This window comes from Dreissena polymorpha, chromosome 3, assembly GCF_020536995.1.
Source record: "Dreissena polymorpha isolate Duluth1 chromosome 3, UMN_Dpol_1.0, whole genome shotgun sequence".
NCBI lineage: Eukaryota > Metazoa > Mollusca > Bivalvia > Myida > Dreissenidae > Dreissena > Dreissena polymorpha.
Genome location: NC_068357.1, coordinates 131,057,738 through 131,201,916, shown reverse-complemented (window position 1 = coordinate 131,201,916; position 144,179 = coordinate 131,057,738). Strand labels below are relative to the sequence as shown.

At 35.8% G+C, this 144,179-nt stretch overlaps 7 protein-coding genes across 8 annotated transcripts; 2 read left to right on the top strand and 5 right to left on the bottom strand.

Annotated features, from left to right (window-relative positions):
* Nucleotides 1-14,227: 14,227 nt before the first annotated feature.
* LOC127871475 (uncharacterized) lies at nucleotides 14,228-18,154 on the bottom strand. Of its 2 annotated transcripts, XM_052414431.1 has the most exons (3): nucleotides 17,998-18,154; nucleotides 15,529-17,671; nucleotides 14,228-14,962 (listed from the first exon to the last, which is right to left on the bottom strand). In XM_052414431.1, exons 1-3 carry the CDS (start codon nucleotides 18,053-18,055, stop codon nucleotides 14,914-14,916), a joined length of 2,250 nt encoding a protein of 749 aa, XP_052270391.1. In that variant the 5' UTR covers nucleotides 18,056-18,154; the 3' UTR covers nucleotides 14,228-14,913. The 2 variants fall into 2 exon arrangements, with proteins under 2 accessions (XP_052270391.1, XP_052270390.1); XM_052414430.1 differs by lacking the exon at nucleotides 14,228-14,962 and having other exon boundaries at nucleotides 15,340-17,671.
* Nucleotides 18,155-23,249: 5,095 nt separating this feature from the next.
* Nucleotides 23,250-53,285, bottom strand: LOC127871480 (sorting and assembly machinery component 50 homolog). The gene is made up of 14 exons (XM_052414443.1): nucleotides 53,178-53,285; nucleotides 49,710-49,769; nucleotides 49,350-49,451; nucleotides 42,959-43,046; nucleotides 42,626-42,732; nucleotides 39,532-39,665; nucleotides 38,592-38,679; nucleotides 35,229-35,357; nucleotides 32,389-32,460; nucleotides 28,196-28,279; nucleotides 27,339-27,477; nucleotides 26,678-26,833; nucleotides 24,889-25,030; nucleotides 23,250-23,910 (listed from the first exon to the last, which is right to left on the bottom strand). The coding sequence occupies exons 1-14, from the start codon at nucleotides 53,178-53,180 to the stop codon at nucleotides 23,865-23,867; spliced, it is 1,350 nt and encodes a 449-aa protein (XP_052270403.1). The 5' UTR covers nucleotides 53,181-53,285; the 3' UTR covers nucleotides 23,250-23,864.
* A 1,167-nt stretch (nucleotides 53,286-54,452) lies between these two features.
* On the top strand, nucleotides 54,453-79,070 carry LOC127871477 (putative GTP-binding protein 6). The gene is made up of 11 exons (XM_052414434.1): nucleotides 54,453-54,936; nucleotides 58,251-58,346; nucleotides 63,321-63,424; nucleotides 64,821-65,005; nucleotides 65,379-65,468; nucleotides 67,362-67,425; nucleotides 67,699-67,819; nucleotides 71,035-71,243; nucleotides 71,559-71,704; nucleotides 74,717-74,869; nucleotides 78,685-79,070. Exons 1-11 carry the CDS (start codon nucleotides 54,597-54,599, stop codon nucleotides 78,821-78,823), a joined length of 1,647 nt encoding a protein of 548 aa, XP_052270394.1. The 5' UTR covers nucleotides 54,453-54,596; the 3' UTR covers nucleotides 78,824-79,070.
* Nucleotides 79,071-79,400: 330 nt separating this feature from the next.
* LOC127871488 (globin-like) lies at nucleotides 79,401-84,693 on the bottom strand. Its single transcript, XM_052414460.1, has 3 exons — nucleotides 84,194-84,693; nucleotides 81,703-81,928; nucleotides 79,401-81,343 (listed from the first exon to the last, which is right to left on the bottom strand). The coding sequence occupies exons 1-3, from the start codon at nucleotides 84,331-84,333 to the stop codon at nucleotides 81,206-81,208; spliced, it is 504 nt and encodes a 167-aa protein (XP_052270420.1). The 5' UTR covers nucleotides 84,334-84,693; the 3' UTR covers nucleotides 79,401-81,205.
* A 3,863-nt stretch (nucleotides 84,694-88,556) lies between these two features.
* LOC127871473 (uncharacterized) lies at nucleotides 88,557-104,537 on the bottom strand. Its single transcript, XM_052414428.1, has 13 exons — nucleotides 104,336-104,537; nucleotides 98,134-98,223; nucleotides 97,642-97,941; nucleotides 96,123-96,262; nucleotides 94,906-95,851; nucleotides 93,928-94,119; nucleotides 93,343-93,543; nucleotides 92,855-93,007; nucleotides 91,876-92,026; nucleotides 91,443-91,674; nucleotides 90,877-90,967; nucleotides 90,199-90,278; nucleotides 88,557-89,299 (listed from the first exon to the last, which is right to left on the bottom strand). The coding sequence occupies exons 2-13, from the start codon at nucleotides 98,210-98,212 to the stop codon at nucleotides 89,270-89,272; spliced, it is 2,595 nt and encodes an 864-aa protein (XP_052270388.1). The 5' UTR covers nucleotides 98,213-98,223; nucleotides 104,336-104,537; the 3' UTR covers nucleotides 88,557-89,269.
* Nucleotides 104,538-106,562: 2,025 nt separating this feature from the next.
* On the bottom strand, nucleotides 106,563-132,913 carry LOC127871476 (coiled-coil domain-containing protein 63-like). The gene is made up of 12 exons (XM_052414433.1): nucleotides 132,812-132,913; nucleotides 132,070-132,259; nucleotides 131,354-131,543; nucleotides 130,815-130,934; nucleotides 130,084-130,265; nucleotides 128,654-128,847; nucleotides 128,076-128,233; nucleotides 125,217-125,348; nucleotides 124,157-124,264; nucleotides 109,171-109,314; nucleotides 107,164-107,282; nucleotides 106,563-106,912 (listed from the first exon to the last, which is right to left on the bottom strand). The coding sequence occupies exons 1-12, from the start codon at nucleotides 132,834-132,836 to the stop codon at nucleotides 106,732-106,734; spliced, it is 1,743 nt and encodes a 580-aa protein (XP_052270393.1). The 5' UTR covers nucleotides 132,837-132,913; the 3' UTR covers nucleotides 106,563-106,731.
* LOC127871486 (LIM/homeobox protein Lhx4-like) lies at nucleotides 119,395-121,320 on the top strand. Its single transcript, XM_052414456.1, has 2 exons — nucleotides 119,395-119,781; nucleotides 120,853-121,320. Exons 1-2 carry the CDS (start codon nucleotides 119,428-119,430, stop codon nucleotides 121,054-121,056), a joined length of 558 nt encoding a protein of 185 aa, XP_052270416.1. The 5' UTR covers nucleotides 119,395-119,427; the 3' UTR covers nucleotides 121,057-121,320.
* Nucleotides 132,914-144,179: the final 11,266 nt, after the last annotated feature.

Sequence of the window (144,179 nt, the reverse complement as noted above, 5' to 3'; positions counted from 1 at the left end):
GTCGATTCCCGCAGAAGGCAAACTTTTGTATAAATTGTTTGGTTATTATACTTATTATACACTATTCCAACTAGAATATTGTTGTTAACAAATACATAAAAATACATTAATAATGATCAAAAGGGTGCGAACATGTCAATCTATTTCCCAATCGAAATTTCCGCTGCGTTATACATTCTAGAAAACGTGTTTTAAATTCCTATTAATTGGTGAGTAATTAGACACATAGTTTCTTACAGAATAAGTTAATTATTAAAAAATATTAAGATATGTTAAATAAATGTATGCATCATCTAAATGCATATTCGTTTGTTTAAACGTTGGTACCCTTGCAAGTCAAGCTGGATATTGGCTTTTGTAGGATGAAATTAAATTATTTTTCTGTTTTTTGTTATGAATGATACGAAAATATTTATACTTGAACTCTGTTCCTTTTGACGTTATTGTGTAAGGAATTGTTTTATAAATGACATACGACTAAAAATTGATATTGGTCAGTTATTAACGGGAGATAACACCACTTGTGTGTTTATATTTCGTAATTCTACCTTTTTGACCTCATTAATTATCAGGAATATATTGAATCATTTATGTATAAACGTTTACTAATTAAGTCTTACTTTCTTTATCACTATTTAGGTTAATAGCAGTGAATTTTGGTCATTAACGATTTTGGAAAAACCAAAACAAAATAGATTTACATTTGGAATGTCAGATAATTCTTAATTCTAAGGTAAATGTTTCTTAAATTGGGATGCAGAATATTATGGCAATAAAAAAAGATGCGATGAGAGAACGCATACTGTTATATTAGGTGCGAACCCCTTAAACTGCAGGCTAAATAGCTTGGGCACTTTCTACTCCTATAAATATGAGGTCGATTTACATCGACCTCATATCGTTTAACGTTATTTTGCAATAGCATCGTTCCGACATGAATTCATGTCGGAAGCTTTAACGGCATCAAATTCATATAACAGCACAGAATAATCATGCAATAAATTATTAAACATAAAATATAAACATTATTTTACTAATTGCACTAGAAAAATGTTTATACAAACTTACAAGTAATGATAGTCCAGACCTTAAAACACTACCACTGTTCAAATTCAATATTGTTGCCATATAGCACTGTGTAAATTGAAAGTTGCATAATGTTACCTCATTGGTCGGTTATAAATACATTGTTTCTTTATATATAGTATTAGATTTAGACGAAAATAATAATTTACGTGGAATGTCATATAAGTTTTCCATGAAGACTTTGATCTTGCCGTGTGTGTTTATGGACGTTATTAATTATGTTATACTTATTTTTGTATTTCATTAAGAATTAGAACGTGAAGCCCTTTTTGTTAACTGTTTTTAGCAAACGATTCGCGGCTTAATAAGACACGGATTATAGTTAAAGCGACACTTTCATTTAAAGGTTTCATGTGAACAATATTAAATGAAACCTTTTTTGGTATAAATATATTTTATTGACATGTTAAATTCGATACTTGAAAAGGTGTTTAGTCTTTAAAAAGATGTCGCTGATATTGTTAATTTCAATAACTGTTAATATGCTTAATGTTGTATAAGAAATTCAATAGTTTCACTGAGTTGTATTCCCGCCTAAAATCCGATATCGTAAAACGCGCAACGGTTAAGAATAAGGTTTGAATAAGTTTAGGTATTCAGATCCGAATATCAGCAGCTGTGCCAGCTGGGAAGCCCCGTTTTGGCTTTAACAACCGCAAGCGAAACAACATACTTTTTTTAAGTCTTGCACTTAAGACTCCATGATCACAAGTATAGGTCTCTGCTGTAGCGTATGACACCATAGTGTTAATTAGTATTGGTCGGCACAGTATCTGATCATAACGAGATAATTGGTTTGTGCTGAACACAGGGGCAATAAAACCACAGATCTATCAATAAACAAGATTATTGAGATATCTTTTATTGAACACCGCGATAAAAATGCTCAAACCACGGACTCTAGATTACACGGATAAGAAACATGGCAACATTCTCAGAATTATCACTGCTATATGTGTAATCACCTAACAATTCGTCTAAAAATAATTTATATGTTTGAGTTGAAGACGATGTACTGTTGTATAAGTCTGAAAAAACTATCTGTCTGCCTGTCTAAAGCTAAGCCGTCATCGTCCCAGTGAAAAAAATCTGATTTTGAATAGTTGGACATGATGCCCTGATGTCAAAATACGTAATGACCCGCGTAACACCGACCGTGATTTTCAAGAATCTTTAATAAATTTGTAATTTAAGGTAAATAACATTTCATATAATTATACATAATTCCCTCGTTGATAATTAACAGCAAACCATGAATGTTTTTGACACCCATTTTATTTCAAGTATGCATGCAAAGCGGAATAAAAGCGAGAGGGTCCGCTATATACGCTGTTTTATCATAAATTTAACACCCTTTCTGTGTTATAAACAAGAGCTGAAATCGTTCATTTATTAAGATTTATTTATAATAAGCTTTATTGAAATGTTTCGCGAACAAAATACTACAATATATTCCATAAAAAATATAATAATCATGGCAAAGAAAATTCAATGGCCGGTTTCTAAACAAAAGCATAATCGCCAAGAACGTAGCATCAGTTCAGTGCGTTAGGAACGCGCGCTACTTTCTTCCGCCTTCATTCCTTAATTACTTTCGTTTTTAAACAATTTTTTTCTATCGTATACAGAATTCTATTCTCCTAAGCAAGATGTAATTTTTAAAACTGAACTCCAAATATAAACGCTACAAATTGGTATTAAGTACGAACATGTCAACCGTAAATCTAGATTCTAAAACTCCAAAACGGTATATATTTGCAAAAGTTAAAGTTATAACTCGCCGGGCTGTCGAAATCAGAAGAACGCTACAAATTGGTATTAAGTACGAACATGTCAACCGTAAATCTAGATTCTAAAACTCCAAAACGGTATGATATTTGCAAAAGTTAAAGTTATAACTCGCCGGACTGTCGAAATCAGAAGAAAAACTTAATATATATTTATATATCTGTTTACTACGTAACGTAAGCTTTCTAATGATATATAATTTGTCAAAATCGGCCGAGAAATGAAACTATAATTCAACAAAAGACGTGAGTGGGTACATCAAAATGTATAACCTCGGCGCTTCGCTGTACGCTTATTGTACAAGATCGATAGCCACAACACGGTAAAACGCGCGGTGGTAAAACATAAAATGTGTATTTCTTGTGTTTATCTCGCTATAAATCCATTAATAACAACGGGAATATACTAAAACGTATATTTTTTGAAAGAGGAATTAATAAGCAACAAGATAACGTATAAAACAATAAAATCGGATGAATAGTTTTTGCATATGATTGAATTTACTACATTAAGGGTCAAATACTCGATTCATCTCCTATCAATATACACGCCGTGATACAACTGGTAGTTTTAACACACACATATAGGTTTCATTGAATTAAAAAGTACAGAAAGCTAAAAAGTGATGTGGTTTGTTTTACAACAACAATTGGTTATGTGTAACCTATTCAAAAAATAATTTCGTTCAAGATAATTCAATGTAATTCTATAAACGACAAACACACTTCGTGTGTTGTGTATGTTTATTTTTAAAATGTAGATAAGTGGTTTAAAAGCACAAATTTTACACATTTAAGAGGTAATTGCTCACATTTATGTCTAATTAATGATAATTTTATGCATTAGCAAGATTTAACGTAAAACACTGAAGTTTAAGTTGAACTCAATTTGCTACAGGAAAACGACGGTAGCCGTTTAGACGTAAGCGGGGTAGCTTACGTCTAATTATTTGGACTAGGGCACTTTCACGACAGCCTCTTTGATTTTTGCATTTTAAACACGTTTTCCAAATTGGCAGCGACTTGCAAGCACGTCAAATCAACATTTGTCAACAGAACGACGTGCGAATTCCCTTGTAATTTCAAATATTGATAATAAATATATAACATACATACGATTAAACTAGTGTTTTGGGATTTCCTTAATAGTAAACGTGAAAAAGGCGTGTCATTTACACAGCTATAGAAGGGCTGGAATTAGCGAAATGGGTGAGAGGAACCACATGGACATTAGTGTTCCAGTAATGAATAATAAATCAACATGTTTGCTGGATCAATCAGTAAAAACATTTACAGGTATGAACGTTTTGTTAGATTGCTAAAATGGTATTAAACTTATAATGATTTTAAATTATAATTGAAAAAAAATGCTTAACTGTAAAACCCTGCAAAACAGCTAGAAAAGTATTATTGCATCTAGTTATTACATCATATCATGCAATCAACTATTACAAAGTAAGCAAACTACATGTCCTTTGGTCATAAACGGTCATTTAAACATCATATCGCGTGCAAATCATAATACACCTCGTAGTTATCTGACAAGTTTGTAAATCCCTCAGAAAGTTGCACTCAAGACTTTTTCAAAACCATGAGTGCCACATATCAAGAATTTAAACGCCTATCATTTCGGACTATTTGTTCCCGGAGGCCTGCACTGGAATCAATCGCAACGTCGTAAGCACAAAGTAGAGCGCAATGAAATAATTGTTATAGAAAATAACATATCTTGCTGGATGAAAGCCTCTAAATGTGCTGTCCCCATTCTTGGTATGACATAAATGTGGATGTAATCCTATTGAATAATGATTACACGTGAATCCTGTGTATCAAATGAACACAATATTAAGAGGAGCAACAACTAAGTACACATTTATCTACTTTGTTCACCAGGGTTTGTTAATGGATTTAGTGTAGACTGACTTATTTAGATAAGAATAAAGATTCGACAGCATTGCTAAACGGCCACGTATGAGAGTACTTTTATCAATGACACGTCAAAATGATTAAAATACGTGTATTAGTTAGCCACCCACCTACCGCTAAAAACAGTACGTGAAAAGTCTGTACTTTTGTTAAGGACGCCGTTCATTTCAATAAGAATCATTGTCATAAAACTCAGGGAGAACATTTTCGAAGTTATGCATCAACAGATCAATGTAAGAAGATTATGCAACGACCTACCATATTTCGTTTTTTGGGAAAGAAATGATTGTAGCACAGTTGCCATGCTTTGTGCAGCTTTCCCAGTCAGAGCAATTTGTGATATTCGGCCGTTTACGATAGAGCTAACGGTGTTTGAGTAGATTGTTCTTTAAATTGGAACATTGGTTGTCATGCCTGGTTGCACAGCTTTGCAGAATTCACATGTTCGTTTTGTACTTGTTAAATAAGGGTAACTATCATAACTATCAGATTGAAAGTCACAAAAATAACAAGAGTTCCCAAAGATAACACGCTCGACTATTCTTCTGTCTTGTGCATCGTCGGTTGGTCACAATATAGAAACGCTCTCGAGTCCGTATCCTGGGCCTATAACCATACTTTGTGTCTTCGGAAAAGATCTAGAGAGCTTTCCTCTAGTGGGGATCGAATCCCTTACCTCCCGATCGCTAGGCGGACACCATATCCATTACGCCATGGCGTATAAAGCTTATAAAGTAGATGGGGGTTTTCGAATCCTAATTGTCAACACAATGTATTTTGTGAGATCAACAAACGCGGATGCGCGGTAAACATTGTATATATATATATTTTAAGAAACTAACAATGTGTCACCAAATAGGTTTACACTTTAATATTTGTCAGTAAACATATATTCCAAATGATACCGTTCACAACTCTTTATTGGTGCAATCGTTGTGGCTAACGTTACGGTTGACAACCAAGAGAATATTGATTCGACGCCTCTGAAGACAAATGTTTGGTAGCAGTGTATGCATGGTATCAGAGGGTAAATTGTTGTCTTAAAAATAACAATTACAAAATGCTTATGTCTTAACATTATTATTCCAACCCTGAATACCATCATATTGGGGTATAGCAATAACGATTATTACAGTTATTTTATACAGTAGACATACTGCATAGAGATGTTGAATAAAATTTAGTATTTACATAAACCACAAACATAGTGTTGCCTTTTTCGGCATAGCTGTATACGCCAGATTTTCACCATACCTGACCTTTATTAAATTCAAATAAAATTTCCCGCGGCTAGGTCAGAATGAATACACTTCATTTATCCCATAGGCTGATTTGAGCATACGACCAGAACATTGGAAACATGTCCGCGTCTTTAGTAACGCTGTTACTGCGTAACTGCGTGTTCAGCATGAAACAATTTTATCTCTTATAAAAAGTCTTAATAGATAGAACATTTTTACACTCAATCTCGACATCAATAAGTTTGTGCGTGCACCTTTTATTTTCAGAGGATTGCCAGCGCGAGAACGTTTGTACTTAAAGGCTATGTTCTCATATTTAGTACTTACTTCCATAGTCCTGTCAACATGTTAACATGTAAAAGTATAAAGAGCAGTGGAAGCGAGGCCTCACTTTAATGTATTGCATTTCAACCCGCGAGGTTTCGGGTCAATTCGCGGACAGTGAGTGTGAATGTCAGAGTTTATATACAGGTCATCGCTGCGTCTTCACGACTACCTTATGTGCTGACCGGAGTTCGCGGCCAGTAAAATAATCGTTATATAATAAAGACGCTATAGCGTGAACTAGGTGAACTGGACTTTTCTTTAGACCAGAAAAATGTTAATTGAAGATATCCAGCGATGTAATTATGGTATGTCAATAATAGATTTTTAATGTGTTTTCAAAAATACCATGATAAATAAATTTTTTTTTCGTTTTAAGTACTTTATTCACTACATAATATATGCACATACCATCATTTTACACAGGGAAAAGTACATATATATATATACATATGGAATACATGAAAATGAAAAAAGGTGTGATGTTTTAAATAATGAAGGACACAAACGAATACAAGTAGAAAAGCATATGAAGTAGATATATTAACATATTTATCTTCTTTTTTCCCTGAAATTTAAGAAAAACATAATTAAATCACAAAATTATGCCATTTCTGAGTATGTTTTTCAGTTTTACCCTTCCAGCTTGCGATAATCTCTTCGATTTTTATTTTGTATTTAAAATATTCCAAAAAAGACAATAAGGGTCTGAAATGATAATCTTGATCCATCCAGAAGGAAGCATGCGTCATCTGCGAAGAGCGTTTGTTTAAATTCTGTATTATTCACTCTTATACCGGAAATATTTTCATTTGTATTTATTTCATTTGCCAATAGTTCTATACAAATTATAAATATGTAGGGAGACAGCGGGCAGCCTTGTCTAACACCTTTTTGTATGTTAAAGTATTCAGAAAAGTGACCATTGTTTGTTATGCATGACTTAGCGTCTTTGTAAAACAAATTAATCCAATTTATAATTGCGGAGTTAAAACCAAATTTAGCTAAACTATTCCTCATGAAAGCATGATCCAGACTATCGAATGCCTAATTAAAATCTGAGAAAAAAATTAGCCCATTTTCATTGTAAATATTCACTTTTTCAATAGCTTCTGACAGGCATCTTACATTTTCTCCTATATACCTTCCTTTCACAAAGCCAGTTTGCTCTGTGCCTATAATGGTTGGGAGGTGTTTTTTAATTCTATTTGCAATTGCTTATGATGCTATTTTGTAATCACAGTTAAGTAGTGATATTGGTCTCCAATTATTTAATGTTAATAGATCTTTGTCTCCTTTTGGAAGTAAAGTTATGATACTTTGTTTTTGAATTTCTGTTAAGTTGCCATTATCATAAGAATAATTTAGTGAATTTACTAGGTATTTCTTTATATCTCTCCAAAATATTTTATAGAAATCCGCAGTTATACCATCGGAACCCGGACTTTTGTTGTTTTTCATATCTTTTAAGGCTTCTGCACATTCGTATTCTGTAAGATGCTCTATATTATCCGGATTATTTATTCTATTTACATTGTTGTTAACAAATTTCGAATGGCTGCTCTCCTCGATATTATTATCTTTTTTATACAATTTTTGATAAAAATCTTTTATATGGTGTATGATTTTCTCGGGATTTTCTTCTATTTTGTTTTCGTCAATTTTTATTTGTTTTATCGTTTTCTTTTCAGAATGATATTTTTCCAAATTAGCGAAATATTTTGTATTTTTTTCGGCTCCCTCAATCCATTCAGCTTTACTCCTTAACATATAACCTTTTATTTTAATATTATTAAATTCATGTAATAATTGTTTTGCATTATTTAATTGTTCTAAAAGTAAATTATCGTTTGAATTTGATAATAACTTATTTTCAATGTTTATAATATGTTGAAGTAGCTCATTTTCTTGTTTATGTTTATTTTTATTTTTATGGCTTGAATATTTGATGGTTTCATCCCTTATTCTTCCTTTAATTAATTCCCATAAGGTGTTCGGGTTAGCTTCTTGATTAAACTCAACAACTAAATTTATTTCATTTTTAATTTTTGACTGATATTCAGTGTCTAGTAATAACGAATTGTTTAATTTAAAATACCCGGGACCTCTTTCTTGCCTGTTGGTATTTAATAGCATTTTAACAATAGAATGATCGGAGCGATAACCTGGGTGTATTTGGCAATCCGACACGGCATTTAAAATGCTGTTTGAGATTAAGAAATAATCTAGTCTGCAAAAAATTGGTGGGTGCGTGTTGGAATGCCATGTATAAACCTTTGCAGTTGGGTTTTTTGTTCTGAATATATCACTGAGATCGTAATTTTCTATGATATTATTTATTTTATTTGATGTTTTATGGTTAGAATTGTCCCTTCCATTTAATTTGTCGAAGCTATAGTCTAAAACGGCATTAAAGTCACCTCCAATTATTAATGTTTCGTCTTCGTAGTCTTTAATAGTATTCTCTAATGTGTTATAGAAATTGACGTCATCATTATTTGATGCATATAGATTAATCAAAATTACGTTGCTATCTGATATATGTAGTTATATAAGTTGCATTCTTCCAACTATGATTTCTTTATATTCAATAATGTCACAATTGCATGATTTATTAATAAGAATTCCTACGCCATTGCTATTGGAGCTACCGCCACTTAAAAAATATTGCCCTGTCAAAGAAGCTCCCCAATTTGTATTATCATTCTGAGCATTATAGTGAATTTCTTGTAATAAAACAACAGAAAATGCCTTTTGATTTAGCCAGCTTAATACTTCATCACGCTTATTCTTAGTCCCTAAACCCTTGACATTAAATGTAACAATTTGTATATTAAGTATAATATATTTGATTTATCGCATTGCACTGAGTTCTGCTTAGAATATGTCTTCTTATATTTTTGACTGCTTTAAAATATGTAACGTTATATTGTATTGTATGTTTGTGTCATGTGAAGTTTTATAACGAAGTTTTCTTTTTTTTTTATTTATCTTTTTAATTTGGAGTTGAAAATACTTGTGTTCTGCTATATGATGCATGTTTAACGTTTATTACCTTTTAATTTTCGATATCTTTTGCGTTTTGTGCATGTAAGCGGGTGTGTGAATGCGTCTGCGTGTGTATGCGGCGTGTGTGCGGCGTGTGTGCATGTGTGTTGGGCAGATCGCATCAAAATAATAGTGTACGTCTTACAGATGGATTCAATTTTACAGCATAAACAATTTTACAAAATACATCGTAACTAGGCTGTGCGCTTTGTAGAACTATCTAACATGTAAATACAATTTTGTAACATACATACTTTTGCAACATACATCTTAATTGAGCTTTCCACTATAGAGATTCCCCGATGCCTTGAAAGCTATTTAATATGGTATTTATCATGGCAAATGACGAATAAGTATTTTATCGCAAATAGCGAGGCTGTGGTACAAAATAACATATTATGAACAAAAACAAAACAAACTATTAAAGCACATTTGTTCCATAAAACCTTGCGCAGTTATACAAAATACATGTGTTCGTATATAGTAAGTATGGTAGTGGGTACAACCACGTATCTTGTTTGCAGTTACAGTCCACGGGCTCGCTATTTACATTTGAAGAAGGAAAGTAGTTCAACTAATAAATTTAATCGTACGTATTGGAATTTCCTTTCGTTATCTAGGTATAATGAACTTTGGCAGGCAGTCAGTAATCTCATGTTGTAATATACATGAACGACAGCTTTACAAAAGATTAACAAGCATATGTATGTACAAGAAACAAACAGCAGTTTGGTAATATACACACAAAAAACCATTATGCAAAAAGATTCACAAGCATATGCATGTACAGTAACGACACACAATAGTTTTAGTAATATGCATGAAAGACATCTATACAACAAGATTAACACACAGTATGTCCGTACAAAAACACCCAGCAGTTTAACAATAAACTATCATTAGCAATTGCAAGACGTTTATATATAATACATTTATTTAATTTTATTTGTACGTAAAAATGTCAATTTTCCAACGAAAAATGTTAAAGATGATTTTTTTTATTTAATACACTATTATAGTAGTAAACAGTTTTACTTTAATATCTTTCGCGACTAGGGTATACTACTAAATGTATTTGCAAGTTAGCAATATCTAATAAATACGACGACAGCCCGTATGTAGAAGCTTAAATTGTCGAAAGCAAAAGTATCAAGCTTCTCATTAGGCTTTCGGTACGTTTAAAACATATTATGGAGTCCTACTACTCCATTGTTGTTTTAATTGAGTCTTTTGTATAAATTATTATTTTACTTTTAAATTTATTTTCGACAAGTTTTTTGATGATTTCATGTTAAGCAATATCTTATAAATTCCACTACAGCCCGTGTGTAGAGGCTTAAATTGTCGAAAGCAAAAGTATCAAGCTTCTCACTAGGCTTTTGATAATTTTTAAAACATATTATGGAGTCATACTACTTCACTATTGTTTTAATAGAGCATTTTTGTATAAATTATTATTTTACTTTTACATATGTTTTAAAACTTATTTTTGACATTCATACAATAAACATTGATGTGTTTTTTAATGTAATAATATTTCAATAGATATTTAAGTAGCGCACGGATTAATTTAATCCGCTTTACAATTTCTTGCTTATTGTGTGGTTAGTCCAAGCACAATAACGGTTTACATTTGATACAGATCGGTATTTATTTGTGATTGGTAAAGAATGTTGCACGAGCATTTTGTGAATGTATAACGCACATGGCTTTTCACGAGCAAACACTATATTTGTGTATGTATACTGTTCAAAAAAGGAGTATAATCCTTTTTCTTACTGTCTGCGGTTTGGCCATGGCAAGTCTTGCCATTCCTGGTATTCGTCCTGTTTCACAGTGTGTACATGTCCCATGATAAATATTACTTTTAATTAATTTTACAAGAATTATTCCACCATAGTGACTTATGTTTTAAGCATGAGCGCGATGATTCTTGATACTGTTAATAATCGAATCAAATAGAAATGCCCGACAAACCACTAAAACAGGTTTGTTCGAAGAACGAGCGTATAAATATTTAAATATGTACGGATACATCCTTCAAGGTAATTTTTTTTTAATTTCAAAGCGGCGTTCTCATGAAGCTGCACATTTTGAGTGGTGGAAGGTCAAGGTCATCCTTCAAGGTCAAGGTCATCCTTCAAGGTCAAAGGTCCAACAAAAAATCAAAGCGGCGCTCTCATGAAACTGCACATTTTGAGTGGTGGAAATTCAAGGTGAAGTCATCTTTCAAGGTCAAAGGTAAAAAATAATAATTTCAAAGCGGCGTTATCATGAAGCTGCACAATTTGAATCGTGAAAGTTCAAGGTCAAGGTCATCCTTCAAGGTCAAGGTCATCCTTCAAGGTCAGAGGTAAAAAAACTCATGTTTTAATTTCACTTCCATTCTTCTTTTGGTTTTCTGTTTTGTATCTATAGGTTTATGACCAGCAATATGTAATAATGTAAAATAAGCCGCGAAAACTCCGCGTAACATCCCGTACTGCGTGTGATGCAGTTAAGAACTGCACAGAAAACGACATTCGCTATCCTTGATCTCATTCATTGAACTCTTTACCTTTTTATAAACTCCAACCACAAACAACGCCGTATATCTTTTTTTAAAGATATTTCTTGTTTATAATAAATTGTATGTTTTTTAGCTTAATTCTTTGACTTGTATTGAGCGAGAATAACTGCAGTAAGATGATATCAATATATTTTTGACACTAGTAGGGATAATAATTTTGCATAGTTAACTTTATCTAGCGTTTGCCAATAACAGAGCTGTTTCACGAACGAAATTCTCATAAGAAAATCTACGAAAAAAACACTTTCTTGGTGAAAATTATTAAGAATTAAAAAATTCAGTGTTAATTATCTTATCCTTTCGCGTGCCAACATTATACTACATCCGGGCATTTTACCACATTTTTACACTCAACCGACGAGATGTGTTTCCGATTTGCGATTATAAAGTTCATTGGCTAAAGCAAATAGACTAAATACCGCAGAGCCCTAAAATAACTCATTGGCGTTTGTAGTTTTCACCCTCCGTATGGTATTTGTTCCAATTTATTTATGCCCATTTGACCTGTACGTTTTTGATTGCCACGACCATGTGCTCTTCGTTCTTCGTGCTTTTTATTTAAAACAAGAAATATCTTTAAAAAAGATATACGGCGTTGATTGTGATCGATGTTTATGAACGATCAAAAGTTATCTCTATGAGATAAAAAGTAGCGGATGCCTTTTTTCTGCACAGTTCTTAGCTACATCACAAGCAAATCAATTACGGGGTGTTGCGCCAGATTTCGTGGCTTATTTTGCTTTATGTGATATTATTACTCAGATATCTATATTTACAGAATAGAAAAACACAAGAAACATGAAAATAAACGAGTGCATATAGGTCAGCCGGCAATACTCGAATCTTATTTAATTGCATAATTATAGTATAGTGAATTATTGTGCTCATGCTTAATAAACTGGTCTAAATGGATAAATATTTCTAATTAATTTTATCAAAATTGGTCCTTATCATGCAACTGTTGAAAACATATTAAAAATCGATGATATAATAATATCGCCGAATATCTTTATTTAGTATCTTTCTGATCAAAACAGACTTCAAGTGCACAAAGTTTACGAGACGGCGTTTATATAAAGATTTCTGCAACTGACCGCAAACTGACCTTGATACCTTGCGGATTGGAATGCAATGCATTAAAGTTTGGTAACAATTCTGCTGCTGAAACGACGGCTTGTTTACGCCAACTGTACACGACCAAGGCAACAGCTGTGCCTAAAATATTGATATATCGATGATTTACTCCATCAGACAAAAATAGCATAGATTCCAATTTTTTCCTTCAATGAAAAGATAGCAACCCCTTCTGCGAACTCCGGTGATGAACTGTATATAAACTCTGACTTTCACACACTGGCCGCGAATTAACCCGAAACCTCGCGGGATGAAATGCAATGCAAGTAAGTACTAAATATGAGAATATAGCCTTTAGTATAAACGCTTTTGCGCTGGTAATTCTCTGAAAATAAAAGGTGAACGCACAAACTGTATTTATGTCGAAAATTGATTGTAAAACTGTTCTATCTATTGAGCCTTTTCATTAGAGATAAAATTGTTTCATGCAGTAAAACAGTGTTACAAAGACGCGGATATGTTTCCAATGTTCTGGTGTTATACTCAAATCAGCCAATGGAATAAATGAAGTGTATTCATTCGTACCTAGCCGCGGGAAATTTTATTTGAATATTATTGGACACGTACAAAGGTCAAGTCAGGGTGAAAAGCTGGCTAATACAGCTTACGCCGAAAAAAAGATATCCATAAGAACATCAATATAATTCAACTTTATTGTACATTAATGTTAGTTTGGGTTTTGGGTTATATAGCCATATGTATACCGAGGTAATAAAGGTGTCACATCTTGCGAACTTGATGAAAAATATTTTTACTAGAATTGTTGTATACGCTAATTCTGCTAAGAATATTAACTGCTTTATGTTTAGTTTAAACATATTTATTTAAGCTCGATTGCATCGAAAGCCTAAGGCTTATATAAACGCTCTCGAGTCCAAAAATAATATCTTTTCAACGAGCTGTTGGGATGTGGACGACATTAGCCATGTAACAATTAGTGACGCGTGGCCTTGATATGGCCGAGCTGTCAAAACGGTCAAGTAATTTTATTACGAAAAATAAAAACTGCCATTTCCCGGTATTTTATAACAAATCGCTGTTTGCCGGAAGTTCTCATAAAAAACTAACAATAACTAAAACAATGTACTTACAACTCATAAAATTGGTTCGCGTTTATTATATCAAAAAACAACAAATTATAAAATACAAAATAACTTATATAAACGTAGAAAAGAAGGTTATGATATGTATTCATAAATAATTATAATAAAAACATGTATACATCATTTTTAACATATGGTGATTATTTCATGATCTTTACCTATAAGCATTATGTGAAATAAAGCCAAATGACTAACATAGTGGAGGTAGACTAACATAGTGGAGGTAGACTAACATAGTGGAGGTAGACTAACATAGTGGAGGTAGACTAACATAGTGGAGGTAGACTAACATAGTGGAGGTAGACTAACATAGTGGAGGTAGACTAACATAGTGGAGGTAGACTAACACAGTGGAGGTAGACTAACATAGTGGAGGTAGACTAACATAGTGGAGGTAGACTAACATAGTGGAGGTAGACTAACATAGTGGAGGTAGACTAACATAGTGGAGGTAGACTAACATAGTGGAGATAGACTAACATAGTGGAGGTTGACTAACATAGTGGAGGTAGTTACAAAACAGAACAAAACTAAATAATATTCTTATCTTACATAAAGAAGACAGGACATTAAAACACAGAAAAATGATCATGTTAAATATTATATTTTCATATATTTATTGGACTTGTTATGTGTTTATCATTACAGCCATTGTTCAATTGTGTGTGTCCATTTAAATGTCGCTGTGTGTTAGCTTAACGACCAAGGTCAAATAAATCGTTGAAAAGGCTAAAGGACAGGATTCTGAAATTTAAATAAATGTTTGCATGTAATATATTCATAAGTCAACAGGAAGCTTACATCATATGAGTCGTGTTCTGAGAAAACTGGGCATATTGCATATATGTTTAGTGTCGTCCCAGATTAGCCTTTGCAGTCCGCACAGGCTTATCAGGGACGACACTTTCCGCCTAAATTGTATTTTTGCTTAGAAGAGACTTCATTTAAACAAAAAAGGTCAAACAAGCGGAAAGTGTCGTCCCTGATTAGCCTGTGCGGACTGCACAGGCTAATCTGGGACGATACTTTACGCACATGCATTATGCCCAGTTTTCTCAAAAAACGAGTGAAATATTCCATTTCGAAACAAGTGTTCAAGATGGATGTTGGATATTCAGTAAATAAAAGACAACATCTAGCCTTAAAAGAAGCAACAGTTTGCCATAAGCATATATAAACATTATGTTTTACACAAGTAAATAAACATTTCAGCACATAGTGTCTGTAGGCCATTATTTATATATCATGTAAGATACTTAAAGAGTGCTTGGTTTAGTATGGCGACAAAAGTTGCAATACTGGTGACATACCCGTTGGCGTTGAGCTTCACCGGTGCCCCAGAAGAAGGTTGGCATCCAAGGCGCCAGCGGGGGCAGCCCCGGCAGCGGAACCCCTGGTGCATGTAAAAGCTCTCCTCCTTGCATGGCGGTGGTATCAGGATATCCGGGCAGGGCAGGGGCGGACATGACAATGCATCCACGGACGACATGAATTCATTCACCGGGAATACGCCTTTTAATTTGGTTATGCTCTGCTGGTTTACAGGATCAAACGGCGATGGTGAGTTAATTGGTGTGCATCCGGGTCGCCACCGTGGACACAAGAAGCATGTCTGACCTTTGTACTGGTACGTATGCTCCTGTTTGCACTCCTCTGGAATCTCCGTGGCGGGACAAGGGATCGGAGGACAGGGCTCCGGTGTCGCTGATGTGCTGGTAGTTGGACAGTCCGGCTTGACCACTGGGCAGTCTTCGCATACAAGTCCTTTATAGGCTCGCGTACGATTTTCCATACATTCAGATGGGACGTTTGATGGTTCACACTTCAGCACTGGACACGACGTCTCTGGAACCGGAGCAGGTGGTGTGTCTACGATGTGAGGGAGACTAGTGCTTGGGACGCATCCTTCACGCCATTTCGGGCACTTGTAGCATGTTTTGTTACGGAACTTAAAAGATTGTTCCTCACGACACTCCTGTGGAATCAAAATCCTAGGGCAAGCGAACAATGGACATGCCATTTCTGGCACCGTATTGGTCATCGGTGAATCACTTCCGGAATTGCAGCCAACTCGCCATTTCGGACAATTAAAACATGTTCGGCCGTTGAAATCATAGGGCTGCTCGTCAATGCATTCAGGAGGAATTAGCATCAGCGTACATGCCTTTACTGGACATATATTTTCAAGCACGGGTGACTGTGTTTGCAAACTTTGCACAGAGGGCTCCGTCGGTGGTACACAGTTAGGTCTCTGTTTGGGACAACCATCACACCAGCGATTCTGGTGTAAGTATTGCGTCTCCTCCCTGCACGCCGGGTGGATATATATCATCGGGCATGCGGAAAGAGGACACGAGGGGTCCGATGAGTCCAGCCGCGAGGCATTAACAGAGACCACAGGTCGCGGCGGAACCAGGTCCGCGCATTCTGTCTTCACAAGCGGACAGTCCTCGCACTGTTGACCCATAAATGTGTAGATTTTCTTCTGGTAGCAGTTTGGACTCAACCTCATCGGAACCTCGCAATGTATCAATGGGCATGCAACTTTCGGTATGTACTCGTCTGTGATTGCAGGTGTGCTTGAGGTAGCAACTTTCACGACCTTTTTAAAAGAGCAACCAGTGCGCCACTTTGGGCAGCGGAAACAGTCAAGATGAAAGAACTTATATGGTAGCGTTTCCTGACAAGCCTGTGGAATCTGCTCCGTACAATTAGTCTGTGGGCATTGCGATGGAACAGCCCCTTCCGGGAGAGTCAGATGCACCTGTCGCTCTTCCTCCCGGCAGCCCTCTCTCCATTGCGGGCACAGAGCACACTCCTCACCCCATCGGTTAGTATACTTTCGCTCCACGCTGCATTCCTGAGGTATAAACCCAGGGCAGTGTATAAGACCGCACGGACGTCGCGGTATAGACTCAGGTTGAATCGATGATTGGGGTATACAACTCGCCTTTTTCTTTGGACAACCATCACACATAACTCCATTTATTTCCGTTTTCGGGATTTCCCTACATTCATCTGGGATAAACTCAAGCGTACAGTCCAATAGCGGACACTTTGAATCTGGTGCGCTCACCAAAACAGTCTTATTGCCCTGGGCGCAGGTCGCCCTGATTGTCGGACACTTGTCACACTTCAGTCCGTGGTAGAAATACGTCTCGGTGAACACGCAATCCTTGGGAACGCCTTCTAAAACCGGGCATGGCGTCTTGGGACACGTGATGACTTCATGTGCGGCCGTCGTCACTTCTGCCTCTTGGCGAGCCAGCTCACGTTTGCAAGTCGCCGACCACTCTGGACACCCGTAGCAGTTCCGGCCATCGCGGGTTAGAACCGGCATTGAAAGACACTCTGCAGGAATAAACTCCAAGGAGCAAATGACATCGGGGCATCTTGACAGATTTGTTTCCGTCGGTTGTGAGGACAGTGGACTAGATGTCGTTCGAGCCAAAACTGAAATAACAAACATGCAATCACAATATTTTTCAAGTTAAATTAAGGCGAAATAAGTAAGAATTCTGTTAATTACGATGAAATATTGATATTGATTAAAATTAATCGAGCGTTAAATGAGTGTGTAACTGTTTTCTGTGATAAAGACATGTAAAGCAGTTATATCACTTGCACTATCGACCCATGAAACATCGAGTAACTATTCGTCATACGCCCGGAATGTTAATTATTATTTAACATAATGTTTTTAAAGAAGGTAAATTTCGCATACCCCATGATTATATACTCTATGAAAAAGATGCGTCTAAGGCAGTAAATGACAGTACCTGTATTAATTCCGATCACTAGAGTCAGTATGATAACACCATATATTTTTCTAGCCATTGTGTACTTTGTAAATTATTTGTATATACTATAGTATATAATCCAAAAACTGAATCCTTCATATATTTATACTCATGTTGTTTTTGTTGACGTTATCCATTCAGCACACAGCCGACAACTAACGTAAACGCTGTCAAGGGTATCGTGACGTTCATTTAGTGTGAACATCAATCACACCGTGACAAACGCTGACCGTTAACGAGCTGATGACATCAACGGCTTTCACTCCTCGCGCTGTGACTCAGCGTCGACAGGTCTCTGATTGGTTGACCGGCCAGATTTTGACGTAAATTAAACAAGAGTTATTACCTTTCCCGATGATGAAAGATACCTCCGGTATGTAGTACTAATTGCATTACCGTCATTGATTTATAAACACGACGGTATTAGTCGATTATTCATGGGGTAGTTTTTGTTGTTTCTTGTTTATTTTAGCTAATCCGTATTCATCATGAAAACGAAAATTCGAATGTTACTAGAACGTTTAACCCATACTCATATATACATGAAATTAAAACACTACGACAATAACTTGCATGCGGTGGCGGAAAATTCTGTTTGCCGGGTGATTGGAGGGGCATGCGTACTTATTCTACAACATTTATCTCTACAAACTAACCTAAGCGACAATGAATCAACACATTGACTCGAATGGACTCTGGGTTTCAGGCGTAGTATATCAACCTAATTTAAAGGTTATGCTTTAAAAATAGTAGCAATGCCGCAGGGAAAAAACTTGTATAGCGCTTATTGGTATTAAATGTCCGAGATGTATTGAATGTCCGAGTTATGTCCGAGTTAAAAAGTGTGTAATGGTCATGTGACCATTGGTATTAAATGTCCGTGGTATTAAATGTCGCAAGTGTAGCGATCAATTAAAAGTGTGATAAGTAAAAGTGTGATCGCAGGTGTAAGTGTAGCGATCAAGTAAAGTGGGATCGCAAGTGTAGCGATCAAGTAAAGTGTGATCGCAAGTGGAGCGATCAAGTAAAGTGTGATCGCAAGTGTAGCGATCATGGATATTAAGAGGTCAAGCGACTGGTAGAGCTAGGTCTAGCCCAATCAAGTAAATGTTTTTTCCTGGCCCGGCCGCTTGATGATCAAGAGCATTTTTATTTGGGTAGGCGGTTTTGCTACTATAGCGTCGTTACTTCACATCGGTAATTCAACGTGTGCTCTTCCACCCCCGGTAGGCATGGTTTTCTTGCGGCCGACTTCCACGAGTGTATCATCCACTCTTTCGGGGCTCGTGGTTACCAACGGCTGTTTCTGGTTAACGCTGCAGCCATTATATCCCACTCTCTTAATTATTTGAATATTACTACGAAAATCTATGCAAGTACTCAATCATTACCAATACGGATGTCTGCGATTCTTCATGCAACGGCTATTTTTCGATTAATTCATAAATATATAACAGGTGTATTGTATACGAATTGATGCCTGTTGGCAACATGTAAAGGACCTTCACATCTTTATACTTGTCAGTAGCGCTTGCAACTTTTAGAACATGCTGCACCATGCGCATGTTAGACCTTTCGAATTTAGTGTGACATTGACATTTGCTCAAATGGTGACACACTTTAGCCATATGGAAAACATTTTTGGAAAATTCTTTTAAAAGTACATTAGGAACGATAAAATTACAGTCCGGGGAAGCAGTTTAATGGCCAAACCTTTGACATGTCACTCACCAGTCAAGCGGATCGATGTAGACGTCGATCGACCCGACACCACTTGAATGTTATTTTATGCGAATGCGAAACTACCCGTTAAAATGTCAACATTGGATATATTTGTAAGTACGTTTAAACCATACACATATATATATACATGAAATAAAAAAAAACACTACGACAATGGCTTGCATGTAATAATTATTTGAATATTACTACGAAAATCTAGGCAAGTACTCAATATACCAAGTGAATATGAAACTCTTTCTAACGAAATACCATGTTATAATAAACTACTTCAACAGCTTACTCTTCATGCCGTATTGTTCAACGATCAAATGATACAGATCGTTGAATAGTAAATTTAATTAAAAGGATCTTTTCACGGTTTGGTAAATTGACAAAATCGAAAAAAAGTTGTTTCATATTCGCAAATTTTCGGTAAAGTTATGATATTTGTGAGGAAACAGTATTACTGAACATTTGCCGTGGTCTAATGTAGCCATTATATGCATCTTTTGGCGATTTAAAAACCTAAAAATTATAAAGCGTTGCAACGCGAAACGATTGAATAATTTGGAGAGTTCTGTTGTTGTCGTTTAAATTTGTGAAACTACGCATATTGCCTATATAAAGTATAAAATACACATCTCATGTATGCTTGGCAGGATAGCTCAGTTGACTTGTGCGTTTTTACTTCAGGATTCCGGGGGTCACTGGTTCGAGCCCTGCTACGGGCTACTTTTTTTTTCTTTTTTTATATATTTTATTTTTTGATTTTTTACTGGAGCTTTAAAAATTTAATGTTTACATTTATCAATATAAAACATTTAATGACAAACTTCAAAACATGCCAAAATCTGTGAAAAGGCCCCTTTAATGTAGATTCGAAATTATACAGGTTTAAAACACAAAATATAGAAAACGGACAGTTAAACTTGATCGAAGTGTTGAAAATTTTGTATCAAAATTCGGCTTCACAGTAAATAAAAGGCATTAATTAAACGTTCATGCCATCGACGGCATAAACCGAAATACACGAATCTGGATTCGCTTACAACAATAATGTCACGATATTAAAAACGAACGTCTAGGCTCTGCTATAGCTAAGTTAAGGCTTCGTTATGTAGCCTACATATTGAAGTATCTAACCCGTCAGAGAAAACGCGCACGTTAAACGGTTATGACGACGTCGAGTTGCTGTAAGGATGTGTTTCAGTTTTATCTTTAAAATACCGGTAGGTAGATGGATTTTAGGCACGACAGATTGTCTTTTCATGGTTGAGGTTTGCATGATGACTGATGCAGTTATATGAGCTTTAAACAATCTCTGCGCAGAGTTGTCGTTCCATGCTCTAACATTTAATCTCTGCCATCACAAGAAAATCATACCTGATTTGGTAGGATTTTATTTTGGTGTTCAAGTATTATATTATGAAAAGTGGTATATTTTTCTTTTATTTTTTAAAAATAGTGTTTAAATTTAGGTTCATAATAAAACAAGATGCGTTTGTGAAACACAATGTCCCCCTAAATGACGTTTGACTTTGAAGGATGACCTTGAACTTGTGAAGGATGACCTTGACCTTGACCTTTCACCACTCAAAATGTGCAGCTCCATGAGATACACATGCATGCCAAATATCAAGTTGCTATATTCAATATTGCAAAAGTATTAATAAAATAAGCGATTTGGGCCACATATATTTGACCTCTGACCTTGAAGGATGACCTTGACCTTGACATTTCACCACTCAAAATGTGCAGCTCCATGAGATGCATGTGCATGCCAAATATCAAGTTGCTATCTTCAATATTGCAAAAGAATTCATAAAATAAGCGATTTGGGCCACATATATTTGACCTCTGACCTTGAAGGATGACCTTCACCTTCACCTTTCACCACTCAAAATGTGCAGCTCCATGAGATACACATGCATGCCAAATATCAAGTTGCTATCTTCAATATTGCAAAAGTAATCATAAAATGAGCGATTTTGGCCATATATATTTGACCTCTGACCTTGAAGGATGACCTTGACCTTGACCTTTCACCAATCAAAATGTGCAGCTTCATAAGATACACATGCATGCCAAATATGAAGTTGCTATCTTCAATATAGCAAAAGTTATTGCAAAATGTTAAAGTTGGCGCAAACAGACCAACAGACAGACCAACAGACAGACCAACAGACAGACCAACAGACAGGGCAAAAACAAAATGTCCCCCACTACTATAGTGGGGGACATAAAAATATATTACCTTAAAAAAAAAAAGGAAAAATAACATCGGAAAAATTATTGTACCACATGGCTCCGATATCATCACGTGGTTGGTTATGAAGGCAGAGTTTTTATCCAGCTATGCTGGTTCCAGTCAAATCTCTGCGCCGAGGTTGGACCTTTAATTAAGTATAACTTTGGCATGTGATGTACAGAGACGGCCACTTAACGTATATTGGTGACTATTGGTACGTTATTTCACAATTGCATGATGAATGACTCAGTACCAGTCTGGACATTGTTTTTTTTTTGGTAGAACGCATAAACGCTCAAAAATCGTGACCGCAATACAGAGCTTTGGGTTGTTATTTCATTTCGTCTCGTCTAAGGTATTTTGAGCATTAATGCAGATGACATCCTTGATATTTTATACTCCATATTTTATTTGTTTATATTGGCCGATAGCTTATTATTAATAGTTTCCTCAGGAACTCTAAAACGTCAACTGTAATAAAAGTTCTCAACACATAGTATAGAAGACCGGGCTATGATCTTCACTTACCGGTAATCTATTTATTTTTCAAGAAGGAATTCAAGACGAGAAGTTTCATATACAATTTACTTAAGTCTGTGTTTAAGATCTTGAAAATCAAGTTATCAACTCCAAATAAGGTAGAAGCGATGATTGATGACAAGTAGGGGATGCATTGTCTTAAAACAAGAAACAGCAATGGTATAATCCAGGTGCTGAAGAAAGCTGTGTTTGTGATAGACAAAACATACAATTCACTTGCTAAAATACTAACGTACAAACGGACGGAAAGGAAGGCCATTTCTCCATAGGTCTAATGTAATCAATAAATAATTACTTAATTAACCTGCAAAATGATAAAAAATAATAATAAATTAAAGCGGCGCAGTAGGGAGCATTGTGTTTGTTACAAACACATCTCTTGTTTTATGTTAATTTACATTAACTTCTTCATTTCTACACCCATTTACTTCCAATTGATACTGAACATCTCTTATGACAATACGGTCAATCTCAACTATGCATGGCCCCATTACCAACCCTGGCATTGGGATACGAGTCGGCCTCTGCCGCGCAATTTCTAGTATGCATTGTTTTACTGATTGACGGGTATAAGTTTTTTTTTAAAGATTGTTTCCATAATTGTATGTCTATAATAAATAAATTTGTATACAGCTTTAAGAATTTGGGAATTTGTGACAAAAACATATCTGAGATGGGCCTTTCAACAATCTTATTAAAATCTTTAGAAAAAAATCAACGCTTTATAAAGTGTTAGCTTTTTATTCGTTTAATTGATCATTATATGTTTAATTATATACACGTTGCTCATTTTCAATAGATTTTAACAACAAATAACAATATGTAGCTGCTGACACATCAGGTACACAGTGTCACATTCTCTCGATCACTGGGGCACAGACATACAGTACACATTAATGTCTACGCTATAGTTTAAGGCTGTGCTGAAATATGATCCCATGTTTGAATGCATTTGTTTGAAGAGTAGTTCCATATTTGCCTCAAGACTCCACAGGCTAGTCAAGGACCACCTAGACTGAATATTGCTTTGGAAGAGACTTAACTAGACTGGATATTCCTTTGGAAGAGACTTTAAGGCCATCTGTGGTCAGTCTGTGTGGACTGCACATGCTAATTACACATGACATAATGAAGTTGCTGTTAGTCTTAAATGATATAATATATTTTATAAATATTAAACGTAAGTTAAGTTCAGTTCAGTATAAGGTAAGCAAACAATTAAGGTACAATTACACAGGCTGGTCTGGACCTATGCTGGCTTCATATGGCATAAAACCCATTTTGACATGAAGCAGGTCATATTCAGTCACATGTATCGCCTCTTGACCATGGATTATCACAAGAAGCTTATCCCAACACCTAGCTGCACACCAGGACTTGCACTAAAACAGAGACATGTTCAGGAAATAGTATTCATACTAGCTCACAAAGTAGTACATATACTATGCATACATGTACATCTATAACTGTTGCCATTATTTATGAACACTGATCAATTTGCGAACATTTGAGAAGCATGTGAACTATAACTTTTATTATAAATATTGACTTTGACAATAATGGATATTTTCTCTGAACATTTCTAGAGACCCTAGCTCAGATCTTCATGTTAAACATGTGAATGTTCACAAAATGATTATATCTTGTCATCTCTCAATGAAAGGCACTCATTAAAACATTCCTAGATACAAATAGTGTTCCAGATCACTAATGCGATCCTTAACATCCGTTCATTGCATCCACCCAACATTACCAGAAAACCTAATTGCTTTAAGTAAAACCTCCATAACCTCCATTGCAGAGCAAATAATATCTCCTGATTAACTAATAACGCATAATGGGTGCCAGGCTCGGCTGCCAAAGCCTGTCAATTTTTTTTTAAAAGAGGTCACAGTGACCTTAACCTTTGACCTAGTGACCCAAAAATGGGTGTGGCATGTAGAACTCATCAAGGTGCATCTACATATGCAGTTTCAAAGTTGTAGGTGGAAGGACTTTGATTTGAGAGCCAATGTTAAAAACCTTTACAAACCTTGACACAGACGGCGGACACGACGAGCTGGCTACGACAATACCTCGGGTTTTCTCCGAAAACAGCCGAGCTAATAATAGATCCAGCTGCTCGGAAAATAAGGCTTAATGCATGTGCGTAGCTTTGTCCTAAAGTAGCCTCTGAAGTAAGCATGGGCTAATACTGGACAAAACCTTTTGTTTTTGTTTAAACTATAGCTTGAAAGTGTCATAACAGATTAGCCTGTATGGACTTAACAGGCTAATTTGTTGACAATACTTAACATACATGCATAAGGCCCTGTTTTCACAGAGCAAGGCGTCATATAAATACCATGATTATCACCCACCTGTCACCTGCCTGTTTCCACACAGGCAACACATAGTTGAGTTCTAGCCTGGCCAAACTGCCAAGCCTCAGTACAACTCCTAACCCATAGGACAGCCGAAGAGAGTTCTGAAATGCCTTCCAATTCTCTTTATTAACCTGATCTGAAAAACATAAACATTTGTTTATGGCTTATACAAGTGCATTAAGTTGTATTATTGTATGACATCAACAACAGGGCCAATGTGGCTCTAGATTGCTCGCATGTGTAATGGGGCAAGTTTTGTACCCATGTCCATGATTTGAAAAATCTTTGTAGAGGACCACAATCTCATGTCACATGCCAAATATAAAGCTGTGGGCTAAATGGTTTCAGAGAATAGTTTTAATGCAAATAAACTAAATAAAGCAATATCAAACATTTATACCCTTCACCTGGGCACAGCTAATTTTGACCCAAGGGCATGATTTTAACATATACACACTGTTCGAGAAACATTATATTATATTACATGCCAATATAACACCACTTACCCATGGTGATCTAGAGATATTTTTAAGGTATATCATCCTGTTAGTCTATATAACTCTTTGACCCTAGGATGTAGAGGTTTTGACCACCAAGGGTTTAAATTGAAATTTTGTGAATAGGGCCACTATCTGATGCCCCATATTAAATATTTAACCTGCGGGCCTTATGGTTTCTAATCAGATTTATGAAGTTATTTACTATGCTTGTCTATATAAGTCATGTGTATCCAAAGACATGGACATTTTTTACATCAGATTATACTTTAAACAAGCTTTCTAGAGGACCATAATCTGATGTTACATACCAAATATATAATCTCTGGGACTTGTAAGGTGAGAGGAAAAGGTTTTTAAGTTATTTGCTATTAAAGTCAATATTAATCATGTGACCCCTGCAGGGTACTCAGTTTTTTACCCCTGGGGCATTATTTCTGTTACACACCAGACATTAAACCTCTGAGGTATCTGGTTTCAGAGATTGTAGAAATTTTAATTGATTATATCTTTTTTTTTGCGAGATGGTAACCTACATATGTAGCGGACCAGAATCATTTCATCACATTTAAAAGAGGATAACACCAGGATATGGGCCATGCTTTGTGTAAAGGGGGTTAAATGCATGTACGTAGTGTTGTCCCAGATTAGCAGTCTGCACAGGCTAATCAGGGACGACACTTTCTCCTTTTATGATATTTTAAGTTTAAAGAAAGTTTCTTCGTAGCAAAATTAAGTTTAGGCGGAAAGTGTCGTCCCTGATTAGCCTGTGTGGACTGCACAGGCTAATCAGGGACAACAGTTAACGCACATGCATTAAACCCCTTTATCTCAGATCACGGCTCATATGTAAAGTCTCATGAAAATGCACCCAGGGGTTTGGATAAGATGCTGTTCAAATGAAAAGTTTGTGCAAGACACACAATAGACATGAAACAAAAACTCAGAAGCCTTAGCTAATGGTTGATTCTAAAACAGTTTACCAAACAATCCTGCAGAGAATAAGGAAGAGAACTATCAATAGTAAACCTAAACATGTATGTGATTTTAGGAGTAAAACACACAAAAACAGAGACACAAGAAACCCCTTTTCACATGAAAACTACACATTACAGTGGAGAGAATATTCAGTATACCTTCAAACACGCGGACACTTGTTTCTCTCATTTAAAAGATGCAAAATAAACAATTATTTGGCAATATTAATAAAATTCAATATGTGGTATAACAACAAAAATATGAGCTTTGATACCACTATACTTAGAACATGCATGTGTACTACTCACCCAGACTGAAATTCTCTACGTTGCCACAGTTTCCTGCGTTCACAAAGAAGTGGGACCTGAAGAGCTCCCCAAAGCCCCCGGAACCAGGCCGGAACGGAAGGGGTGTGTACAGATGAAGCCCTCCCATACAGTACACATCACCACCAAGAGCATTGCCTAGACAGGAAATAACAGGGAATAAACAACATTTTTTATAAATGTTTATTACTGCTATCAGAGGTCTTGAAAAAAATAGGACAATACTGGACTGTGCATATTAGCTTATTGCACACAATATGAAACCAACTAAATTTTCCATAAGGGGGGAGGGCTTAGTACACAAATACAGGTCTGGTGATGACCTTTCACCTATTGATTTGAATTTAATGGTAATGGAAAGTTTCCTAATCAAGAACCCTTAAGTTTCAATGTGTCTATTCCTTTAGTAACATTTCAAGATATACTACACCAACACATAATTTAGCACACTCCAGGAAAACCAGGCTTCATGCATGTGTCAAAAGTATACTCTCAGATTAGCCTGTGAAGCTTAAACAAAAATTCATTTCAATTATAAATTCCATTAAAGCACACAAAGAAAGATACTGAAACCACATGAATTAAGCCCGGTTTCCTCAGATATGAATTCAATAATTATCATTTTATGGTATAATTATTATACCATCGCTATGGGGACCAATGCCATTCTTGTTGAATCCTCTGAGAGTTAGGGGTCCCCCTAGGAAGTAGCGATCAGTGATGTTGACTGTCGTGTCCCTCAGGGGTCTCACAATGCCCCCAGCCAGACATACCTGCACCACCTAGCAAACACCAGACACATGGGTACATTTACATGGTGCTCAGAAGATATTGGTTACACTGAAAAGTGAAGTACATTTACATGGTGCTCAGAAGATATTGGTTACACTGAAAAGTGTAACATCTCAAGGAGTCCCACTTTGGGAAAACCACGTTTAATTCATGCGCATCAAGTGTCGAGCCAGATTAGCCTGTGCAGTCTGGATTTTCATTTCCAATAGACATCCTTTAAACAAAAAATTCCATAAAACCATTAGTATTGTTCCTGAGAAGACAGAGCAGACTGCATCTGGGACGATACTTAAGGCACATGCATTAAAATTAAACACTGTTTTCTCCAAGCAAGGCTTATATAATACTTTGTGACCATGATGACTATTATTTTGGTTCTTTTTAAATAATCATGGTAAAGTAATAAACCAGTACACAGCCTATGAAGGTTTTATACAAAACAGTTGAATAACATATTGAGAACTTTTCTGACATAGATAATAATCTAATAACAATAGTCATTGTTAATGTTGTTCAGTAAACAGTTGTACCCAAACTGAGGTTCTAACTATTTTAAACCTACAAAAAAGGTATCACATAATTATTATCCTACTTTTTTTCAAAATATTTTTTATAACCTTTAATACATTATGCCTTAAACAATAATTTTATCTTTAAATAGACGTTGTCAAAATAACTCAACATTATATGAATATAAAAGTTACTTACAGAACTCAATGGCAGAGCTTGATTGGCCTGAAACTCCACTCCATGTTTAAAAAAGTTTGCGTTTCCTCCAATGCCAGCATATTCCTGAAACATCAGATCAGGGCATTTGAATGTTGATTCAAAATATAATATAAATCTTTTTTCGGCGTAAGCTGTATTAAGCCAGCTTTTCACCTTAGCCTGACCTTTGTTAGCGTCCAATAGAATTCAAATAAAACTTCCCGCGGCCAAGTACAGATGAATACACTTCATTGACTGCATTGGCTGATTTGAGAATACGACCAGAACATTGGAAACATGTCCGCGTCTTTGTAACACTGTTTTACTGCGTGTTCAGCATGAAACAATTTTATATCTAATGAAAAGGCTTAATAGATAGAACAGTTTTACACCCAATCTCGACATCAATACAGTTTGTGCGTCCACCTTTTATTTTCAGAAGATTTTCAGCATGAGAACGTTTGCACTTAAAGGCTATTTTCTCATATTTATTACTAACTTCCATATTCCTGTCAACATGTTAACATGTTAAAGTATAGAGAGCAGTGGAAGCGAAGACTCACTTTAATGCATTGCATCTCAACTCGCGAGGTATATCGGGTCAATTTGCGGCCACTGTGTGTGAATGTCAGAGTTTACATACAGGTCATCGCTGCGTCTCTACCCTATGTGCTGATCGGAGTTCTCGGCCAGGATAATAATCGTTACATAATAAAGACGCTATAGCGTGAACTAGGTGAACTGGAATTTTCTTTAGACCAGACAGATGTTAAATGAAGATATCCAGCGATATCATATGGTATGTCAATAATAGATTCTTAATGTGTTTTTCAACAATACCATGATAAATATTATTTTTTAATTAATTTAAAAAGAATTATGCCATCATATTGACTAATGAATTAAGCATGAGGGCAATGATTCTCGATACTGTTAAAAATCGAATCAAATAGCAACGCCAGACAAACCACTAAAACAGGTTTGTTCGAAGAACGCACATATAAATATTTAAAATATATACGGATACTTCGCGTGTGGCAGGTTGACTCATATGTTGTAATTTCACTTCCATTCTTCTTTTGGTTTTCTGTTTTGTATCTATACGTTTATGACAAGCAATATGTAATAAGCCGCGAAAACTCCGCGTATCATCCCGTACTGCGTTTGCTGCAGCTAAGAACTGCACAGAAAAAGACATTCGCTATCTATTGAAGTCTTTACCTTTCATTAACTGGAACCACAATCAACGCCGTATATCTTTTTTAAAGATATTTCTTGTTAAAAATTGGACAAGGAGAGGCCAACACAAACAAGATGTGTTTGTGAAACACTATGTCCCCGTATATGACGTTTGACCTTGGAGGATGACCTTGACCTTGACCCTTCACCACTCAAAATGTGCAGCTCCATGAGATACACATGCATGCCAAATATAAAATTGCTAGCTTCAATATTGCAGAAGTGACATTACATGAGCAATTTTGACCCAAATATTTGACCTTGAAGGATGACCTTGACCTTTCACCACTCAAAATGTGCAGCTCCATGAGATACACATGCATGCCAAATATCAAGTTGCTATCTTCAATATTGCAAAAGTGTACATTAAATGAGCGATTTTGACCCATATATTCGACCTTTGACCTTGAAGGATGACCTTGACCTTTCACCACTCAAAATGTGCAGCTCCATGAGCATGCAAAATATCAAGTTGCTATCTTGAATATTGAAATATTGCAAAAGTGTACATTAAATGAGCGATTTTGATCCATATATTTGACCTACAACCTTGAGGGATGACCTTAACCTTGACCTTTCACCACTCAAAATGTGCATCTCCATGAGATACATATGCATGCCAAATATCAAGTTGCTATCTTCAATATTGCAAAAGTTATTGCAAATGTTAAAGCTGGCACAAACCAACCAACAGACCAACCAACAGACAGGGCAAAACAATATGTCCCCCCCCTACTATAGTGGGGGACATAAAAACCATGATTTAAAACAAACATACCATTCATCCGCGAATATAATACGCACTTTTTTACCTGCCGATTTTTTGTTCAAAATCTAATTTGCGAAAATGCAAAAATCTAGTTAAATTTCGTTGAAAACATCCGCCAATTATATCGGACAGGTTTTCTATATTTGTCTCTTTGTTTTAATGAAAGTGTTCGCAATTCGAACAGTAAACAAAACCCGGTCTGTACCCGATTATGAGACATCGCTTGACCTTATTGTTGTTGAAGTGCACATGGTAGCTGGCCAATCAACATTGAGCTCGCTTACACATGAAATGACGTTGTCGAATGAAACGTGAGAACTTGAGGAGCTATCGGATAATATTGGGTCATTCATGCGCAGACACTGTTTACTTTGAATACACAGTTAATATCGTCGTCTGCCTACAAAATAGCGACCGGACGCTAAGTCGTATAAAGAGATTGGCAAATGAAAAAAAAACGACGTGACAATACCCGTAAATAAATACTTCTAAGCTGACCACTATTTATTTATCTTTCTACCGCATATAAAAACGGAAGTAACCACTGAATATTGTCAAATTGAATAAAATGTGAAAACAAAAAACAGCGTCTCTGCTTTTTTCTTTTGCAATTACTGCTTGACCCCAATGCCAGCAATGGGCCCGTGTGTTATTGGTAATAATCAACGGTAATATAAACAATAGACAGAGATATTTATTATGCAACTGTCATGACAACAGCACTATAACAGGGCTCGAAATTAACACTCGCACACTTGCAAAATGCGAGTGAAAAATACAGATTGCGAGTTAAGTTTTAAGCCACTGGTAATTTTTTGCAAGTAAAGAAATAGTGAAAAAAAAGTAATATTGCTAATGTGCTCGACGTTCTGAACGCTAAACCTTAGGTCATATAACGTCCATATACCCGTATGCGGAAGCCCGCACCTTGTATGTAGACTGGTATACTTATATTACAGATACGAGGATGGTGTTGGTACAGAGAATGTTAAACAGTCTACTAATTCACACGTGTTCATTGAACTTGAACAGACATGGCGTCGAAGCGAAAAATAACTAGCTTCTTTTTGCCCACAGGGGTAAATAACAATACAAAAGATAAAGCAAAGTTAACCGTTGAGTAAAAAAATGAAGTTAAATTATGTTTCCAGCATAATTTTCGAGAATGTTTTTGATTTTGCGAGTTGGTATTAAAGCTGCTCGCAATGTTTTGCAAGTAGAAAAAAAAGTTAAATTCGAGCCCTGTATAACACATCACGATCAATATACAGCGGTATTACTGTGAAACAGATGGTTGACAACCCCAAATTGATTTGATGTTTTCACAACACAAAAATATATTGACACATTTTTTCGGAAATGGAAGATTTCCGACACTGATTTTTGAGTGCGTATTTTACTCAGATTTTCAATTTTTACCGATAAATTTTGAACAAACTCAGGGGTGCGCATTATACACGAGGGCGTATTATATTCGGGCATTTAAGGTAACCAAACTTATTGAAATAAGCAGTGCTCTGTGTAAAGGGGGTTTAATGCAGGTGCATAAAGTGTCGTCTCAGGTTAGTCTGTGGAGTATGGACAGGCTAATCATGGACGGCACTTTCCGCCTAAACTAGATTTTTGCTATAAATATACTTTCTTTAAATGAAAAATATCATTTAAGCAATTAGTGTCGTCCCTGATAAGCCAGTGCAGACTGCACAGGCTAATCTAGGACCTTGCTTAACGCACATGCATTAAACCCCCTTTTTCACAGAGTGGAGCTCAAATGAATTAATAAGATAAAACATATACACACAAATGTTAACCCTTTGCATGCTGGGTAATTTGTCTTCTGCTAAAATGTCGTCTGCTGAATTTCTAAAATTAGCATTTTCTTCAATTTTTTTCAAAGAATACTATCAGAATAGCAAACAGTTTGGATCCTGATGAGACGCCACGTTCTGTAGCGTCTCATCTGGATCCAAACTGTTTGCAAAGGCCTTTAAAATTCGGCTCCAGCGCTTTAAGGGTTAACATGTATTGAAAATAGCAACACCATGTAAGAGCTGAATAGCACACACATGTCGTTAATCAAGCTAGGATAAGAGCATTTGATATATATGCTTAACAACAGTTTATTTTACTGCATTGACCTGGGTATTGAACCTAACTGTCAAAGATTTACTCCAATCATACACACCTGTGTCATTTTAAGCAATGTTCCTCTAGTGGGTAGAACCATGTCATCTCTAGTGTCTCTGACATACGTGTGCTGGAAAGGTACAAACAACAATCCAATGCTACAGGTTATAACAAGAGATGTGTTCGTCAGAAACACAATGCCGCCTATTGCGCCGCGTTGAAATATTAAAAAAGATATCTAAAAATTTGATCTTTGACCTTGAAGGATGACCATGACCTTGAACTTCCACCACTCAAAATGTGCAGCTTCATGAGAACGCCACTTTGAATTAAAAAAAATAATTTTTTTTACCTTTGACCTTGAAGGATGACCTTGACCTTATACTTCTACCACTCAAAATGTGCAGCTTCATGAGATACACATGCATGCCAAATATCAAGTTTCTATCTTTAATAATGCAAAAGTTATGGCCAACGTTAAAGTTTTTATTTCGGACGGACGGACAGACTGACAGACACACATACTGACATACACACATACTGACATACACACATACTGACTGACAGACAGTTCAACTGCTATATGCCACCCTACCGGGGGCATAAAAACATATGAGCCTTGTTCTGAGAAAACTGGGCATAATGCATGTGCCTAAAGTGTCGTCCCAGATTAGCCTGTGCAGTCCGCACAGGCTAATAAGGGGCGACACTTTATGCACATGCATTATGCCCAGTTTTCTAATAACAAGACACATATGACCTGCTTCATGTGAAAATGTTCCAGAGCAGACCAGGCTTCCGCACAGTCCCTACCCTGTCAGCTAATGAGATCATGATGTCTTGCAACATGTATTTATCCATTAAACACATGTACAGTAGACTGCCAATTCCGGACTCTCTGAATACCGGAAATCTCCCGATTCAGAACGGTCGGGCCAGTCCGGTATTTTCCCCTTCTATTTCTTTGTTAAACAAGAGCTGTCAGAGGACAGCGCGCTCGACTATTGTTCATACTCAATAATTTATTAGACGATCTTTCAAAAATAAAAAAAGGAAAAAAATATATTAAAAAAATTGCGGGGGGGGGGGGTTGGGGGGGGTGGTGAGAGGGGGGTATAATGTGGGGTGTGGTAAATTATTAGATGATGTTTAAAAAAAAAATGGGGGGGGAGACTGGGGGGAAGGTTGGGGGGGGGGGAAGGAATTCTGGGTAAGGGCGTGGGGTATTGTTTGGGTGGAAACCATTGTGGCATTCAGGTAAGTGTTGTTTTGTCAAAGAAACAATAAAATGTGATCATAAAAAAGAAGTTATGGCAATTTAAGCAAAATGTTCAATTATCTAAGTGTAAAAGTGGCCATAATTATGTCAAAATGCTTGTTTATAGGTTGGGGTCATGTTGGTAAACAAGTATGCAACATATAAAAGCAATATTCAAAGGATATAGGAAATATTTGGGGTAGTACGCAAACTTTAACATAGATTTATCAATAATATGCATATTCTAAGTATAAAAGGGGCAATAATTATGACAAAATGCTTGATAGAGTTGTCTGCTCTTGTTTATAGGTTGGGGTGATGTTGGTAAACAAGTATGCAAATATGAAAGCAACATGTCAAGAGACAATGAAAATATATGGGGTAGTACGCAAACTTTAACATTTGCTGCATATTCTAAGTGGAAAAGGGGCCATAATTATGACAAAATGCTTAATAGAGTTGTCTGCTCTTGTTTATAGGTTGGGGTCATGTTGGTAAACAAGTATGCAAAATATGAAAGCAATATGTCAAGAGACAAAGACAATATTTGGGGTAGTACGAAAACTTTAACATTTGCACGCTAACGCAGACGCTAATGCCGACGCCGGGGTGAGTAGGATAGCTCGACTATATATATTTCATATATAATAGTCGAGCTAAAAATGTTGAATAAACCGAACTCTCTCGAAACCGGAAACCGAACGGATATATCCTTGAATTTCTTAATTTTCAACGTAAAATACATTGAGTAGACCGGACGGCCCAAACGTGATCGTTTTGTTAAGCTTAAGATAAACAATTTAATTACAAAATTAATGCATGTCGTTGCGACGATCACAGTCTTGTGATCTTTTCTGGTAGTTTATAAAATCTTATAGCCATGTTTTAAACGCTTAAATGGTTGTTTGTTTGTTTGTCAAATAAAACTGTGAGAAATATGACCAGTAAATATCCATCCATCTGTCTGTAAATTCATTCATTGCCCTTTCGTTATTTCAAACGGATCTTCAGTTTTAATAATCTAAAATCTACAAGTCTTCTCAAATCTAAAATGTTGCAGCCTCCAGCTAAACGCAGAGCGTAGAGCTTACTTTATATGGTTTGTTGTCTTATATGATTTTGTACACAAAGCATAAAATGTATCTTTCGGTAATATGCCTACTCTTGGTAGACCGGAACTCTCTAAAAACCCGACGATCAGGCCGGTCCCCAGACTGTCCAGTTTACAGAGAATCTAATGTATTTAGAATAGTCAACTGAATCTCTGTTTTAAAAATGCGAAGAAATTATAATCAAATAATGTGTCTTATCTTTCTGTTGTTGCCCAATTAAAACACCACACAATCCATTAGCATATTTAAATATTTAAAAAGTAAATACACCTACTTTATACTAATTTAATAGTGAAAGAGTTCATTAATACACCTATATTTAAAAGCAACTCTATCTTTCAGTATTCTCAATTTCAGCACACAGTTATCAACACGTGCACAAACCTGTGAATTGTAAATTTGTAATCAAGCTTTTAAAAATAATCAGTTACATATAGGACGGCTTTAAAATTTTCTTAAACTCAAGCAAAATATTTCAGATATTTCATATTTCCTTCAATGACTGTGTTATACTGATATCATACTCACAATAAGGCTTGACTTCAGACTGTGTCCAGCCTGCTCGCGGACCCTGAACGATGACAAGTTGGAGAGACACCTCAAGTCACGCCAAACACCCTCCCAACGCAGGTTGTGGTTGCCAAGCAATGACAGAAACTGCATCAAAATTTAATACTGGTATTTGACTGTTATTTGATAATATTTGAAAATATAGAAACATTTTTTGAAAAAAACACGGTTATTAATATTTAAAATGTGCTCCTGTTAAATATTGTCCTAGTCGTGACAAAAACATTAGTAACCAAGATTTTAACTGAAGAATTAACATACATAAACAAGTTAATTCAATCTGGTGTGATTCACAAATTTGTGGATTGAGACCATAAATGATGCATTACGAGTATTAAAATTGGTTTTATAAGATTTGACCTTGTGACCTTTTTTCCCCACTTGATGCAGATTTGAAGTAGGTCTTGGTATTGACAAGCAGTAACTATGTTTTCCTTTGATTTTACCTGATGACATAGTTTTTGTTTTAAAACAAGATAACCATAAAAACCAATTTGGATGTTCAGAATGCTTACAATATGAGAAAGTTTGCTGGATCTTATGGCCATAATCAGAAATTTCTTTGAATACTGGAAGTTTTAATTTCCTGGAATCCGATTTTGGACATTTTGAAAATTACATATTTAGAAGTTTTAACAAAGTTTAGAAGTTCTGAGAACATTACAATTAAATCAGCCATACTCTGAGAAAAGTAAGTTTAATACATGAACGTGTGTTTAAAGTTTTGTCCCTATCCAGTCTGCTTAAAGGGGCCTTTTCACGCTTTGGTAAATTGACAAAATTGAAAAAAATTGTTTCAGATTCGCAAATTTTCCTTGAAGTTATGATATTTGTGAGGAAACAGTAATACTGAACATTTACCATGCTCTAAAATATGTGCATCTTTTGACGATTTAAAAACCTGAAAATTATAAACCGTTGCAACGCGAAACCATTGAATAATTTTGAGAATTCTGTTGCTGTTATTGTATTTTTTGATACTGCGAGGATTGCATATATAATGTGAAAAATACGCTGGTCATGTCATGAGAGCGGATGATCTAGTGGATAGAGCGGTTGACTTTTGCTCCATGGCTCCAGGGGGGTCAGTGGTTCGAGCCCCGTTGAGGGTTACTTTTTTTTAAATTCTTTATTTGTATTCTTGTTTTTTTTACTGGAGATTTTAATACCCAATGTTAACATTTATCAATATAAAGCATTTAATGACAAACTTCAAAACATGCCAAAATCTGTGAAAAGGCCCCTTTAAGTTAATAAGGGACGACACTTTTGGCCTAGACTGTTTTTTGTTTCAGCAGTATTTCCTTTGAACAAAAAAAAAAATCCATAAAAACAGAAAGTGTCATCCCTGATTCATCTGTGCGGGCTGCACAGGTATATCTGGCACAACACTAAATGCACATGCCATAAGCCTCCATTATCAGAGAGCAGCTTAAATAACTCTTTAAAGGTTGGTTTATTGTCAGTCACTATTATCTGAATACAATAAAAGAGATTAACAGCAGCGTTATAGATAATTTTTGACACATGGGGGTAAATTCCCCCACTTTTCAAAGCATGGAGGTAAATGGTCAAATTTTGCCTTGCTGGAAGGGTAATTTGCTAAAAGTAAAACAAAAATATAGCCGCGGAACAGACACACGACTTTAATCATTTAAAACACAATAAACCATTAACTATTTGTATTCCTTCAAAATAGTAGGTTCCTTAAAGTGTTTTTTGTTTTTAACTGCCTTGGTTTATAGACTTCCACCACCGTGAGCCACGGAAAACGTTTTTGCCAACTTTCAACAGTTGTTTTATTAGCGTTTAAGTGTGTCCTTTTTTATTTGAAAACAGAGGAAATTAAATCATTCAGTATTGGCAGTACAATGTTTTTACTCGATACAACTTTTGACATATAAAAAGAATAAATTTTACTTTGGGGAGTAATTTGTTTTGGCTTTGAAGAAGCTATGCTGACCCCTTCATATAATTTAATAAACACATAAGCGCTTGACTGTCTGTTAAAAAATCAATACTAAATTTACCATGCGTCTAGATGAAACAGAGTATACATACTGACTGGCTAACTATTTCTTCAATCCAGCGCATAAATTAGCTCTAATTATTACGATAACCAGTCTCATATTTTGCGAAAGAAAATCAGATGTTTATATTTTTTTGTTTACGCAACACGCAAAGAATTTACATTATTTGCGTAAGTCCAGATTGGCTTGCTTAAATGTACGCATGGAAATGATAAATTGAGCGTATCTGGATATTTCTAATGCGAATATAACGCTGATACGCAGCTTATCTAGAACGCTGTTAACATTAAGCCATAACTTTGTGTAACTTGCTCACCCTTATATAGAGAATAATTGGTTGGTGACGTGGATGGAGAATGGTTATCTGGCAAGTCGGAGGAATTTCGGCTCACCCGATAAGATCACGCGAGCCAGAAAATCATTCTCCATCAACGTCAACAATCTATTATTCTATTTATCCTGTCACATTTATTTCTTTTTATTTTATGCTTTTTTCACCTTTTATTTACACTGTAAAAGAGTTTAACTGGAGCGTTTCGCTGACATAATGACGTCATTTCACAGTAAAACAGAGCGACTGACGGATATTCGAGGTCACGTGGTCAACTATCCTAATATATTTTGTGTTATTAGGTTACCTGGTTATCAGGCTGATTTAAAGGCATGTGACACGATAAAAATGATGAAATCAAGGCTGCATATTTGGAAGTCCTGTTATAACAAGAGCTGTCTCCATAGGATGACATATGCCCCCAATAAACGCTTTGATAGAAGTAATTAAAATGCACTAAGTGACCCAGTGACCTAGTTTTTGACCCGGCATGACCCATATTCGAACTTGACCTATATATTGTCTACATGTAACTTCTGACCAAGTTTGGTAAAGATCGGAAGAAAACTATTTAGATTAGAAAACGGACACAAAATAGAAGTTGTTGAAATGCACTAAGTGACCCCGTGACCTAGTTTTTGACCCGGAATGACCCATATTCGAACTTGACCTAGATATTGTCTAGATACAACTTCTGACCAGGTTTGGTAAAGATTGGAAGAAAACTTTTTGAAATCGAGAGCAGACACGAAAAGTGTGACAGACTGACAGACAGACAGACAGACAGACAGACAGACAGACAGACAGACAGACAGACAGACAGACAGACTGACAGACGGACAGTGCAAAAACTATATTCCCCCTTTTCTTCGAAAGGGGGCATAAAAACTGGCTGAAATTACTTCATAACTTTCTTTACAAGAACAAACAATACCAGAATGAAGTGTGATGTGTACATACCGACAGGTCAAGGCCCGCACCATGGTCAGTCTCCTTGTAACCACTCCAGGGGTAGTCACCCTGTTCTCTGTAGGCCCGGGCACCAAACCTGAAGTATACACAGTGCTCTCCCCAAACTTATATACTAATTAGATCTACTAACAGTGCGGTGAATTAAAACCATGTAACTATGATTTTAATTGAACTGTGAAGTTCAAAAAAGAGGCTCTGACAAATGTGACCTTTTAGAACAAAGTTTTCAAATCCTACTCATGATACTCTTGCACAAAATATAAATAATAACAGGTTGGTGACGTGGATTAAAAATGGTAATCTGGCAAGTCAGAGGAATTTATAGCGTGAGCCGATGGCGAACCCGATAAGATCCTCCGACGAGCCATATAACCATTCTCCATCCATGTCACCAACCTATTATTTTATTTATCATGTCACATTTATTTCTTTTTATTTTATGCTTTTTTTCGCTGTTTATTTACACTGTAAAAGAGTTTAACTGGAGAGTTTCCCTGGAATAATGATGTCATTTCGTCAACAAAAATGACGACATTTCACAGTAAAACAGAGTGACTGACGGATATTCGAGGTCACGTGGTCAACTAGCCTAATATTCTTTGGGTTATTAGATTACCTGGTTATCAGGCTGATTTAAAGGCATGTGACAGGATTAAATCAGTTACACAGTAAGACAAAATGTAAATGAAACCTACTGGTTCCTGTTTGATACAATTTATGAAACAATTAATGAACGAAAAACAAATTAATGTCCTTTTAACTGCACACGACCTTCATTTGCAATACTGTCAAAATCACATAACCTCTCAAAACCATTTACATATCAAATATAAGTCATAAATCAGATATGCTTTCTATACTTATCTATGTCTATGTCTCCAATCCTTATTTCTCTAATTCAAAATGGAGGCTACTTAAAGTCACTTACCAGGTATCTGGGTTTCCATTCAAGGGCTTCTTGAGACTCAACCCGAAGCCCCGGGTGTGTTTTGTCCCATATATGTAGTCCAGCTTCACCTCCTCAGCACGCCCAAGGACGTTGGGGGACCGAAAGTTGAACTCCTGTGACAATACATTGAGTCGTGTTCTGAGAAAACTGGGCATAATGCATGCGCGTAAAGTGTCGTCCCATATAAGCCTGTGTAGTCCGCACAGGCCAATCAGGGACGACACTTTCTGCTTTTATGATATTTTTCGTTTAACTGCAGTCTCTTCTAAGCAAAAATCCATTTTAGGCGGAAAGTGTCGCCCCTGATTAGCGGACTGCACAGGCTAATCTGGGACGACACTTTACGCACATGAATTATGCCCAGTTTTCTCAAAACACGACTCAAATGAGCCACATCATGAAACAAGAGGGTCTGAACAGCCCAAAGATGCTCACCTCAGATTCAAAGGAACTGACCTATTCTATGCAGACCAAGATATCATTAGAAAAAATATTCTAACAAAATTTCATGATGAATGAACCGTAAATGTGACTTAAACAGTGTTATCAAGGTTTTACTATAGCCATATAAAGAAAAATTCCCGCCCCCTGGCAGCATTGCTTTGAATAGACTGGAACCATTTTCGAAGATATCATAACAAACAAGAGATGTGTTCGTCAGAAACACAATGCCCGGTACTGCTCCGCTTTGAAATAAAATTTCTATTTATCATTTGGCAGGTATAGAAATCATCTCCCTTTAAAGCTTATTACTTCTCTTGGATTTTATCCTATCCGACCAGGGGGGGGGGGTCTGTAGACAGCCAAAATGACCAAGTTAGACATCACTGACAACCAAGGCCTGTGGTTTATCAAAGAGATCATAGCCAGAGTTCATCATGTACCTATAGACATAAGTCCAGAGATATGTAATGAACCTACTATTCACAAATTAGTACAGTAAAGAAATGATATTTATATCATTTAAAAAAAAGTTTGACAAATCATTCAGTTGAGTTATAAATAATCCAAATAAAAAATCTGTACAGTAACTGTGAAAAGAAGTTAAATTCTTGGTAAGGAAATATATAATATGAGATTTATAATTATATAAATTACTTTCCTTGAAAATAATTGTCTCTAACAAATCTCTATTTTTAGTAGCAAATAATTAAAAGACACTGTCTATTTTTAGTAGCAAATAATTAAAAGCCACTACCATGACTGTAGATTCACCACTCATTGTGCAGCTCCATGAGATACACATGCATGCCAAATATAAAGTTGCTATGTTCAATATTGAATAATAATCTCCCTTTAAAGCTTATTACTTCCCTTTGATTTGTATTTTTGACCTTAGACCTTGAAGGATGACCTTGACCTTTTACCACGATTTGTTTGTCAGAAACACAATGCCGCCTACTGTGCCGCATTGATTGATTTAACAAAAATATATACGTTGGCAGGTCAGATAATTATGTCCATATAAAGCTTATTACTTCCCTTGGATTTGTTTTTTCGACCCTAGACCTTGAAGGATGATGTTCACCTTGAAATTTTAGCACTCAAAATGTGCAGCTCCATGAGATACACATGCATGCAAATATCAAGTTGGTATGTTCAATATCTAAAAAGTTATGGCCAATGTTCAAGATTTTTTCGGACGGACGGACAGACTGACATACTGACTGAAATACTTACTGACGGACAGTTCAACTGCTTAATGCCACCCTACTGGGGGCATAAAAATGTTCCTACCAATTCAATAAAGACTGGGCTGTAAATGTGACTTTTAGAGTGTAAACAAGTTTTTACTATAGCCAAATAAGAAGAATTCCCCACTACCTTGCTGCAATGTTTTTTAATCAACCGGTACCAATTTAGAACTCCTTGAAGATATAATTGAGACCAATAAACAAGTTTTTACTATAGCCAAATAAGAAGAATTCCCCACTACCTTGCTGCAATGTTTTTTAATCAACCGGTACCAATTTAGAACTCCTTGAAGATATAATTGAGACCAATATTCTCACCAAGTTTCATGAAGACCGGACAATAAAAGTAGCTACTAGAGTGTAAACAAGGTTTTACAATAGCCATATTAGAAAAAATGCCTGTCCCACCTGGTGGCAATGTTTTTCAACCAAACATTACCATTTCCTAACCTCTCCAAGATATCATTGGGGCAAATCTTCTGACCAAGTTTCATGAAAAAATGTGGCCTCTTGAGTGTTAACAAGGCAAATCATGATGAAGCACAACAAGCAACGCACAACGGACAAAAGGTGATCACCAATGCTCACCATGAGCACATTGCGCTAAGGTGGGTTAAAAATGGTAACCATAACTTGAAAGTTACTGATGAAGGTAAGAATAGTAACAGAAATGTATTTCTTAATCTACCAGTATATTAAGCAGGTGTATCATTTACACCTCTAAGGCAAAAGTATCAGTTATATTTATTCTATAGCTAACAAGACCTGTGTTTGTGAAACACAATGCCCTCTACTGCTCTTTGAAGCCACACATCAGCTATTTTAGAGAAACTTTGTAAGTCCAAGGCCCATAACTCCAAATGCTAAATTGCCAAAAATCAATGGACCGAAACGAAAGTCACACTTCATCATTCTGCAAGTCATGTAGGTAGACGCACTTACCAAAAATCAGGTAAATATTTGTAAGCGTTTCATAAAAAACTCCTGAAATTTTCAAAGTCCAAGGTCTATGACTTGGCCAAAAATCCATGGCCCAGAACAAAACTCAAACTTCATCAGTTAGTCATGTAGGTTGACTCACATACCAAAAAACATCTTTATATTTAAAGCTTAGTGGACATCAGTTATTATAGAGAAAATTTCTAAGTCCAAGGCACATTACTTTGCCAAAAATCAATGGACCAGAACAAAACTCACATTTCATCTGAGTGTCATGTAGGTAGACTCACATACAAAAAATCAACAAAATATCTGAAAGCGGAGTATAAAAACCTCCTAAAAACGGCCAAAATGTTGGACTGCACGCACAGCGCAACATCTATATGCCACACCTACTAGGGGGCATGAGAAGCAATAAATCTCATGAGAAGTCTTCTTACCAGACTACCATCATTCTGTCCCACCATGGTGTAATAACCCATCTTCAAGCGTCCAGACTCTTGCACGACATAACGCACATCATAACCATTATCGTTTGCATTGGCACCTACAATCAAAGAAGTTGTTAGTTGATTGAAAATTACTTCTAAATAATTTATTGGTTTACAAATAGAGACTTTTTAGGGAATTTCTTGCAATTGGTCCTTTTTTTTAAATCTGTATTTTGAGCAACTAACTAGTACTACTATCTATTTCCAAAGAATTCCAGCCTGACTGTAAAATGTATCTCCTGATGGCAAAATATAATCTGATGCTTTGAAGCAAAATTATACCTTTGCAAGTGTCAATCTCAATTTTGATCCGACTGAAAATGCCAAGCTGTTGAAGCCTGTCGCTAACAGCCTCTGCCTTCTTTACTATCTGTCAAGAAATGGGCAAACACTCTTTTAGAGACATGTGTTACATGCTCTTATGTCATTTTTATGAGGTTGAACAATTTGCTTAAATAAAATGTAAACAATCTATATCATATATTACACACAAGAAATGGATGAACACTCTAATAGAGACATGTATCATGCTCAAATGTCATTTTCATGTGGGTAAGCAATTTGCTAAAAATATAAACAATTGGTAGCTAGTACAGTTAATGACAATTGGTAGCTAGTACAGTTAATGACAATTGGTAGCTAGTACAGGTAATGACAATTGGTAGCTAGTACAGTTAATGACAATTGGTAGCTAGTACAGTTAATGACAATTGGTAGCTAGTACAGTTAATGACAATTGGTAGCTAGTACAGATAATGACAATTGGTAGCTAGTACAGTTAATGACAATTGGTAGCTAGTACAGTTAATGACAATTGGTAGCTAGTACAGTCAATGCACACGTTAAACTTAGCTTAAGCTTAGTAAACAAACATTTTACATTTCTTACTATAACTTTTTTAATCAAATTAAATTGTTTTCAAATATTTTCTTACCATGAAATTGGATACTTAAAATACTTTAAAATATGTGTTACAATTCAATGAGCTCTTGAGAAAAAGGCAATACGCCCTCATGACGTACATGAGTTTACCAACTGGAAGCTGCACTAGGATGAAGATTAACATCATCATTCCAATTAACATGACTCAATTTACAACTAATCACATATACTTTATTTACAAAGAATCAATTAGTTCACAAAAAAACAAGAAGCACATAATGTTGTATTTTTGAACTTGCATACTTGTTTCTGTGTCAACACTAGTGCTAAAAATGGAACCATCTGAATCTCTTTTTAAAAACTGATTTTAGTCAAAATTTTCACTAATTAATAATCAAATAAAATCAAAACATGACTGTAACAGTAATAATTGAAATCGTAATATATCAAGGAATGGATAAACCAATCCGTGCTAAGAACAAATAAAGGAGCATGTGTTTGACTCATGGACCAATTCAGTGGGTATTGATTATAAATATCATTAACTGTTGTTAAATGAAAATAAACTGGAAAATAAAAAGTTATTTGAACAAGAGGGCATGATGGCCCAGATGCTGCTCATCTGAGTAGAAGTAACATTAAACAAGGGTTGTTAACATTGTTTTGTGAAAAGATAGTGTTTGTTGTTTTGGAAGATATATAAATATATGCGTTATAAGCAGATTTTTGTGTTTGTTTATGCTTTAAAAAAAAGACATTTGCTTTCAATTGGGACAAATGTTTATTTTGTATAAAAGAGATATGAGGACAGTAATTTAATAATGAGCATACTTGTCAAAAGAAAATGGAATTTTTTTTTTCATTATTTGAAGTCAAGCTTTGAGATCATGAGATAAGCATCTCAGCATTTTAGGATGTTATACAGGATGACAGGATGACTTGTTTTTGCAAGAACAGCTTTAGATACCTAAAACAACTGTATTTTTCAATAGATTGAGAGTTAATTGAATAGTTTTTGCATAAATATATACAATATGTTGAATTGTTATCATATATCAAAGTATATTTTAAGGAAGTTAATGAGTGTGTGAATATCTTCATGAAATGCAACAATTATCTTCTTTTTAGATACCAAACATTTGACACTTAATCTTTCTCATAGTTAAAATATAGAAGTAAACACACACAAGAAATTTGAAAATGTATCATATCCAAACTATTGTCCAACTGTTTGGAATTTAAATGCACAAAGAATCTGTAGCATAAATAATTATATGCATTATTTTTGCAAAAACAACTTCCAACAAAACAACTATTAAATTTAACATATAAAGTCTGTAGTTATTTTATAGTTAAGATATAGTTGAATTTAGCCTAATTTAGCACGTGCACGTAACAACCAATCATACAATTTCCCTCCTTTATTCAGTTGTTTACTGAAGGTTGCTTCAGACAGCCATTCAATCTTTGATTGAAACATTATATTATTTGTGTAGGACATTTTATATTCCTGCAGGTAACTTATTTGAATCTTTTTTTTATATTTTATCTGTCAATTGTTTGTATTGTTATTTAAGACATCTGACGGTTACGGTTGTGTTTATTAGTTATTTATTAAAATAACTTATTGCGAGTAATATTCACACCGCCATGCAATGCTAGTCATTATTAATGTGTATTTCATTTGAATGCATACATATATTATCTTGATTATATACCTAATTGCATGTATTAATTGTTTCTATTTCAGATACCTTTATCGATCAATTAAACATACATTTCGATTTCTATTTTCCATCCTCTAAATTCAGTTGGGTCCGAAAATTAAGGAACACTGGGTTTCAACATTAACGGTGGATTAGTAAGCACTCTCCGTTCCGCATTTCTTTTATGTTTGTGTCGGTGATGTATATCTTCATGTTCCAATGCCTGGTCTAATGACGTAATTGTGCTCCATGTCTCCATAATATCTTCTTGCAATTCTTGTTTTGTTCGTTTCAATTTCCTTATTCTTTCTGTTTACCACGTGTTTCTTTCAATAATTCTTGTTCCTTGAATCTTTTTGCTTTCTATTTCAGATGAAGTTCCTCTTTTAATTTCATCTGTTAAAGCTTCATTGCTTTTATTTCAGCTTTAAGTGCTTTTTCATCATCATCTTCATCACTTGTAATTTCATCAATGTCACTCTTGTGGTCATGTTCACATTCGTGACCTTCAGATGGTGTAAGTGTTTCAGTACTGCACCGCACCCCCTCTGTAAAAATTCTGTCCTCAGAATCAGCATGTATCTGGAATGTTTCCTCCATCTTCTAAGTCAACCAACTAAGTTCCTCATCTATTGAATCCATGTTACTTTCATAATCGTTGCCATGGTAATCATCAGTCTTTAATCAAACAGTTAATCCAACAGCACCATCAACATCATCATCATAGTCAAGTTCAGTCCTCCTTTCATGTTCCATTTCTTTACAATTGTGATGTAATCTTTCTCCAACAGTTTCTCTTCTTAATTGTTTATGCTTAACATCATTTGCATCATTCACATCGCTATGTTGGGCTGTTTTGTTTTCTATTCTCATCTTTATCAATTCATCTCTTTGTCGCTGAATTTCAGGAATCTTTGTTTGAATCGATCATTTTACGCGATATGCGCAGGCGTTCCCAACGACAAATCAGACAGCAAGAACAACAACAAAAGTTTTGTTTGAGAAGTTTTTTGTGCATTACGGCTTTCCGGCGCGTTTACACAGTGATCAAGGTACCAATTTTATGTCTGGCCTTATAAGCGAACTGTGCAAGTTAGCTGGAATTGAACAATCTAGAACAACTCCATATCACCCTATGGGTAATGGGATGACAGAGAGATTTAACCAGACACTGCTGCACATGTTGTCCACACTCGAGGAGGACAAGAAATCTGACTGGAAGTCGTATGTTGCACCGATGGTTCATGCGTACAACAGCACAATTCAAACCAGTACTGGTTATTCGCCGTACTACTTAATGTTCGGGCATCACCCAAGGTTAGTGATCGACGCACTACTTGATTTACCGTCGAACGATAATGGGACGGTGTTCCAGAATGAGTACAGCCGCAAACTTCGCAACAGATTGGCGACTGCATATAGTCGTGCGAAAGAGAACGCATTTCAAAATGCAGAGAAAAGTAAGAGGGTATATGACACTAAAGCTAGAGCCACTAAAATCATTCCAGGTGATTTGGTTTTAGTAAGAAATGTGACTCAACGCGGGAAGCAGAAAATAGCTGACAAGTGGGAAGATGTGCCATATGTGGTAATTGACCAGCCACTGAAATTCCTGTGTATGACGTCAAGAAGGATCAACCTCACTCCAAACGTATACGTCGTGTCCACAGAAACTTGTTGCTGCCATTGGGAATAACGGAGCAACATCAAAATAAAGAGCAAAAAGCTCTGAGATATGTTATATCTCAACGACGGACACAATCATGTGACAACTATGACAACGGTAGTGTACCCATACGTCGCTCAAACCGCCAACGTAAACCGCCAAACTTCTTCGTTGCGGGTTCGTGTTATATATGAACGGTAAAGACTACCAGTGATATGATAATGTGAAGTGTTTGCTAATAGACAGAAGTGTGGCATAAGTTATAGTTATTTTAAAAAATGATGTAAATATGTGTCTTAATGAAAATTGCTATATATTGTACTTAAATGTTTGTATAATAAAATTTATGATGGATATGTACCATTTGTTTGTGTTATTACGAACAAAAATGTGCAAGTTATTGTACTTGAATGTTTTATAATAAAACTTATGATTGATACCATGTGTTTGTGTTATTGCAAACTTTGGAAATAGTAACGTGATGAACCTACATGCTTTATCACCGCGAGTTCTATAAATTTATAGAACATATATAAATTAATGTTTGGACGACATTTCTAAAGCAGGGGGAATATGTCACAGGGTATAAATTCATATTAATCGTAAGTAAGTTATTTGATATTCATGTCGAGTTGTTTTAGGTAGCTCTGATATAAAGTCTGTATCCTTAGTTATTTTATAGTTAACATATAGTTGAATTTAACCTAATTTAGCATGTGCACGTAACAACCAATCATACACTTTCCCTCCTTTATTCAGTTGTTTGCTGAAGGTTGCTTCAGACAGCCATTCAATCTTTGATTGAAACATTATATTATTTGTGTAAGACATTTTATATTCCTGCAGGTAACTTATTTATATCTTTTATTTATTTTATCTGTCAATTGTTTGTATTGTTATTTAAGACATCTGACGGTTACAGTTGTGTTTATTAGTTATTTATTAAAATAACTTATTGCGAGTAATATTCACACCGCCATGCAACGCTAGTCATTATTAATGTGTATTTCATTTGAATGCATACATATATTATCTTGATTATATACCTAATTGCATGTATTAATTGTTTCTATTTCAGATACCTTTATCGATCAATTAAACATACATTTCGATATATTCGATTGTTTGTCGTTCAAACCCAACTACGCAACTTGCGCGTAGCTAGACCGGCAACATAGAGTAGAAAAAGTGGATAGGTCAGAGAAGATTCATTTGTAACAGTTTTGTTGTTTCTTTGGTTTTACCAATATCATTATCATCATAATTACCAATATCATCATAATTGTGCATCAACATCTTCATTACAATTGGAGTGTTAACATTGCTTTAATATAGCCATATAAGGAAAACTGCCTCGCCCCCTCATGGCAATGTTTTTCAACGAACTGTAACCATTTTAGAACTAAATTGAGTTATTATAAGAACAAATATTCTGACCAAGTTTCATGAAGCTTGGACTATAAATGTGACCCTTAAAGTGTTAACAAGATTTTACTAAAGCCATATGATGAAAACTGCCCCGCCCCCTGGCGTTCATGTTTTTTTAAGGATCGGAACCATTTTAAAACTCAGCCAAGCTATCATCAGAACAAAAGTTAAAGTTCTGACCAATTTATATGAAGATTGGACCATACATGTTACTTCTAGAATGTTAAAAAAGTTTTACTATACCCATATAAGGAAAGAAAACTGCCCCACCCCCTGACAGCCATGTTTTTTAAAGGACTGGATCCATTTTGGAACTCAGCCAAGCTATCATAAGAAAATAAATGTTCTGACCAGTTAACATGAAGATTGGATCATAAATGTGACATCTACAGTGTTAACAAGGTTTTACTATAGCAATATAAAGAAAACTGCCCTGCCCCCTGGCATGTTTTTCAACAAACCAAAACCATTTACGAACTCAGCTTAGACAACTTTCAGACAAGTATTATGACCAAGTTTCATGAAGATTGGACAATAAATTTGACTTCTAGAGTGTTAACAAGCTTTCTCTTAAATTTGACCTAGTGTTCTAGTTTTTTACCTCAAATCATCCAGTTTCGAACTCCACCAAGATACAATTAATCATTTGAACAAATCTATGGACCAATTTTCATGAAGATCAGCCAAATAATGTGGCCTCTAGACTGTTAACAAGGAAAAATGTTGATGACAGACAACGGATGAGGCACAATGGAAAAAAAGAGATCCAAAAAAATTAAGCTAACCATGAGCATGTTGTGCTCGAGTGAGCTAAAAATAGATTAATAAGATATGATAATGAAAGCCTGAACCAGCAGAGTCCTGGCTTCAAACTTGTTATTATGGAAGTGTATCTGTTTGACTCCATGTTGGAATGTACCTTTTATCTTAATATTTTTATGTAATTGATGATGAAAATAACATGAAAAGATTTACACTACTGACAACTTACATCACCAAAGTTTTCTGCTTGGAGAAGTGGCTTCACGTTCTTGGTTATGATGTCATCTTTGGTCCTTTTCAGTCCACTTACTAGCACCCGTTGCACAAAAGCCTTGAAAATAAGTTACTTTAAACTTAATATAAGTTCAAATTAGAACATTAAGTACTCCTTAAATCTTTCCTTATTCTGAAATAATAATACAATTTAAACAAAAATGCTCCTTTATTCTTTTCAAATACATAATAGTACGAAGAAGCTAAATATGTATCATGATAAATTACTGTCCATAATAAATCTGAGGAAATCTAAACTTCTTTAAAAAAGATAAGTTGATTTTAGAAGTTCAGAAATACAACAACATTATCTTACTGGTTTGCTGTACAAGGTTTCCCAATCCAAGTGTAGTGTCTGTACCTCTTCATTACCATTCTGAAAATGAAAATTTAAAATTTAGTAAAGTGAACTAAAATTATAGAAAATTATTAGGTGAAATAAGTTAGTTAGAGGAGAAACAATCGCTGACCAGCTTAATTAAAACAAGGAATGTTAAAGAAACACACATGCCCCGCAATGGGCTGTCAGTTGTAGTGGCAGCCATTGTGTGAATACGTTAGAAACCATTTAACTGTTTCGAGTCACTGTGACCTTGACCTTTGACCTAGTGACCTGAAAATCTATAGGGGTAATCTACCAGTCATGGTCAATGTACCTATGAAGTTTCATGATCCTAGGCTTAATCGTTCTTGAATTATCATCCAGAAACCATTTTACTGTTTTAGTCACTGTGACCTTCACCTTTGACCAAGTGACCTGAAAATCAATAGGGATCATCTGCCAGTCATGATCAATGTACCTATGAAGTTTCATAATCCTAGGCCTAAGCGTTCTTGAGTTATCATCCGAATACGATTTTACTGTTTCGAGTCACTGTGACCTTGACCTTTGACCTAGTGGCCTGAAAATCAATAGGGGTCATCTGCCAGTCATGATCAATGTATCTATGAAGTTTCATTACCCTAGGTCTAAGGGTTCTTGAGTTTTCTTCTGGAAACTATTTGGTGGACAGACCAACAAACGGACCAACCGACCGACATGTGCAAAACAATACAACCCCTCTTCTTCGAAGGGGGGCATAATAAATAGGATGAATGAATTTACCTTTAAGATATTGTCCAAGCAATTCATGTTTGTGAACATTTATTTCCCCAAGTCATCAAGGTATGAAGACACAATGTGGTTTGTGAAGAAAGATTATCTTGTAAGAAAGCACCTTTGAACTTGACCTTTGACCATCAAAATCAACAAGGGTATTCCTTTCTACTCAAGTACATGTAGCCAGTATTGCAATTTGAATAATACAAGTCAAAATTTATGTAAATATCCTGCAGAAACAAATATTATAAGCAAATATTTCAAGTCTGTGTTACTTGACCTTTAAATCAAAGGCATCTCCCTCACCCAGTATTCAGTATAACAAAATGATGTTTGAAAGACTTGAAGTTATATTTCAAGTTAACAAAGAGGAAGAAAAACTTAAGCATGTGAAAAATGATTGCACAATGGTAAAAGATTCCCTAAATATTACTGAAACATTATTATGTAGAAATTATTTTAGTTTAAACCTATTTATTTTTGCTTGATTGCATCAAATGCCTTAGGCTTACAGAAACCCTCTCAAGTCTGTTTCTGGGGTCTATAACCAGTACTTGGTGTCTTTGGGGAAGATCTAGAGAAAACTCTCTGACTGGGGATCGAACCCATGATCTCTCGGCTCCTGATGGCTATGCGGACAGCTTATCCATTACACCACAGCAAACTTTTTTATTATTTTAATTATTATTAGAAATTATTTTAAATGGACACTGCAATTTTAAAACAAAATAGTTTTAGGCCATATAATCATCATTTCCTTTCATGAAAGCTCTTGCAAATAAAACATGCATCAATTTATAACGTGTGTGTTAATGAGGACCTCAATCTATGCCTGATGTTGCATAATGTGACACCTGGGCCAGAAGTGAGTACCACCACTCTTTGCCTGATGCTCTTACTTGACACAAAAAAGTTGGGAAAACTTTCAATTTTGGCGAAAAACCTTGTGCTGTGGTGGAAGCCAGAGTACCTATACTGCCATAGAACACCCCATCTGTCCTGAATGCAGGGGTGTAAAATTACTGCATTTTCATCAACATAAAATCCTTTTCTATGAATAAATCCTGTTCAATCCCATTTTTGGCACCTTCTCGGTGTCTTCACTCATAGAGCAACAATAATAATGCCTGAATGCTCAACACCCTGAAATTGTAACAGTCGCATGTATTTAGCTTACAGCACGTGCTTTCCATGGAAATGTCTTTTCACTGTGGCATTAGGAATCAAGTTAATATGTACTTTTTCCTTACACACGAAATACATGCGTTGTTTGAACTTTCACATCAGCTAATTTCACGTCATCATGTGTCTTGTGTGTAAAAAAAATTGGACACTCTTTTGGGACTTAACATTGTTACCTGTTTGTAAAACCCATAATTGCCATTCAAAATTTATTTAACTAAAATAGTTTGATAATTTAACGATGATGTAATTCATTTAAATGGGTAAGCCAAAAGAGTTGTTTTAATAAACTAAATTAAACAAATGATGTGCTTAACATGTAAATCACAAGATATTTCATGATCCATGGATCTGCAGTGTGTTTAAGTAAACAAAGATTCTTTAATACATAGAATCATCATCATTTTACTGTAAAAAATTTGGGGCAATCACAAATTAAGTATGGGCTACCTAATTTTGTACTTTGGTGGCCCTGCAGGGCGACTTGCGCGCTTTTAGCAAAATTTTACACCAATGTATGGCGACTATCAACCAAGAAACAGTGATTAAACTCTGGGTGCTTTGTTAAGCATGTGTACCAACCACTGGCCTATCAAACAGCTTCATCAATTTATTGTTTATGGCCTTGTGCTTTAAAGGGGCCTTTTCACAGATGTTTGCATGTTTTGAAGTTTGTCATTAAACGCTTTATATTGATAAATGTAAACATTAAATTTGAAAAGCTCCAGTAAAAAGTAAAAAAAAATAAAATTAAAAAAAAAAAAAAGTAGCCCGCAGCAGGGCTCCAACAAGTGACCCCCGGAATCCTGAAGTAAAAACGCATTAGCCAACTGAGCTATCCTGCCAAGCATACAATGATGCTTATTTTATACGTTATATAGCAATCTTTGTAGATTCACAAATTTAAACGACAACAACAGAACTCTCTAAATTATTCAATCATTTCGCGTTGCAACGCTTTATAATTTTAAGGTTTTTAAATCGTCAAAAGATGCATATAATGGCTATATTAGACCATGGCGATTGTTCAGTAATACTGTTTCCTCAAAAATATCATAACTTAACCGAAAATTTGCGAATCTGAAACAACTTTTTTCCATTTTGTCAATTTACCAAACCGTGAAAAGATCCCTTTAATAGGAATTAGTACTCCAGTAGTACCGGAGTCATGGTAGCTTCAAGAGCATATAAGCAAATAGGTTGACAGCTGTTGAAATCCTCACGGCATATAAAACATACTGCATTTATAAAATAATGTATAAACATGACGCCCGTTTATAAATGCAATCAAATACGTTAGATTGCCTTCCTCATGCAGGACAAATGATATAAACGACGAATCTTCCGACTTTTACAAGCTATCCGAAATCATAATTTCTGACAAGGTTAATATTAAATATTGCTCTCAGCCTCTGTTTATCAACTTTTCGATTAAGCACGATTCATGTGGTAGAGCAGCTACATTATTTGTTATTTATTAATCTCTCAAATGTTGTGTAATACCATATTGCCCGTTTAATTGTTTGCTTGATGTCAAATTCGTGGATGAATTGGTCGGACAAATTTCGCCGGCAATAGTGGATCATTATTCGGGTAGTAAATAGGTCGGATGGATTTGGCGGAAGTCAACTTTGTGGTATAAAATATTTGAAATCACTTCATGAAAATTAAAGGTAAACTCGTTCTAATTCAATTGCATATAATAAATCTGATTTTTTGTTTGTATTAAAAAAAATATGGAGTAAAAAAAATCTTCTCAAATGTGTTTTCGAATTGTTGGAAAGTTAATTTATATCCGGATATTTTAATTCGGATAACATTTATAACAAGCCATGAAAAACAAAACGTTTTCAAACAGTTAAACTACATGCAGAACGCCAAATACCTTATAGATGAGTTTCAGTTTGTGTTTCTATTCTTGTTATACCTACTCACAAGAATAAGAAACAATTATAGCCAAATCATATGACTATACTAAACTTTAAAGCACAGAGCGTATATCATCTAGAGTCTGTGTTTAAACTTTAAATTAAAGTGAGTATTGCTACTATTTGATTACTCCTATTATCCTATATAATAAATATGAGGTTGATATACTGTAACATCATTAGATTACATCTTATTATTTGGGCTACTATTTGATAGGATTTCAAATGTAAAAAGTTGCTAGTACAGCTCTAGTCTACAAAGTTGAGCTACTTGTGTCACATTTTACCAAACGGGATCACACACACACATGTATTGTCAAACAGAGAATGTTTATTTTTTGTCACAGATTCTGAACAGTTTAGAACGTATTAAATCAAAGAACATAATACCAATAATGAAGGTGAATTATATTGAAAATACAGCTTCCTTTATGACCTATCATCATTTGAAATTGATAAAACCATAAAGAGTTATTAACGCAAAACATTTGAATAATTTGCAACAATTATGTTGATTTTTTCGTTAAAATTTGTCCCTTGACATAAAAAGTAGGACTCAATTTGCATCTTGTTTTTGTTTTTTTTAATGATTTGAAATGAATGTCTAGACTAGGAGAGTGGTTAATAAGTTTTATTATGGTTATATTTTATGAAAGTAAATTGGATTATTAACGACAATTCTTATAAATAAATGTTAGTATATTCTTACAGGTTTTGTTTGAAACAGGAACAACATGCTTCGAAGAAATCCAACTAGGATTGAACTGAAGTTAACAGACATTGTAACAGAATATGAAGTGGTGAAAAAGGAACAAGACTGTGAACGCAACAAAAACATGGCTACTACTTCTGATCTGACACCAGTTATTCTTAAAACCAAAACAGAACTTATAAATGAGAGAATCGGTTATGATCCCAAACCTAAACCTCAGCCAACACACAGGCCAATAGTTAACTAAAATCATTAAAACTAGTGTGCTTTTTTGTGGACAGAATGAAATACATTAATACATTTAGAATTTATTTAACTGCACATGAACTTTCAATCACACATGTGAGGTACAGAAGTAATGTAAGCTTTGTAAAACAGTTTTTATCAAACACAATTAAAAGTGACTCTGTAAATTTTGTGTGTAAGGATAAGCTTTGGTTGAAAAAACTGTATTGTAGTTATTTTAAGTCTTCTTATTCCAAATGTAGCCTGTCAAAATCCATACTGCAGAAACAGTTTAATTCTACTGGTGCTGCTCAGTTTGCCAGCACATTAAAAAAAAGGCACTTCAGTTCTTTCTCAGATGATCATGAATGGACAGAAGAAGAAGACTTGGTCACTGGTAATGTTCAACGTTTAATAATTGTAAAAGCATCATTTTTAGCTAGGCTGTTTTCAGAGAAAACCCAAAGGTATTGTCATAGCCAGCTTGTTGTCCACTGTCCGCTAAAACCTTAACATTGGCTCTAAAATCTAAGTGCTTCCACCTACAACATTGAAACTTCATATGTAGCTGCACCTTAATGAGTTCTACACGCCACACCCAATGGGGCCATTTTTGGGTAACTAGGTCAAAGGTCAAGGTCATTGTGACCTCTAATATTCTTCTGACAAGCTTTCATTTATTCAAAACTGCACCTGCACCCGAGCGTTGGCAACCGCTATGCGGTGTTCTTGTTCAAAACTGCACCCGCAGCCAACCGTCGCTATGCGGTGCTCTTGTGACAATTTGTAATTGTTCAGATCTTGAAATGTTTAATAATGAATGTGGACTCTTGGAAAACCTTAAATGGGTATCATTACCATTCGTTGATCACAATGCAACATGTTTTTTAAAAGAAGTTTTTCTTTTGTCTTTTTAGCTCCACTGGCCAAAGGCCAGTAGGGCTCCAGTCATGGTCCTGTGTCCGACGTGCGTGTGTGCGTCCGTCCGTCTGTGCATTAACTTTTCCTTTAAACATCTTCTCCTAAACTACTGGTCCAATTCTGATGAAATTTCTCAGGAATGTTCCTGGGGTAAACCTCTTTCAAATTTGTTCAAATTATGCCGGGGGTCACAAAATTGAAAATTTGCTTATATAAGGCCTATTTTGTGAAAACTTTCAAAAGCTTCCCATCCATAACCATTGGGCCTAAGGCTATCAAATTTGGTATGTAGAGACATTTACCAAATTTGTTCAAATTATGCCCCTGGGATCAAATTTGACACTGCCCCGGGGGTCACAAAATTGAACATATGCTTATATAGGGTCTATTTTGTGAAAACTTTAGAAATCTTCTCGTCCATAACCATTGTGCCTAGGGCTACCAAATTTGGTATGTAGTGGCATCTTATAGTCCTCTACCAAGTTTGTTCAAATTATTCCCCTGGGGTCAAGTTTGACCCTGCCCAAAGGGTCACAAAATTGAACATATGCTTACATGTGTATAAGGCCTTTTTTGTGAAAACTTTAAAAATCTTCTTGTCCATAATCGTATGGCATACATGTAGGGCTACCAAATTTGATATGTAGTGACATGTTATAGTTCTCTTCTTAGTTTGTTTAAATTATGCCCCTGGGTCAAATTTGAAACTGCCCTGGGGGTCACAAGATTGAATATATACTTATAAAGTGCTTATTTTGTGAAAACTTTAAAAATCTTCTTGTCCATAACCATTGGGCCTAGGGCTACCAAATTTGGTATGTATTGACATCTTATAGTCCTCTACCAAGTTTGCTCAAATTATGCCCCTGGGGTCAAATTTGACCCTGCCCGAGGGTCACAAAATTGAACATATGCTTATATAAGGCCTATTTTGTGAAAACTTTAAAAACCGTCTTGTCCATAACTGTATGGCATAGGGCTACCAAATTTGGTATGTAGTGACATGTAATAGTTCTCTTCTTAGTTTGTTCAAATTATGCACCTGGGGTCAAATTTGAAACTGCCCCGGGGGTCACAAAATTGAATATATGCTTATAAAGGGCTTATTTTGTGAAAACTTTAAAAATCTTCTTGTCCATAACCATTGGGCCTAGGGCTACCAAATTTGGTATGTAGTGACATCTTATAGTCCTCTACCAAGTTTGTTCAAATTATGCCCCTGGGGTCAAGTTTGACCCTGCCCCGATGGTCACAAAATCGAACATATGCTTATAAAGGGCTTATTTTGTGAAAACTTTAAAAATTCTCTTTTCTATAACCATTGGGCCTAGGGCTACCAAATTTGGTATGTAGTGACATGTAATAGTTCTCTTCTTAGTTTGTTCAAATTTGACCCTGCCCCGGGGTGTCACAAAATTGAACATATGCTTATATAAGGCCTATTTTGTGAAAACTTTAAAAATCTTCTAGTCCATAACCATTGGGCCTAGGGCTATCAAATTTGGTATGTAGTGACATCTAATAGTCCTCTCCCAAATTGTTCAAATTTTATCCCTGGGGTCAAATTTGACCCTGCCACGGGGGTCACAAAATAGAACATATGCTTATATAAGGCCTATTTTGTGAAAACTTCAAAAATCTGCTTGTCCATAACCATTCTGCCTATGGCTATCAAATTTGGTATGTAATGACATCTAATAGTCCTCTACCAAATTTGTTCAAATTTTATCCTTGGGGTCAAATTTGACCCCGCCCCAGGGGTCACAAAATTGAACATATGCTTATATAATGCCTATTTTGTGAAAACTTAAAAAAAAAACTTGTCCATAACCATTAGGCCTAGCTACACAATTTGGTATGTAGTGACATTGTATAGTCTTCTAATTAGTTTGTTCAAATTATGCCCCAGGGGTCATATTTGACCCTGCCCTGGGGGCCACAAAATCGATAATATGCTTATATAGTGCCTATTTTGTGAAAACTTTAGAAATCTTTTTGTCCTTTACCATAAGGCATAAGCCTACCAAATTTGTTATGTAGTGACATCTAATAGTTCTCTAACAAGTTTGTTCAAATTATGCCCCTTGGGTCAAATTTGACACTGCCCAGGGGTCACAAAACTGAACATACGCTTATATGGTGCCTATTTTGTGAAAACTTAAAAAATCTCCTTGTCCATAACCATTGGGCCTAGGGCTAACAAATTTGGTATGTAGTGACATCTAATAATCTACCTAATTTTTTTCAATTAATGCCTCTGGGGTCAACTTTGACCCAGCCACGGGGGGGAGGGGGGGTCACAAAATTGAATAAACGCTTACAAAGCGCCTTTTTTGTGAAATCTTTAAAAATCTTCTTGATCTAAAAAACCATTCAGACTATGGCTACCAAATTTGGTATGCAGTAACATCTTATAGTCCTCTACCAAGTTTGTTCAAATTATGCCATTTGGGTCAAATTTGACCCTGACCCGCGGGTCACAAAATTGAACATTATATACGCTTATATCTTGCTTATTTTGTGAAAACTTTTAAAATATTCTTGTCCTTAACTCTAGGACCTAGGGCTACCACATTTTGTATGTAGTGAGATATAGTAGTCCTCTACAAAGTTTGCTCAAATTATGCCCCTGGGGTTAAATTTGACCCATCCTAGGGGGTCACTAAAGTGTACATGTGCTTAAATAGGGCCTATATTTAAGTATTTGCACATTCCGAGAATATTTGTTTCAGCCTTTTTTCAGCAGTGGAGCGATACAGGGCCATCATGGCCCTCTTGTTTATGTTTTAGCCGACAATGTTTTGAATGATGAAACATACAAGAACTTCCTTAGGCAGTACTGCAATATTGCTGATGTGGGACACAGGGTTTTCATCCTTCATATAGGTGATATGCTTTTTGTTATTTAATTGTTTTCAGACACTCTTCATTCTTGGACACCACCATTTTTGTCCAAATAATAATTATTGTTGACTATAATTATGTATTGAATTTTGGTTGTTGTCCATCATTTAAGTCCCTAAATATTTTTATGCTTTTCTGGTGACTCTTGGATCATGCCTTTTTACAACCTGATTAAAATAATCAGGGTTTTTTTGGCCCGATTTTATAGCCGAAATTCGGCTATGTTCCCAATCCCAAAAAGTATACTTTTTCCCCAAAATGTGGCAAAAACTTCCCAATTTCAAAAAAAAAAAAAAAAAAAAATTTTTTTTTTGTTTTTTTTGTTTTTTTGAAAGAAGTCTAATGCGTATTTTATCTCAATTTCAATTCAATTACATCTAACAAAGTATTATATGATTTTGTTCTTTTAATTTGAATGATTATAAAGAGTTATATCAAATTTGGTATTTCCCTAATCAGTGGACTTTTCATGTGGAAAAAAAGGCTAATGAATTTATTTTCCCAATTCATGAAAATGCTGATAAAATTCCCAATTCCAAAGCCATGGGCTATCTTCCCAAAAAGTGGGAAAAAAACCCTTATAATAAAGCCTTGCAGATGAAGCCTTAAGGCAATGGACCATAACATTTGCTTTATTGGATAAATATCTATGTGTAAGAATAGTAGACAATAGTTTCACCCAGTACCTTTAAGTGAAGTATATCTAAAAGTAATTGATGCTATACAGCCTGGTATTTTACAACCATGTGCTGATATTCGTTGAAATATTAAATGGTATACACATTGCTTACCAGTATTCGTTGTTATCGCAATGTTTAAATAGTGTCTCTTAATTTTTGAAAACCTGTATTTTTTGTCTCTCATTTTTAGCTCAGTTTTTTTCGGAGACCCATGGTATTTCATAGCCAGCTCGTCATGTCCGTCGTCGTGTGGTCCGCGTTGTGCTTAAACCTTAACATTTTGTCAAGGTTTTGAACATTTGCTCGAATATCAAAGTGCTTCAACCTACAACTTTGAAACTTCATGTGTAGCTGCACATGGATGAGTTCTACATGCCACACCCATTTTTGGGTCACTAGGTCAAAGGTCAAGGTCAATGTGACCTCAAAAAAATTAATCTTACAAGCTTTCATTGATTCAAAACTGCACCCGCAGCCTAGCATGGCACCAGTTATACTGTGCTTGTTTTATTATGTTAAAGTGTCCGAAAACTTAGATTAAATTTTTGGTATAACCAGTTAATAGTTTTAATACTGTATTGTTTGTTATGGTTTTCTAAAATGTTCCATTGTTTGATGCTTAAATATCATATTAGTTTCAATTGTTCAAAGCAGTTTTGAACAAAACATTAATACAAAATGAACTTGTTTTTATGCCCCCAGTAGGGTGGCATATAGCAGTTGAACTGTCCGTCAGTCAGTGTGTCTGTCCGTCCGTCCGAATTTTTTTTCGTTGGCCATAACTTTTGCATTATTGAAGTTATAAACTTGATACTTAGCATGCATGTGCATCTCATGGAGCTGCACATTTTGAGTGGTGAAAGGTGAAGGTCAAGGTCATCCTTTAAGGTCAAATGTCTAATATATGGCATCTGTCTGTCCGTCCAAAAACTTAAACATTTGCCATTGCTTTTTCACTATTGAAGATAGCAACTTGATATTTGGCAAGCATGTGTATCTCATGAAGCTGAACATTTTGAGTGGTGAAAGGTGAAGGTCAAGGTCATCCTTCAAGGTCAAATGTCAAATATATGGCGTCTGTCCGTCTGAAAACTTTAACATTGGCCATAACTTTTTCAATATTGAAGATAGAACTTGATAATTGGCATGCATGTGCATCTCACAGAGCTGCACATTTTGAATGGTGAAAGGTGAAGGTCAAGGTCATCCTTTAAGGTCAAATGTCTAATATATGGCGTCTGTCCGTCTGTCCAAAAACTTTAACATTGGCCATAACGTTTTCACTATTGAAGATAGCAACTTGATATTTGGCATGCATGTGTATCTCATGGAGCTGAACATTTTGAGTGGTGAAAGGTGAAGGTCAAGGTCATCCTACAAGGTCAAATGTTAAATATATGGCGTCTGTCCGTCCGAAAACTTTTACATTGGCCATAACTTTTTCAATATTGAAGATAACAACTTGATATTTGGCATGCGTGTGTAACTCATGAAGCTGCACATTTTGAGTGGTGGAAGTTCAAGGTCAAGGTAATCCATCAAGGTCATCCTTCAAGTCAAAAAAATTAATTCAAAGCGATGTTCTCATGAAGCTGCACATTGTGAGTGGTGGAAGTTCAAGGTCAAGGTCATCCTTCTAGGTCAATGTCATCCTTCAAGGTCAAAGGTCAACAACAAAAAATTCAAAGCGGCGTTCTCATGAAGCTGCACATTGTGAGTGGTGCAAGGTCAAGGTCATCCTTCAAGGTCAAGGTCATCCTTCAAGGTCAAAGGGCAACAAAATATTCAAAGCGGCGTTCTCATGAAGCTGCACATTGTGAGTGGTGCAAGTTCAAGGTCAATGTCATCCTTCAAAGTTAAAGGTAAAAAAACTAATCATTTCAAAGCGGCGTTCTCATGAAGGTGCACATTGTGAGTGGTGGAAGTTCAAGGTCAAGGTCATCCTTCAAGGTCAAGGTCATCCTTCAAGGTCAAAGGTCAACACTTAAAAAAATCAAAGCGACATTCTCATGAAGCTGCACATTGTGAGTGGTGGAAGTTCAAGGTCATCCTTCAAGGTCAAGTTCATCCTTCACGGTCAAGGTCATCCTTCACGGTCCGAGGTAAAAAAATAATAATTTCAAAGCGGCGTTCTCATGAAGCTGCACATTGTGAGTGGTGGAAGTTCAAGGTCAAGGTCATCCTTCAAGGTCAAAGGTCAAAAAAAATAATTCAAAGCTGCATTCTCATGAAGCTGCACATTGTGAGTGGTGGAAGTTCAAGGTCAAGGTCATCCTTCAAGGTCAAAGGTAAAAAAATTATAATCAAAGTGGCGTTCTCATGAAGCTGCACATTTGGAGTGGTGGAAGTTCAAGGTCAAGGTCATCCGTCAAGGTCATATAAATTATTTTTTATTTCAAAGCGGTGCAATAGGGGGCAATGTATTTCTGACGAACACATCTCTTGTTTCAAATCTTGAAACTTTTCAAATATTTTCTTTGCTGGCATTTTTCATCGCCTTGAGCACACTTGGGTACCTCTGTACCTGAATTTCAAAATCAGGGTTAGCCCTGTGTCTGTTGCTTGTTTTTACCTCACCGTAGCACAATTGTGCTCATGGTTAGCTTTTGTGATTGCCTTTTGTCTGTCATGCCTTGTGCGCCGTCAACATTTGCCTTGTTAACACTCTAGAAGCCACATTTATTGTCCAATCTTCATGAAATTTGGTCAGAAGATTTGCGTGAATGATATAATTGACAAGTTTTAAAAAGGTTTGGGTTGGTTGAAAAACATGGCTGCCAGGAGGTGGGGCATTTTTCCTTTTATGGCTATGGTAAAAACTTGTTAACACTTTAATACTCTTTAAGTCACATTTAATGTCCAATCTTCATGAAACTTGGTCAGAACATTTGTTATGCCCCCCTTCCAAGAAGAGGGGGTATATTGCTTTGCACATGTCGGTCGGTCGGTCTGTCGGTCGGTCCGTTCACCAGGTGGTTTTCCGGATGATAACTCAAGAACGCTTGGGGCTAGGATCATGAAACTTCATAGGTACATTGATCATGACTTGCAGATGACCCCTATTGATTTTGAGGTCACTAGGTCAAAGGTCAAGGTCACGGTGACCCGAAATAGTAAAATGGTTTCCAGATGAAAACTCAAGAACGCATACGCCTAGGATCATGAAACTTCATGGGTAGATTGATCATGACTTGCAGATGACCCCTATTGATTTTGAGGTCACTAGGTCAAAGGTCAAGGTCACGGTGACCCGAAATAGTAAAATGGTTTCCGGATAAGAACTCATATGCCTAGGATCATGAAACTTCATGGGTAGATTGATCATGACTCGCAGATGATCCCTATTGATTTTGAGGTCACTAGGTCAAAGGTCAAGGTCACGGTGACCCGAGATAGTAAAATGATTTCCCGATGATAACTCAAGAAGGCATACGCCTAGGATCATGAAACTTCATATGTAGATTGATCATGACTTGCAGATGACCCCTATTGATTTTGAGGTCACAAGGTCAAGGTCACGGTGACCCGAAATAGTAAAATGATTTTCGGATAATAACTCAAGAACGCTTTTGCCTAGGATCATGACACTTCATAGGTACATTGATCGTGACTCACAGATGACCCCTATTGATTTTCAGGTCACTAGGTCAAAGGTCAAGGTCACAGTGACAAAAATCGTATTCACACAATGGCTGCCACTACAACGGACAGCCCATATGGGGGGCATGCATGTTAAACAAACAGCCGTTGTTAAAAAATGTGATTAATTTTCTGACAAAAAACTGGTACCATGAGTAGCATGAAACAATAATTTTTTTAAACATTTGTAATTGATGAAAAATGATTGCAAAAATAATATCTAAGGTCATAGAAAGCATTCTTATGCCCCCCTTCGAAGAAGAGGGGGTTTATTGCTTTGCACATGTTGGTCGGACTGTTGGTCTGTCGCTCCGTCCACCAGGTGGTTTTCCAGATGATAACTCAAGATCGCTTGGGCCTAGGATCATGAAACTTCAAAGGTACATTGATCATGACTCGCAGATGATCCTTATTGATTTTCAGGTCACTAGGTCAAAGGTCAAGGTCACATTGACAAAAAACATATTCACACAATGGCTGTCACTACAACGGAGAGCCCATATGGGGGGCATGCATGTTTTACAAACAGCCCTTGTTTTAATATTATTTTGGATGAGTTTGAAAATGTTTCTGGTCTGTTGAAAAACATTTCTATTGAATGTTATGAATCCCAAACTGTTTTTTATACTTTGAATAGCTAAGAAACAAAAAGGAAGTGATGATACTGAAATCGTTGAGAACAGACTTGCAGAGAATGTTGCTTTGGTCGAGTCCATTCCAGGGTGGGCAGTTGTAGAAAAGGTATATTATGTACTTTAAATAACTACTTTGTTTGCTTATGTTCGGCAATTTTTTGTTTCCAATTGGGGAAAAACACCATGCAGTACCGCACAAAATTTGCAAAAAGCCATTAAAGGGACCTTTTCAAGTTTTGTTAATTTACAAAATTTGACAAAAATTGTTTCAGATTTGCAAATGTTCGTTTTAGATATGATATTTGTGAGGAAATAGTAATACTGAACATTTACAGTGCTCAGTAATATCCATTATAGGCATCTTTTGACGATTTAAAAACCAAAAAATTATAAAGCATTGCACTTTAAAACAATTGAATGATTTGGAGTTCTGTAGTTCTTGTTATATTATGTGACACAACGAGGATTGCTTACATAAAGAATAAAATACATTGTATGAGCATGGATGGCTGAGTGGTCTAAGGGTAAGACTTTTACTTCAGGGATCAGTGGTTCGAGCCCAGTTGAGGGTTACTTTTTTATGCCCCTGGTAAGGTGGCATAAAGCAGTAGAACTGTCCGTCAGTATGTCAGTCAGTATGTCCGTCTGTCCGGAAAAAAAACCTCTAACGTTGGCCATAACTTTTGCAATATTGAAGATAGCAACTGATATTTGGCTTGCATGTGTATCTCATGAAGCTGCACATTTTGAGTGGTGGAAGTTCAAGGTCAAGGTCATCCTTCAAGGTCAAAGGTAAAAAAAAATATTCAAAGCGGCGTTCTCATGAAGCTTCACATTTTGAGTGGTGGAAGTTCAAGGTCAAGGTCATCCTTCAAGGTCAAAGGTAAAAAAAAGAAAATTCAAAGCGGCATTCTTATGAAGCTGCACATTTTGAGTGGTGGTAGTTCAAGGTCAAGGTCATCCTTCAAGGATCAAAGGTAAAAGTTTTTCATATTTCAAATTGGCGCAATAGGGGGCATTGTGTTTCTGACGAACACATCTCTTGTTTTTTTCTTAAATGATATTCTTGTTTTTTATTGGAGCTTTTTAGATCCAATGTTTTCATGTTTCAATGTAAAGCATTTAATGACAAACTTCAATACTTGCCAAAATCTATGAAAAGGTCCCTTAAAATTGGAAAATTTGCGTTGCTAAAACTTCAGATTAGGAATAATGAATCTTTGTATTTTCTTAGTACTTAATTTCACTAATCCATTTAATTTAAATTTTACATGTTTTTTTTCTTAAATGTTTAGTTTCAGTTCACTTGTAGATTGTGCACAATTTTAAAATTAATTCCACATTCCTTCCTTCCGTTTGGGAGTATTTTTTTACCTCAATTTGGAATCAGCGCAATACAGAAGTCCATGCAGTGTAGCTTGTAAGAGAATATCTATCACAATATAATGTGGTACGTGAAATCTGTCTGTTATTGTTGCTACATTTATATTTAACCATTTAAGGTCATTGTGAGAACAAACATCAAGCTGAATGACTGGGACTTTTTGGAACACAAACACTTTGCTGATGTGGCATTGCGACTCCGACGCTGTCCTGGGATTAGCGCCCTCTTTCTCACTGTCAATGAGTTGTCAGCAGCACAAACTGTTGCCTTGCAAGCCAAACTGCAAATGCCAGTATTTAATAGGTAACTTATACAAGTGTATGGAGCTTTTAATTAAATGATTGTACCTTTTGTCTCAAAATCAGGGTTTACTCTGCCATTTTGCATTTTCAATCTTATCATTTGAAATATGTATTATTTAATTTTGTAGAAATTTATTTAAAAAGATGATTTACCGAGGATGGTAAACTATGCCAAGCCTTCTAAACACACAAGGCACATTTTCCAGGAATATGGTTTCATTTTCTCGAATTGTGTCCTATACATTTTCCATCTTCATTGACAAATTTGGACATGACCGTCATGTGAAGGATTATGCATAATGATGTAATCATCACTGTACCATTAAATGTCTTCATGGTTGCATGTGATTTAGATGTACTCCAACTTCTTTTAGACCGTTCATGATGATTCAGGCCTGCAAGGCATATGCCCGTTCCAAGGAGGCCCGAGTAGCCGTGGCCCTTGCTGAACTGCCGCACACAAAGTAAGGGGCCTGATCACAGTGAGACATTTATAATTATACTGCCTATATATTATTATGCCCCCCTTCAAAGAAGAGGGGGTAAATTGTTTTGCACATGTAGGTCTGTCCGTCGGTCCGTCCACCAAATGGTTTCCGGATGATAACTCAAGAACGCTTAGTCCTAGAATCATGAAACTTCATAGGTACATTGATCATGACTGGCAGATGATCCCTATTGATTTTCATGTCACTAGGTTAAGGTCATGGTCAAGGCCACGTTTGGGGGAGAGGGGTCTCCGACCACGGAACACTTATTCTTTAAGGTTATGATTTGTTGTGGGGTGGGTGGTTGTAGGAGGGGAGGGGGGCAGAGCACCTGAAGTAACCCCCTCCTGTTGCAATATGGTGACCTCAAAGGTTGTAGGTTTGATTTGTTGTTCACCACACTGGTCAGGTTGGGTTTCCCCTGTTTCTCCAGCTTCCCCCAAAACACAAGACGTCACCAGAATTGAAAAATCTTTCAGTTACAACTTACCAGTAATAGCTGTAAATAAAAAGGAAGTTGTACCAACTTTTGTGAGTCTAGTAAGCAAATAAGTTAAGAGCGCTGGGACACAGTTAGGAGTGCTGGGACACAGTTTGGAGTGCTGGGACACAGGAGCGCTGGGACACAGTTAGGTGTGCTGGGACACAGTTAGGAGTGCTGGGACACAGTTAGGAGTGCTAGGACACAGTTAAGTGTGCTGGGACACAGGAGCGCTGGGACACAGTTAGGAGCGCTGGGACACAGTTAGGTGTGCTGGGACACAGTTAGGAGTGCTGGGACACAGTTAGGAGTGCTGGGACACAGTTATGAGTGCTGGGACACAGTTAGGAGCGCTGGGACACAGTTAGGAGTGCTGGGACACAGTTAGGTGTGCTGGGACACAGTTAGGAGCGCTGGGACACAGTTAGGAGTGCTGGGACACAGTTAGGAGTACTGGGACACAGTTTGGAGTGCTGGGACACAGTTAGGAGTGCTGGGACACAGTTAGGAGTGCTGGGACACAGTTAGGAGTGCTGGGACACAGTTAGGAGTGCTGGGACACAGTTTGGAGTGCTGGGACACAGTTAGGAGTGCTGGGACACAGTTAAGAGTGCTGGGACACAGGAGTGCTGGGACACAGTTAGGAGTGCTGGGACACAGTTAGGAGTGCTGGGACACAGTTAGGAGTGCTGGGACACAGTTAGGAGTGCTGGGACACAGTTAGGAGTGCTGGGACACAGTTAGGAATGCTGGGACACAGTTAGGAATGCTGGGACACAGTCTTGCTCCTCGCACAATGCAGCCTCAGAAGCAGACGGACCTGGGAAATTTTGAAACACACACACAGTTCGTGACTTGATTAGGACACCTTTTCAAGGTCACACTTTGGTTACAATTTCTCATAGTGCCTTCAATATTTGATCGATCTCTTATATATTTGGGATGTAGGTACCTTGCATGGACCTGTACCTTTTTGATGAGGTTTGAGATTACTTGGGTCAATGTCAGCAAGGCTGATAATAGATTTTCTTATGGTCACTCTTTTTTCTACACAATTAAACCATACATCGACAAAGCATCATTGGGGAGCATCCATCAGTTTTACTGATATCCTTGTTTTTTAAATACTTTGAATTGTTTGGTTTTTTTTCACTATTTTCTGGCTATCCCTGATGACTATGAAAAAATGACCTTTGCATGTTTATGCAATAATTTTACAAAATTAATATAAATGTTCATGTAGTAAAAGATGCTTTAACTATGAATTTTGCTTTAACTATGAATTTTGCTTTAATTATGAATTTTGCTTTAACTATGAATTTTGCTTTAACTATGAATTTTGCTTTAACTATAAATTTTGCTTGCTTTAACTATGAATTTTTTGACAGGTTCCAGTTCAGCATTCAAAATGGCAGAATAGTGAACAACATTCCTGGCGAGGCTTGGTTTCATGTACATGAACATTTGTAATAGAACATGACAATTTAACATTTATTGTTGTTAAGTATATATGATTGTTAATAAATAACACAAAGCGTACATAATATTAACTTTTGAAGATTGCTAAAACATTTTAGTAATAGTAATTTTATATTTGACATCTCTTTAAAACAATTATGCATACTTTATATAAAGTTAATGATGTGTTTTTTCTTGTAATTTAAATAATTTTATCATGTAGACAATTCATGGTGACCTTGAGAGTATTATAACTGATGTTCACAGCAACGTGAAAAAAAGCTTCAACTCATTCTTGCATCTCTGAAGCGACAGAGGGAGAAGCTTAGACTTCAAAGGAAGCGTCACAAGATCCCCACAGTGTCTGTGATAGGATATACAAACTCAGGTACTGATAGGATATACAAACTCAGGTACTGATAGGATATATAAACTCAGGTACTGATAGGATATACAAACTCAGGTACTGATAGGATATACAAACTCAGGTACTGATACGATATACAAACTCAGGTACTGATAGGATATACAAACTCAGGTACTGATAGGATATACAAACTCAGGTACTGATAGGATATCAGACCTGTTTACTTCTACAGATTCGCCGTAGTTACTACGGATTCTGTGGCTAAACTACGCACTACGGATTTGTACTGTAAAACTACGGATCCGTCGCTCAAAATGATCAAATTACGGTTTTTAATCGTACTTTCGCTTATTTTCGGTCATTGTCGGTATTTCATCAATCATAATCATTTTGGCGCTTGCGTAGTAAGAAATGTTAAAATTCAAGCCAACCGGGGACAATGCATAATTTTAGTGACCCGGATGTTGGCATTTTAAACATGGCGAGTTCTTCCAAACGGCGTGGTACAGAATCAGACGCCGATATTGACACTCCAAAGAGTTGTTAAAACAAACTCTCGAAAGTACAAAGAAAACTATAGAAAATCCTGGCCATGCCTCGGGCCGTCATAAAAAGGAAACATGTGCACTGTTCAACATGAAACGTTGATTTTTCGTGCGCTCATGGAGGAAAAAATGACTGCAAGCGACACATTGACTCGCAGAGCTACATTAATTGGAAGATCAAATCTTCAAATAAAGACATTGCCACTATGATGCAAGGATCTAGCTTGGAGAAGGACTTGAAAACCTCCAATGTGGAGGTTATTATGTGCGAGTTAATTTCAGAAAACAGCTTGTCTCTATTAACGGAAAAGACCTTGAATAAAACGCTGAAAGTTATTTTTTACCGATTTGGAAATCGCTCAAAGTAGGTTAGAATTTAAAAAAAAACATGCATAAAGTTTATTTTATGAGGTACAGCTCTTTTAACAATTGGTAATAAGCTATTTGAAACGAACTAGGGCTTCAATCTCTATCATCTATGTGCATGTCGTACCCAGTCTTTTATGGTACCAATTAATTTAGCATTTTAATGGCTCTCAAAAAATGGTGTCAAAATGTATGTAGTGGTAATGGTTTGAACTGTTTGACGCTGATACATGTTAGAGGAATTGTCAATTTTATCTCATCAACTCATCATTTGAGACAGTTCTTCAACAATTATAAAAGATTATTACTATCACTGAGGTAGGGCAATCCTCTGACAACCCTGGGACTAACAAACTAAACACAGGTCTACTTGGCATCCAATGCTCAGCATAACAGAGACACCCTCAAAAGACTGAGATGGGCATACTACAGATCATTGAATGAATAGTGCATTTTGATGTTATTTTAAGGCCAGTGGCATCATGATCATATATGTCATATATAATGAACATGTATTTGTGCTAATTAACCCATTCCCTGAGGAATTAGTAATGGGTTAATCAGACACCAGGTTCATTAATTTGTGTTCAGTTTTTGATTATTTTAAAGTTGAGTGTCACATTGTATGATGTATGTGAAAGTAAGTTTTTTTTAAAGATGTGTAATTTGTTGTGTTACAAGTGCAGTTAGCACAATGTGAAACCTTTTGTTATAGTGTTGTTTAGAAGGGCAGTGTGCACATCCCCTAAATAATAACAGTATAACGTGATAAACAGATTTAATTAATAGAAAGTAAATTCATCTTATTCTTTATGTACCGTTTAATTGATATGTGACCCAGTCATGCTGTTTTAATGCTCTAAATGATTGAAAAAATTAAATCTACTGACAACAGCCCAAAACTACTGAGAGATGCCCTCCAAACTACTGAGAAGCAATTGGTAGGGTAAACAGGTCTGGGATATACAAACTCGGATACTGATAGGATATACAAACTCAGGTACTGATAGGATATGCAAACTCAGGTACTGATTGGATATACAAACTCAGGTACTGATAGGATATACAAACTCAGGTACTGATAGGATATACAAACTCAGGTACTGATAGAATATACAAACTCAGGTACTGATAGGATATACAACCTCAGGTACTGATAGGATATACAAACTCAGGTACTGATACGATATACAAACTCAGGTACTGATAGGATATGCAAACTCAGGTACTGATAGGATATACAAACTCAGGTACTGATCGGATATACAAACTCAAGTACTGATAGGATATACAAACTCAGGTACTGGCAACATTAGTTATTGTCTGTGTCTCCATCCAGAAAGAGCTCTTTATTTTGTGTTTCAGGAATAACCAATCTGCTGTGTTTTTTTTGTTGCCCAATTGGGAAAAGTACCAGTACCACCCCAATTTGGAAAAATGTGCGCGAAAAACCCTTTCATTAAAAAATGTGCATCGTGAAGTCTTGAAATTGGGAAATTGGTTTATTTGATTGTTTGCTCCAAAATACTTTAAAATTGATAACTCTATGTTGTCAAGTTGTCTATTTACATAGGGAAACTGACTAAATGTTGCTTTTTGGGAGGAAACCTTCAATTGGGAATTTTTTGACAGCAATTGGGAAAGTGTATTTTTATTCTAATTGGGTAAAGTGCCATTTTCTGGTACTTTATAACGAAGGAAATACACTTGAGCCTGATACAGTCAAACAATGGAATTTAAACTCCTTATAACATGTCTGATGAGGTCACACATTTTGAATTCAACCACAGTATAACCAGTTTAGAACAGTCACATGTTGGAATTCAAACACTCAATAACAAGTCGGATACAGTCACATGTAGGAATTCAAACACCTATTAACCATGTTGACGTTGTTAGGAATTTGAATTCAACCACTTTATAACCAGTTTAAAATAGTCACATGTTGGAATTCAAACACTATAACAAGTCTGATACAGTCACATCAAAGACCTATCAATATACATTGATAGGTCTTTGGTCACATGTTGAAATTAAAACACCTAAATACCATCCTGACACAGTTATGCATTTGAATTCAACCACTTTATAACCAGTTAAAAAAACAGTCACATATTGGAATTCAAACACTTAATAACCATCCTGAGAGGATTAGGCATTTGAATTCAACCACTTTATAACTAGTATGATACAGTCACACAACTGAATTGCTATACTTTATAATCAGTTCAATAAAGATTCAAACTTGTATTCAAAAACTTCATAACCAGTCTGATACAGTCAGACATTGGAATTCAAAATCTTAGTAACCAGTCTGATTTTCAGGCAAGACCAGTCTAATTAAGGCTCTGACAGGTGACCAGTCTCTGCAGCCTGAGGACCGTCTGTTTGCCACCCTTGATGTCACTCTGCATGCTGGCCGTCTGCCAAACAGCATGGTGGTTTTGTACATTGACACTATGGGCTTCATATCAGACCTGCCGTCCAGACTACAAGAGGCATTCTCTGCCACCCTGGAGGACATTTCATCTGCTGTAAGAATTGCTGACAATATTTGGCCATGTTCTCTGTCCTTGTTTCAGTACGAGGTCATCGAAAATGTACTTACAGACATGTTCATGAAAGGATTTGGTTTGTATTTCAGATTAGTGTGTATACCTAAATTTACCACATTCCAGTTAAAGACTACTATTTATAAATTATTATCATCAACAAAATTGTTACAGTTCTAAGATACTAGTTATATAAACATAACACATTCAAATGGAATGGTATTTGAAAACAATGTGCAGTTTTGTTACGATTGATACTTTCTGATATATTGGGGAGTGTATTGTTCTTGCCCATAGGATGCAGTAGTGCATGTGACAGATTGCAGTCACCCTGACTGTATGCAACAGAAGACTGACGTTACCTCCCAAGTGTCGGCCATATTGTCCCCCTCCCAGCTCAACAGCATCATTCATGTCTACAACAAAGTGGATGTCATTCACAGGTAGGGGGCCCATGCTGGGGTTTTCTTGCAGTGTATCTCCAAACATTCACCATGTATTGAACATATGAGCCGCGTTCTGAAAAAAACTGGGCTTAATGCATGCGCATAAAGTGTCATCCCTGATTAGCCTGTGTAGTCAGCACAGGCTAATCAGGAACGACACTTTCCGCCATAACTTGATTTTTGGTAAGGAGGGACTTCTTTAAAACTAAAAATACCATTTAAAGTGGAAAGTGTCGTCCCGTCCGCACAGGCTAATCTGGAACGACACTTTAGGCACATGCATTAAGCCCAGTTTTCTCAGAATGCGGCTCATATAAACAGCAATCCAATCGACATGTATCTTTATAGACATTGCAGTGGCTATCAAACATGGGCACAGTCTTTGCAGATTTTAAACATTGGAGGTCAAACACTATTAATGTGTTTATGATATTTGTTACAGTAAATATAGTGATTAAAAATGGCAGTAAATGAGGCCGTACCTAAAATATATGTACTGTGCTCACAAAGAAAAAATATTTTAGCATGCTTTTGGGAAACCGAGCTTAATGTTTGCACATAACCAGAGTGCAGAATCAACTGGGTTTTCTGGGGTTTACGCATGGGCTGGACAGAATGTAATCACACTGTTAAGAACTTTATTTTTGCAAATATCTAAAAGTTATTGAAATAAATTTGAAAAATTCTATAGTGCATAAAGGACAGTTTTAATTGCAGTTTGTGCCAATATCTTAAGGTATAAGAATTAATCCTTGAACACATTTGAAATAATGTGACAAAATTTCACATTGCCTGAAACATGACCGCGTTCAATGAATGCAGTAAAAATGGAATTTTGAACAAGAACTCATGCTTATTAAATAAAGTACCGGTAATTCTGATGTAAATCACATTGCCATAAGCAGCATAAAAATCTGTCTTTTATGCACTAGTTGAAATTCTTAAGAAAACTTGTTTAAAAAAGTTATTTGAAATAAAGCACAACTTACCATTGTGTATAAATCCATTAAAGTTAAAAGGTGGAACCCCAAAAGTCACAATATCCTGCACCTTGATAACGTATCGTCCCAGATTAGCCTCAGCAGATGGCACAGGCTAATCAGGGATAGCACTTCTATTTTATGGTATTTTTCTTTTAAAGTAATTCTTTTTTAAATCAAAATCAAGTCAAGGCAAAAATAGTGGTCTCTGGTAGGCCTGTGCAGACTGCTCATTTCATTAAAAAAAGTTTTTTAAGCCTACAAATTTATAAAACTTTTTAGCTCACCTGATTGCTCAGATGAGAATTTGTGACCGGTCTTTGTCTGTCTTCTGTCCGTTTGTCGTCCACATTTGGTTTGTAAACACTCTAGAGGCCACATTTCATGTCCGATCTTCATGAAACTTGGTCAGAAGATTTGTACCAATGATATCTCGATCAAGTTCGCAACTGAGTCATGCTGGGTCTAAAACTAGGTCACTAGGTCAAAAAAAAAGAAAAACCTTGTAAACACTGTAGAAGTCACGTTTCATGCCCAATCTTCATGTAACTTTGTCAAAATGTTTGCCTTAATGATATGTTGGTCAAGTTCAAAAGTGGTTCCGGTCCGTTGAAAAACATGGTTGCCAGTGGGCGAGCAGTTTTTCTTATTTGGCTATAGAGAAACCTTGTTAACACTCTAGAAGTCACAATTTTTGCCCAATCATCATGAAAGTTGGTCAAAACGTTGGTTTTATTGATATCTCGGACGAGTTTGAAAATGGTCCAGATCGGTGGAAAAGCATGGCCGCCAGTGGGCGGGGCATTTTTCTCTATATGTTTATAGTGAAAATATGTGAACACTCTAGAAGTCACATTTTTGGCCCAATTTTCATGAAATTTTGTCAGAACATTTTTTTCCTTGATATGAGAGTTGAGTTTGAAAATGGTTCCGGTCAGTTGAATAACATGGCTGCCAGGGGGGTGGGGCAGTTTTCCTTATTTGGCTATAGAGAAACCTTGTAAACACTCTAGAAGTCACAATTTTTGCCCAATCATCATGAAAGTTGGTCAAAACATTGGTTTTATTGATATCTTGGACGAGTTCGAAAATGGTTTAGATCGGTGAAAAACATGGCCGCCAGTGGGCGGGGCATTTTTCTCTATATGTATATAGTGAAAACATGTGAACACTCTAGAAGTCACATTTTTGGCCCAATTTTCATGAAATTTGGTCAGAACATTTGTTTCTTTGATATGAGAGTTGAGTTCGAAAATGGTTCCGGTCAGTTGAATAACATGGCAGCCAGGGGGGGGGGGGGGGTTCTTATATTTATATAGTAAAAAAAGCTTGTGAACACTCTAAAAGTCACAATCTTTGCCCAATCATCATGAAACTTGGTACAAAGATTGGTTTTATATATATAACATAATTAATGCCATAATTATTGCCCTTAGATTGTCCAAATTTTCATTATATTATACAAAATCCTTGTAAACACTCTAGAGGTCACAATTTTGTTTCAGATTTTATGAATCTTGGTCATAATATTTATTTTTGTAAGCAAAGTTTGATGTTTGGTAAGGGGGGTCAATTCAAAATATAGGTCACCACTGACCAGGTCAAATCTTACAAAAACAAAAACTCTCCATATGCCAGAGTTTTAGTTCAATAATGATGAAACTTGACCAGGATGTTTGTCTGGACAATATCTAGGTCAAGTTTGACGTTTGGTAAAGATTGAATGAACCGACTCCTCTCAGGTGAGTGAACTAGGGCCATCTTGGCCCTCTTGTTTATAAGTTTTTACATTACTAACACTGTGTTCTTTAAGAAACTTTAATAGTACATATAAATGGATTTTAGACAGAAGGTTGGCAGGACTTTTCACAAGAATCAGCACAGAAGTTTGGATTGTTTTTGTTGACAAGAAAGTATCTTAATAGGCACACAGTAGTTGTCTTCCCTGTTACTTTTGACCTGTTCTATGCAGCTACACCCATTGTCATGTTTAATGCAGTGTATTTTCTGCAGTGGTATTTTATTTCAGAACAATGTCCCGTGACCAGTCATGCCTGTATGTGTCTGCAGTGACAGGGGAAGGTCTGGTGGAGCTACAAGATCAGATAGCCAGGCTTGTTATACACAACACAGGGATGCTGCAGAAGAAGATCCGACTGCCCATGAAAGGTCAACATCTCAGGTAACCCCTTCCCATGAAAGGTCAACATCTCAGGTAACCCCTGCCCATAAAAGGTCAACACCTCAGGTAACCCCTGCCCATGAAAGGTCAACATCTCAGGTAACCCCTGCCCATGAATGGTCAACATCTCAGGTAACCCCTTCCCATGAATGGTCAACATCTCAGGTAACCCCTGCCCATGAAAGGTCAACATCTCAGGTAACCCCTGCCCATGAAAGGTCAACATCTCAGGTAACCCCTGCCCATGAAAGGTCAACATCTCAGGTTACCTGCCCCTCCCTTGTTAATACAAAATAAAGGGGGTTACAATGTATAGTGGCACTCTACTTAGTTGGATCCAATCACTACCTTTGGGTAAAAATTGACCACATCCATTGGGTCAAATAGTTTATGTAGACTTTTATTGCACACAAACTTGTTAAAAAAAATTTTTTTGTTGAAACCATAAAGACCAAAGATTTAATATCTGGTTTGTAACATTGTTCTCTACAATCTGTCATCAAATAATTGGTCATGGCCCAAGGTCTACATTTTCATAGTTACAACTTCCCAGAGCTCCGGATAACATTTTAGTCAAATTCTTTCTTTACTCCCTTTTTTAGCTCGACTATTATATATGAAATATATATAGTGGAGCTATCCTACTCACCCCGGCGTTGGCATTGGCGATAGCGTTGGCGTTAGCGTGCAAATGTTAAAGTTTGCGTACTACCCCAAATATTTCCAATGTCCCTTGACATATTGCTTTCATATTTTGCATACTTGTTTACCAACATGACCCCAACCTATAAACAAGAGCAGACAATTGTATAAAGCATATTGACAGAATTATTGCCCCTTTTATACTTAGAATATGCATATTATTGATAAATCTATGTTAAAGTTTGCGTACTACTCCAAATATTTCCTATGTCCCTTGACATATTGCTTTCATATTTTGCATACTTGTTTAACAACATGACCCCAACCTATTCACAAGAGCAGACAACTGTATCAAGCATTTTGACAGAATTATTGCCCCTTTTGTACTTAGATAATTGAACATTTTGCTTACATTGCCATAATTTCTATATTTATGATCAGATTTTATTAATACTTTGACAAAACAACACTTACCTGAATACCACAATGGATTCCACCCAAACAATACCCCACACCCCAACCCAGAGTTCCTGTCCCCCACCTCCCCTCCCCCCCAATTTTTTTTTTATTTTTCCTTTTTTATTTTTTAAAGATCATCTAATAAATGACCACACCCCACATTATACCCCCCCCCCCTACCCCCCACCCCAATTTTTTTGTTTGCTTTTTTTATTTTTGAAAGATCGTCTAATAAATTACCACACCCCACATTATACCCCCCTCTTAACCCCCCCTACCCCCCCCCCCCCAATTTTTTTTTCTCCTTTTTTATTTTTGAAAAATCCTCTAATGAATTATTGAATATGAACAATTTCTCCATGATGGCTTATGTAATACTGTCAAGCACTCGAATAGTTGAGCGCACTTTCCTCTGTCCTCTGACAGCTCTTGTTTATTTATTTTTAGCGAGGCTGTTTTAGGAGAAAACCCGAGCTATTGTCATAGCCTGCTCGTCGTCCACCGGCGTCGTGCTGAAACCTTAACATCGCGCTCTAAAATCAAAGTGCTTCCACCTACAACTTTAAAACTTCATATGTAGATGCACCTTGATGAGTTCTACACGCCACACCCATTTTGGTTCACTAGGTCAAAGGTCAAGGTCACTGTGACCTCTAAAAAAATAAAATACAAATCTGACAAGCTTTCGCAGCCGAGCGTCGTGGCACCCATTATGCTGTGCTCTTGTTTTATTTCAAGTTCTATTTATAAAATGGGAATTCTTATATTAGTTTTTCTTGTTAAATTAATTATTTCAAGCCAGGGGTATCGCTGTTTCCATGTCTCAGCTGTTCTCCTCGACACTGAACCTGAATGTTTTTAACCGCTTTAAATTGTCATTTACGCATGAGCTTATGAGTTCATCAATTATTGACGAAACTATGCTTTGGTTTTTTGGTTCTTGAGAATCTGATTGAAAGAATGCATGCAGCATGGATTTTTGACATTGAAATGGCTTTTTTGCCTTCCAGGCTTCGATACACCAACTCGGTCAGCCATTTTGATTTTTTATGTTAATCGGTCACTGACACTTATGCTTATGTCATAATGGCCAGTTGGTTGCCGTTCAAGTCATTTCAAAAAAATATATTTAACATTTAATTTTAATGACATTTTTGAATAGGTATACACTATACATGTATTTATTGTGTATAAAAATTACGATAAGTATTATTTAAAAAGTACAATGAACAGTAATGACTCACCTGCAATAATAGGAGATAGAATCGAGGGCGTTTGGCCTTTTGACCGTTCTTAAGGGCTTTACTCTCTAAAAAAATATCAAAAGTTGACATGATGGCCTGTTTTAAACTTTAAACTATTGTTCTGGCTTTATCTTTTGGAGATAGTGGTAGAGCATGAATAGGCGTTCACTTCTAAATCCTTGAAATATGATAAACTTAGAGATTATAGTAAAAACATTGCACTGAAAAAGGTTACATTCCACTAGGAAAGGTGGGGAAAGAATGTTGCAAAAACAGAAGATTTTGACTTTTGACAAGTTCTTTCTTGTTTAGTACATGACATCTTTTTAATTACACATTTCAATTCTGCTTAGAATGGCCTTTAAGAAAAGGAATGGTTTTGGGGGTCTCTATGTACAAATTGTTGCATTTATTTTCGCTTAAAGATGCCGCTTTTACGTTGAGTTATATAGGGAAACTATTTAGTATATTATGACTTAAACGCAAACCAGCCCCCGTCACAAAGGAGCTGTATTTTCATAAAATCACCATGTTTTTGGCGGGTTATAACGCGTTTTGGCAAGTTTCACGGAATAAATGCGATTGTTTCATGAATTTAAAGAGCATTGTGAGTTTTTAAGAAAAAACGGCTTTTTCAGAGAAAAATTTAAAAATCGTACAAAGGCTTGTCTCGAGCATCTCAAATCACAACTATATTTGCTGAAATGACCCGAAAAAAGGTTTTAATAGTTGTTTACTTTTTTTTCGGGATAGCTTGTAAAAACAATCCAGTATTTTGCCTGTTATTATTCAGGGTAGTCTTTTTACCCCAGAACTCTTTATAAATCAAAGCTCCAACCACGAAAGCCAGATGGCTTACCAGGCGTCATTATAAAATGCATTTCCAAGCATTTCTACATGAAAGATCGATATGAAATTTGGCATGCACATTGAAAATAGGTTTATGATATTCAAGAGGTGCTCATTTTTCTGTAATGTTAACAGTAAACGTTATCTTATATCTATTTCTTACAGCAAACGCTTGAGTGACGTTGACTTTAAGTTGTAGTTTTCTTGAAAGCCTAGAAGAGTCAGAACCAGGATGAAATGTTTACCGTATATTATGTGCTACTGGAAGATCTACGCACGTTTGAAAATTTTGAATTTGTGTTATATTTTTTCAATGCGTAACTTTATGCAAAGATTTTAAATTTTAATCGTTATTTTAGAAACTTAATTCGTTTTTACGCCTTTTCCCATGTTATCTGGAGCTCTGCAACTTGCTGCATGTTACAAAATGCAGTGTGCTGAAAAAGTTCTTCAGTTTATAAAGCTTATAAAAAGTTAATATCTTTCTTTTCATTAAACCAGAAAAAGCAAATCCACTAGTTAATATTGTTGGGGTATTCTTATCTTAAATGAACGCTTGAACAGTTTTTGTATGAAATTTGTATCCTAAAAGTACATGTTTATCCTGCATCGTGTTTGCAGTTGGTTGAGGAAGGAGGCTACTATAGTGTCCACCGAGCTCGACTCCGATCCGGAGAATCTCATTGTGAACGTGCACATCAGCAAAGAAAACTTTTCCCGCTTTCAGGCCAAGTTTGCACGTCACCATCACTCAGGATGACAATCAATAGTATCAACACTTCAAGATTTACTTCTGAACTATGGAATGAGTCCACATACATTTTGCTCAATCATGCAATATTTATAAATCAGCCCAACTAGCTTAACTGGTGGTCCATTTATTTAATACTTTTTGAAGTTGGTTTACTTTGAATAGCAAACACAGTACTTAAAATATATGCATATTTTAAGGCATAATTGTATTAATATACTTGTATTTTGGCAAATAAATTGTAAGCAGTTCTGAACCAAGTTTATTGTCATTTTAAGCCAGTCTGAACATATATTTTGGGCAAGTAATGCAATTCCAAAATGAACGAAAACTGCAACTGATATCTAAATGGTTGCATTAATAGGTCTGCAATTTAAACTGGTACATTTTGTTTATACTTTTTAAGTGTTGTCTTGTTCATGTCAAAACATGTATTTAACTCTTTTTTTTCAAGTAAGTTAACTTTAATTACCATTATTTACATAATTGTTTAAGATGTTTTATCATGTTAACCTGTTAAAAGCATGAAGTAAATGTAGGACCTTACAGAATTAGGGGTGAGTCAGTGAATAAACACAAAAACGAGTAGGTATCAGTGTTCTTTAATATTATTATTAATTCTCCACTTAATTTTTATGTACCCCACCACTATAGTGGGAGACATATTGTTTTTGCCCTGTCCGTTGGTTTGTTTGTTTGCCCCAACTTTAACATTTTGCAATAACTTTTGCAATATTGAAGATAGCAACTTCATATTTGGCATGCATGTGTAAATTGTGTATCTCATGGAGCTGCACATTTTGAGTGGTGAAAGGTCAAGGTCAAAGGTCAAGAAAACAAATCCAAGGGAAGTAATAACCTTTAAAGGGAAATAATTATTTGAACCTGCCAAATCATAAAAAAATATTAAAAAATCAAAGCGGCCCAGTAGGGGACATAGTGTTTTCTGACGAACACATTTCTTGTTTCAAGTGAATTCTTCAATAAATACACTTTCGACGGTTGTTAATGCATATATACAATTTGCACTGTCACAATGCTACATGAACATTAAATGGGAAGTCTATAGATATTTGCCTTCTTAAGCAACACTAAAGAAAACTTGTTTTCAATTTACACAAGACAACATTCGCCTATATATAGAACCAATATATTATGATATGGGTCAGTTGTATTTGTTACTATACATTAAAATATAATATTATTTTAACAGCAAAAACTTTTAAAATCTGAAAACATTTCATTCAAAATGTTGATTTAAAACATTAGGTTATATCAGAAAGTCAAACCCCAATGTGAAATAGATATGCACGTATTGATTACACAAGCAAAAGCTGTCCGGATTTAGTAGTGGTTAGTACACGCTCTCACCTTGGCGACCCAGTTACAATCACTGCCCCGGGGACATGTGAGTTCGGTTGATAGTTACCATACCGGACATGTGGAATCTCCAGTACTCCACCTCCCGCCCCGAGCATTTGTTAACATCAAAATGTATTTCCTTTAAATCTATATAGCTGTATTAAAAATTCGTCCCATCGTTCTGTGTCTTGTAAATTCATTAGGTAGGGTGCTTGGACAAATTCTGGGTCAAATATAATTCAGTCTCAGGTGCGGAAGGATCTACCTCATTAACTTCGAAACACAACCATGAGCAATAAACTTTCATATAAAGCAAACAAGATAACTTTTTTTTTTAGGTATATCAAAATTTTCTTCCACAATGTTATTAACTGTAGACAGAAAATAAGCGGTATATTTTTGCATTTGAAAATAACAAAAAGTGAATTAGATCTACTACAACTTAACATGTATTAAATTGGCGTCCAGAGAGTTCAACGTTGTAAAAGATAAGCTTTAAGTGCCATATATTTTATATCAACCGGCTCAATAGATGTGCTTATTAGGACCGGGTGATTAAATCTCGTGCCTCAAGTTTACACAGGATTTAAATATCTGGGTTGTTATGTACTGTGGGATTCATATTACTTTTTCTTGTCGATGAAATTAATGTGTGTCTATTAATAATGTTTTAGAATGACACGTGAAAAATTCTGCAATGATTTAAATCAGGATGAAGGCCTATATTTTTGCAGATTTTAATGTCGATAGACCTCGGTTATTTTTAATTGACACTACTCGTGAAGTTACCCCCAACTACGAGTATCATGGTGAGTGTTAAGACCGCGAGTTTTCTTGATTAACAACTCTCTACGTGTCTACCCTGCACAAGCAAATGTCCACTTCAGTACCGAATTGACGCTTAAGATATGTAGATCTACCCCGGTTTAATTAAATGCTATCTCATATTCGTAGGCCAAAATCAAGTTCTTATTTCAATTGGATCGATTTTAACCATATTTCATAGTTAAGCGCAATTGGCACAGGCAGTCAAGAATTTTTATTCATGTCCGCGTCCACCACGGACCATATGACGTCACAACATTGTTTCCACGCAGTCGCCGTGACGTCATCGTAGCGGTCCTTCAGCACATGAGCAAGGTGCGATTGTAGGGTTGACAGAACAATCTGAAAACAATTATATGGAAACATTTCAATGAAAGCTCAATTACAAGGAAGAGTTGGTATTGCGCGTTATTAAATCAATGCTCGCTGTCAGCGTTTGAGATCGAACTTACACAAACGATTGTCCCTATATGGCCTTAAACATTCCTACATACTGACTGCCATCTGTAATAGTTGTTAGCTCTAGATAGTAACAATTTTTATTTTTGAACAGTTTGTCGTCATATAAAAGGAACCTGCAGCAAATTGTATTTTATTATTCTTTCCGTCGTAATTAATTTAATAATTTTGAGTTACAAAATAATTAATATTTTTTTGCGATTATAAATGATTAAGGAAAAACTCTGTTTAATACAATGTACCTTGAAATCATCGGACGTTACGCCTCTATGCTGATGGTCTTGGGCTAAATTTTGAATGGACGCCACGAGCTCTCCGGGCTCGTCCAGACTATCGACTAGGTGGTTAATGGCTGCTAGGGCTTTCTGCGCATGCGCGATTAGGACTGGGCTGCGTTTGAGCTCCTCTACAGACAGTGTGCTCAATTTTGCGAAATGACCTTGGACGTCTGGGTAATTCTTGAAAAGTCTGAAAATACACAGGTTTATCAGATTTATTTATAAAGCGGATTTTATAGAATATAATTGAAGAGAGTGCGAAATATCTCGCATACAACGAGTACATGTATAATCATTGAAAAATGCCGACATGCCTGCATCGAATTCTATGTTCTTGTTTGTGCAACAAAAAGGCACGATATTGAACTTTCTAACATTGATGTTCATGTATGGAGTCGTTATGTAAGAATATGTGTGCATAAACTGATGGTGCTGTAGGTGAAATGACGTATTTATAACGTATGCATTCATAATGGTAACACTTACTGAAACGATTACTTAAAAACGTTTCACACCGCTACCCGAATTCCCCTACTTATTTTAAGACGCAATTTATTGTTTAGTCATTCCCTAATCTGATAAATGCATATTTTCGCAATTTGAAGCATGACAACGCTATTTGATAATCACCGTTTGCACAAACCGACTAGATAGCATGCATTATTTAGCGCATTGCAGTTCGTGTTACTAACGTGCAAGTGTCTACATGCCTCGGTCATTTTACCTCCCACCTCCCACACCCCAATAATCATGACTTATGATTTTTCTTGCCAAATAATAATCCTTACTTGGTATATTTCGTGACAAATATTATATGCAACGGTGATCATTTGAGTCGTGTTCTGAGAAAACTGGGCATAATCCATGTGCGTAAAGTGTCGTCCCAGATTAGCCTGTGCAGTCCGCACAGGCTAAACAGGGACGACACTTTCCGCTTTTATGATATTTTTCGTTTAGATGAAGTCTCTTTAGCAAAAATCCAATTTAGGCGGAAAGTGTCGTCCCTGATTAGCCTGTGCGGACTGCACAGGTTAATCTGGGATAACACTACGCACATGCATTATGCTCATTTTTGTCAGAACACGACTCAATTTAACTACGGTAGGTGCAATCGTTAGTTTTCAAGTAATGCTTGACACAGTGACATTGGAAAACGGTTACATGTTAAAGTCTTCAAAGATTCTATGTCTTTTTATATAAATGACAAGGTACAAAGCCAAAACAAATTGATACGCTCTTCGTCGTATTCGGCCCCAAAAATTAGGATCGAACAAGGTAAATGAAATATTTTCATTTTATTTCCAACATGATCAAAGGCGAGCAAAAGGTGCAGAATACATCATACACATTTTGTCCATATTAATAGAAATTTTCTGCCAAAGACATTCATGCTGTGTCATTTATAGATTAATAATAACAATAATTTGATACGGTGATTGTTCTTTTATTGTGATAGTGATTATCCAAACTAACCATGACTTGTAGTTTCTACTTTTTCTACTGTCACTCGTGCACGACCAACTGAGGGCAGAGTATATAGAATTTTAACACACCGTCAACTTTCATAACAGTCTTGAAAGAATACTGATTCAGTGCGTCCGATGCGACGAACATATAAATTTGTAACGGCCCAATACATTTTTAGGCATGTATTATTTGAAACATTTGTTTTGCGAAAATAAAACTTGGTGTTTTTTTTCTTTTGACAAAATTAACCATTGTGTTAATATATGTCTCAAATACTATAAGGACCTTTTGTAAAGAGTAGAACTCTTAAACGGCTCCTAGATCTCCTAGCAATGTTTTGTAAACAAACAAAACTATTCAGAGTGAATTTTTCGTGTTCGTCATTTTTTGTTTAAAAAGCATCTCCCGAAGCAAGATTATTAACAGTTATATTTCCGAAATGAATTAATGAAACACGATTACATGAAACCGCCAGATTTAATTGTAATACACTGGGTGGAGAAGACACATACAAGAGACGTGCAAAACTTCATTATGTATTCTATGATTGTACACTGTCAATACTATGTAATATACATGTTAACACATACCGCCGATATAAATGACATTTTAACTATACATGCGATGGATGTACTGCTGTAACATACGTACTGTTGAACATCTATAATCACAGGGAATAATATTGGAAAATATACCGAGCCGAAAATATATAGATTGCATACACGATTGAGACAAAAACAGATGTATACATTTTAATTGAAATCATTCTTAATTCAAGTCTTTAAAAGTAAACATGATCGTTCATCAAAGTCTCACTAAAAAGTGTCTAACTTAAAAGTGCTGACTTTTCCTATATCGTCGTAATATACCGGTAACAATTATGCACGTGTATTATATTAAGGGTATAACTTTGATCACTTTGGAACTATTTCATATGAAGTTATAACAAAATTTACGTAATATATATATGATATATATATATAATTACCTGACAAACATCTCCACGCCGTTCTCGGTCGGGTTCTCCATCATGACGGCCCAGCTGGTCGCTATCACAACCTTCTGGCTAGCCAGGAGACCAGTCGATGCACAAGGGGCCTCAACTTCCGGTCTGCTGTCTGCTGGCATTTTTTGTTATTAATTTATTGCGGTGAAATTAAAATATAGTTAAGCAGGCCTTTCAGCAAACTCCTAATGACTCTCTTTAAACTTTCGGAAAACGTATTTTAACCGTAACAATCAATCTTAATTTAATTTAATTTAGGTTTAAACAAACGTTGTATTATGCGTACTGTCGCGTGCTTTTAAACTCCTGTAATATATTCAAACATATTTCAGACGGCTTCTATCCAGCGATAATCCTCTTGATCACTTGGCCAGGAATAAAGCGTAATTTTCGTGCCGGTATATATACGTTCCTGGTATGTCAATTGATATTAGCATTATAACTTTGTTTACTTATAGCGCTATCATCGTTCATTCGGATTACAGCTACGATCGACACTCCACGGCGCGGTTTAAAGGTACATGTGCACACGGTCCTGTTATGAAGTAAGTTGGTACCATATGAGCCGCGTCATGCGAAAATGGGTCATATACCTTATGCGACCAGCGTAGCTCTGACGTGCCTGCGCAGTTTTGTCAAGAGCTACGGTATCCGCTTTAAAGTCACCTTTTGTTTCGTCGTCTCATAACAAGACAGAGTACGTCCTGACAAGACTGTGCAAATGCACAGGCTGATCTGGAGCTTATTCAACCTGGAAGATGTGCTGGTCAAAATATACCACGAAACGAACGTTATTGCATTTTTTGTTACCGAATTAGATGCCGAAGAGGAGTTTCATTTTGTTTCTATATGTAACAGGGTATTCACTCACTAATCCTTTAATTGATAAACTAACCCAATCAAGACTGCGAGAGAGTATCAGTGTGGGTTCTAATTGGTGAGTAAATGAAATTAGTAACACTGCATGTTTTTATGTGAGATGTTTTAGCTATAGTGTTTCACTGGTTTTATACACCTGTATAGTGTCATTCATTCATAAAGTCTCGTAAGAGATAGATGTGATTCCTAATTGGCATTTTTCATTTTCCAGTACTTATTTATTATAAGACTTAGTCTTCTGGTCGCTGGTGAGTGTATTTTATTTTATGCTTTCCGATGGTTTGTAGAGAAATAGCAGTGAATTAAAACTGATAATTTCACTGTTTCTAACAGTGAAAATTAACAGTGAAAATTATTGATAATTTTCACTGTTTACTGTGAAATGACGTCATTTTTTACGAAATGACGTCATTATCCTAGCGAAATTCTTTAGTTCAACTCTTTAACAATGTATGTTAACTGTGAAAAAAAGCAAGCATTAAATAAAAAGAAAATTTGTTGGATTCGGTGGAATATCGATTTTAATTGACTCGTGATCATAGAAAATATATATTTTAACTCGTGACTGCGCAAAACGTGAATATATTATTTTCTATGATCACTCGTGAATTAAAATCGATAATCCACCGAATCCAACAAATATCCTCTATTTATTTTATGCTTTCCGGTGGTTTATAGAGAAATATCAGTGAATTAAAACTGATAATTTCCTTGTGAAATGACGTATTTTTTGCCGAAATGACGTCATTATCCAAGCGAAATTCTTTAGTGAAACTCTTTAACAATATATATTAACGGTGAAAAAAGCATAACATAAAAAGAAAATTTGATGGATTCGGTGGAATATCGATATTATTCACTCGTGATCATTGAACAAATATATTTGCTGCGCCACACATGAAAATATCATTTTCTACGATCACTCATGAATTAAAATCGATAATCCGACGAATCCAACACATATCCTCTATATAACAAGGATTTTACCTAGTATTTTCGTAACCCTATTCGATGATGCTTATGTTTATTTTATTACTATGTTTATCTCTGTGACATAATTGTATGTGCAATATCTAGTGTTTAGACGATGTACACTGTACACATCTGAATACATATTTGTCTTGTCTTGTCGTGTATTGCTTAAGATCCATTTTCGCATGACTCTGCTAATATAAGACATTTATGTTTCTTATGTACATCAAATTGTTATAGCATTGTTTTTAACTGATATTGGAATATCCTAAATCACAACAACAAGGTTATTACATAAAAACTTTGAGATGTCCACCTGCGGGAACTTGATAATTATTATTATTATACCGGATTTATATAGCGCCCTTTTCATGCAAGAGTGCACGTTCAAAGGCGCTTAATAAATACTTTACTGTTTTACTCTTTAGCAATGATTTAATTGCGCCCACGTTAACTATTTTTTAGTTCCTCCAAAACGTCAATCGTTCATAAATGGCATTTATACGTGTGCTTGATTTTTATAAATTATTGCAAGAGTTGTTTTCAATGCCATACAAGATCGACATTACCTGAGGACAATCCATGAATTACATTGTGTTTCTTTTAACCCATTCATGCCTAGCGTCCTGAAAAAAGGACATTGCAAACAGCGTACACCCAGATGAGACGCCGCATAATGCAGCGTCTCATCTGGGTCTGCGCTGTTTGCTTAAAGAAATTTCTGTAAGAAATATTCTAAATATAGAAATAAACATACCAGACACCCCTACTTTTAGAAATAAATTGATCCAATTTAGAAGGATGGGAGAGTCCACTGGGCATAAATGGGTTAAATTTTCAGCAGCTAAACATGTTGATCTCAGTCGAACAACTAGACAGTAATACAATGAACAACTAGACAGTAATACAATGAAAAACTAGACAGTAATACAATGAACAACTAGACAGTAATACAATGAACAACTAGACAGTCATACAATGAACAACTAGACAGTAATACAATGAACAAAATCACGTGCTAGTCGTACTTCCTCTAATCACAGGTGATTATATTACTTATCTTTATGTCAATTATGATAGCAATGATAAAGAGACAATTTTCGAATTCTTCCTTGCGTAAGCGTTTATCAGAAACTAAATACTTCGCATTGCCGCCTGTCATCAATGTAAATATTATGTTACCCCACGCGGACTGGCTTGTTTAAGGCCATGGGAAGGGGGAGAATCTTCCGTATCGCGCGGTTTACCACACGGACGGTCGAAAATGTCGTCGGTTAAATAGGTGCACCTTCATGACATTATCGTGTCGGCAGAGGTTCTTGCAGTCTTAGTCTTTAGCTGACTCGTAATGTGGCCACTCATTGTGAAATGTGCTGTATGCATGTGAGTCAAGTGTCGAATAGATTAGCATGTGCACTCTGCACACGTATCAGGGTCGACCCTTTCACCCTTAAAGGGGCCTTTTCACGTTTTGGTAAATTGACAAAATTAAACAAAGTTGTTTCAGATTCGCAAATTTTCGTTAGAGTTATGATATTTGTGAGGAAACAGTAATACTGAACATTTACTATGCTCTAAAGTAGCCATTATATGCATCTTTGGACGATTTAAAAACCTGAAATTTATTAAGTGTTGCAACGCGAAACGATTGAATAATTTGGAGAGTTCTGTTGTTGTCGTTATATTTGGTGAAACTACGAGTATTGCTTATATAAAGTTTAAAATACATCCTTCATTGTATGAGCACGGATGGCCGAGATGTCGAAGTGGTAAACTTTTACTCCAGGACTCCAGGGGAAAGTGGTTGGAGCCCTGATGCGTTTTTGTTTGTTTGTTTTTTTCTTGATTTTTTTACTGGAGTTTTTTATATCAAATGTTTACATTTATCAATATAAAGCATTTAATGACAAACTTCAATACATGCCAAAATCTGTGAAAAGCCCCCTTAAACTTTAATTTCGCAAAGAAGAGACTTAATTTAAAATTCCATAAAAAGTTTTCTCCCTGATTGACCTGTGCGGTATGCACATGCTAAGCTTGAACGACACTTTACGCACATTCTCTTCGCCCAAATTTCCATCCACGAGGTTCAGGTGAATGCATGTCAACAAGTGTTAATGTAAGAGCTGTGTTTTAACGTGTTATTTGATATTCAATCGCTAATAGAGCCTGTATGCACTTTCTCATGCGATTATTATCACATAAATGTCAACAGTTGACATGTTTTCGTTTTGAAACGGCTATTACACCGCAGTGGTTGGTAATATACTACATTCAGCGCCGATGAGTTTGGTTGATGGACTTTTTTGTTCTGTGTTATATCATCCAGGTTTGGAAATTTAAATTAGGCAAGGATGCTGGGGCAATAATAAGGGTCTTCACCCCGTGTATCTCCATGCAGAGTTGCCTCCTTATTGGCGAGAAACGTTTGCACACGATAAAATAAACGCAAACATGATTTAACGGGGATAAAACAAATCGAAAAAAACACAACTCATTTTGAATGGGTAAAATATGAGATACCAGTTTATTGTATACATTCATGATAATGAAGAGAAAAAGATATATAAACAAGCAAATTCGTTGAATTGATATTCCCCCGCCAAAATACTTCTGGACACAAATATTTCTGGACGGATGGACAACGCCAACATCATCCTCTTATCCATTTATATACTCATACCAAGTATTAATGAAATCCGCCAAAGCCCTTCCTAGATATGGCTCAGGACACAAAAAAGCATTTTCTCAAGATACAAAGGGCCATAACTCCGTTATTATCCAATGGTGTACAATGCCATTTGGCGTGCATCATTCTATTATCCATATATGCATGTATACTCATACCAAGTTTCAATGAAATTCGCCAAAGCACTTCCAAGATATGGCTCCGGACACAAAAAAGCATTTTATTCAAGATACAAAGGGCCTTAACTCCGTTATTAACATATGGTGTACAATTCCATTTGGCGTGCATCATCCTCTTATCCTTATATATACTCATACCAAGTTTCAATGAAATCCGCCAAGCACTTCCAAGATATGGCTCCGGACACAAAAGTGCCAGACGGAAGGACGGAAAGACAGACGGACGAAAGGACGGACAACACCAAAACAATATCCCTCCGCCTATGGCGGGGGATAAAAATCTCTTGATATGCTATATGGCACTTGCTCTTCAACTCCAAACACAATCTCCACTCGTCCTCATTCCGGGTTGCACATGTAAAACTTGAACTGAAATTTAAACACAATATGACTCAGTAAAACATACACGGTTCTTACAATATGGGTGTACCCCACTACAGACGTATTCCGTGCATGGTACCAATACCGTTTTATCTTTCACGACTTTCTTTTCACATGTTATATCGCGGACACTTAACAGTTGGGGCACAATTCTGTCAAAGTTGATACTGATTTTTTTCCTTCATGATCACATATACATAACTTGATTTTAACCAATTTATGCCTAGCGTCTAAAAAAAGGCCTTTGCAAACAGCGTAGACCCAGATGAGACGCCGCATGATGCGGCGTCTCATCATGGTCTGCGCTGTTTGCTTAAAGGAATTCAGTAAGAAGTATTCTAAATGTAGAAATAAATATACAAGACATCCCTAATTTTGCAATTTAGAAGGATGGAAGAGTCCACTAGGCATAATGGGTTAATTGGTGTCGAATTCCGAATCATATCGTACGGACGAGTGTACACACAGCTGAATCTATAGGTGGACGGATAGTTGTTGACTTCCACTCTTCTAGATGAATAGTTAGATGAACCATCAACTCAAATCGGCCAAATTACTCGAAAAATATTAAACACTGCACACTATGCTTTTTGATACTGAGAATATAATCTGATGCATGAATAATGGTGTGTATTTGGTGCAATTGAGCCGGAAAAAGTAGAGTTTCGTTAGATATATATCTACCTGCCTTAATGTATAAAGGGAAATCATAAAAGGAAATAAATCAGTTTCTCAAATCTAATGTTGGTCTAGTTATCCCCCTTTTATATGTACATCGTTGTTTTAAATATTGCGACCCTTTTAGTACAAACATAATATGCGTAATTAGTTTAAAACGCTTTAAAAGATCTGGAACTCAAAGTCCGACTGAAACGTATTGCACCCACCTCGTCTAGGAACCCATCGAATGCGCCCGTAGGTCCGCACGAACCAATGAGAAGCGCATCGGTCTTCGGCAGCACGCTTCCTGGTGTAGCCATGGTTACATAGTAGAGTGGTTAAGTTTAAAATTTGAAGTGAAAATTTGATATTTGGAGAAAAATTGAATATTGAAAATCAGGGTGCAGGATCACGTGACTTTGTGGGGTTCCAAATTAAACTTTCAATGATATATACTCACACCGGTAGGTGGTGCTATATTTTTTAAACAATGATTCTTAAGAATTTCAACAAGTGCATAAAAGTATATGTAGGTTAATTAACCCATTTATGCCTAGCGTCTAGAAAAAAGGCCTTGGTAAATAGCGTAGACCCAGATGAGACGCCGCATGATGCGGCGTCTTGTCAGGGTATGCGCTGTTTGCTGAAAGTAATTTCTGTAAGAAATATTATAAATATTGAAATAAATATACTAGACATCCCTAATTTTGGAAATAAATTGATCTAATTTAGAAGGATGGGAGAGTCCACTAGGCATGAATGGGTTAATGCTCACGCTTGTCGACTTGACGCGACATAGAGCATATTGAAAATATCGCCGATATGGACAACTGTATTTTAATCAATTGCACTTCAACAACCCCTAATACGGGGATACATGGCACATGTCAAAATGTCGCTCTCACCTATAATACTCCTGGAGGCGGAGTCCTTGTTGACAGTCCCGCTCATCTCCCGTCCGTCATACCGGTACTCCAGCTTGTTCCAGCCCGTCACCTGGGGAAACAAACGAGATATCACAGACACACAGCGTACGCGACAGACATGCTCTTCTCTCTTAAAAAAACACCGTTGATAAAACTGAATTATCCCCTGTAACTTACTCTCCGATAAAAATATTGAAGTGCATTGCTCGTTAAATTCCTCTTTTTGTTACGTGGTGACACACAGGTGCAAGTTGAAAATCTTCAAATATTACACGGCGGATATAATTGAGTCGCGTTCTGAGAAAACTGGGCATAATGCATGTGCGTAAAATGTCGTCACAGGCTGATCAGAAATGACACTTTCCGATTTTATGACATTTTTCGTTTAAATGAAGTCTCTTCTTAGCAAAAATCCAATTTAGGCGGAAAGTGTCGTTCCTGATTAACAGGCTAATCTGGGACGACACTTTACGCACATGCGTTTTACCCAGTTTTCTCAGAACACGACTCAATTGAATTTTTTGCAGCGTTCAGTTCGCACGTACTGTATCTTGATATGGTACGAAGAGGAATATCTCGCCGGCCTCGGCGGTGGTAATGCTGAAAACTGCGATGCCGCCCTTTTCCCCTGGAATCAGCGCAATATCAAGGCTGGGCTTCGGCTCCCCCTGGCACTGCAGGCAGCAGTTGGACACAATATGCATTAGCTTCCCCGTCCGAGCGGTCACCGATAAGCGGAACCGGAAACTGATGGTCAGTTGTTGCCCAAATGACATTCTAAAAACATGACATTGTAGTTATTTGATTTAAAAATAAAATGTTCTCCATTTATCAAAGCATATAGTGTTACCTAATAAATTGACCGCGGCTATCCGACGATGTATTCTTCGTTCCTCATATTTCAAATCTCGTCAATAAATGAGTATTTGAAAACTTACAAAGCAAAGAACGAAAACCAACTGCATTCTGTTTTTTTACCCGGAAAATCTCCAGACAGTGAGTGTGGCCCCGCCGTTGAACGCCCCTGTGTTGCCGTCAAGCAGGACATTTGTGTTGCCCATGTAGATGTTGTTTCCGGAGCGATCCGCGATGTCGCCGTTGAAATCCAGGTAGAACTCGGGCTTACACTCTGGAGGCAGTGTACACAAGAATTGAGAATGCTGGATGCAAATACATGAAACAGAGCAATCCGACATTGTTCACCAATGGATCTTCCAATATTGTCAAGGCTTAAAAGGAATTGATGAATCTTAACTGAACTCATGACTGAAACGAAGAAGACTACAACTTCATAAAAACGGTTTCTTGTTTTGAACGCAAGTATGTTAATTTATATGTGTTACGTCAGTTTGGTATATAGTAAAACAAAGAGTGCAAACACGAGAATATTGCAAAATTAAGTTTAACTGTTATGCAATGTCAAACAGATTTAAACCGTGACAATATTATCCAAAGGTACAAAATGAACGTAGATTTTCGTTTAAATAAATTGCGTGTTATACGTACTAAACGCGAATGTACATACGCCTTGCAATAAAACTGCCATGTATGACATGTTCGTTGGTATTTTGCAATTATTATGTGTAATTTGCATGAATCTCATTTTATATCTAAAATACGTACATTGCTTCGCTCATCGAAAGATACAATCTGTTCCTTTATCTGACACGTTGGCCTCATCAGGATTGAACAATAACGTCACAACATAAATTATAATCTATCTTTTGATACCGTTTGACACCTGTCCTTTAAAACAATTAGTTCACTTAAGAAAAAAAATAAACGTTCACAAGTTCTCGAAAACTTAACATAATTGGTAAAGCAAGCATTCGTTTATTATGTCAATATTCTGACAATTTAATATTTTATATAACTGTAGGGGTAGAGAGTCACACAAAACCCGGCCCATTTGATACGCACACCCAGCATACAATAACATGCGAAAGTATATACACACTCTCGTTGTACTGCTCGTTGGCTGCCTTGCACGTGCACATTCCCTGGTGGAAGGTGGAGCCCAGCGGGCACCTGCGGATCATCCAGCCCATCCCGCTCACATGCTCGAAGTAGAAGTGCTCTTTTTCCTGCATGGCAACCAGCTTGCACGTAACTGTGGTCCAGGAAAGAATAGAGATAGGATTAGTTTTTAAACATATAGTTTAAGTCAACGTTATTCATTAGCTGGATATTTGCGGGTGATTCATTTTCCTGCCAGCTTCCCGGAAAGACCCAGTACTGAGTGTCCAGTACATAATTTGAACGCTTCCAGAGTTCATATAGCTTACCAAGCAAGGCGGACATTGTATAAATCACACAACGTAGACCGAATACAGTTAGCATGTTATATATACACGTTTTCCCCATTGGTGTTTAATATCACAGTATGAATATAACAGTATGAAATTGTTTGATTCAATTTATTTTGTTTCTGTGTTATGAACTTACGTGATGACGTCACCTGGTGCAGCGAACCGAAGTCCATGCACGTGTCTGCACACGAAGCGTTCCGCGTGCACCCTAATCTTGAGGAGTAGGATGTGCCCGGGGGACAACAAGTTGGCACGGACATGCCCTGCTCGCAGCGCCAGTATGCACGACATGCACGCGCATGTGCATATGAAGTGACGCTGAAATCGTTGCATGGGTCTGAAAAAATAAAGTCAAGAACGAAAACATGTTATGATGCGTATACGTTGAAGTAGCACACAGTAACTGTTTTTGATCTAGAAACAACCCGATGTAAGCATCGATGATATTAAATTAGCGTTAATAGGATGGAGGGATTGTTTATTTGCGCTGGAAGTTCGCGTAATGTGTGATGGCATAATGCATTTGAGCTCTTGGTCTGCTGTTTGTGTTGTTGTTATTGTTAATGTAAATAGTGAATTTTCCGATGGTAAAGATAATGACTACAAAGTTAATGGCCATGATGATGGTCAGATATAAGTCACTCATACAACTGAAACAGTTGTTTATGGTGAAAATACGACGGCGAGAAGGACGACGAGCAGGAGGTAGAGGAGGACTTACCTCTCCAACATGACCTCTGATCGTGATGCTTGCACACTGTATTTTCTTCGTCAAAGAAAGTCTCGAATGGGCATGATATTCTTGTCGCCTTCACTTGGCCATTGTCGTGGAAGCACTGAAGGAACTCCGTACAACTGTTTGGCATGAACGTGTATGCAACGCCGTCGATAAAGTGACCTTTGGAACACTGATCTTGAATTGCAATATGTATTAAGTCAATTTATGTACAGGTACAATGTAAAATCATGTTCAAGTACATGCATAAATGCGCAAAAAAAATCAGCGACATAAGCGCAGCCCAATAAACAATTTAGTCGGTCTCTGAGAAAACCGGGCTTTATACAATTATCGTCAAGGATTAGAACGTGCAGTCCGCACAGGCGTCTCAGGAAGACTGGATTTTTTGTTAAGGAGAGACTTCGTTTAAACGAATAAAGTCCATAAAAGCGGTAAGCTTCGTCTTAGATTAGCTTATGCTGACTGCACAGGGACGACACTTAACGCACACGCATTAAACACATTTATGCATAGCGTCTAGAAAAAAGGCCTTGGCAAACAGCGTAGACCCAGATGAGACGCCGCACGATGCCGCGTCTCATCAGGGTCTGCGCTGTTTGCTTAAATGAATTTCTGTAAGAAATATTCTAAATATAGAAATAAATATACTAGACATTCCTAATTTTGAAAATAAATTTATCCAATTGAGAAGAATAAATGGGTGAACTGTTTTCCACAGAGAGCGGCTCAATTAAATGTGAATTTGAAAAGTCAACAATACATTATGACACTAATGTCACTGATAGATCAAAGAAACACATATGCATCAGTATATAAGACATTGTCTTATCAATATAGGGTTCGAAAGACAACTAATTATTTTTTACAAATTCAATGTTATAAATGTTCCAACACCGCAAAATACGATATCTAGACTAATTTTAATATCTAAAATACACGTCTCATACAACGAACAAGTACCTGTTACAGCAAGGTCGTCAAATGTTATTGTTCCCGGATTTCTGAGCCATGACGCGGCCTCAAGAGCCGACGTGGTAGTTGTTGTTGCTGTGGTTTTTCGTGTTGCGCTGATGGTCGTCGTCAGTGGTGTTGTCGGGATATCCAGTGAGCCGTCGTTCCAAACAATCATGCCGGCCTCCTTCGATTTTGAACGAGACATCGGGCCGGGGCTACGCCATGTTGAGTTCACGTCAAGTATTTCCGCTGTTATGACCTTTGAGGTTAGCCCTGGTCCAGACTGAATGCCGAACCTATGGAGTCCGAGTCCTGGTACTAAAGGAATCGTATACCGTGATTGTTCCTGGATGTTAGATGTTCTAGTCGGCTCAATTTTAGACTGGGATTGCAGAAACGCCATTGTGTCTTGTACAGTCTGGGCCGGAATCCTGATACCTAGCTGTGATCCGATGCCCATTTCCGGTATGAAAAGCTTATTTATTGATGTCAACATGTCGTTTGTACTTTCCGGTGTCTTAACTTTAGACGTCAGAATAACAGCGTCTTTGATTACTTTTGACGGAACTGACAGCTGCCCAATTTCATTTGTCGCGAGTAAAGACCGCGATTCTGCCGCAAGCGACATCGCTTGCACAACATCCGGTATTGCTATTGGCGTAACAGTCGCTGAAAAACGGCGCAACAAGCTTTTTTCCGTAATCGGGGCAGAAGTTACCATTGACAAGACAGCCATCTGGTTACCAGACAATGGCGGCGTACCGAATGACGAAAGCTGGGAGCCGGTCGCCATCACCGCCTCGGCGTTCTTGAGGTCAAGAAGGCGATGTCCTGCGCATGCCTCTTGGCCCAGGAAGGAGACGGTTTCGAGCAGGAGGCGCGTGGAGAGCTCCAGGGGCTCCAGGTTGTACGCGTTACCCTGCGTGGAGGCGAGCTTCTCTAGCTCCGTTGTCTACTCGTAAAGAGAGATTTAAGTTATTTAAGTTAAAGATATTGAGTGTGCATCCTATCGATTAAATAAAATAATAAATATAACTGTATATTCTTTGACTGACAAACTAGTTTGGTACAATGGCGTCCTCACACTTTTTTTAAATTTATAAATGTGTCTCGATAAAATAATGGTGTCTTCGTATTAAATGTGATTAACATTATCTTATTAGAATTTTATTGTATGAGACAATACCAACACTGAGCAAAAATCGAAATACAAACGAACCCACCTTTATGAGACGTCCGACGCCTATGGCGACCAGAAAGACGCCGGCGTCCTTGACGACCTGGGCTTCCGCTTCCGCCGCCCGCTCGAACTTCGCCCGTCCGTCCGTCAGTAAAACACCGATACGCAGGACACCACGGCGCCCTTGGAACAAACAGCAGGTAGATTATTTTCATTTAGTATAAACACATAACCATATTTCGTTTCGATATCAATACCACCATTTTTCAAATGTGCTTTTAGTAATATAACGGTTAAAGAAGTGTTTATAAGCACATAAATAAAGTATAGGACTTACTCCAAAAGTTCTTATGTCATTTCTTTTTTTTAATTCCACAAACACGCATATTCTTCTATTACAAGATATATGATGTTTAACGCATTTTTAGTTTTTTTACACTATAACTGGGGCATGCAACATCGAACGATACAAGTATTTTGAAACAGATTATGTTGATTTATTTCACGCATAAAATTCACGAATAATTTTATTATATGCAGAATTAGTAAAACCGATTCTTTTGATAAATTGTGTCATGATTTATAGGAACAGTCATTAAAAACACCATATCAAACCACGTATACGTAATAAACGTGTCGCGTAATCAACGTGTTGAACAAACATTTTAATTTTGTAAAAGGAGCTTTGTTGAAAATTAAAGAATGCTGTCACGCTGTTGTTATCACTTTTTAACGTATAAATATTAACCGCGCTCTGAGACATCCGGGCTTCAGGCATACCGGTAGGCATTGGAGGTCCGCTTTTAGGGAAGTTTTCGTTTAAAGAAAGTCTCCAACTAAAATCCAGTATAAGCGCAAATTATCGTCTCTGATAAGCCTGTGCGGACTGCACAGGCTAAAGTGTTCCATGAGCGTGGCCCAATAATGCTTATTTATTGTAGTTTTGTGACACAAAACTATTTATCGGATAGGTTTTTATTTCTTTAATACGGGCATGATGAAAGTATTGTAGAAGTTAACTGTTTATGTCTATATTATTTGGGCTTTGATTTGCTCACACTTTAACATTTCAGAGATGTCTTACCCGTGAGTGATCTAAATATTCAATTAGGTCGTGTTATTTAAGCAGTTGTAGTTAAACATCATAGTATAGTTTTTCTTATTATTGTTTTTAATTGCATAATTTAAACATGCTCATCACTTATTTACCCTTCAGAAAACATTAATTTTATTTTTACTTGATATTCCACTTGATACCCAGCATATGCCCAGAATACTTAATACATTTAACTAAGTACCCATCTTTTTCTCAAAAATTACACTTAATTCCACTTAATAACTAACCTTAGCTGAGAGCAAAACCTAATTGCTATAAGATGCACGCCCATCCTATTTAAAATACATTCAAACCGACAAGATACAAACCATGCCTCATTAAAATACACTGGATACCCTCGAACCCTTGAAGTGTCCTGTAAAGTCACTAAATTCCAATTGATATATAATTTGAAAGCTTACCAGAAATACACACTTTTGCAACAGCAGCAACAACAAATACCCACCGTGTGCGCTGAACAATTGTTCCATCTCGATCAAGCCGAGGTCCGTGCGGGAGCCCTCCTGCGGCTGATCAAGCGTCTGCAATGCGTCCAGTAGCTCTACCCGCGTCATGTTAAGGTTGAGGTTGAGCACGTCGCCCACCCGACTGCTCACCACCGCCACCCCAACACGGACCGCATCGGGCGCCACATCGGTCGTCTCGACGAACCGGCGAATGAAGTTTCGTTGCTGCGAGAACTCCAACTCCGCGATGCTGTCCGAACCGTCCATGAGAAAAATGACGTCTGCTTCCGGACGGCATGCTTGGGAATAGAAAGACAACTGTCCAAAGCTGCTGTGCATTTAAAATACTGAAAAGTATAGTGTTACTGAAAAGTACGTAATCCTCTTTTCCATGTATGACAAAGTTAAATGTTTAATGCTGTGCTGTATATTTAAGTTTAATTCATTACGAAAATAACAACAACAGTTTATTGAAACGCGTTCATGTATACCTGATTTAATATCTCCCTGAGCCAAAACCTGCGACATCGGTACTAGCATCAGGACAATGAACGCATGTCGAGTTATCATTGTGGACAAACCTGCAAATAAAACTTCAACTTCATAGCGAGTATTATGGTGTTTAGGTTGAAGTTTAATGGGTAAGGGAAGTTGTTAATGTGTTGTCGATCTTTTGTGTTTTGATGAGGTTTTGGCTGTTATAATTTCATGGATTCTTTACTTCACTTTTTTCGGCGTAGATTACAAGATGTTTAACCAAGCTTTTAACCTTAAATGACATGTACATAACGCCAGCAGACCCGAACGAATACACTCCATTTATTCGATTAGTTGACTAGAACCCCCGGAAGATTATGAGACAATACAAACACAATCTCCACGCAGAGTTGTCGTTCCTTGCTCTCACATACAACTCTGCGAAAGGCTCAGCCCTCCATTTTGTCTATAAAATAGATAAAACCGAACAAAAGCATTCAACGTATATTTGATTGGATATTTAAGATCGCATGCATTAAATTAAGAAATATGACTTTTAAATGTACGATAAATCGTGCAAAAACTTGCGAGTTTTAATGCAACTCTTTGGAACTAATTTATTGCCCATTTACGCAGATGAAATCATTCCAGGCACTTCACAAATGTAAACAATTGAACATATTTTTTTTTAGTGACGTTAGGAATTGCTTCGACGTGTGTATGTATGTTGGTTTCTTAACATAAAAAACCATATCAATTTTATAATAATGAATTAAGACCGATATAAGATATCATGGTATGAGATGGTTTTCTTTAATGCAGTAAATGCAATGTAACCGTCGTGCAAGAGATTGTTTAGTATTCTGTAACCACAAAGATGAACGCTTGGAATGATCATGACATAAATGAGACGCTTTCATAGCAATAGTCCGTTCTGAGCCCAACACAGAGGTGAATGTAATGTAACCGTCGTGCAAGAGATTGATACAAACACTGAGCAACGAGAGCGCCGATGGCGTTGAACGTCTATTTGCTAGATACACGGAAGTTTATGCTGAAGTAAATGTTAAAGGATAAGTTGTCTGAATATAAACGTAAAAGGCTATCAAAAAGATTTTTTATGAAGAACAAGACTATTGCCAAGCAATAAAAGTCCCCTATCTCGCATGAATCAGTAATATAATTGTCTCCCTTTATTTTCAAAGGAAGAAATTCTTTTAAGTTAGCTTTGTAGATGTTTTTTTTCAAAAAATAACTCGCTTTTGTTAATAACAGAATTGTTTTACGAACGAAATTTGTTTTAGTTTCTAAGAACGATGTTTTCACGTACAACGATCTTAGAAAAGTTTACTAAAATGGTGTAAGCAGTGTTCTTGAAATAAATTGTTAGAAAAAAGTTTCTCAATGAAAAATTGTAAGAATTACGAAATACTATATTAAATATCTATTTCGTCTGCCCAAAATCAGGGAAGGCTTGGAAAAGGACAACCGTTGTCCCTGTGATTTTTAAATGCGGTGTTACAAAAGCCTATATTTGCGTTGCAAATAGACGAAAAATCGAAAAACAAAGGAACCACGTCTTTGGGGTATAAGATGTAACACTGAACACTGTAGGGACATGCGGACTACTCTCTGCGTATCCACGCGAAACGAAGACACACATTTTGGCAAAGTTACAATCACACATAACCGGTAAATTACATCCCCAATAATTTCAGGGTCAAAGCTTGTTCAATTATTCGTCAGTGGAAGACGAAATGCACTACCAATTAACGCCATATGTTGATAACACAGTATTTCTTTCAAGATATTAAAGAACACAAGTTTTGGGGAGAGAAATGAATGAAAACTTGTCGGCAAATATCACGTGTCTTGTATTGTGAGAAAAAACTACCGCAATAGTATAGTGCCCATGGTAGAATGGAAGTCGTTTACTTATCTAGCCACACATGTGTGACGTACGCGGTCGGGGTTTATAATATATATATATATATACATAGATGCACACATAACATTATGTCACTGTCTTTTGAATATCAACATATTTTTGTATCATCGTTTATGTCAACGCACTTGAAATTATGCATCTCTTTGTGTGCGTTTTTTTGTGTATCATACATTTTATTTCAAGCAGACCACGACAGGCATGGTTGTTTATAGTGTGTCAGGCGCAGCGAGACAAGCATGCTATGGCGTATTTCCATAATTCTTTGACACTAGCAATCAGTCTGTGTCAGGGAAAATTTTAAAGGAGAGCGAAATAACGATATGGTTCCACACAAAATAACTTATTTGTTTCCACTAACATCTCCTGAATAAATGGTAAAGGCAGGTCAGCCAAACCTATTTGGCGCAAATGTCTAACCCACGCTTATGCCTCAATTAATAATCAATGGAGTCTTGGAGAAAATTCCCGGCAGTAGACCGGAATTAATAATTCTAATATTTCATTAGCTGTATTGATAGAAAGGCACCACCACTAATGTCTTTTCCTAAAGAATCATTATAAAATATGTGATTTACATTGTGTCGTATTCTGAAATCCAGACTAGTCTGTGAAAATGGCCAAACGACACACGATCACACAGCCCAGTTACAAATACGAGTAGACGTGTTGGCATTAAATAACCTTGACATTATGAATATCCTTAATCCAGTTTTGTTGTTGTTCTTTTTGTGATGTACAAATAAACAAATAAAATATGTGTTTGATGTAAAAATTATAGTATTAATTAACCTATGAACTTAAATTACGTGTATGTACGCACTTTCTAGACACTTCTTGTTTGTTTTGTTTTTTGACTTTCTGCTTTTTATTCCCACAATTTATAAGGCTAATTATGGACAGGCATCTTCTGAATCACGATCCATTAAAAATTATCTTGCTTTTTCTTTACGTTAACGTAGATTATAAAGTCTGATCAAATGTACCGAAAATAATCAAATTTAGCAAACAAATTAACCCATTTATGCCCCCATCCTTCTAAATTGGATCAATTTATTTCCAAAATAAGAATGTCTAGTATATTTATTTCTATATTAAGAATATTTCTTACATAAATTCCTTAAAGCAAACAGCGCAGACCCTGATGCGACGCCGCATCATGCGGCGTCTCATCTGGATCTACGCTGTTTGCCAAGGCCCTTTTTCTAGACGCTGGGCATAAAGCTCGATCCGGAATGCCCAAAAAAGGTTTAGGGTTTGCACCAAACATTAGAGTCGGTCGGGTTACGGAAAAAACACCTAGTTTTTAGACGTCATGTTAAAAAAGTATGTTATTCATCATATTTTAAACACCGATTACATTTACAGTAACTATTTTTGGTAATACAAACATTCCAAATGATAACTTCTCATTTCATTGCATGCAATTACTCCCGATACGTCGATATTGTACGATATATACATAATTACAATGTACATGTTTCATTTCGCGTCGAGCAACCATACTGACAGTAAGCGTTATTTTTATGCAAACATGTTTCGAAGAAAACGTCTCGTTAAACTACCGTACGTAAATGTTATTCCTGCTTCGTAAAATAGTAAACTACAAAAAGTATGTTGAATTGTGTGGAATTCCTTTGAAAATGACATAACATTTATAACGTATTTTTTTATAATTACAAAAAACTATAATCATTGGGTATGGTTGTTTTTGGAACACTTACTACTAACATAAGAAGCATTCTTTTAACATGATTTTTATTTAATTCTAAGAATATTTTGTTTCTTTTTTAACAGGTGCTACAGTTATGAATATATATAAATCAATTGTTTATATCGCCATTAATCTGTGACAAATTATTATTATATAGAGGATATGTGTTGGATTCGGTGGATTATCGATTTTAATTCACGAGTGATCATAGAAAAAAATATTTTCACGAGAGGCGCAGCCACGAGTGAAACTATATATTTTCTATGATCACGAGTGAATTTAAATCGATATTCCACCTAATCCAACAAATTTTCTTTTTATTTTATGCTAGTTTCACAGTTTATATAAATTGTTAAAGAGTTTAACTATTTAAAGAATTTCGCTGAAATAATGACGTCATTTCGTCAAAAAATGACGTCATTTCAAAGTAAACAGTGAAAATTATCGATAATTTACACTGATAATTTTCATTGTTTGAAACAATGAAGTTGTCTGTTTTAATTCACTGATATTTCTCTATAAACCACCGGTAAGCATAACATACATTATTATTAACACTTCAATTTAATAAAAAAAGCATTCCCTTAAACCAACCGTTGAACTTTTACCGCTCAATGTCAAAACATACTCATTTAAGAAAGTTTAAATAGAGGATATTTGTTGGATTCGGTGGATTATCGATTTTAATTCACGAGTGATCATAGAAAATAATATTTTCACGAGTGGCGCAGCCACGAGTGAAAATATATATTTTATATGATCACGAGTGAATTAAAATCGATAATCCACCGAACCCAACAAATTTTCTTTTTATTTTATGCTTTTTTTTCACAGTTTATATACATTGTTAAAGGGTTTAACTAAAGAATTTCGCTTGGAAAATGACGTCATTTCGTCAAAAAAAATGACGTCATTTAACATAAACAGTGAAAATTATCGATAATTTTCACTGATAATTTTCATTGTTTGAAACAGTGAAATTATCAGTTTTAATTCACTGATATTTCTCTATAAACCACCGGAAAGCATAAAATAAATAAGAGTATAGCTTTTCGACAAGTATTTAAAGTTTTCCGAATGTTCTGGAATATACAATACTCACATGGGGCCATTTTATAAACTTTTGCTTGACGGAAGCGCCGACCCTTACTTTCGACAACAAAATAAAAAAAGTAATTTTCGTGAATAGCATTCGCATTTAACCCTCAGAAGCTGAAATACAATGAGACCAATTGCAAGAAGTGAAAAAAAATAATAAAATAACAACCTTAATTACGAAAAACATACTTTGAAGCATATGGATGAATGGAATATGCTTTCCAACAACCGCGAAAGCACTTTTATGTATAAAGATATTTAAAGGGGCCTTTTCACAGATTTTGGCAGTTTTTAACTTATTCATTAAATGCTTTATATCGATAAATGTAAACATTGGATCGTAAAAGCTCCAGTAAAAAATCAAGAATACATTTAAAAAAAGGAAAAGAACATTGCCCGGACCAGGTTTCGAACCAGTGACCCCTGGAGTCCTGCCAGAGTCCTGAAGTAAAAACGCTTTAGCCTACTGAGCTATTCCGCCGAGTACTCATACTGAACGTATTTTATACCTTATATAAGCAATCTTCGTAGTTTCACAAAATTTAACGACAAAAACAGAACTCTCCAAATTATTCAATCGTTTCGCGTTGCAACGCTTTATAGTTTTTAGGTTTTAAAATCGTCAAAAGATGTATATAATGGCTTTATTAGACCATGGTAAATGTTCAGTATTACTGTTTCCTCACAAATATCATAACTAAAACGAAAATTTGCGAATCTGAAACAACTTTTTTCAATTTTGTCAATTTACCAAAGCGTGAAAAGATCCCTTTAAGATAGAACAATATCTAGCTTTTTGACAAAAAGTGTGTCATATACCCAAACACTTTACTTAAACCATGCCTTTGTTTCTGCAGAGATGGACTTCATGTATGTCTGGTAGTAACTATAAACGTATTCGATATTTGCCGTGTGGCAAATACACATTATTTATGAGCAAAACTGTCCATATATATATTTTCTAGCGTTTCATAAAACATAATATAGGGCCTGATCTAGAACATGATAAACACATCATGATTTAATTTCGGCTTAAAGCAAACATGTACAACGAAGATCACACAAAATAAGTTTTAAATGCATGCCAAAATATACTTGCATGACAAGTTAAACATCATGTTTACCCAGAATTTGTTGGGTTAAAGACATTTTAAATATATGTTTTCTTCTTTAGATGTCAGTGCTTTTGATTATTTTAAAAAATAAAAAAGAAGACATTTTATCCGATTTAATTTTAAATCTTAATTTTATTATTATTGCTTGAACCCGATTCTCTTTTAAAGTTGTTCATCTTACAAATAGTTCGCCTTAAACGAAATTATATTATAAATAATTGTCCTCGAAAAACTTCATTACGAATACGAAACAGTAGTGTCTATACTAAAAAATGCAGTAAATATTCTTGTAGCCACACATTATACCCTTGTAGGCAGGTTTGCGATATGTTGCAGGTAAATACCTTTTACGTTTTAATCCTGTTATGCGAACTGACTACCTGGCAAGAAAGTATTAAATGTTAGTTAGATATACTTTGAACTTCTCCAGTATATAATCACGTCCTTTTCCCACTCCGTCACTTATTAAACAAACGGTGTAAAATAATAAAAACATGAATAAATACATGCAATAAATGCAAAATGTTCAACAAGACTTCATTCACAATATCAACAGATGCTTGTATCACACTTGTCAACACGCGTGGCACGTGTATAACGTACTTAAACATTTCCTTCAAAATAGCTATTGTGGTATTTTAATGAGTTTAAACGACTTTTACAGCGCAAGTGTCGATTAATTATTCCTATGCCGTTTCTTAATACATACACTGCATAATATTACATATTGTCAAAATTGTCATGTTAACAGTTGCTTAACGTTTTGTTGGATTTAACTCGTATTTTAATAAATATTTATATATTTTAAATACACTGCGCGAAAGTTAGATATGAAAACATTACGTAATTCAAGCACTTTGAAAACCCAATCATTTTTGACCAAATCATATTCAATCAATCATTAAATAAATTTAGATAAAGAAACTTTTCAAAAGAAATTCTTTATCAAAACAAACCAAACAAAATTTCCACCTGTTGCGTTATAACTTTTGTTGATTAAATTGCTAAGCACATGTTAAATATACGTACGTGGTTAATTTCCAACTCGCAGAATATGACGAGCATTATAGTGATGGGACGATGTTTGAAAGGAGTTTAAACGCAGTTCCTGACCAGCGAACGTGTCAGTAAACGTCAAGTTATGAACGTAATTTAATACGTAACTCGATCTTAATAACAGTAAGAATTAATTTTATAACCGCTTATTCAGAGCGTTCAGTTTGATGTCATATGAATGACACTTTAAATTGATATTTATAAAATCATTAAGCTACAAGCGGCTAAATCATTCACCTATATGGGCCATGTTCTGTGAAAGAAAAGGGGGTTAAATGAATGTGCGTAAAGTGTCTTCCCGGATTAGCCTGTGCAGTTTGCACAGGCTAATCATGGATGACAATTTCCGCTTTTGTGATATTTTTCGTTTACAGAAAGTCTCTTCTTTGCATAAATCCAGTTTAGGCGTAAAGTGTCGTCCCTGATTAGCCTGTGCGGACTGCACAGGCTAATCTGGCACGATACTTTACGCATATTCATTTAACACCCTTTTCACAGAACACGGCTCATATATACGTCGCATAAGTTTGGGTCCCGCTTTGGGAGACAGGTGTTAGTGCATGTGCGTGAAGTGTCGTTCCAGATACGCCTTTGCGGAATGCGCTGTGTGTAAACAGGGCTTAATGCATGTACGTAAAATGTCGTCATAGATAAGCCTGTGCTGCACAATCTTACCAGAGACGATACTTTACATTTTTATGGAATACTTCGTTTAAAAGGAGTCTATTCTAAACGAAAATCCGGTATAAGCGGAAATAGTCGTCCCTTAGTAGAGTGTGCTGACTGCACAGGCTAATCTTTGACGACCCTTTACGCACATGCATTAAGCCCTGTATTTCCCAGAGAGGCTCATTTTATTGGAAAAGAATCTTTCATATTGTTGAACATGTGTAGCAAGTTATTTCGAAATAGTTTCATGAAAAAGGATGTTATTGGCGGACAATCAATTCCCTGAATGCAGCACCGCGCTTTGGTGACAAACCATCTTTGGTGCGTTCTCTGTTTAATAATAATAATAACAGGAAGATGCAGAAATGCACTTTTAGTAATCGATTTTTTGTAATTGTCATCGTCGAGTGGCGCAACGAATCTCCGTCTCTATCAAACGTTACCAAATAGGGATACTTTAGTAACCACTGTACATATTAAGATGTCATCTGATTTCAAAAAATTCACATGAAATTACTTTTAGCCAAATATTAGCACAATAATTACCCTACATTTTAACTTAACTGTCGTTGAAGTATCCAACGAAGTAAATGTTTTGTAAACTCTAACTGACTGATGCACGGTAAGTCAAATTAACGGACAGGGAAAACGAGATTGTTCATTAAATAAGCACACTTGATACAGTTTCTTTTTTGTTAATCTTTCTTTTACCTTCATGTTTTTTAACCGTTTGAACTCAGACTTTTTGAGATTAAGCAGTTAACTAAAAATTCTGACACAATCTTTATCAATCATAAGTACTGATACGCAACACAGTCAGCCATTAGAATAATGCAATGAGAAATATTGAATTTCATCACTTTTAATTTTACTATTAATGCCAACATTCATACTTTTAATTTATTTTCAATATAAATGTACACTTACTGAAATACAAGAGTAAAAAAAAATCTATTTTTTTTAAACATTTTCAAAACTAAAGTTTCTGTATTGTCATTTATTCATGCAGGTGGTATTACAGTAACTGTGCGGGTTTCGACGGCCGCGGACTGGTCTTGTTGCGTTTAGGCGGCGACTTCTTGCGAGCGTCGACGCTTGGGGGCGGCCGTACCGTGAGGTTGTGCATCACCAGACGCTTCAGCTCGTCCCGCGTCAGGGGACGTAACTCGCCGTCGGCCGTAAGCTCATCTTCCTCGCTGAGAGAATAAACATGGTGTGGATTATTGTGTGAACAATACAATAATAATTACACCGACTGATGCTGCTGCTGATGATGAAGATGGTGTTATTATGGTGAAGGTGTTTTTAGAATGGTTGTTATAATCATATGATTATGGCAATGGCGATGATAGTGGTCTTTGTAGTGGAGGTAGTGATGATGACGATAATAAAGGTGGTGATGTTTATAATATAATTGCGTATGTTGAGAAATACATTAACAACCTACTTTGGATTTGGCGGGGCAATAACCACCAGTGATTGCCTGGGGCTCTTCTTATTCTGCTGGGACGGGGTGGTGGCAGGCTGGCCTTTGCTGTCCTTCCTTTCCGTCTTCGGCGGCTCCTTCTGTTAATATAGGGTAAAGAGACCTTTAGGACTATGAGTATATTGCAAGTTCGTGCAACCGGTTAACAAAACGACTTCATATTCCTGCGGCTGATTGCATTTCTGCTTGAATGACTGTCTGTTCCACATACCTTCATTACGATGAACTAATACAACTACCTGCATTTAGATGTACTACTGCAGCTATATCTGTCGGTACAACTACCAACATTTAGATGTACTACTGCGGCTATATCTGTCGGTACAACTACCTGCATTTAGATGTACTACTGCAGCTATATCTGTCGGTACAACTACCAGCATTTAGATGTACTACTGCGGCTATATCTGTCGGTACAACTACCAGCATTTAGATGTACTACTGCAGCTATATCTGTCGGTACAACTACCTGCATTTAGATGTACTACTGCAGCTATATCTGTCGGTACAACTACCAGCATTAAGATGTACTACTGCGGCTATATCTGTCGGTACAACTACCTCCATTTAGATGTACTACCGCAGCGATATCTGTAGGTACAACTACCTGCATTTAGATATACTACTGCAGCTATGCCTGTCGGTACCACGTGTCTGCATTTCGATTCACTGCTACAGCTATGCACGTCTCTTCCAATCGCGGGCGTACTGTTGCAGCTATATATGTCTCTTGTCTCTACAAGCATCCGTATGAACTGCAGTAATTATGTCTGCATTTATATATACTTTTGCAGCTCTGCACGTCTCTACTGCGAACCTGCTTCTAGATGTATTGCTACAGGTATGTGTAGCTCTTCCTTGTACTCACATCTGGATGTACTGCTACAGATACATGTATGCGTAGCTCTTCCGTTTACCCACATCTGGATGTACTGCTACATATATGCGTATCTCTACGGTGTACCCACATCTGAATGTACTGCTACAGATATGCGTAAGCTCAACCATGTACCCACATCTGGATGTACTGCTACAGATATGCGTAGCTGTACCATGTACCCACATCTGGATGTACTGCTACAGATATGCATAGCTCAACCGTGTACCCTCATCTGGATGTACTGCTACAGGTATGCGTGACTCTACGGTGTACCCACATCTGGATGTACTGCTACAGATATGTGTAGCTCCACCATGTACCCACATCTGTATGTACTGCTACAGATATGCATAGCTCTACCGTGTAGCCTCATCTGGATGTACTGCTACAGATATGCGTTAGCTCTACCGTGTAGCCACATCTGGATATACTGCTACAGATATGCAAAGCTCTACCGTGTACCCACATCTGGATGTACTGCTACAGATATGCTTAGCTCTATGGTGTACCCACATCTGGATGTACTGCTACAGATATGCGTAGCTGATGCTCTACGGTGTACCCTTATCTGGATGTACTGCTGCAGATATGCCTAATTCTACGGTGTACCCACATCTTGATGTACTTCTACAGATATGCATAGCTCTACGGTGTACCCTTATCTGGATGTACTGCTACAGATACGCGTAGCGCTTCCGTGTATCCACATCTGGGTGTACTGCTACAGACATGCGTAACTCTACGGTGAACCCACATCTGGATGTACTGCTACATATGTGCGTAGCTCTACGGTGTACCAACATCTGGATGTGCTGCTACAGATATGCGTAGCTCTACCGTGTTCCCACATCTGGATGTACTGCTACAGATATGCGTTGCTCTACCGTGTAACAACATCTGGGTGTACTGCTATAGATATACGAAGTTCTACCGTGTACCCACATCTGGATGTACTGCTACATTGATACATGTACCCGTAATATAATAAACTTATGTACATACATATGTCTGAATTTACCATGCATATCGATGCATACTGATGGATATACGTGTGTACTGCTTCCACATTAATGTTCTTCTGCACGTACCTGCATCTGAATATACTGCTGCAGCTTAAGCAGCTCCATGGTGCGCTGCTCGATGATGCCCATGTACTGCAATATATTCTTGTTCGTGACGCCCTCGTCGCTGCCCAGCATGTCCGAGATCGTGCTTGAGTCGCAGTCCGCCTCCTGTACACACAATTTATGTACTCTTACGAGAGTTATGCATACCGGAACGTGGGCGTATTAAGAGGCAATCTAAGGATACCAACACACCATACTTTCACATTTAATACGCCATCGGCATTTTTGTATAGTCGTAACTGCACTAAACGAATACATCGGCACAAATCATTTCAAGATAAAATTAACATAAGGATTAAGACATTAGACATTCAATATTGTACCCAAACATACATTTTATACGCACACTATCAGCATATTAAACCAAAAAATATAGATGATTTATATTGGTTTCGGTAGATTTTAATGCTACGAGTGCTCATATAAAATGCAATTGATATTTCACGAGTGGCACAGACACGAGAAAATACAAATCGACCATCTCATGGAAACCAACAATTTTGATTTTTTTTACAGATTTTCCAACGTTTATTTAGATATTCAAAGAGTTGATCTGGGCCATTCATTTGGTATAATAAGGTCATGGCGTCAGAAAACGACGTCATTGCACAGTAAACTGTAAACATTTTAAACAATTTTGACTGGTATTTTTACTGTTTGAATCAGTGAAGTATTTGAAAACCACCGATATATCCATTTAAACCACCAAACAGCATTAAATAAAATTGTGCACAATATGTAAGTATAAGATCTTATTACCACTCTCACTCATACTTTCGCAATGTGACAGTTTCATTTAATCACTGGCATACAGGTTTTCGACTTATAACGTGCACATGGAGCAGAATTAATACTTTGCAAAACAAGGTCAATTAAGTGCGCGTCTTTTACTGCTCAGCTCATCTGCAGTGGCCTCGTTCGTAATTAGAAATGAGACATAAAAATTAGCTGAATAATTAATTGCAAAACACAGCTGAACAAGAGCTGTTCGCAAAAAGATACGTATATCAAATTGCAGAGAGGACACGCCACTTTATCAGATGGCATTATTATAAAAAGGGGATTTACTCAAAACATCTGTTTCGATCAGCGTTGCGGGAATAATAATACAATTTAATTTGTTTTTGAATGATTTTTAAAAGGTCTATATGACTATTTGTATGCATTTAACAATTTGTACGGTTATAGACATCGTATATAATCAAAGTACTGACAGTACTGGTGTGACGATGCTTTTGAAGAGGATTGATATAAAAGCATCTATTTAATTTTATCTACATCACCACAAGGTACGTACTTTTTGGGTAGGAAAAAAAATGGTTACGAACATTTTGGGTACACAAATTATGCATACGACAAAAATTGGGTACGAGCAAAAATTAGGTACGAAAAAAATTGGGTACGAAAAATGTAGGGTACGAAAAAAATGGGGGTACAGGGAAGTAGTATCCGTGGGGAACTTGATCCATTCAGCGAAACTGGGAGGCGGGTTACATTCTCGATCAAATATAACAAGAAATATCTTTAAGATATTCGACGTGTATTTTCTGTACCACTTATCTTAAAAAAAACGTTATGTTACAGTAAAATGTTTGTGGGTTATAACATAACGTTTCAGCATATAAACTCAAAACTTGACATGCTCTTTAATTTCACCATGCTCTTTAATTTCACATGTTTATCATACCAAACTTTATATTTCGTTGTTTCCTTTCCTAAGTTAATGATGCTGTACGGACGTTATTTCATATGCCCATATTCATGAACATATAATTTTTATCTTTTGATTAATTTTTTTTCTTCAATTCAATAAGCTTAGGCATGTTTGTTCGTTAAGGACAGCATTAATTTCATGATGATTCCGGAAAGTAGGTATGAGCACATAGTCGTAAGAGCACTTGAATACGTGAGTTCGCCTATGAACACATGGTAAGGTTAACTAAATCTCCGCGATATGACCTAATATGTGTTTAAAACAGCAAACAATATCCAACAAACGAATGAATAATCAAACATAGTATGTGTACTGATGTGGCTCTGTAATTTCTGTTTGAAAAGTTTATTAAATATGCAAAATGAGAAAGCACGCATAAGAGCGAGTTTCTCAGGTGTCACATGGCTATTATGCTGTTTATATACCATAGTCGCTACAACGTTTACAATTGGCAGGTTCGAAATAATTCGTTTTCTTTACACTTATGATCGCGTTGAAAGTTAATTATAAATGTTTTATTTCGCAATCAATTTATTTACAGAATCACAACAAATGTCAAATACAATACAGAAAATGCATAGTTGTTTCATTGATCTACAAACATATAATGAATTGAATATAACTGATTAAAAATTAACGTTTTCAAACTATTCTAAAATCTTTTTCTTAGAATATGCTGTCCCATTTATAGCTGAGCTTCCTATACCTTTATCAATGATAATAAGCGAGGTATGCCGATTAGAAAAATCGAGCTATCTCAATCGGACTGACTCGGTCTTTTACATAGGTCGCCATTGTGAACATTTTTTTCATGGTATGATACCTTAGACGATCTGCTTCGCAGCATCGTCAAAAATGATTTCAGTAAAGTCTATCATTCATATGCATCAATTTTGTAAATATCAATATAAGTACAGTGAAAACCCTCTTTACGACCACCTCGGTATTCCGACCAACTCGCTAAGTCGACCACCATTTTTCAGTCCCGATTTGTTCCTTCTATATTTCAATGGTCGTTACACTCACTAATCCGACCAACCCGCTAATCCGCTATTACGACCACTTTAATCAGTACCAATTATCGATATTGTTCTTAATTGACACCCGCCAAACGACCAGTAATTTTCACACCTTACTTGATCTGATGTTGTGGTACTATCGGGCTTGTGTACGAAGCCATTCTGACCCAATTAACCACAATTAACGACAACGGTTTTTGGCATCGATTTGCGACACAGGTGTTAGATTTTCGGCACTTGTTATAATTTTTAACCCTTGATTGACAATTAGCTATTATTATTATTGAGTCTTTGATGGGTAAATTGGTAGTTGTTTGGTACACACTTTAAAGATTTATTACGGCGAATAATTTAACAGTTAGGATATTTGAGTAACACGGTTTTGTTCGTGATGGATATAAAAACCGACTTTTATACCATATCGTTATTCAAAATGGATAAGCGAAAACGGAAAGAGTTGTGTTTAAAAGAAAAGATTGATTTGATCGACGCAAGTGATGGGAAATCTCAACGACGATTTATTCGGCATTGGAAAGACTCGGGTTCAAGCTATTCTAAAAAGAAAATCTCGACTTTTATTCGACAAAATGCTAAGCAGACGACAATTGACTCATTCGTTAAGTAAACATCAAGGATCTTGATGAAAAGTACATATACATGTATTTACACTTCTTTAATGAACAACTTGAAATACTATCTTTGTACAATGTATAAATACAATGTATAAACGGATGACTGTTATATTGTATGCAAACAGATAAAAGTTCAGTGAATATTTACGTTGTTGTAATTATATGTCCATCAAATTCATGAAAACTCAGAATTAAGACCACCTCGCTATTAAGACCACTTTTGAAAAGTCCCACAAGTGGTCTTAATAGCGAGTTTTCACTGTATACTACATGAAAACATTTTTGAAACAAGGGCTGTTTGTAAAACATGCATGCACCCCATATGGGCTGTCAGTTGTAGTGGCAGCCATTGTGTGAATACGTATTTTTGGAACTGAGACATTGACCTTTGACCTAGTGACCTGAAAATCTATAGGGGTCATTTGCGAGTCATGATCAATGCACCTATGAAGTTTCATGATCCTAGGCATAAGCTTTCTCGTGTTATCATCCGGAAACCATTTTACTCTGTCAAGTCACCGTAACCTTGACATTTGACCTAGTGACCTGATAGGTCAATAGGGGTCATCTGCGAGTCATGATCAATGTACCTAAGAAGTTTCACTATTATAGGCGTAAGCATTCTTGAGTTATCATCCGGAAACCATTTTTCAAAGTTGAGTCACTGTGACCATGACCTTTGACCTAGTGACCTGAAAGTCAATAGGGGTCATCTGCGAGTCATGATCAATGTACCTATGAAGTTTCATGATCCTAGGCATAAACGTTGTTGAGTTATCATCCGGAAACCATTTACTATTTCGGGCTACAGTGACCTTTACCTTTGACCTAGTGACCTGAAATTCAATAGGGATCATCTGCGAGTCATGATCAATGTATCTATGAAGTTTCATGATCCTAGGCATAAGTGTTCTTGAGTTATCATCCGGAAACCATTTAACTGTTTCGGGTCACCGTGACCTTTGACCTAGTGACCTCAAAATGGGTCATCTGCGAGTCATGATCAATGTATCTATGAAGTTTCATGATCCTAGGCATAAGCGTTCTTGAGTTATCATCCGGAAACCATTTTACTATTTCGGGTCACCGTGACCTTGACCTCTGACCTAGTGACCTGAATATCTATAGGGTTCATCTGCGAGTCATGATCAATGTACCTATGAAGTTTCATGATCCTCGGCATAAGCGTTCTTGAGTTATCATCCGGAAACCGTTTTACTATTTCGGGTCACCGTGACCTTGACCTTTGACCTAGTGACCTCAAAATCAATAGTGTTCATCTGCGAGTCATGATCAATGCACACATAAAGTTTCATGATCCTAGGCATAAGCGTTCTTGAGTTATCATCAGGAAACCATTTTACTATTTCGGGTCACCGTGACCTTGCTCTTTGACCTAGTGACCTCAAAATCAATATGGGTTATCTGCGAGTCATGATCAATGTACCTATGCAGTTTCATGATCCTAGGCCTAAGCGTTCTTGAGTTATTATCCGGAAACCATCTGGTGGACGGACCAACTGACGGACTGGGCGACATGTGCTAAACAATATACCCCGAACAAGCCACATAAGAAATGCAGCATAACACATTCTAAAAGTAAAAGACATCTGTGCAATGATATCTTTTCTTCAAATGGTAAGATGAACAAACAAGAGGGCCTGAAAGGCCAAAAGTCGTTCACCTGAGATAACAAGATATTATTGGGACAAATATTGTGACCAAAATTCTTGAAGATCGGAAAATAAATGTGACCTCTCCGGTGTTAACAATGTTTTACTATAGCAATATAAGGAAAAATGCCCCACCTCCTGGCAGCTATGTTTTTCAACCAATTGTAACCATTTTCGAACTGATCCAAAATATCATTGAGACTTATATTCTGGCCAAATTTTATGAAGATTGGAATATAAACGTGGCATCCAGCATTCTTGAGTTATCATCCGGAAACCATCTGGTGGACGGACATACGGACCGACATGTGCAAAACAATATACCCTCTCTTCTTCGAAGGGGGGGGGGGGGGGGGCATAATAATATAGTAGAATGAACCAACAAGGGAGGCTACTTGTTATGTCACAATTTGGCAGTGTATAAAAAGTGGTACTTAATTATCTCGCTAAACATGGGTCTTAATTACGTTTAAAAGATATTTTCTGATTGGATGAAACAGACCGAAATCATCCAATAAATAAAGTCGAGATATTTATCTTGCGGAACATGCAATACCATACCGCATGCAAGCTATTTATAAAGTAAATATCGTAAATCAAAAAGTTTGTTATGTTTTTTTCGCGGTCATAGACAGTGTTCCTGGCTGAAAACGATGCAATATTATATGCAATATTACTTGTAAATCATTCATGCATTAGTTTTTAGCGAGAAAGAGGTAGAATATTAGTGTAAAACATAATTTTTTTATTTAAACTTGTGTCTGCTACAATTTAACGAGTGGTTACGGAAATTACCGATTGTACAGATGTATCGACAGACATATGCAAAACGAAAGAATAGCTTGCATATTTCAAGTTTATCAGCCTTGAAATTACCTATTAATCAAATGAGAATCGAAATTATTAAAATATAAACCAGTCATGTTCATTAACACCAAAATCTTTGGGCACAACCATAATTTTTTTGGAAACCGTGACGTATTGTTTTTCAGAAACCGACGATCGGTAATTTCCATAACCATATGGAAAATTTCATCACTGACAAGTTTCGTTTCTAATGTTTTTCTCAAATATTCTACCACAAAATTATAGTATACCATTACACAACTTAATGACAAGTAATCATTCCTTGATTTTGGGGAGGAACACTGTCTATAAATGCTAAAAAAAGCATAAAGGCTAAACTTAAGTGCATACAATATTGAAAAATGAAACATAATTCAAGTGTAGACAAGTGTTCGTTTTATCCGATATATTCATTCATCCACATTGCTCATACACTCAATTATAATTGAAATTATTACGAATATCTGACAAAAACTTGCATAATTTATTTTTATCTTTAAACTTCCATTTCATAAATGTTTTTTTTTTCTGATAAACGTCGTCAATTATTAATTGTATATAGATTTTTCTATTGTTTGAAAAACATTTAGGCAAATATTTCTCATGTAAGATAAAATGCAAATAATTTATAAAATATTCCCTTTTAATCAGTGTGTTGATTTATCGGTCAATAACAATATCACTTTGAACATTGAATTATTTAAAAGTTTTAACAAACATTAAATGTTCTCCGAACAAATTATTCATAACACATATAACAGATTGATAGGAAGATGTGAACAAATCAAGGTTGCTAGGTTGCCCGCCTAGAATGGTCCTGTTTGTATGGAAGTACTTGATATATAAATTTATTAGCCTGTCGGTGTTGTAAAGACATAAAATATTTTATGAAAGTCTCAAAGCGTAGAATTATTTTGCATTTAGCAAAAGAAAGGCAACACATAACCCTTAAGTGGCTGACAAGAACTTGTGGCTGAATACGACTAAAAAAAGGCATTATGCTTCTTGAAAATAAAAGTAAACATCGATATATATGAATTTTCTTATAAAAAGTGTTATTTTTGTGAATATGGGAAATACATTTTCAAGAATAAACAATATAATTTTAAATGTTTTGGCGAAGTGCATTATAGTATTATCATAGTACCAGTTTTGGTCTAAAAATCCAGTAACATTTTTTAAATTTCATAACCCCTTGTTGCAAAAAAATCATGAAAAATAGAATTTTAAGAGTAACCTATTAAAATAAAATATAAAATGCTTTGTTAAACCCTATATATTATTTTGCAATCATTTTTCATCAATTACAAATGTTTAAAAAAAATTGTTTCATGCTACTCATGGTACCAGTTTTTTGTCGAAAATTAATTACATTTTTTAAAAATGCGTTACCCCTTGTTGCCAAAAAATTCATACAAAATATAATTTTCAAAGATATCCTTTTATTTAATGCTTTCCGGTGGTTTATAGAGAAATATCAGTGAATTAAAACTGATAATTTCACTGTTTCAAACAGTGAAAATTATCAGTGAGAATTATCGATAATTTTCATTGTTTACTGTGAAATGACGTCATTTTTTTGACGAAATGACGTCATTATCCCAGCAAAATTCGTTAGTTAAACTCTTGAACAATGTATATAAACTGTGAAAAATGCATTAAATAAAAAGAAAATTTGTTGGATTCGGTGGATTATCGACTTTAATTCACTCGTGATGATAGAAAACATATATTTTCACTCGTGGCTGCGCCACTCGTGAAAATATTATTTTCTATGATCACTCGTGAATTAAAATCGATAATCCACCGGATCCAACAAATATCCTCTATTTAAACAAAAAGAAAATGCCTTCTTAAACCTTAAATATTATTCCTTCAATCATTTTACATCAATAATTATTTATGTTTGAAAAAAGTATTGGTTCATGCTAAATACTGTTTGATATTCTGTAAAAAATGTAACTACACATCCAAGTAGTGAGTCCATCAAACTATTGCAACCGAAACACCTGGTGTGCCAAGGCATCAGCCGAAGTCAAATGTCTTCTGACTTAGTGCATTTTACTATTTATATTTTTATGCATTTGTATATGTTTGAAAAAAATGTATAATCTTAAATGACGTCTTCTGACCATGCATGTCCTAGATTTCAAAATCCAGGCCCTGGTCTGACACATTGGTAACATTAACGTTAAACTGTTACCAGGCTTCTGAATTTAATTAGCCAGGTCACAGGAAAATGGCAGTCTTATCAGTATCCAATTAAACTATTTGTCATTGTCAGAAAACCGCTCTTAAGCAAACAGCTTTCAAGCAACTGCAGGCTGAACTGGATCTAAACTGGCCACAATCGCCTTAATGTCTCTTTTACTGGGATACAGTTCATTTAACTTTAAAGAGATCTTTTAACGTTTTGGTAAATTGACAAAAATTGAAAAAGTTGTATGGCATTTGCAAATTTTTGTTTAAGTTATGTTATTTTTAGGAAACAGTATTACTGAACATTTACCATGGTCTAATATAGCGATTATATGCATCTTTTAACGATTTAAAAATTATGTTAAGTATTACTGTTTTCTAACAAATATCATTACTACAACGAAAATAAGCGAATCTGAACAATTTTTTTTCAATTTTGTCAATTTACTAAAACGTAAAAAGGTCCCTTTAAGTCAATCAACCATTTGAAAGAAATATTTTAAAAATGCAGATCTAGTTAGAACTTGATTGAATGACAATATATATTCACGCTCGGTAAACCAATTTATGACTTCCTAATAGGGATACGCTTAAATCATAAGTGGACTTACGGTGATACATAAATTGACAGGAAAACGGTCAAAATGAAGCCTACATAGGTGAGTGGTTTTGATTTTTTACACAATGCTCTACTTGGAGACCTTTTCTTACAAAAAACGGCCACAGTTCACCAACATCTTAAAGGGATGCATATACCGGTAAAGTGGTATCGGGATACATAAGTTGTATTCGTACTCAGCATATCTCTCAATCGTGTGAATTACTTTGGGGTGTCGATTTACATGTATATTGCTGTGCAGCAAGAAATGAGGACTATTAAGTCTGCTCATATATTCTGATAATATAAACGATCGTGACACCGTCGTTATTACTGCTGGATTTTTTTTATGGTTGTGTATGTCTTTTGATTTTTTTCTTGCTTTAACACTGATGAAAAATACATGAACAAAATTTCAGCGCTTTGTTGCAGGGCCAATTACTTTGATACAGACGCATGGCTCCGGGGCAGGTAGTCAAAAGAAATGCCAGTTAAATGTTCTTGAATTCACCACACGCTCAAAGGCGAGCAGCCAATTCGATCCCGTTATGCTTGAAGAATCCTTGAAGCAAACATGGCTCACAACACGAGAATTGATTTGGGAATGGGCATGTTTATTTCATTCGAAATGTTACAATCATTCAGTGATATGTTATGCAATTTGTTATTATTTGAATAAACATATACTGCAGTAGTGTATTTAATTTGCCATGTATCACCGCTTCTTCAAACAAACATGTGTGACGCTTAAAATCATTCAGTCAACTTAAAAAAATGTTGAAATTCGTCCGAGTTGATTTCAGAAAATAAAAAAAAAACACGCAAAAGTCCTTCATTTGTAGTTTAATATATAAAACAAGCAGCAACAGAAAAACGTAGAAATAAAGAGACAAGAGATATGCTGGCTACGAATACAACTTAGGTATACCAATACAAATTAAAATATTGAAATATGACAAAATGGATACAATACAATACGAGTAGACATTTCGATGCAAATGCGAAAGGCTTACTATATCGTCTATTTAGGTCAGCACCACGAAAGCGATCCCTGGACGGATTCAATAGAATCATCTATAATAAGTGCAAATTTACCGTATACAATGTGTGTGCGGTCGAATAGCATTTAGCTTTGTCGGAGAAAAGGTCTCCGATTAGAGCATAAATATTACACGTGAAACAGTTAAACAATTTAGGCTCCGATTTAACAGTTTTCCTGTCAATGTATGTGTCCCCGGAAGAACAACTTATGATTTTAAACGCATCCCTACTGGGGATTCATTAGTTAGTTTATCAGGCCTGACATTTGACTTAGCGTGATACTTATCCAAACAGCATTAATCAAATAATTTAATACTTATATAAAATAAATAATGGATACTAATTTTAAAAAGTCAAATAAGCACAACTTGTGTTGAAGTCAATGCAGATAGAGTAAAAGATGATCCGCACATATATTATAGCCTAACCTACAGATTTTATCTTTATGTGACGCAGCTCGCGTGACGTCATCTGTCTATGTAATTAACAAAACAATATGGATGTTCGTAAACAGTTTCTTCGAGTAAAGAAGAAGCGAAAAAGAACTGTGATCACACCAGAAGAAATGGATACGTTGGAGACGGCCTTCAGGAAACTGCCGCGACCCGACCGGTTTGCAAAAATCACCCTAGCGAAAGAGTTAGGAAAAACCGAAAACTTTGTTTCAATTTGGTTCCAGAATCGCCGAGCTCGCGAACGACGACTTTCACAGCCGACAAGCGATATTCAGGGTGTTTGCACACAAACAGACGGAACTGAGGCCGGCGGAAGTGAATGGGTTGTGCACCAGAGTGAGCCACTCGACCTGTCAGACCGGGGACAAAGGGAGGCAGAGGTCACATTGAGCCAGGTATATTGTTATTTGTGTAATACCGGCGTAATCTTTTTTTCATATCAATTTATCACATACTGCGTTGCTTGTCCGACTGATTAACAGTAGCACACGGTATTATACTTTCTTGAACTTTGTCATAGATCGACATACAATGTAGATCACCGAATACAATGTTCACAATTCACTTACATGTCCGTAGTTTATAATGTCACTCGGATTTACTTATTAATAACTTTGCTTAACTCAACTCAACACGTTTAAAAAATCGATTCTGAAAACAGGGATAATTCTTCATTTGGGGAATGGCCTGGCCTTCCATTTTGAAAAACAAAAATTGGCACAAACGAAGATGGGAAGAAATTTCCAAAAGTAAAGTTGAAATGTGGGAAATTTTGAACCATTTTAAAGAAATAATCTTAGTGGAAGAGGTCTTTCTGTTGGGTAAAGGGTCTATTTCAGGTATTTTGCTAAAGAAGGCGAAAAAACATGGACAATATGTTTACTACAGTAGTGTAATGTTTAAAAGAGCTGCTGTACAAAATATTGATCAATTAAAGGATATGAAGTGGTTCGGACTCGTTAACATATTATTTTCAATGTTCGTAGACATTATACAATGTAACATAAACTCTAGTATTTAGTCAGCAATAAACATTTTATTTTATGCACTTTGTATCGTTTGTTAAAATGTTCGCAAACAAGGAAACAGTGAATAAAAAAATAACCCAATGATATAAAATAATTAGATCTATATATCTTAACTACTAACTGCAAAACTTACTCGATAATAGATCTATTTGAAATTGGTTTATATAATTTCGTTATAAAATAAATTAATGTATTTATTAATGATTTATTATTTTCATTTCGCTTTATTTATTTGCTTATTTGCTTGTACGTGATATTTGTATGAAACCCTAATTTATTTGTGTTACTTATTTCAATACATATGTATGTTATTGAACATATATGATACAATTTGCTAGTTTATATTAAGTGCTTCGATTAGATCTACTACTTTATAATAGTATTATACATTAAACCATATGACGTAAATATCACATCGCGAAATATCGCTGCTTTAAGGCACATATCAGCCCCACCCAGGAGGCGTGGTTGTTTGGTCGCATCATCAGAATGGCGGCGGCGGCGGAGGGCGGCATCCTGCCAACTGACAGCCCGCACCTCGAGGAGGCCATGATGGATGCGTGCAGGGGTATCACCTTGAGAGACGGGCGCCTCCTATACCACAAGGACACGGGATTTCAGATTGATGGCCTTCAACATTGAGTGTACTTGCGATGTAATCCTGAAATACTTCTTGCTTTCTTGCAAGTTTTACTTTATTTTGCTTTCGAGCACGTATTACTAATCATGATGCTATTGAATGCTATTACAATATTTACGTCATTCATGATTACTTAAAAGAATGAGAAGAATAGATATTTATTCAAACCTGTTTTAGTTAAAAAATAAATGATTTTTAAATGTATATCTAAATTGATATGTCATAAGATGCGATTAAATATTTAAAATAAAGAGTCACTGAATGATCTTTATTTGTTTGAAGCCTTTTCGGGACGTTTCTGAGTATTATTTTAATAGTTTGGTGCGGACCATAATTTATGGCATAACGTCTTAATGCAACATATGAAAGCCATAATCCTTTACATGATAGACTCACCTTTCGCTTAATACTGAATAATAAATAGAGGATATTTGTTCATGTCAGTGTAAGATCGTATATATATATATTATTTTTCTATGATCACGAGTAAAATAACAAACGATCTTACACTGACATGAACAAATTTTCTTTTGTATGCCCCCTTTCCAAGAAAATAATTAACAGCTGTTACCCTTTCTCCCGTGACGTGCCTCAATACATTTCAATACATAAAATGATGTCATTAGTGTGACGAAATGACGTCATTATACCAGTGAAATTATCAGTTAAACTCTTTTACAATGTAAATAAATGGTGAAAAAGCATGAAATAAAAAAAAAATTGGTTGGATTCGGTGGAATATCGATTTTAATTCACTCGTGATCATAGAAAAGATATATAAAATTATTTATGATAATCTAAAAATAGAAAAAGAATTTCCGAAAATGTGTTATTTTCATCGGTGAGAATAACAATTTCTTTATTTTCACTGCTGTTATTTCACCGCAGAAATGTCATATTTTATCATTAAAGAACTGACTTATCATACTCTTTATACTCAATCATCATACACTTTTTACTGGCTTATCATAAACTTTTTACTGGTAAAGAGTTCCAGCATATTCATTATTGGCTTGAATAAGCAATTCCAAGGATCGTTTCGGATCGCTGTTGCAGTGGTAATGCACTGAATCATCATCATCATCATAATAATTATAACCACCACCACCATCATCCTTTTGTATTGCGAAGAAAGAATTTCCCAGAAGAATGGCAGATATCTCCACCCCCACCCCCCCCCCCCCAAAAAAAATAGAGAGAAAATTCCATCTGAAAACATCATGAACTAGAATATCAGTACTTAGTTCAACAAGGTAACTATACACGTTTTTCGCCATGTAAGAGTAAATAGTAATTTCTGTGCATCAAATACTGAAATGTTGATAGTATTCACCGAAATACGAACGCATATAGAGCGTGTTTTAATAGGTGGTGCAGCACTTTGATTCCCGATACGAACGCATATAGAGCGTGTTTTAATAGGTGGTGCAGCACTTTGATTCCCGATACGAACGCATATAGAGCGTGTTTTAATAGGTGGTGCAGCACTTTGATTCCCGATACGAACGCATATAGAGCGTGTTTTAATAGGTGGTGCAGCACTTTGATTCCCGATACGAACGCATATAGAGCGTGTTTTAATAGGTGGTGCAGCACTTTGATTCCCGATACGAACGCATATAGAGCGTGTTTTAATAGGTGGTGCAGCACTTTGATTCCCGATACGAACGCATATAGAGCGTGTTTTAATAGGTGGTGCAGCACTTTGATTCCCGATACGAACGCATATAGAGCGTGTTTTAATAGGTGGTGCAGCACTTTGATTCCCGATACGAACGCATATAGAGCGTGTTTTAATAGGTGGTGCAGCACTTTGATTCCCGATACGAACGCATATAGAGCGTGTTTTAATAGGTGGTGCAGCACTTTGATTCCCGATACGAACGCATATAGAGCGTGTTTTAATAGGTGGTGCAGCACTTTGATTCCCGATACGAACGCATATAGAGCGTGTTTTAATAGGTGGTGCAGCACTTTGATTCCCGATAACAGACATGTCGAACAACAGAGACAGAGACTTACAACATATTAGCCATTCTAGATATCCGAGTTTTATTTTCTACTTAAAATGAGTTTATTTTTTATTTTGCTATTCTTTAAAGAGTTTTGCTATTCCAGCAAAGAGAATTATTACTGCGTACATAAATACATAAATCCTTACTTATTACCTGCTTCCTACAACCGTATTCAATCGCGAATTTTGCATTTCAGGTGTACTAAAACGAGTGTTTTTTATTTGTTAAAAAGTGTCGGTAATCAGGAAGAAAAGTACTATTGTAATTAGATTGATCGATTTAGGAATTGGTCATGAAAATGTGGCATTCGGCTTTTAAACGAATTTCCACAATTACGTTAGTAAACTACAAATTTACTATGAAGCAACTATAGGCAATACTAAGTACCATACCATTTATCGGCCAAACAATTTTCCATAGCTCAAAACCAAACGAACAAAACATAAGTGCACAGAGAATAAAGAACTCAGCTCTCGCTATATAAAAGCGCTTTCATGACAAAAGTCTAGGCATGTTTGTAAAATTTCATCTTACTATAATCTCAATCCTGATTTATTGCCTGGATATATAAGGTTCAATGACTCACTCGTGTTACATATTCGATTCGTGCATATAACATGACACACAACTCGCGTGACCTACTCGTCATCGATCAGACCCGATCCAAGACTGAAATATTCACGTAGTGAAGGGCATTTTCCAGCCAAAGTGCACATACTAAGGTACCGTAATTCAATAGAACGTATAAAAAAAATTCTTACCGTTCTTGCCGTTACGTTATGCATCAAAACTAACTTACCAGTGCCGTTTGAAACCTTTGTTTACATGCATTTCAACTGGCCGACATTTTAAACAAACGATTGATTTCATTGCTCCAACGCGAAGGTGTGGCTTTACTCCTGAAGATTTCATACGTGAATCGGGTTGAATACCTTGTTATATATATATTTTTCATTCAAAAGAATATCATTACTAATTTCTATAGCCACGCGCTAACCACATGTGTCCCGAACAGATAGGCGGTATATACGAGAACTTGCCGGCCCTGTTTCGGGATACATGAAAGCGCAAACTAACACAAGTTCACCTTAAACAGTTTTTCCACGCCAACTCGCATCTCGTCGAGGACCTTGCAGACGACAGTGTTCTGTTGCTCGGCGTCGTCCGCCTCGCGCACGAAGCGTTCTGCCTCCAACTGCAGCATAATGTATACTGTTAGTTAAACGGCTTCATTACGGAGTCGTTTCATTAATATTTACGAGAGCATGGATCCAGCCAAATTTTAAACGTGAATTACATCGTGAGGGGTAGTACATAACTGTTACATAGAATAACATTATATCAAAATAAGATATATCATGATCAAACTAAGATTGTAATAATGCCATTGTCCACATTTCATTTAACATAATTTCATTTATGATCGGATATTATGCAAATACTGAAATAAAATGGAAACTTAACGGTCACAAATCTATCTACCCTAGTATTATTCTTTATCAAGAATGGACGAAATAACATCTACGAGCTATGTAGTGTTTGCTAGTTGAGCTAGTACATGTATTTCAAAGAAAACGTAAAGCGACGTCAAGAAAAAAAAAAGATGACGTCATTTTACGTTTACTTTTCTGATTGGTCATAGGCCAAATACTGACGAAATATTGAAATTATTCGGTAACGAATTTATCTCACAGAGTACCATTTTTTCCTAATATAAACGATATAACTAGTCTAAACTTTGTTATATTGCAAAATTCGTACCTTTATTAGTGAGTTCACGTTTGCTTTGAAAGAATTACTTAACTTAGATGATTAAAAGCATATAAATTAATGGATTAATATGGAAACTAAACAAACTCTAAAGGCAAGTAACGTGACTAAGACGACGGTTTTTTTTCTGTACGAACATGTTATACAAAATAGGCAAATGTAAACCACATTAAGTTCATCTTGGCAGACCCGAAATATTCTTCAGATTAATATACTTTGATATATTTTTTATTAATATAATGATGCCTACGGATACATGTTATAATTAAAACATGAAACATATACATTTTTTAATTAAACCCATCAGATTTTTTCCTGAAAACAAAATGATAATCTTCACTGGACATGAAATAAAGAACACTGTGATGTCGACGTACCTCCATTTCTCTGATCATTTTTCGTCTGTTATCCTCGCTCTTGATGTTTTCGTCATGGAATCGCTTGATTTCCTCCTGGGTATTAGCGGTCTCCTCCTGTATCGCCTCCAATGCGTCGTTAAGCTCGTTCACCTGGCGGAGAAGGGACAGTTGATTATATAGATGTTATATCGGAACAAATTGTGTTAATCTTATGAATATTCAACATGCTGAATGTAATACAGTAGTGTTCTATGTTAAAGTAAACAAAGCAACTACAGAAACTATCAAGAGAGAAATGTTTGTCCTTATCCATTACTTTTATTACAGAACACAAGCTATAAACATACAAAGTTCAAAACTTGGATCACCGCATTCAAACGGACGATGCAAAGCATTGGGGATTTAAGCCGGTGTACGGGCAAGCTGATCATCAAACTTTCACCAGAACTAATCACAAAACAAATAGAGCGTCCAAAACAATCGTAATCAAATCTACATATACAGACAGAACATTAAAACATTAAGGCCAAAACGTTTAGCGTACATCGTCTCCCACAGAGATACACGGACATTATGGTCCATCTATAATAAGTATTGAGATCGACTATACAGTACATATGGTCCATCTATAATAAGTATTAAGGTCGACTATACAGTAAGCGATGTATCAATTGTAAAATAAAAAAATATGACCCGTAAGGCCAACATTTTTTTTATTTTCTGTTTTACGGGATATTTTTCAAAAAAAATTGAGTCGGGGGGGGGGGGATAAATAACAATAAAAACAAAAGCATGAAAAGTGAGCAGTCGACCAAAAAAATAAAAATAAAACTGTCTAAACCGATATTTTTTTTTAAATTTAAAATCTCAGCCAATTTAACCTTATGTATACTTGCATTAACCTTGAAGTGTTTTATATATCTCATTACACTCTTGTAGAAGCTTTTTATAATAATAGTAGACATACTTTAATATATATTTATAGGTAAAAGCACCTTTTGCATGTATATTACTTTAATAGAGACTAAACACGCGTGTAGTGTAGTAGAGTGTAGTAGTGTTGATGTTGTTGTACTTCTAACACTAGATTTCCTACAATAGCACCTCGACAGTCCCAAGCCTGCAATGCCATCTTTAAAAATGCTGGTTTGCTGTGGCATACATCTCATCTATTATTTAAGTGTGTTTTTTTTACTTTGTATGATGTTCGTTGTTTAAAAATTAAATTTTAATATGCAGTTTTAACTGTCAATCATTGTGATAGCAAGCAAACAAGCATTATGTTAAGGATGAGCAAGTGTGAGGGCTCTCTATCCAGTGTTCTTTGATATATACACTTAACAAAAGTGAGTGATTTTATTTCTTTTTTTGTTACAGCCTGTGCCATTTGGTAGGGAAAATTAGCACGATAAACATAATAAATATGATTATAAGAACAGAATTAAAATTGTTAAGTGCATGTTTGACAGCATTTTGATAAAGTGCTGCTTTAAAGTCTTCTCACAATGAAGACAACGTTCAGTTAATATCCTTCCACATGTATAATAAACGTGTACACTTATAATCTATAGATTCTTAAATACACCATTTAATCACAACCTCTTTAAGAGTATTAATTCAGCATTTGAAAAAAATAATATATTATATGGTGAAAACATGAACGAATATCTACAAACACGCTTTAGTGTTCTTGCTGTGTTAATGATGTATTAAATGGAGTTAAAATAATATATTTAATTGGTTTACCTTTCAATATCTTGCACTTGACATCCTCATTTCAATGCTATTTCAGTAAACTGTACAGCGTGACAATCATAATAATGCAGAATATGCATATGAATCTGATTATACACAGATCCAATAACATATAAATCAAATCATGTTTGTCTCTTTCCATTTTTGAACGATACTCATCTTAAATGCTTTAACTTTGTGAGTAGACTGAACTCCAATTTTCCAACAATGGTTTCCCTGACGCACATTCACTTTGCATATTTCTAATAAATATTTGTTGTTTTCTTATCTCAAACATAATATTTTGCATTAAATGACACACGCATTCAATTATTCCCTAATAACCATATGATATTCGTTGTTAATTTGAATGTTATTTATCATTTCCGCCGCTCATTGCAAATTTCTCGTCTGCTTGCCGCCATCTTGGACGTGTGTAAAAACATCGGAATACATCGACTATCGTCGGTTTCCTCCGCAATATAGAGAGAGATGTGTGGAGAGCAAAGTAAAATCGTATTCGGCTAAATCCGCGAACAATATGTAAGTCAAACGACCAATGAAAAAGCCGATACTAAGCAAGCGTCGGGTTAAGTCCATTTTTATCCGGGCATTTCAGGGAATAGGTAAAACCTTTGGCGAATTTTAATTTTTAACGTTATGAAATTTCACGGTCGGCGGGAAAAAGGAAAACAAAATTAAGGTTATTGAATTTTATTTTTATTTCATTTTGGCCAAAATTAGGGTCGGCGGTCCCGTAAAACAGAACATATAAAACTGTTGGCCTAATGTTCATAGTTATACTTATCGCTAAACTTGATTTTCATGGTTTGTGAAAGAATACAGTCAATAAAGCGGAGTGTCAACGATGCCGTGCACACATTTGTAAAATGACATCACGACGCCATATAACAAAGCAAACACTTCGGTTTATACGCATTAAAATTGAAAAAAAAACAAGTTAGAAGTGAATCACCATATGTTTATTGATTTTCGGTCATAATATTAATTTTATAGTCGCTCCTACATATTTTGTATTTTATCATTTCAATTGTCCTGAATGTAAAGCATCGTGATGAAGAATTTTTTAATTATGATATGTTAGGTTTCATCTACCACTTAATATGCTTATGACTACCGTACATAATTATAGAGCGCAAAGTTCTCGTCCTCCTTGCGAATGAAGTTGTTGACAATGGTGGTGATGTCGCTCTCGCCGGTGGCGTCGGTCACGCGTTCGAATGCCTTCTCCAGCTGCCGGATAGTCTGCTTCTCGACGTCCGTCTCGTGGTCGGCCGTGTCTGCAAGCGGCCAGTCGTGTATACAGGCATACACAACGCAGTGCAAAATGTTAGAACCCGGCGGTACACAACCGCAGAGCAAAATGTTAGAACTCGGCGGTTGCAATGCTTGAACTTCTTTTTGTGACATTTTTTTTACCATAATATGTACATATATATTATAAAAGACGTTCCCAGTGTTTTGCAATAAGGATTGAACTACTTCAAATGAATATTCATACATCCATACATACATAATAGAAGCACTTACATTCGAACGTTTTGCACGTTTGAAACACGCACAACCAAAAATTTGATATCGGAATATCGGCAAAAATGGTGATGTGTTTAAGTTTGCCCGAAGTTCTTATTGTATCTGATCTACGTGTCGACATCAGTACACCAATTTTACACTTAACTCTCGATTTAAAGTCCACTGACCTTTCCCCTTGAGCCTCTTGGCTGATTCCTCCTCCCGGAAGTCGTGTCGGTCCTGCGCCTTGACGCCCATGAACTCCTTGAGCATGTCGTCGTGCTTGATGATGCGCAGCAGCTCCTTCATCTCCATTTCCTGTTGTGCCATGTCCTTGTCTGAACGTTCCTTTAGCGCGATCATTTTCGTCTGCGCCTCGTCGCTGAAAGTTGTTATCAAAGATGTTATATACACGCGAAATAGTGTAGAACTACATTCGATCTATAAGTGGAAGGACTCACTTATACATGGTGTACATTGCTACTGTAAAAAGATGATTAGGTGTCACATTCATTTTATGCTTTCCCGAAGTGTATATGAACATATAGAAATGAAGATGTAATTGTGATGTATATACCTGGAAAATTATCTAGTTTCACTCTTTAAAATGTCAACAGGCGTAATAAAAGCATTAAATTAAGAACAACTGTGGTTTCGCAATATATCACATATTCTAAGCCACTCGCGATCATGCTAAGTAAATATTTCTCCACGTGGTTCAGCCACTTGTAAAAGTATGGATCTCTTTGATCACTGGTGTTTTAAGATCGATAATCTACAATATGAAACAAATAACATGTGTCTTTATTGTCACGTGTTACGCTTATGTATTGCGTGTACGCCTTTACATCATAAGGATACTGAGTGTCAATATATGATAAGTGTATACCATTATGTTATGAATGATTTAATCGAAGACCTGTATACATGAATCAAAAAAAAAAAATACCAAAAAAGTTTGTGCCTACAAGTAATCCCTCATTTGTCCATTGGTGAGAAATTATAAACACAGTGAATTAATAATAATTAACAAAATTGTATAACACATGTCGTTTCGCTAAAGCAGGCCATATTTTTTATAATCTAACGTCTGTCTTAAAATGATTAATTGAAACTAAAATGCTTATTATTGCAATACAGTCTGCAGACATTCCTTATCAAACGCGACAATGTTTTAATTAAAATTGTATGCGAACCTAACAACATAAACACATTTTGATTTTCAAAACCACATCAACTTTAACAAGGAATTCTATTAAATGAAGTAAACATTCCTTCTGAATTATGTTCTTATGTATAAGAACCTGGGCCGGTATTCACCAAACAATTCTTAGACTTAAGTCTAAGACTAAAGAATATTCTTTAAATTGATATATTCAATTAGTGCTTAAATTTTGAGCAAAAATTGTTATAAAACACCTCTATCACTTGCATTCTTCATGTAGAACATTGTGGTATGACGAAATTACCAGTGGAGGCATCTATATATTCATATCTATATGCATTTTTTTTGGTTCCAAGTCGTTTTTTTATTCTTAAGTCTAAGAATGGGTTGGTGAATACGGGCCCTGTTTTGTTAGACAAAGAAGGCACCCGATACAAACTGACGCAACAGTACCGTTCCTCGTATGCGCTTGACGCCTGCGCGATGCAGTCGCTGATCTGGTGCTTAGTATCCTCAAGCCGCTTTGTGAGCCGCTTGTGCAGGGAGTCAAACACCGCCTTCTCCTGGCGCAGATGATCCAGCTCCTCGCGGAGTCGCGCGTTCGTCGCCAGCTGGTTGTTGAACTTCATCAACTCCTGTATGTGTCGAACGCATATAAGAAGACCAAGATTTATAAGCAGATGAGACTCGTCACAGGATGTGACGTATGCCCCGGAACATGGGATTGTCAGACAAGAAGGCTATACAATATTTCTGATCGACGAATTTGTCAAAAATCCGTTCTTATAATAAAGTGTGTAGCGCAACAAAAAATGCATGACTTTTGACGAGACCTGTATTGAACTTTCACTTACCCAAATGAGGACCCAGCTATACATTAAAAAAAAGCAGCAGACAATAAATCTGAACGGACAAACCCAACCATGGCTGACGGTGCGAATGGTATATGCTCTTCTTATGGTGCATATAAAGCGGTATTATTCTGAAGTTTAAAGCTACTTGTTACCTTCAATGGTGACCTTCATTTCCGTTTAATTATATAAGAACTGCATTAAGAATCATATTTGCAGTCAAATATTTTTACGACAGTTTGTTAAATATTGTTAGTTCTTGTGGGTTTATTATGAGCGGTTACCTGGTTATAAATATATTCCGTTTCTCGAGCGTGTTTAAAGAGCGCCTACCTGGTTGAGCCTGTTCTCTGTGATACGCAATCGCTTTGACACGATGATAGACGCGGTCTCCTCTGTCACGCTTCCCATCAACTTCTGCTCCTCGTTGATCATGTCTTGAACCCGCGCAATCTTTGTAAGAATGCATTAAGGTTTTGTCGAAATAGCCCATGGAGACAACGAAAGTCTTTGGTACGCATGACAATAAACATCACAAACAACACGATATACAAAACAACAATGCATACTCCATTTGCCGAAACTATACACATTTCGTACAAGTATCTTAAAGTGTTCTCCTTCGACGTTCTTTAAATGACATTTTGATACATCGAAAAGTTTTAATGCATCACGAGCGTTGTTTTGTGAATTTAAAACTAGCTGAATTGTAGCTTTTCAGACGTGTGTGCTTTTTTTAAACTCTGAATATCGCATACCTCGCTGTCAAGTTGCTAAATATTTCGCTCCTCACGCACACACTGAACATGTCATACCTCGCTATCAAGTTTCTTGATTTCTCGCTCCTCGATGACACACTGAACAAGTCATACCTCGCTGTCAAGTTGCTTGATTTCTCGCTCCTCCCGCACACACTTCGTTTTGTATTCGTCCAGCTGGTCAATCAAAGTGAGCAGCTTCTCGATGTCCCGCCCATCCGCGCTCACGTTCCGGTCGCTCTTGGCCAGTCGTAATACTTTGCCGATCTCCTCATTTTCCTTCTTGAGACTCGCGATTTCTGACCTGGAAAAAATATCCAGAACATGCATACAACTATTCTAATAACGCTTAGTAATGGGTTGAACATATTGAAATTTTTAACTTATAATTATATAAAATATTTTTAATCAGTCGTGTTCGGTTACGTAGCCCGAAGTACATGATGGGTAAAAAACTTAACGTAAATTTACTTTTTTTTCACAATTGATCCGTTCACAATTGAACATACTTATATTATATAATCACGATATGAAAAATCTATATGATACCGAGATCAACACATTTTCAAATTCGACTTACATTTTTAAATGGTAGACTTTTAGAATTATGGGTATAATAACATTATTGAAATGAAGTTATTTAATCGAAACCTTGAACAACGGGGAAAAATTCACTTATATTTCGTTTTATACCAAAGTAACGCATATAATAGAATGCGATTATCTAGTGTACTTACACAATGGTAAAGACCAAACACATTTGATATAAAAATCCGTCTATAAAGTTAAGTATATTTCTGTAATTTTAATAACATATTTTCCCTATATACTTTTGTTTTCGTAGGAGATTGCACGTCTCCTCGCTATAGGCGCGTCTGTCACCCTCCATCGCGTGCAACTGGCGCTGCAGACGACACAGCTCCTGCTCGAGCTGGGATTCATCTAGGTCGTCGTGGTCGCCGCTCACGGAACGTTTCGCCGTCTGGACGGCATTGGTTGGCATAGTGGCGCCTCCTCCCGCTTTGAAGGAAAGAGAACTTTTTAAAGCGACTGTGTTCGGTATGCAATAACACTTGTTTTTTAGCTTTCATTTATTGATCCTTTATTGGCGTACTTAAAACAAATCATTTTTTAATATAATACCGAACGGTCATTTTAGAGACAAATGTAAACAGTATTTTTGTGGAATATTCATTGCAATGTGCTCGCAACGTCAAAACTCAAACATATTAGTTTTTTTTATTGCATTAAACAGAACACTGCTTATATGGTCTATATTTGCCATTTTCCGTATTTCAAAGTCATCTTGATGAGGATAATTATTGCATAAAGAATACCAGCATTTAAGAAAGTCTAATGTCAAATTGATAAAGTATGGAAAATAATGTTTTTCACACTTTACATCTTTGCTCCGGATTGTAAATGCGAATATTAAAAATGTATATTTGCGAATATTATATTTACACGACACAAATATTGCAACAACGGCCTCGAAAACACGTATTGAATTGCAGAATCTTGTAAATAAATGTCATGAATCAGTTCTTAGATAAATAAAGACGGGAGTCTTACCAATTTTGTTGTACTTCTTCCACATTACAAATCCCAAAACCTGATGTCAACGTCTACTGTGAAGACATGACGTCATATCCGTGACGTACGGTTCGGCGCATTTACGGCGTAATAATATTTATCAGATTTTGGCGTAAAAGCGTCGTGTACTTTTCACTTACCGACGTAGATTTTTCGCTTTTAGCGTGCATTTAAACTATTGAGAAAAGGGATCAATGTCTCAAAAATAAAATTTTAAAACACGTTATGTTATAAATTTGCATGTACTTGATTGTCGATAGAAACTTAAGGCTATCCCTCAAGTGTCTTTAATGTGGCAATAAATGGTCAGTCTAGCGATTGTTTGATCTAAAAGACACCACACAAGTTTTGAAAACATGGAACTTACTCGATGGTCATATACTTTTCGTGAAAATTAAGTTTAACCATTTTATTTTGACTGAATGTATTTCTTATACAATTTTATAATTCAAACGTGTTGACCTTTTTTGTATATCTTTGCAAAGCGACACCGCAGGACCGACGTACAGACCTAACTCATTTTGGTCCATTTGCCATATTATTTTTTGTATATTGAAACATATTTTGAGTACATTTTCAGCACAAGAAATGATTTAATATTAACGAATAAGATAATGAAACATCTGTACCGAACATCTTCGAATACCCACGTGTGAAATGCCGTAAACCTCTATTTTAAACTTAGAATACGGAATTAAACAACGCCGGGTTAACATAGACGCAGGTCGAATGGTAATGTTTCAATATGTTCTAGTAATCCCGATCCCCCTTGTACGTCGATAAACCATGGATGAAGAAGGTAAACCAAATTTCACACAAAATGGCTGGCTTCTGCAGTTACGAGGTTTCGAGAGGTAGAAAAAAAATGATTATTTGTCTTCGATTTTGATGAATTCATTGACATGAGTGTTTTAGACATGTATAAAGTGATGTCTAACACTAATGTGATTTGAATTCTGCCATATGTCCATTTTAACACTTGCAACATGGATTGTTGTTATTCATTGTTTTTTTGTCTTTATATACTTTAATTTTATATTGACTAGCATGTTTTTCCAACGTAATTATATAGTCTATCTGGAACTTTATTCTTAATTACTATTCTCAACAGCCTTCGTGTCTGAGCTAAATAAATTCTTTGTTGTGAGACTGTGTTCATGTAATGATGAAGCCGAACATGTTTTTCAATGTCCATACTAAATATTAATAATTCTCAAACTGGATAATTTGTGAAACGTGCGCGATTGTTCTTGTTATAATTTCATGCGTTTCGTACGAAATCCGGATAGTGCCATCTATAATCTCGCACTTCTTTCATCAAGGACGACACTAGATACACGAAGCGATACTTGATATTTTTCTTTACAGTCGCGGCGACGCACGATATTTTTCTTGACAGTCGTAGTTGTTTTGTTACTACACTGATCATTATAATGTTTAATTTAATATATAAACCGGTGGTCCAAAATAAAGCCTACATAATTATAAAAATACCAATACCATATAATAATATAATAATAGTAATATATATTATATACTATAGTGTTCTAAATGTATTGCGCTATAGGATCCAGCAGCTTAAGCAAGCGAAAGGTGGAGTACTAAAATATTGCAATCAGAAAAACTTCACTAAATTTACTGTTAAATCTTGGTCGAATAAGTTTGGCGCTCCGATAAAAAGCACTACTATGCAAAACATCACCATTTGATAAGTCAAGGTAAGCCAAAAATCTGAATAGCATGTATAATAACATGATTATACAATAATGTCAAAAGTCGTAGTTAGCAAATGTATATGAGCATATTGAACGCACACTAAGTTGAAAAGACGAGAAAATTAAGCTCAGATAATACATCATATACGACATATTAATAATTTAAATAATAACAATGTCTAATATATATAACACGGTGTCAAACATATTTAATAATAAGAATGAGTTGAGCACATGCAGAATGCAACATAATATACAACCAAACAAATTAGGCAACTTAAATAAGCTTATATATGAGTTGAACATGAAATCCTTACATAAAAAATCTGTACAAACGTATGCTACCCATTTTTTTAACAACGAGTATTTGATACATTAAAACAACAGTTACATCAGCATTAACAATTTACCAAGACGCTTCGCATTATGTTCAAAGACATTTAAAATTTTAAACATTACCTTGTTGTTGTATAAATTTAAAACACCAACATACCACCAAGCAAATTAAATTAAATTATATTACTGAACAGGTAGATCATATATAAGGTCCTACTAGAATTTAACAAAATTTTATCAAACCTGAAAATGTAGTTGTAACACAAATGTAGCTTTGTTGTTGTTTAATGCGTCCGTTTCTTAATTGAGTCGTGTTCCGAGAAAACTGGGCATAATGCATGTGCGTAAAGTGTCGTCCCAGATTAGCCTGTGCAGTCCGCACATGCTAATCAGGGACGACACTTTCCGCCTTAATTGGATTTTTGCTAAGAGGAGACTTCATTTAAACGAAAAATGTCATAAAAGCGGAAAGTGTTGTCCCTGATTAGTCTGGGACGAAACTTTTCACATACATTACACCCAGTATTCTCAGAACGAGGCTAACATAGTTGAGCCAAAATCATCGATTAAAGCTACCGACATGATATGCATATGGACATCTTGACTTGTGCTTGAAAGGCATTTACACAAATAATTATAAGAACAAACGTAAATGCGAAAACTAAATGGAGCACCGCCTAGCGGACGAAGACCGCTAATCTATCTTTCTTTTTAAAGGTGAAGGGACCTATCTCAATACTAATCAGGGAGGGATGGTGGTGGAGAGGGGTGTATAGTGTGGGGTAGGGCTTTTTATTACATTATCTTTTCTTTTTTTGGGGAGGGGGGCAGGGGGTTGAGAGGGGGTTAGGTGTGAGGATGTGGTCATTTATAAGATGACCTTTCAAAAATAAAAAAGATTAATAAAATATTACTTTTTGACGATGCTGCAATCAGCTCGTCTAAGTTATCATACCATGAAAGAATTCTTCACAATGGCGACCTATGTAAAAGACCGAGCCAGTCCGATTGAGATAGCTCGATTTTTCTAATCGGCATACCTCGCTGATTATCATTGATACAGGTAAAGGAGGCTCAGCTATAAAAAGGATAGCATATTCTGGGAAAAAGATTTAACGATAGTTTGAAAACATTAATTTTAAATCAGCTATATTCAATCCATTATATGTTTATAGATCAATGACACAACTATGCATTTTCTGTATTGTATTTGACATTTGTCGTGGATTTATAAATAAATTTCGATTAAAAACGTGTATAATTAACGTTTATCGCGATCGTGAGTGTAAAGAAAACGAATAATTACGAACCTACCATTTGTAAACGTTATAGCGAATATGGTATATAAACAATGCTTACTCTTCATTCAGGATCTGATAATTCAATGTTGCTCAAATTAGAAATTATGTTTTATAACCAGCAAAGTTGTTTAAGCTTATTATTTAAATGCTAGTATAATAGTAATGTTGTCTATTAGACTGATTGTCGATACAGAAGCATACAACATGTATACATGATCCGCGCTCTGGGCAAACAAGGACTAATGCATGTGTGTGAAGTGTCGTTCCAGATTAGCCTGTGCAATCCTTAAAGGCTAATCAGGGACGACACTTTCCATCGTGACTGAATTTTTGTTTAGAAGAGACTCCCTTTAAACAAAAATTACTATAACAGCCGAAAGTGTCGTCCCGGATAAGCCTGTGTGGATTGCACAGGCTAATCTGGAACGACACTAGGTACATGCATTAAGCCTGGTTTTCCCAGTGCAAGGTACAGATATAATCCTCATCACAGTAAGACAGTGATCTGATTAAAACAAGATTTGGTCAGCAGTGTTCAAACGTAGAAATTGTCTGACCTTAATTAGCCTTTAATTCATATTTAATTAATTGTACACATTTTAAACATTTTTAAATAAAAATCATCGTTCTGAAAATTATGTAACAATAAACTGCCTGATTTTTTTTTCATTCTTATTGTATTTGGACTGGTTCTTGTTTATTATTAAAAAACAGAAACATATACATGTGGTTCACTTTTGTTTTTGCAATTTAGATTTGATTGAATGCTGCTTAAATCATTATATAGTTCCAACATCATATATTTTGCTCTGCTGTCGATTAGCTAAAGTTGCTATATTTCGATTCGCATGCATACTATTGTTAAATGTGTAACATCGTTTTAGAAGAAAATTATATTTTGGTAGTTTTACCTATATATATAGTTATAACATTGAATCTATAAATGAAAAAATGCTCAATTTTAAACATGAAAACTAGTATTATCATTTTAATGATGTTTTGTTTTTGAACATTCTGATATTTTTTTTATAAAATTATCTGTATGCATTAATAGCTTTTTGTTTTAAATTGATTGTTTGGGAAATTCGGTGTTTCTTTGATAGCTCTTTTGTAATTTGAGTCACTTTTTGTAAGAACAGTCACGTATTTATTGTTTTAATAGTGGTGTTAATAGGTAACACACAATTGTAATTTCAAGCACAGTTAAATAAAAAAAGAGAAATCAGTTATTTTTAACGTGAATTTGAATAAATCAATGTTAAATTTTGATAATAACATTTTTATTTTGTTTATATGTATTGTATGCATTTATAATTTATTTGTCTTAAAATAGTTGTTGAATATCATATGAATATGTTATATTTTTTTAAGTATAGTTACTATTCTTGCCAATAGAAATGAATATACATTTTCCACCATATAACTGCAAGTTTTTATTTAACAGAAAAGACAAAATTCCGAGGCTATATTTAGACTATCACATACTTTTCAGGAAATACTGCTGACAAAACAGTTTAGATCAAATATTCCTGAGGAGACAGTTTAGATCAAATATTCCTGAGGAGACAGTTTAGATCAAATATTACTGAGGAGACAGTTTAGATCAAATATTACTGAGGAGACAGTTTAGATCAAATATTACTGAGGAGACAGTTCCGATCAAATATTACTGAGGGGACAGTGTAGATCAAATATTACTGAGGAGACAGTTTAGATCAAATATTACTGAGGAGACAGTTCAGATCAAATATTACTGAGGAGACAGTTCAGATCAAATATTACTGAGGAGACAGTTCAGATCAAATATTACTGAGGAGACAGTTTAGATCAAATATTACTGAGGAGACAGTTTAGATCAAATATTACTGAGGAGACAGTTTAGATCAAATATTACTGAGGAGACAGTTCAGATCAAATATTACTGAAGAGACAGTTTATATCAAATATTACTGAGGAGACAGTTTAGATAAAATATTCCTGAGGAGACAGTTTAGATCAAATATTCCTGAGGAGACAGTTTAGATCAAATATTCCTGAGGAGACAGTTTAGATCAAATATTACTGAGGAGACAGTTTAGATTCAAATATTACTGAGGAGACAGTTTAGATCAAATATTACTGAGGAGACAGTTTAGATCAAATATTACTGAGGAGACAGTTTAGATCAAATATTGCTGACAAAACATTTCCGATCATTTATCAATGCCGAAACAGTTCACATCAAATATCATTGGCAAAACAGTTCAGATAATATCGTTGACAGTTCAGATTAAATTTTGAAGATTGATACAGGTGTTTACAAATGTCATTTTGAAAATCAAGTTTATATATGACAAATTTTTCTACCATTAAACCTTTAACTTCATATTAAGGAACTTGGCAGAACACTAAAATATATCGATAGACGCAAAAAGACATCATTTTAAGAATATTTTGTGAGTCTGAAATACATATGTATATAAACGAAGATAATTTCACTTGAAATTCAGACCATGTTCAGATATAAGCCTTGTATTGGGAACATGGGGCTTAATGCTTGTTCGTTGTGTTTGCTGCACATGCTTATATGGGACAACACTTTCCGCTATTGTTTTTTTGTTTAAAGGAGGTCTCTTCTAAGAGACCGTATCGCACATTATCGGCCCTTTCCGTCAAACATCGGATAAGTAAAGATAATCTGCGAGGGGTACCGAATGCTAAGCGACCATCCAATGTTGATCGAAAGTGTAGTTCCTGATTGGCCTTTGCAGACTGCACGCACTAATCTAGGCTGACACATTACAAACATGCATTAAGCCCTGTTTTCCCAGAGTACGGTTTATATGTAGTTGCAATGAGATCTTTCTATGGTATTGTTCAAGGCACAGTATTTTAGTGGATTACCTCTAAGTCTTGTTGATGCTGATGTCAAAATGTTGTGTCTAGTAATGTTTTGTTGATAAGTAATTTGTAGAGCATAACACGTCCCGCTTAAAAAAACTATAAAATGTTCAGGAAGTTAACTAACTATTTCTTCTTGTTTGCTTCAGGTTTTTAAAACATACTAAATATTTACTTTCTTGTTGTTTTTCTTACCCTGAAAAGGGTTTTTGGAAACACTAAAAAATTTCACTTTGGATTCTAGGAAGCTTGTGAATTAAATCTTCCCTTTATATGTGTGTATATATATAATATTATAGAACACTTAACTTTAGTCACGTACATAATTGATCCTGATAAGTTTGTACCAAATTTGTGTTTTAATAAATATAATGTACATTTGTAATGAATGTGCAATGTTATGCATGGTTATCGCTGTTTGTTTTTCGTATGTTTTAATTTTTTAACTTCCAACTGCAACTTCAATTGTTACACTAAAACTTGTTTCTACATACAATCATACAGTATTACTCGACGTCTTGGAATTGTCAATCAGAATGACATCAGTTGAAGGTTCCGTTGATAATGGTGAATGTGGGCAAACACTTTTAGCAGGGGAATAACGGTCAGTTATTGCAATAACAAGTGCTACTTTAAGAATGTTAAACAATGCACGTTTGAGAACATACATAACTGTTATTTTTACAACACAACTTAAGTCGATAAACAAGACTTCGCGAAACACTTATTTCCGGTAATAACTTCATTTAAATGTTTGAATACTTATGCATGTATAATGAAATAAAGGATTAAAAACACAGTTTTGTTTTACATTTGTATATTTATTACATGTTGTATTTCTATTCCCTTATGTATTTATTATTTATTTAATTTATCATATACTGTATAAATAACTATTGACATACATGTATACGTACATGTAATTCTACAAAGAACAAAGTACAAAATACACATAACATAGCAAACATTTATACATGAAATACATGAATCACTACTACACAACCAGTAAAGTTGGCAATAATGGACAATAAATGACATCTGATATTTATATAAGACTGAAAACATCCAAGAATAAGATTCCAGACAGATACTCAACGTACCAGTAGAAACAACAAAACACAATAAGCACTACGACCCCCGTCCCCCTCCACTCAAGACACACAAAATCAAAACACTCACTTAAAAAATCCCTTTAAAATGCTCTGAATTAGAGTTTTTCCTACACCAAGATCACTAGCCACTCGTCTACAACTGTGTCCTTTACCTTACAAACTAATGACCTTAACGCGTTCTTCCAACGTCAAAAACTTACGCTTGGAAGCCATGATGGTTAACTTGAACTGACATTTACTTTGCTATAATCTATGAACGTCTTATTACGGAGAAATTTAAGAAGAGAATGACTATCAAAATGTTTGTCTTCAATAGGCATCGTAAATGATATGAAACCGTTAATTTCCTTAATAAGTTTATGAAAGCCCCAAATTTTTCTTTGATATTTTCGGCAATTAGTACATTAAGCGCAAGTCACTTAAATACAAAGTCAAATTTTTACACTTTTGACAAACTGTCAAATGCATAAAAGAAGCAGACGACATGCAATGCATGTTAAATAAACAAACAACTGCTATCGAGTGCAATAAACTGTCACTTGCCAATATCTCCATAGCGACCGACGAGTCCACTGGTAAGATGTGTATCACGTGACTACGCAGCGTCCTGGCGGCCATTTTGTTTTTTGAAAGTTGCGAAATCGTTGATTTTTATGATTGCAGTGGTCGTTGTAAGCTATCAAAATGGAGATTTGGGAATGTAAAAGGGTGGTCGTTGGTCTTTGTTCACAGGTGGGCTTTATTCGCAGGTTCAATATATAGTGAAATCGTTCGGGAGGAAATCGGTGTGGTCGTTATTGACTGTTGGTCGCTATTAACAGGCGGTCGCTCGGGCAGGTTGGACTGTATTCGAAAATAAGTTGTGAGCAGATGTTTTGGAGTTATAATTTTGACCTTGCAGCACAATTTTGCCGTGAAAATAATAACAGTAGTATGTAAATGAAAGATGACATTGTGATTTTTGTCAAATGCAATTCAACCAATGTATTTTTCTATAAACTGTGTTACAACATTTAAAATTGAAATAAATTAAGTATTTTGTATAATATTTGTGCATTGGTTTTAAATAATATTATAAGGTCCGTCTAGCGATCGGGAGTTCGTGGGTTTGCTCTCTACTCGGGGAGCGTTCTCATTATCTCCTCCATAGACACCAAGTACTGGTTCTTCACAAGAAACGGACTCGATAATATCCATCTGCCTGTAATGCTCGAAGGTTGCTTGGCAGTATACATAGATAGATAGATAGGTTATTATTTTATTATTTAATTTAGTACTTGTAAAATATTGAAATCGATTAATTAGTTTCATTAAATTCTTAGAATTTTACATTATCACAATTACTTATTTATTCATGTTAGATAATTAATGTAATAAAATAAAATGGTTTAATTGATAAGAAAACCTTAATTTAAGAAATGAAATTTAATCTGGTTGGGAGCCTGCCATTAATGGGTATTACAATCAAGCATTTACACCCCTGGTGAGGCTTTATCAAAGTGTCAAAACAGATTAATCCAAGTGTCAAAACAGATAAACATAGACTTCAGTTACACACATTGACAAATAATTATGTTGGACTGGGCAATTCTAATACCTGGTTATACCTGTATTAAAAAAATCCATTTTTGTTCACCTGATATTATGATTATTATTTTTAATTAACTGCCTAAACATAAGTGTTTCTTAATATATATTATTTTAATTCTTATTATCCATTAAGTTGTTGGATTTTCTCTCATTAAAGGATTAGTGATAGAAGTTGTGTTTTGCAATGTTGTGTTTTGAAACATATTTAAATCTGAAAATATCAGTATTCATTTCAAATCCAGTAATTCACACCATTTTCTGTTATAATTTTTAAAATGCTACTTATACTCGAGTACATCATGATTTATTAAATCCACTATAATACCGCTAGTATGGTCCTACTAAAAATGTTTGGAAATGTAATGTATTTTTTACAAAAATTGTACTCAATTAAAGTCCACTTCAATCATACAGTACCGGTATGTAAACTCATTCCGTACTACAGCCTTATCTCTAAACAACCCCTATCAGTAACAGCCTTATCTACCACTAGATAATCAGTACCCTCATCAGCTCTGAATGCCTGACAGATTATCTGTTTATTTTAACCTTTAGTGGTGTGAAAAAGGTTGTTTTTAGGTGTTGTTAGTTTGTTGACTGATTATGTGACACATATTTTATTATTATAAGATAAGATAAGATAATCTTTCTTTTCTTTCTTTCTTTCTTTTATTATAGTGACATGTGTTTACGTACAGGAGATTAACAGACATATGTACAATGCATACAAGAACACCCGGCCTAATAGGCCTATAAGTCACCTTAACAACAGTGTAAAATATAACGTGATCATTATTAATAATAATGTATCCAATATCATTATTATTTATTTATACACTTATACAAATATAACTGTTTTAATGAATAAAAACAATCTTAATAAAACAGAAAAACATAATTAATTATTTAATGACATAAAAATAATAATAAGATATTGTTTATAATAAAGTCAAACATCAATAGATAAAAAGCACAGTTATGTTTCAATTGCAAGTAATTTTATGAAGAAAAAGAAAGAAATTTTGATAACATCTTTATATGGTTTAATTAGAACTTTATAAAAATTAAATAGAATACAAATAACTATCGGAACCTTAGAAAACAGATATTCGTAATTACTAAATCCTAAAGAAACAGCAAAAGGAAACAAATAATATCTGGGGTGAATTGTCCAGGGAGCAGGGGTGAATTGTCTAGGGGGTGAATTGTCTCCTGGGGGTGAATTGTCTTGGGGGTGAATTGTCTCGCATCCGATTATTTGAACGTGTACACACTGGCGAAACACAAAATTATAGTTCTGTGACTTCAGTTTACAAAAAGTAGCCTGGTTTTGTTGGTAATGTATGGCTGTTTTTTTAAACAAGTTTCTTTCATATATCATAACTATCTTTGTCTCAGACATGAGCAAATATGTGTCATCCTTAAAACACAATATCACCATAATTGTATGTTTCAAAATTATTAAGTTACATTAACGTGATTGTTTTTTTGTATCAGTCCGCACATGAGGTTTCCACGCAAATCAATACTTTTAAAAGACTCATACACAACTGTTTGCGAGCTGCTTTCTGAAAGTAGCCGTTATGTTATTATTGCCAACTTTTTATTGAACGTAAAACAACGCTAAAACAGAAACAAAGACCGTAGGTAAAATATATTCATGATCTGTGTCAGATATTATTATCAAAGGTAACGAAATTAGGAACAATCAATTATTCTACGCCACTAGCGGCATGTTCGCCAGTAATTGTTTCAGAAACGAAGATTTCTATGTGTCATATGACAAACTTAGCTCATGATGGTGGTGATTTCCTACCAGTGTACACGTCTTTCACGTGAATGCGATTTTGATTGTTCAATACCATACATCTATTTTTTTGATGATATTCCACCATTCTTCTGAATGTGTATTCTAGATTGCAATTTTTTTATTCATCTAACAAGTATATGTACAAATACAGTGTGCACATGGGTTTAGATAAGCGAACGTCTTAAAACATACCGGTTCCAAATATTTTGCAAATTCAATAACATTTTGAATGACAAATTAAATACATTATATAGCTTTACCGTTCTAATGCCTGACGTAAACACGTATCCGATGCATGCAAAAGCAACATTTGCATTCACTATACACGCTTATGGTAATAATCTACTGGAAGACCGCTTTGCAAATTCATCGCAGCATTAACAGGACAACTTTGTTATGATTGTTATCATACACATTTTCATACAGCGTTTGTTGTCATGTCAAGCGTCCTACGAAATAATGTATCAATCAATTTGAAAGCCAAATTATATATTGATAAGCCTTAAAATGCAAATATCCATGCAGTTGCAAATAATGAACTATTATTATATTAAAGCTTATTATTCATGCTGGCATAAACTTCATGATGTTTGCTTTGTTTCT

What these genes read in the sequence shown, in the direction of transcription:
- LOC127871475 (XM_052414430.1), bottom strand. Translation starts at nt 18,055, where the DNA reads ATGGCTAGAAAAATATATGGTGTTATCATACTGACTCTAGTGATCGGA. An exon ending in AGTGATCGGAATTAATACAG is followed by an intron (nt 17,672 to 17,997) that starts GTACTGTCATTT and finishes TTGTTATTTCAG; the next exon opens with TTTTGGCTCGAACGACATCT.
- LOC127871480 (XM_052414443.1), bottom strand. An exon ending in GACAGAATGATGGTAGTCTG is followed by an intron (nt 39,666 to 42,625) that starts GTAAGAAGACTT and finishes GTATTGTCACAG; the next exon opens with GAGTTCAACTTTCGGTCCCC. An exon ending in CGTAGAGAATTTCAGTCTGG is followed by an intron (nt 25,031 to 26,677) that starts GTGAGTAGTACA and finishes TATGTTTTTCAG; the next exon opens with ATCAGGTTAATAAAGAGAAT.
- LOC127871477 (XM_052414434.1), top strand. Translation starts at nt 54,597, where the DNA reads ATGAAATACATTAATACATTTAGAATTTATTTAACTGCACATGAACTT. An exon ending in GGTGGGCAGTTGTAGAAAAG is followed by an intron (nt 63,425 to 64,820) that starts GTATATTATGTA and finishes TAACCATTTAAG; the next exon opens with GTCATTGTGAGAACAAACAT. An exon ending in GCTGAACTGCCGCACACAAA is followed by an intron (nt 65,469 to 67,361) that starts GTAAGGGGCCTG and finishes ATTTTTTGACAG; the next exon opens with GTTCCAGTTCAGCATTCAAA.
- LOC127871488 (XM_052414460.1), bottom strand. Translation starts at nt 84,333, where the DNA reads ATGCCAGCAGACAGCAGACCGGAAGTTGAGGCCCCTTGTGCATCGACT. An exon ending in GGCGTGGAGATGTTTGTCAG is followed by an intron (nt 81,929 to 84,193) that starts GTAATTATATAT and finishes GTGTATTTTCAG; the next exon opens with ACTTTTCAAGAATTACCCAG. An exon ending in TAACGTCCGATGATTTCAAG is followed by an intron (nt 81,344 to 81,702) that starts GTACATTGTATT and finishes AATTGTTTTCAG; the next exon opens with ATTGTTCTGTCAACCCTACA.
- LOC127871473 (XM_052414428.1), bottom strand. Translation starts at nt 98,212, where the DNA reads ATGATAACTCGACATGCGTTCATTGTCCTGATGCTAGTACCGATGTCG. An exon ending in ACAATTGTTCAGCGCACACG is followed by an intron (nt 96,263 to 97,641) that starts GTGGGTATTTGT and finishes GTTTGTTCCAAG; the next exon opens with GGCGCCGTGGTGTCCTGCGT. An exon ending in TGACGACCTTGCTGTAACAG is followed by an intron (nt 94,120 to 94,905) that starts GTACTTGTTCGT and finishes TTGCAATTCAAG; the next exon opens with ATCAGTGTTCCAAAGGTCAC.
- LOC127871486 (XM_052414456.1), top strand. Translation starts at nt 119,428, where the DNA reads ATGGATGTTCGTAAACAGTTTCTTCGAGTAAAGAAGAAGCGAAAAAGA. An exon ending in CAGAGGTCACATTGAGCCAG is followed by an intron (nt 119,782 to 120,852) that starts GTATATTGTTAT and finishes CGCTGCTTTAAG; the next exon opens with GCACATATCAGCCCCACCCA.
- LOC127871476 (XM_052414433.1), bottom strand. Translation starts at nt 132,836, where the DNA reads ATGTGGAAGAAGTACAACAAAATTG. An exon ending in AATCTCCTACGAAAACAAAA is followed by an intron (nt 131,544 to 132,069) that starts GTATATAGGGAA and finishes TATTTTTTCCAG; the next exon opens with GTCAGAAATCGCGAGTCTCA. An exon ending in TCAAGCAACTTGACAGCGAG is followed by an intron (nt 130,935 to 131,353) that starts GTATGACTTGTT and finishes ATTCTTACAAAG; the next exon opens with ATTGCGCGGGTTCAAGACAT.